Source organism: Vidua chalybeata, chromosome 5 (assembly GCF_026979565.1).
Source record: "Vidua chalybeata isolate OUT-0048 chromosome 5, bVidCha1 merged haplotype, whole genome shotgun sequence".
Lineage (NCBI taxonomy): Eukaryota > Metazoa > Chordata > Aves > Passeriformes > Viduidae > Vidua > Vidua chalybeata.
The window spans coordinates 20,225,257-20,343,612 of NC_071534.1; the positions used below are offsets into that span (position 1 = coordinate 20,225,257).

Consider the following 118,356-nt stretch of genomic DNA (forward strand, 5'->3'; position numbering starts at 1 on the left):
TGCCACCAAGAACATCCACCCATCATCAGGGCCTGCTCTCCCTCACTTCTGGCTTCTTCAGCTTCCTTTGCACCCTGGACAGAGAGCAGGTGCTGAAGCAGCCTACCAACACCCAAGCTGGCCTTTGCCAGCCTGCAGCACCTGGGAAGAGCTGACCTTTGGTGCTCAATCCAGTCCAGGTGTAAACTGTCCACACCTCATGCAAAAGATAGGATTCACACTGGGGATCTCCTTAGTTCCCTCCTAGAGATCCTGAGCTGGGGCAGGTTCACAGCAGCAGTTGGTGGGGTGGTAATGCAGGTCATTTTGTCAGGAGCACGAGCTCACACACCCCTGCACTGGCAGCACAGACACACTCTCCCTCTCTTCTGCCCTGTGTTCCTGGGCAGAAGCTCCTTTCACAAATAAAAATTGGGTCATTTTTCCAGAAGGAGGCCAAGGACCAGCTCATGTCCCAGTAGAAGTGGGTGACTTGTGAGAAGGGTGGGAAGCATGTTGGTGCACTTAACACCAAAATGAGCAACATGGCTTTGTTCTACAGGATTGTAGTCTTGCTCTTGTTGTGATGGACATGGAGGCCAAGCACTGACAAACTCCTGACTTTCGCTGGAGGGGTAAGTCTTGACATGCCAGCCAACTGCCCAACCATGTGCTTAGATTGGGGGCTTCTCTTTGGGACAGTCTTGAGGATTTTATGAAGCATATTTAGGCCGTGGGCTGCTGTTTGAGATATGTTTTGGTAGAGAGTAGGATCACAGATTGAGCAAGGGGTTGATGAGATGTAATATCAGCTTCTGATTCACCTTGTCACAGTGGGAACCTGGGGGAAGAGGGGTGGATGTTCACTTGCAGCATCCACACTCCGGTGCTGTGGTGGCTTCATGCTTTCATGAGCACGAAGCCTGCTCTTCTCACTCAGCATAGAAGGCAAGGGAGGGTCCATCAGCCAGACAGGTATTTTTGGATATACCCTCTCTTCCCCATAGGCAGCTAGTCTTGAGGCATGTCCACGCTGTCTGTTCAACCCATAGCAGGTTCACCAGATACACCATGAAGCCAAAGGCCACTGCACCGTCTAAAAGTTTCTGTGTATAGGGTGGATTACCTTCAAAAACCATGGACATCTGAGAGGTACTGGCCTCCAGGTCCACAGGCATTTGCTCCAGAAGCAGGCAACAGCTGGGATTCGTTATTTCCATTCCCACCAAAGCAAACGGGGGAAAACCAGGGGAGTTCTCCTGGTCTCTGCACTGGCTATATTTAGTCAGGCAGGTTCAATTTGTGATATAATCCACCTCCTCCCATTTAAAGGGAAGATGGGAGATGAGAGGAGTCCCCAGATCAAGCCCATGATGAGGAGGTAACCTTATAGGGAAAGCTCTGTCTCTACAGGGTCTGCTGTTGTGTAACCTTGCCCCGAGTGGGACAGGACCTAGCCCTAAGCCAAGCTCTGGGCAAGGCATCCCCCATACCAGGCAGGGTGAGCATCCTGGACTTGTTTCAGTGGCTGTGCTGGGAGCAGAGAGAGATTGCTGCTGGAAGAAGCAATCCAAGGGCCACTGCTGGGTGCAGATGTTGGGTTGGAGCACTGTGAACTTGGTGCTGGGCAGCCCCAAAAGAAGGCAACTTCTTTAGAGCTCAGTTTTGGCACCCCATGAAGTGCCTGCTGGACTAGGGGCGTATGGAGAGGTCCAGAAATGGGGGCCAGCCTCCACACCCTTTGGTGACTGCCAATCTGCTGTCTGTTCAGATTAAGAGCTTTCGGGGAGGGAAGTCTCCCTGGACAAGCAGGCATGAGCCGTGACTTTCTTGGAGAGAAACAAGCAGGGGGCAAAAGCCCCAGCCCTCCCAAAATGCACCCCTTCTTAACAATAGTACTGTCAGCAAGGACTTGTGCTGTGTGACAGAGCTCCCCATGGCTCTTGGGGACTTATCTAACCCCTAACAAGATGCAGTGAGATGTGCCATTCTGACAGTTCTTCCCTGGAAAACAAAGGCATTTGTCTGTCTTTGTGGTGTTCTGTTTATTTGGGGGAAAGGGAAGGAGAAACAGCAGAGAGCAGAACAGGGATTTGCCCCACGTGGTGCTTTATTCATCTGCCCTGGGGGTGCAAGCTCAGCTTTGTGGGCAAGGGATGTTTTACCTGCTGAGCAAGTCCATGAGGACCTGTGCCCATGAGCAGAGATGAGTGAGCAGGGATGAGCGGTGGAGGGAGGGTAATGGCTGGGAGAAGGACCCATCAGGTCTGGTGGGGCCAGGATGCTGAGGAACAGCCCTACGAGTAGACAGAACTGCTTCTCCAGCCATGAAGGTTTGGGTCTGAGGAGGGTGGTCAAAAATACAATCAGCCTGTCAAAATGAGCCATAGCACTCAGTCTTCCCGAGCTGGCAACCCAGCCACTTGGCACAGGCTCTCACCCCACCTTCCCCGGGGCCTGGTCCCCTCTCAGAAAGACCCAGCCAGTCTCTGTGCTTGGGTGCCACAGAGGAACCAGGGCTCTGTTTCCCCCTCTCCTCCTCCTGCAGTGCTGATGGTTGCGGTGGGATGCCTGCCCACCATGCTCAACACTCCCTGCTGGTGGGCGAGGGTACCCATGAACTTGCTCGACAGGTAAAACCTTCCCTCCCTGGGAAGTCTCTCCCTGCATTTTATGACTGCTTACCTGTGAGCCAAGGATGCCTTTTTGGCAGCTCCAGGAGAGGGCCCGGCTGGGTGTGGAGTGCTGTTTTTCTCTGGGATTTTATTACTTGCTTTGTTTCTCAGGGTGTCTCAGTTGGCCTTCCTTCAAGCTCACCATTTCTTCATCACTATCCACTCTTTTCCTTCCACAAGCCCCTCACAGACCCCACACATGGCAGAGAAACCACAGGCAGCACCTGGCACTTTCTCGAAATCTCTCTGGTGAAAAGACCCAGAAAGCTGAGCCTTGCTACAAACTCTGGGTAGCCTGAACCATCCTTGTGATGTGTCTCATGGGCTGGGAAGGAGACGGGACTCATACAGGGCTTCTGCTGCTGCTGCATTCCCCCATCTCCTTATCCTTGGCTCTGCTCAGAGCAGCCCTGACAGGGAAAACCCAACCCCTCCACATACATACCTATTCTTGGGAATCAAGAAGGGTTGATGAGGTTTGATCAGGTCAGCCTCAGAGATGCTGGGCTCAACCTCTTGAAAGCATGCAGTGTGAGTGAAGAGCATGACTGACCAAAGCTGAAGTGCTGCTGCTGCCTGGGGAACAGTCTCAAGGACTGACCCTGGATGCTAACCAGCTCCTCATCAAGTTGTCATTTCCCTTTTGTGAAACTTGCTTTCCCACTGCAGAAAGGTTAGGCTGTGCCTAGCACATGGCTGCACCTTAGCTCACTTGGGAGACTGATGGTTTTACCTCTCAGGGTGAAACTGAGATGCTGGACTCTGCACTGCTATTCCCATACCAAAGTGGGAATATACTTGGCCATGCTGTCAGCTGACCGTCCCTCTTTCTGGCAGGAGGGTAACTGTTGGCTCTGAGTGATACTCTCATGGGGAAACTGGACAATTTGTGAGAAAGGCAGGCTCCTGGCAAATAATGTGCCACAAGCACTCTCTAGGCAGGGGGTGATAGCTGCTAGAGATGGGATGGCCTAGTTTGCTGGGCATGTGCTCTTCCTTTTTCAGGGGAGACCCACACATGGTTCAGAAAGGTTTGCATCCTTTGGGTTTTTTTGGCCTGGCACAGGACTGCCAAAGATAGAATGACACCCCTATATGTTTGCAGGGCCTGCCTCTGTGCTGAGTGCCCAAGGAAGGTGACTCAGCCCAGCTATGCAGAGCCCCAGAATTGTGCCAGGGTACAGGTACCTTCAGTGGGCAGGGAGGGGTGAATCCCAGGAGCAGCCAGGAAGCAGAAATGTATTACATTTCACAGCTGAGCTCATGCATCTTTTTTAGCTTTCTGTAGTATTTCTAAAGACAGGATACCCTTTGGTCCCTCCAAGAGGCTGAAACATGAAATGCACTGCTTTTGTTTTCTACTTTACTATTTAATGCAATGTTGTTCAGTCTTCTGGTTTGTGCGTGCATGATTCCAGAAACAGCATGATACCTGCTAAAAAGAATCATCCAGCACTGTCATACCATGGGTCAGATCTCAGCAGCACCAGCAGTGCTGATGGGAATGCGGGCTTAAGCACGTAGCACAAGAGAGAGTCAGAGCTGGCCTGGTCAGGGGGAGGGAGGATGGCCGGTGAGCAAGCAGTGTTTTGGGATGAGAGCAGGGATCCTGAGACTTCTCAAGGCAACTCCTCCCTGGGGAATTACCATATATCTCTGGGTCCCTCCCATGACCCACCAAAATAATTTCAACTGTACATTTTGCAGAGGGCTGGCACACCAGCTGTTATCACAGAAAAACTGGGTGCTTGGACGAAAGCCTGCCTCTCACCCACACCTTGCACAGGTGGCTCCCCTGGCTTCCACTGCTGGTGGCATCACAACACCATCCTGGCTGCAGGAGGACCAAGTCCCTGTCCTCCTCTGTCTGCAACCAGGACAAGCACCGACAGGCCCCAGCTCCCCAGCAAGCCTTTGCCCAGCTGGCAGGTTTCAGCTCTGCCTGAGGAAGTGCAGTGAGCTCCCTCTCTGCATTGCACCAGGGTGCCAAGCCCAGCTTCACTGCTGGCTGTGCCTGTGGCATTTGTGACCACAAGCCTGGCTCTCCCAGGGCTGGGATAGCTGGGCATGCTGTGGTGGCAACCTCATTGGTGTGGTGTGCCCTGCTCTGGCTGTTTGTGGCCTCCTCCTGTTGAAACATCACCCCTCAAGGGCAAACCTGCCAGGCACCAGTGAATGAGTTGGGATGAAGGTGAAGGCTGCCATTACATCATCAAGTTTGCATTCATGCAGCTTCCCAGCATCCTGCAACCACAGTGACAGGTGCTCTCCTCCCCCCTGCCTGGCCAGCCCTGTGTAGCTGCAGAGGAGAAGGGGCACTGTTCTGTGCAATCTGGCTGCTCACCCACTGGGTCAATAACTGCCCTTCATGTGAGCCTGGAAATGGGCACTGCACATGCGTTTGGGATTGCTGTACCCCTCAGAAGGGATTGCAGATGGCTGTGGATGTTTCTTCCATCCTGCTCCTTTCATAAAGATTTAAAGTACCTGAAACTGCTGCTAAGGGGTTTACAGCAGTGCCCGAACCAATTACATCCTTTTTCACCTTGACCTGGAAAGGCAAAACCAAAATGTGCTACGGTTCTGAAAAATACAAGATGAGACTCTTGTAGTGATGCAGCTGATGGAGCAATGAGTAAAGCAGCAAGCAGGGTATCTGGTGTTCATCAGGAGGAGATGAAGAGTACTGCATAAGTCAACTTTTGAAAGGAGGATAATGTGCAAGCTGGAAAGCATACATCTATAGCAATTAAACTATAGAGCTCTGGTGGAGGGTATGGTCCCCTGGCAGTGTGACAGAAAATGCCCGTCACAGAAGGAGCTGATTAAGCATGCACAAAAGAGAGCTGTGACTTGGATGCAGACTGCAGGGCTGTTGGCCACATTGTGTGCCATTTGCTCTCCAGGACACAGCCTTGTGCTTGCCAGCAACCAAGCTCTCCTGAGCAGAGACACTTGTGTGACCAAGCCGCTGCCGGCCGGAGCTGTGGGCTGCAGAATGAGCTGTGATGAGAAACAGCTCTGGAGCAGGGAGCTGCAGCTGCAGGGTGGCCAGCAGTAGTTAGGGCCCTGCAGTGTCAACAATGTCTAGTAAAAGAAGCTGACACCCGTAGTACAGCCAAAATTGTCTGTGGGTATCAATCCAGCTTTTCAGCTCGTGGGAAGGGGTCTTGTTGAACAACTCAGAGGAATGCAAGATTTGAATGTGCAAAGGGACAGGATTTCACACTCTTTCCCCAACCAGCTGCCATTTATCAACCTATATTTCAGTGAGCTTGCTCATATCAGCTGGGACGACACCCCAGACCATCCCATTCTACTCTCCAACCTTCAGCTGTTCACTCCTGCCTGGCAAGTCTCCTATCTTGTCGTGAAAGCATTCCTGTTGCTGAGCATCAGACTGATGTGAAAATAACTGCGGTTTTTGCAGCACCAGCTTGTGTTGGATTTACTGATCTATGGAGATATGCTGATGTGGAGCCTCCCACTCCTTTCCTCCTACTGAGACAGACAGACAGACAGACAGTAGGCTCAGGCAACAGTGAAAGAGAACAATTTCAGCTGCACTTCTTTCTACTCAGTTGTATTTTTGTCTCTTACCATGCCCACACTGAGGCCTCTAGGTATCACCCAGCTGTGTGCTAAAGGACAGGGTAACAGCTGGTCTTGGCGGGTTGGATGGTGGCAGGGATGCACAGCCCACACTGGTAACAGAAAGGTAAAAGGAAAGAGAACATTTCATGGGAATATTATGAAATGGAAGAAAAATCTGGTGTCAATTAACTCCAGCCAGCGTAATGGGAACACAATAAGGAGCCTCCTAGATTTATTTTCAGCCTGAAGAACAATAGTCCAGGGGATGGGAGGGTGAGATCCCTAAACTGATGCCTTACCAGGGTTGTTTAATTGACTTATTACACCTGGCATAGCATCCAAGTTCAAGAGACAAGGAGCATATAAAGATGGTCCTTTGCAGGTGTCTTACTCCTCTGTGTTGCAGAAGATTGCCAGGAAAAGAGGAGGAATTATGGGTATTAGACAGGATGCCTCCATGTTCTGAGCTTGGAGGCTTGCTGCCAGAAGTCGTCCCAGGGTAATTCATGTACTCCTTTTCCAGGTAGATGTATCTCTTTCTAAGTCACTACAGGAATCAGACAGGTTTCCTCCTGCTGTTTGTGTCCCATTGCTGGACATGCTGTCCTGGAAAACTTGTAACACACCCAAAGGAGTAATGACAGAGATTTTAATTGCATCAGCAAGCAGTACTATGGGGTCTGCCTCAGATCCTGCAACTTAAGGGGTGTGCCAGCCAGGACTGCGTGCTACCTGCAATTACCAGCCACCCCAATCCCTGGGCTGACCTGAGGATCATATATGCTCCTCCAGAAGGACTGTTCTACTGCTGCTGGGTCATCAGCAAGTGACAAGTGACCAAGAGGAAAAATACTTCTTCAGGAAGCTCTTCTAAGAATCCTTAATACCAGGCTGCCCCAACACATAACTGACAAGAAAGCAGCTCAAAAACCTGAACCAACAGGCAGATTTCCAGCAACATTGGCTCAAGGGCATTCAGAGTTGCTTATGGCCAAACAGGAGTCAAACACAGTGTGGGATTGCTCAATGACATGGGTCCTTTCAGCCCTGAAATTGTTGTGGGAAGGTAGCTAATGAGACTGTGATGAATTGCAAGGCAGTGAGCATCATGAAACAACCTAAACACAGCCTACACTCTCCACTGGAGGAGTATGGCCACCCTGTCTCCTGAGCTGTGTCAGTTTCTAGGTAACCAAGACTGTGGCAGGCACATGGCTCTAGCTGTACTTGAGTGCTGAACACTGACATATTGCCATTCTTCACACATCTACCCCTGACCTTGGCAAGTGCACAAATAGGGACTGGCACTGCTCTGTGCCACTCTCAGGCTCTGCCAAGCCCAGTGGAATCAGAAGCCTCCAAACACTAGGCCAGAGAAGACACCAAGTCAGGAACACCTCTGTTTCATGGAGGAAGCCTCGCCAGGGCCACAGTCATGTTGTCCCAGCCGGTGGGAAATCTCTAATCTACAGCCCACAAATAATCAGTTTCCTCTGGCTTCCATGCTGCAGGGATAAACCACCTAACTTGCACATAGGCAGCTGTAGTATGACAGTGGAGTGTATGTGGAGGAAACGGAAACGTGGATCTGAGTTGTTTCATCTTGCTTGAAACAGGTCAAGTATGGAAGCAATTCCTGCCATGAATTTTACCCACTTTCTCTTCAGCTTTTGTGGAAGTCAGGCTAGAGGTTCAGCAAGGGCAGAAAGGCTGGCACAGGACTTTTGAGTGACCTGATGGACGACCATTAAAAGGACAGGTTTCTCTCACCCACAACGTGTGAAGAGAGCATCTCAGGGCTCAGCAATATCCTATACAGACTGGAAAATGCCAGTTGCTGGAGCTGCACATCCAGCAGGCTAAATCACAGGGCAGAACAACCTGGATCATCCCAGGCAGCTGCCCTGTGATCTGGGAATGTTTCTGGCATCACGTCTCCCTTGTCTCCATGCTGGAGGCTTACAGAGCTGACAGTGCTTTGCTGCAGTGGCGTACTGAAGCTACAAAGAGCAGTACAACTGGTTTCAGTACAACTGAAAGCTGGTGGAGTCCTTAAGGGTTTTTAATTTCTCTCAGCAAGTTCACCATCTCCCAGGGAGTATAAGGAACACCAAAACAGCTTGTCTGCCAGGGGCAGTTCCAATACATTATCCACACACAATTCCCAGGCAGAGTCCAACAACAGCAACAGTTCCTAGATGTGCATAGCCATGTTATTCTCCTGGGGTGCTTGGTGAGTTTTCTGGGGTCAGAGTCCATAGAGCAAATGAGGCAGCAGTAAGGAAGGAAAAAAAATGGATAATGATAGAGAGATGGCAAAGGGGAACCTGAAAACCCATGTTATGGTGGGGACAATGCCTTGAGTAAAGAGTGAGGAGAGGGAAGCTGTGCTGTAGAGGAGGGACTTCTACCCACACTGCTGCTGGAGGAAGAGTAAATGCTGGTTGGTTCACTAGGGTAGGCAGTAACAGGCTGCTGCTCCTCAGCTTCTCCTCCTCCTCATCCTCCTCCCTGCTCCAGCTGCTGTGGGACAGGGTGGCGCCAGAGCTGCCTGCCTTGGCAGAGGGGGACTCTCACATCAGGTTGGGCAAGTATCGAGCGAGTTCCTAGGATCATGATCCTTCCTTGGCTCTGGAGGCACTTTCCCATGCAAAAAAACCTCCTCTGTCCTGCCAGTCTCAACACCTTCCAAATTGCCCCAGTTCTATTACCATGTCATGTGGCTGAACATTAACGACTTCCCAGCCAGGATGATCTCTAGCTCCTCATGTTAAAGGCATCTACTCACCAATTAATATCTTTGGGCCCACTTGTTGTCTTCCTGAAGTGTCAGTTACTTGACCAACTTGACAATCTTCCGTGATGAAATGGCTGACTTGCTTGATGAGGGGAAAGCAGTGGACATATACCCTGACTTCAGTAAGGCCTTTGGTCCTGCCTCCCACGAAATTCCTCTAGAGAAGATAACAGAAGTATGGGCTGGCTGAGGTAACAGTGAAGTGGACAGGAAACTGTGTGAACATCTGGGCCCAAGGAATGCTGATCAGTGGCATAAAGTCTAGCTGAAGGCTTGTAATTAGAGGTGTCCCCCAGGGGTCAATACTGTTGTATTTATTCTGTTTAGTATCTTCATTAATGAACTGTAAGATGAGGTAGAGTGTACCCTCAGCAAGTTTGCTGGTGACCCAAAACTGCAAGGAGCAGCTGACACACCAGAGGGTTGTGGTCCCATGCAGAGTCACCTTGATAGGCTGGGAAAATGGGCTGGCAGGAACCTCAAAGAATTCAATGAGAAGTGCAAAATCCTTCACCTAGGAAACAATAACCCCAGGGACCAGTAAATATTGGGAACTACCCAGCTGGCAAGCAGCATGAGAGAAAAGGACCTGGGGTCCAGTGCTGGGTCCAGTTCTGGGCTCCCTAGTACAAGAGAGTCAGAGACATATTGGAGAGAGTCCAGGGAAGGGGCACAAAGATGACTAAGGCACTGAAGCCTTGCCTAGAGCAGGCAATGTTCAGCAAGTTGCAGCTGTCATCATCCAGCCGTGGTTGCCACAGTAACTGCACTTACGGATGAAGGATAGGAATTTTCTGGCCTAATGGAACGACTGCCACCTGTTTGGGTGTTGTTTCTGTTGCACCGCAGGAAAGGGCAATGCAGTTTTCTAAGGATGAGAAAATAAATACCTTTACCCACACTACACCAAGTCGGGCTTCCCATCTGCTCCACCCTCCTGTGTGCTGCTACAGCTCTGCACTTCACAGCCCTGTCCTCCCTGGCAACTGCACTGCTTCCCTAAACACTCAACCCAAGAAGAAAAGCTGCATTAGACAAGAAGAAATAAGCTGACTTAGGCAAGAACTATTGCTTTTTTCAGTTTAAACAGCAGATGTTATCTGCAGCCCTACCAGAAAAGAAGGGCTGGTAGAAGAGGGAACCCTCTATCCCAGAGGGAACCAAAGCCTGAACCCCATGAGGATCACAGACCCCTTATTGTCAGCGGCTGAACGGATGTCTGACAGCCTTGGATAGGGAGCTCATCACCCCCAGTGGTGCTCTCAGTCTAGTTTCCTAACAAGATCTGCTTGCATGCACATCCATTACATGCAGGAGCGATAGTAGCAGGGGGAAGCCACACAAAACCAAAGCCTGGCAGACCTGATGGACCCCTACAGTGCTGCTCCATCCCTGTTTGGAGCAGGAGCAGTTGCACTGATGTATACAGGACAGAAGTCACCCCTGCCTAATGTCCACACCTACATGATGAACCAAGGGAAGGACAGATAAACCCTTCTGCTCCAAGTCCACCTCTGCTTCATAGCAAAGCCCTCATGAAGAGACGCACCAGATGAAAAGAAGCTACATGGTCACAAGAGATAGGGATCAGCCACGACCTCTGCTGAGCTCTGTTTTCAGCAGCAGTCACATGAAAAAAAAATCTACTCTACAGGCTCACCATTTGGAATCCAAAGGACAAACTCCCAAGTATCTTTGGAGAGGGCCCAAACACAGGCTGGAACACTCTGACCAGCTACTGGATTTCCTGTTTTGTTTCCATTGTGCCAGCCTGGGAGACTACAGCCTCCAGCATCCCATCTGCTGTCTGGGAGAACTGGAAAGAACAGAGCAGACAAGACTTCACCCTCAAAGCACCCTAGAAAAAAGGGGGCATGGCTTGGGAATGTTCTCACTGCGCACAGTCTTCTCTGTACACCCACATGTAACCAACTCAGCCTGGGAAATTTGCAGCTGTACTGAGCATTTCCAGCTGTGGCTCCAAAGTCACAACAACAGCACTTCAAATTTCAGCCTGATACAAGAACTGAGAGCTCTGAAAAATAAACCAGGGTCTGGGTATCTCTAGATTGGCAAGCCACATTAGCAGACACATCAGATCTCAATCTTACTCTACTTAATGATTCAAGTGCTGGTCAAGTACTCATTAAGGGACTACCAGTCGTCTGGTGGCCTAATTGGACATGGGGCAGACAAAAGAGAGAAATGGGCATATACAAAGGGGACTGATTAAGATGACAGGCAATCTTCAGAAAGCTCTTTGGATGTTCTTTTCTTCTGGAAGGCTCTTTTCTAGGTTATTTTGGACAGAAAAAACAAAGAAGGCACTCAGCACCTGGAACCATCCTAGGGACAATAAGTTGCATCCAATTCTCCCATGTGAGCTGACACGGCACTACCTCACACAGAGCATAGTTATTGAACGCTAAATGCTGATCTCTCCAGCGGGAGATGAGATGCTTGGTTGCCATCCACAGCAGTTAAAGGGGTTTGACAGACAAAGGGGAGGATTGGTTCCTGTATGGGGAATGGAGGCAAAGTACATTTGAGTCACCTCCAACTTACCCAATCCGTTTTCTCTCTCTGGGCTGGGAGTATGGACAAATCTGGGACATGGCAAGGTATAGTCTGGTTAAGGTCACCTCAGGGCTGTGGTGACAGCCACCTCCCTGTCACTTAAAGCTTAGCACAGTCAAGAAGGGTCACAGCAAAACCTTGCCTGGGCAGTTCTCAGCCCACTGCAAACTCTGTGCACGTAACAGAGGTGGCACCTCACCCCTACCCCAGCAGGGCCACACAGATCATTGGGGTCCACCTGGCTAGCAGAGGGCAGCCTTCAGGTGCAGCACAAGAGGTCACTGTTCCCCAGCAATGAATCCCCCATGCTGTGAAATGCAAAGGCAGCTGGCGAGGGTTGCATTGTTCACTGCTCCAAGTGACCTGGCTGGACCCCACACTCTATGCCACAGCCCTGCCAGCCACCTCCACCCGCTGCTGAGGCACCAGTGGTCCAGCAAAGGGCAGCTCAAAGACACCACCCATCGGACTACCCAGCTGTCTTCTCTACCCAGCAGCACCCCCTTGAGTGAGGAAAGGTCCTGCCATGTCCTCACCTGTGAGGGCTCTAAGATACCTAGTGCAGTTTCATCTTGATGGGACCATGAGTGGAAAAAAAAGAGGTCATTTCCAGCCTATGCTCACACTTTATTATATACAGAGACACAGTGAGTGTAAGAACATCAACATGGGACATGGACAGTAAGGGATGCCCAAAGGCACTCCCTTCTGTCCCCTTGGTGCAACCAGTCAGCATAATTTATACAAATAATACAGTATTTGAACAATAAATAAGTTTGATAAATTAGATCATGAAATAAAAAAAAACCGTGGAAAGACAAAGCAGCAAGGAATGATTTTGAGGACTGTGACACGTTCACAGCAGTGACAATACCATCACCATCTCACCTGCACACTGGCAGCTGGAGCACAGACTCCCATCAGCACTTTTCTCTCACTGTACTATGACAAAATCCGGCTGAGTAGGGGCAACCAGGGAGAGTCATACAGTTCACTAGTGCTGTGTTGTCACGGTCTAGGAGCCTCTGTCCTTCAAAAGCCCCTTCAGAAAAGGTGCTTGAAAACAAGGTACAAATGCAGACCCACTGTGCGCAGTCACAGCTTGTCTGTATGGCACAGGAAAAAAACCCTCAAACCGGTCTCTTCTGTCCTTCAGATGGACACTGGCACAGTTATTAACTGGGTCGGGGCAGGGAGGTAGTGGGGAGAACATCTCTAAGGAATAGGGGAGAGAAGAGATGAGGCAATGCTCTCTTTCACTTGTGGGAGGCAGAGATGCTCTCACTCATGATTCCAGAGGTCTGGCACACTCCTTCCACATGCCCTGGCGCTGGTAAGACACCAGGTGGGTGACAATGCCAGCCAATCCCCTGGCAAGGAGGGGGTTACTACAAGGACTGCAGGGATGCTGCTCAGAAGTCAAGAGTTACAAGTCAAAGGACAGCAGTAAAAGGCCGCCACTGGTTATCCAAGGGAAAAATAACACTAAAACAGCCAGTCCCAAACCTCTGGAGAGGCCACACAGATTTGACCCCCCACCCCCGGCAGCATCAAGGCCTCCATCTCTCTCCCAAAGATGCTGGCAGATGGCAGTGAGGGAGACAAGGACTCTGTCCATCATGGATAGCTCTCAGCAGAAAGGAGACAACCTGTTCCCTCCTGCCAATCCCCTTCCCATTTTGCCCCCAAAGAAGGATGTTGGCATGTGAAGAAACTGGGAATTGAGGGAATAGGGCAGTGAGAGAGAAATGGGAACAGATGGAGATCTGGGATGGGGAACCTGACCCCTCTGCCCTCACATGTACAAAATGTTACTCATCCAGGCCTGGTATCAAGTCTGCAATACTGTCCACATAGTAATTGGGCACCAGATCCTTGGCAGCGGCGCTGTCGCTGGCCATGTAGGCCTGCGCCTCTTCCAGGCGGGACACGCCTGTCAGGGTGAGAATGGTGGCAAGGCCGCAGTTCTTGCCGAAGAGGATGTCTGTCTCCAGACGGTCTCCCACCATGAGCGTGCGGGATGGGTCGACACCGAAACGCTCCACGATGCAGTCAAACATGTACGTGTTGGGCTTCCCCACCACCAGCGCCTTGCGGCCTGAAGCCGTTTCCACTGCGGCTGTGAGGCTGCCAGTCCCTGCAGGGAGGGAAGGAGGAGGAACAGAAGTTGCCGCGGGAAGCTCAGCATCCCGGGTCCCGGATAGGCAAGCGGGACGCTGGCAGCCCTGCTTCGGGAGCTGGCAGGGACGTGCCAGGGCATCCCTGCTCGTCCTGCCGCTCAGGGAACCGCCTCGCCCTCACCTCGGACAGCGAACCCCACCCGAGGCCACCCCCGCCACCAGCCCCTTCCCCCCGGGCCGGCGGCGCGGGACGGGGCGCGGGCTCACCGGGGGTGCGCTGGCCGTCGCTGAGCGGGTGCCAGGGGTCGGGGTCGGTGGCCACCAGCAGGCACTGCGGGTCGCGCAGGTAGCCGCAGGCCTGCGCCAGCTTGGCGAAGGTGAACTGGTCGTCGTAGCCCACCAGGACGGCGCGCACCGGCTCGCCGGGTGCCGGCTCGCCCTCGCCCGCCAGGCGCAGCCCTGCGTCGCGCACCTCGCCGCGCAGCCCCTCGCCGCCCAGCACGAAGACGCGGCCGGCCCCGCTCCCGTTCCCGCCGCCGCCGAGGAGGCGCTGGCGGAGGAAGAGCGCGGAGCAGAGCGCGGAACTGAAGACGTGCTCGGCGCGCACGCCGCGGAAACCGAGACGGCTGAAACGCCGCTCCAGCTCGGCCACCGAGCGGCGGCTGTTATTGCTGACGAAAAGGGCGGCCTTGCCGCTGCGCCGCAGCCGCTCCAGCAGCTCGGGGGCGCCGGGCACGGCGCGCTCGCCCGCCCACAGGACGCCGTCGCAGTCGAAGAGCAGCCCCTGCGCCGGGCCCAGCACCTCCCGCAGCCCCGCGCCGCTCAGCCGCCGGCAGCTCGCCATGCCGCCACCGCCGCCGCCGCCGCCGCAGCCCGCCGGCCGCCCCGCCCCGCCCCGCCGCGCAGCCAATCACCGCCCCCCGCCGCGCCCCGCCCCGCCGCGCAACCAATCACCGCCCCCCGGCCCCCCGAACGCCACCAATGGGAGGCTCTCAGGGGCAGGGCCGGGCCGAGGGCCGGCCCCCAAAGTGACGGCACGGGGAGGGGGCGGGGACAGGCCCGGGCCGCTGCCCATTGGCTGGAGCCGCCGTGCCCGGCCCGCGCTCCCCGCCGCGCCCGCGCAGCCGCGGAGCGCCCCCTGCCGGCCGGCGGGGCCTGTGGCAGCGCGGTCGCCATTACGGCCCGGCCCCGCGCCTGCGCCGGCCCTGGGCGCCCGCCGCGCTCCCGCCTCCTTCCCTCCCCGCTGCGGCCCCCGGGCTGCGCCCTCCAGCACTACAGACTGCCAAGTGTGCCCTGCTCACAGCGGCCTGCGACTTTGACACCAGCTTCTCAAATATTGGCAAAATATCAACAGAAGCACTTAGGCTGGAAAAGCCTTCTGACATCATCGAATCCAGCCTAAGACCGAACCACGTCAACTAGAGCGTGGCAGCAAGTGCCACATCCAGTCTCCTTAAACACTTCCAGGGACGGTGACTCCAGCACCTCCCTGGGCAACCCATTCCAATGTCTAATCACTTTCTGTGATGAAAAAGTTCCTTCTACTGTCCCACCCAAACCTCCCCTGGTGCAGCTTGTGACTGTCCTCTTGTTGCCTGGAAGAAGAGCCCGATGTGCACGTGGATACGGCCTCCTTTCAGGGAGTTGTGGAGAGTGATCAAGCCTTCTTTTCTACAGGTCGAACAACCCCAACTCCCTCAGCCTAATAGAACATGCACTCCAAATATATGCATCTATACATCTATATCTATATCTATATCTATATCTATATCTATATTTATATATATCCGTGTGTTCCTGGGGCAATGCATTTTAAGGCAAAATTGGGGCTGCAATCATGGCTGAGCACCTGCGAATGGCCCCATGGGGCCAAGCTGCCCGGGAGGCCCGAAAGCTGCAAGCAGTGTCTGGGCCTGCAGTGGGGGATCAGGGCAGGGGTCTGGGCAGGGAGCTGGTGGCTGGGCTCTGGCAGGGATGTGGTAGTGTGGGGAGGTGGAGACGGAGACAGGAGAGCGAGAGAAGGCAGGCAAAGCATGCCAGGTGATGTGAGCCAAGGGAACAAGGTGGAGGACCGAGAGATGCTGTCCCTCAGGCCACCATGGCATTTCCACAGTGTCTGCTGGGTCCCAGAGAGGTGCCAGATCCCATCTCCCCAACTTGTGATTCCTCCATGCTTCTCACCCTGTTCAGTTCTCTGTGGGCTGTCCTTCTGGGGCCGATGTGGCTGGGGGACTTCCTCCTGCAGGCAGCGGCTGCCCCTCCTCTGTGGTTCCTGGCACACAGTCCACGGCAGCCGCTGTGTCAGCCTCACCAGTGGAAGGCTTGGGGGATGGTGGGGCATCTCGGCTGTGGCGGGGTGCTGGCTGCGGAGGGAGCGGCGGCGGGATGGAGGGGGCTCGGCTGGGCGCTGTGCGTCGTGGCAGGGCTTTGGGGCTGGCTGCCTGGGCAGGAGCTGTGCTCCGGGGCTGCGTCACAGGCGGTGGTGGCATTGCAGGTCGGGCCGGAGCTGGGCGTTTGCCTGAAAAGAAAGCTGAGGTGGGCTGGGCTCCTCTCCACTGGGGTCTCTCCAAAGGGCGGAGGGGGCTGCAGTGCTAGCCATGGGTCAGGCAGGGGTCTGCAGACAGGTGGTGGGACAAATTGCCCCTTGCCCAGCTCCTGTCCTGAAGACAAAAACACACACCAGCTTTTCTGGGGGCTTTTCCCTCTTCCCTTCATAAAGGGCCACGAGCTTTGACACCTCTTTACCGGAGGTGTTCAACCCAACACTGGAGGACATACTTCATCCATCCCACAGCCCCATCTTGGCTGGATCCTGGCCATGCTGACCTGGCCAGAGGCCTTTCCCCTCATTTGGTGACAAGGACATCTCCAGTGCCCACTTGTGTGGGGAACAGCAGGAGGATGACTAAACCACAGGAGGTGGCATTGGGGGGTGTAATTTCCCAAGCAGCTGGGGCGCCCTAACCTTTGTGGGTGCTGTTGTCAGTCACCACTGGAGCTGGTGGCCCTGCAGCTTCAGGAGATGGCCTGGGCAGTCCTGGGGATGCTGGCTGGGACCTGGCGTCAGGGTCCCTGGAGGTGCTGTGCAGAGAACAAGGCAAGTCAGGCTTTGGTTGGGCATGGTGGTCCTGGCTGTGAGGCACCTTGCAGCCACCTGTGAGGGTAAGGCCCTGGCGTGGGATGGGATGGAGGGAGGACATGGGGAGAGCTGGGACAGCCAGAGCCTCTAGCTTCCATCAGACTTACGCCTCTCCATCCAAAAGGGTGGGGGTGCTGGCTGGAGGGGTTGCAGGAGTTGGCTCTTCCACTGGGGCAGCCTTGCAAAGTCTGGTGTTTGTGGGTGGCATGAACATGCCTGAGACATTGAAATCTACCTCTGGGTGAAGAGAAAGGAAGACATCCTGTGAGGAAGCACTTGTCACCCAGAGCAATGACCCCACAGCAGGGAGCCAGAGCAGCCTCCCGCTTCTCTCCTCCTGGAGATGGAGAAGTGTTCCTTTCCCTTCCTCTTCCTGTCACTCTCTGCTGCGGCCACCAAGTGACGCCCTGGCCCTACCTCCGGGGAAGAGAGTGTCCACGTTCTGGATGAGGGCTTCCACCACAGCCTGGATGGAGGAGACCGAGGCCAAGTCCAGTTGCATGGGGTCTCTGAGAGACAGGGGTGAGGGAAGCATCAGAAAAAGGGTTTGGGGGTATTAACCCCAAATGGGTTTTTTTGTTCATTCCACAGGGGTCAGGGTCTGAAGGGAAGGTAGCCCAGCCAAGGGCTATGGCAACTTGGGTGATGGGCCTTTTTCCCTGTCCTGGGAACCCTGGTTTGGTGTTGGAGGCCAGTGGTGTTGAAAGCCACCCATGTCACAAGTGCTTTGGGTCTCAGCCCCCTCCTCTACTACTTTGCAGAGTGGCTAAGGGGACATGTGCTTGGTGAGGGGACGTGCAACCTGGGGAACATGGGAACAAGGGACAGGACTTGAGGATGGAAGAGGTGTAAGTGCTTTAGACCAGCCTGAAGGCTGCTGGATCAGCCTTTGCCATGGCATTTGCACCAGCTGGGGCTAGGAAGCTGCCTCGCACCCCTTCAAACCCTTCAGACCTTACCCTGTGCTCTGCTGCGACCACAGCAGGTTTGGGCCCAGCACAATGGCAATGTTGCTGGGAGTCATTTTATTCACCTCCTGGTGTTCAGCCAGCTTGGCTAAAAACTTGATCAGATACCTGTGGGGTGAAAGGAGGGCAGGGGTTTAGTAGGCAGGGATTTGGTGATTGCTTGGGGCTGAAGAAGCCCTGTTCTGACAAAATACCTGAGATTGTTGTAGCTGTCCTGGGGCAGGCGGCTGCAGGTGTCTCGCAGGCTCTGCACGCGGCTGTCAATGTCCTTTAAGCTGTAAGAGAGAAGGAGGAGCAGAGAGCTCGGCCTGTTCCCTGTGGCACAGAGGGACACAGTGGACGAGGAAGACCAGTGTTGGCTGCCCCGTGCAGGCCATAGCCCTGGAGATGGAGATGTCGTGCTTTACTGGGCAGTGAAGGCAGGCATCCACAGAGGCTCTGTGTCCGTATCTCCCCAGATGAGACAGAGCACCCCTGCTCCAAGTCCTGGGAAGGATGGAAGGCGTTGACTGGGGGCTTTTTGAGACCTGCCAGGGATTTCCACCCCAGTGCCTGGACCCACCTGGCCACTTTGACCCATTCATCATAGAGTTCAAATGTCATCAAAGGCTGGGGCAGCTCCCGCAGGTAGGACTTCAGTGCACCTGGGAGGAGAGGGGCAGCAGTTGAGCTGATGACAGCTGAGGGATGGCAGGGACTGCCCAGTCATGTCCACCCACCCTGCCTTGGTGGCACTCACCAGCGACAGCATGGGGGTCTGAGTAAAACTCCTCCAGAACATTGGAGCCGCTGGCCAAGCTGCTCTTCAGCTTCCTCAGCACTGAGGCGCCCGCTGCCAGCCGGAAGAGTCCCTGGGGATGGGATGAAGTGGGAAGGGATGCATTTTGAGTTTGGGAGGAGTGCATCTGGGGGGAGAAAGGTGATGAGGGGGTCTGGAGCACTCCCTACCTCCTCCTTCATGCCGGAAGCCAACAGCATCATGACACAGGCCTCGATGGGGAGTGCAATCTCCCGGCCCAAGCTCTTGAGGTGTGTCTCTAGGGACACACCATAGTACCCTGCCACCGGGGTGTCTGTCGTGAAGGAAGGTTCTGGAAGAAGAAGGAAAATGTCAAGAGGGATAGGGATGGTGGACACCGGCACCATCCAGCATTTGACCATGGCAACATCCTTGTCCAAGGCGAACTTGACTGGCTACAGGCAGAGGCATCCCAACCTACCAGCCCAATATGGTAGGCAGCAGCAGGTGTAGGGAGGGAAAATGAGCCTTTTCCAGCTTTGCTGGCCACACTTGTATCCCCCTGGCTCAACTGCAGCCCTTGCCAGGCTGCATGGAGAGCCAGAGGGTACCTGTCTGTCCATGGCTTTCTCTCAGCTCTGCTAGAGCTGAGTCCAGAGATTCCAGTGACTGCCGGTGGTACTGGGCTTGGATTTCCAATAGCTGCCAGACAAAGGACAGGCAAACAGCATTCAGTTGGCACCAGCCCCTCTCAGAGAGGTGCCCATTCCCAGGACATTGCACTCACATGAAGACAGGGCAAAGAGGGAGCTGCAAGGGGAGCCCACCTGGGGTCCATGGGACTATGTCTGTAGTAAGGGGTAGAGGGCAGATTGGAGAGGGGTATCTTCAGGACAGGCTGCTTGTTTGCACTTGGTGCTAGTGGTGGCATTAACCTGTAATGGCTGGAGCAAGGCCAGCTGTAGCCATCTGCTGATGCTGTGATCTGTCTCCTGCCCTGCCTGGGGGCACTTGGTGTGGATGGGGGCAAGGCTGGGCTCAGACATGCTGCAGTCGACATTCACACATGGGAGAAGTGAGACAGAGGACTTACTTTGATGAAGTAGCTGGCGTAGATGTCCTCTTTGGTGGAGAAGTGGTAGAGGTCAGCCATGTACTCGTCCTGGGAATGGAGATACAAAGAGCAATCAATCTTCCATCCCCTCCCTGGCACCCAAGGAAGAGGAGACGCCTTCATGAAGCCCTTTCATCTGGTCTGTGAGTGGTCTAGACAGGGTCTTTGGGGGGAGTGGGGCTTTCTCCTTGCTTCCATTAGTTGTGTTTGGGTAGTGGCAGCAACCTGCCCCATGATCAAAGTCCTGGCACAAGTGGCTCAGGAACAAGAGGTCTCTGCACCTTCAGCTCCAGTGAGTTCACGAGCTCTGCCAGACGAGGTGCTGGGCTTTTCAGAGACACAGGGCAGAAGTGGAGAAAGCTGATGGGAAACCTCCCTGCCACCCATGACAGATCTTAGCTCAGCTGTTTTCCAGTTTGAGGGGACCCCATATGCTCCCTGATTTAGCCCCTGGACCCTCCTCTCTGCAGCAGCTTGCACTTTGAATTCCTTTACTCTTTTTCTTCCCTGGATTTGGGCCATCTCCCTATTTCTGCTTGAGGGGCCCATTTGCTTTCAGAGGGCAGGAAATGCTGGCTGGCTGCAGTCCATCTCAGCGTGGGGTCACGTCAGACAAGACTGGTGGAGGCGAGCAGGTCTGCAGCCCTGGAGTTGATCCATAGGGGAGACCAAGTGACCATCTCACCTTGCACTGCTCCACCTTCCTCTTCACCTCTTCCTCTTCTTCCTTCAAGATCTCCAGTTTGTTGGCAGCAGAAGATGCCCCTGGGCCAGCACCAGCTCCAGTGCTGTTACTGGAACTCTTGGCAGCTTGGTTCAGCCTTTGGGGTGGGAAAGAAGAGGCGCATTTATGGTCTCAGTGCCAGGAATGTTGGGTAGAACAGGTGTGCAGACTTCCAGAGAAATGTGGCATGGCAAGGGTTGGAACGAGGTGATCTCAGTGTCCCAAGCAGCACTAGGGCACTTTGCTGCCTTTAGCAGCAGAGCTGCCCTTCTCTCTGGTGCTATGGAATCAGCATCTGAGCCCAGAGCAGGATGCACCTACACACAGGAGCTAGCTGGGTGCTCCTGAAGAGCTATTGAAAATTGACTCTCCAGGGCAATTATCCTCCTCTCTCCCCCAACCTGTCTGGGGGATGTGCTCTGTATGTCCTAGTCCTCCAGGGCTGCAGTGTGCCCCATACCGGCTCTTGATTGTGTTCCAGTCAGAAATCAACTTCTGGAGGGTCTTCTTGTGCTTCAGGATGGTAGGGAGCTCCTCCTGGGGGAGAGAGGGCCAGAGTGAGTGGGGGAGGCCTGGGAACACAGGAAGGAGTGGTGAAATTGGAAAGTGGAGGCAGTAGAGCAGCAAGGACTACCTCACTGAGCTTGTTGAGTGGCTGCAGGACATAGTGCTCCAGGGCAATCTCAAACTCAGCCATGATTTTGGCCAGTGAGCTCTGTATGCAGCAACCCATCTCCAGGGCTTTCCTGCATGGGACAGAGATGAAATGACTGCGGGCTGGAGCCATGCTCCTCTCTGACCCAACATCCCCACTGTACCTGTACCCACGTGGGACCCTGAGCCAGCTCCTATTCTGCAATTGGAGGCTGAAGATGCTGGCTGTCCCTTCTCCCAGTGCAACACCGGTGTTTGCTCTGGGGACATGGTTTGAGCCATGGCAGCCCCTCAGCCAAGACAGGGTCACTACCAGGATCTGGCATCTTTTGGGGTCACCCTGGCACTTTCTCCCACCAGTACTTACCCAAGGCTGGACTCTGTGTCCAGTTCCTTGAAGCTCTCAGCCATCGCCATGGACAGAGCCATCAAGGGCAACTTCTTCTGCACAGAGGCAAGGATTTGGGAGAGAAGTGGTGACACCACTGTGCCTGGCCACACTGTGGTGCTCCTCACCACAGGGCACCACGGGTGCCAGAGTTCATGGGGGTTTGGGAAGGAACAAAGACAGCAAGGGCTTTGGAGGTTTATTCAATGCAAAGACACTGTCTCTCAGGAGTGTCCCAAATTAGTGATAGGTTGAGAGGGTTGCCCTGCTCTGCTCATCCCAGGCACATGCTGGAAGCCACTGCTAACAATGGGACCTGGGCTTGGCATAGCTTTGGGCCACCCTTCAGCAAAGCTGGCAAAGCAGGGGGCTGGCATCCCTGTTGCTGACAAGGGATAGAGCTGGGGTGAGCACAGGCTGCAGTGGGGAGATTTTTCTCACCACTCGCTTGTCCATCTCGGAGCCACACTGTCCCTGCAGGCAGGCTTGGAGCCTCTTGGACACACTGTGAGCTGCTCGCTTGGCTGGCTCAATCCTCTGCTCAATCTGGGGGCAGAAAAATGGGACTGGGGAAGCCGTTTTGTCAACCATGGGCACCTCAAGGCCATTTCCCCACTACCCAGCTCTGGGTGAGGGATGGCCTGCTGTGTTGGGTTTGCATGGGCTGGTTTTTGGTAGCAGGGAGGGCCACTGAGGTGGCTTCTGTGAGAAGCTGCCAGAAGCTTCCACCATGTCCAGCAGAGCCAATCCCTGATGGCTCTGGAGATGGACATGCTTGTGGCCAAGCCTGGGCCTATTAGAGATAGTGGTAATGCCTCTGTGAAAACATATTTAAGAAGAAAATCAAAACAAAGTGGGGACACTGTTTTTTCCTAGCCAGAGAAGAGAAGGATGTGAGAACATGGGAGGGAAACAACATGGAGCCTCCAAGGTCAGTGGAGAAGAAGGGGAGGAGGTGCTCCAGACACTGGAGCTGAGATTCCTCTGCAGGCTGTGGTGAGACCATGGTGAAGCAGCTGTGCTCTCGCAGCCCACGGCGATCCACGTGGGGACAGAGATCCACCCGCAGCCTGTGGGGATCCATGGGGGATGCAGAGATCCACCTGCAGCCCATGGGGGAGGTGCTCACGCCAGAGTGGGTGGATGCCTGGAGGAGGCTGTGATCCAGTGGGAGACGTGGTGGAGAGAGGGGGCCCCTGCTTCCAGGCTGGAGCAGCTGGTCCTTGGAGAACTGTACTCCATGGAAGAGTGACCCATGCTGCAGCAGTTTTGGGAGGACTGCTGCTCATGAGATTTGGAGCCAGGCTGGAGAAGTCACAGAGAACTCATGTCTCCCGTGGGAGGGACCCCACGGTGTAGCAGAGCAGCAGAAGGACTCCTCTCCCTCAGTAGCAGAAGAAGATCTTCGGTGATGAACTGACAAAAACCCCCACAGCCTGTCCCCTGCACTGCCAGTGGGAAGGAGGGAAGGGTTGGGGGAAGAAAAGGTGTTTTTAAGGGCTTATTTTACTTCTCATTATCCTCTGATTTTATTAGCAATAAATTCACTTTGTACCTCTAAGTGGAGCCTGTTTTGCCCTTGGAGTGTTTTCTCCTGGTCCTTAACTCATGAAGCCTTCATTACATTTTTCTCTCCTCTGCCCAGCTGTGGCAGGGGAGGATGAGTGAGCAACTTTCGTGGGTACATGACATTTGGCCAGTGTCAAACCACGACACCTGCCCAGCATCCTGCCACAGTCCAGAGCATCTGGTCCAGTGAAAAGGGAGCACAACTCCTGATCAGGATTCATCCCTCTGTGAGCAGCTGGGAAAGCCCTTCCTGGTAGCAGAAGCCTGCCAATCCCTTAACACCATGGTCCTGAAATCACCCTCTGGCACATGGGCAGATCCCAGCCCCATGACTTGGATGTGCTGGCAGGGCAAATGGCAGCCAGGAGCGGGGCAGGTTCCCACGCTCAGGCACAAGCAGACACATGCCTGCTGGCCCAGCCCACACCTCACCTGCAGCAAATCTTCTGACAGGAGCTCAGTTGCTTCTTGGGCTCTGCAGAGGAAGGAGAAGGAGCCATAAGTGAATGAGGATGACCTCCACCAAGCTTCTTTGGGAAGGCAGGTCCTTATGCATCCTGCGCGCCTCCCTTTGGGCTCCTGGGAGCAGGAGACACAGGCTATAGCCTGGACTAGCAGATACAAGGCTATGGGTAGAATGAGCCTGGGAGGACAAGAACAGAAGGAGCAGGGCAAGGGAGCCAACTTTCCTGGCTGGTGGACACCCCGTCAGACAGGGTTTTCAGTTCAGTGCACCTCAGTCAAAAAGTCCAGATGTGACCTGTGTTTTTGGAGTCAGAGTGCTTAGCAGGGCCACAACAGGAGCAGGATGTTTACTGTCTCTGACTGCCCATCTCTCCCCTGAAGGTGAATCCAGGGCAGTGATGCTGCAGTCTGGCACACGTCTTTGCAGGCCAGGGTAGTCAGTAGCTGTGGGGCCATTGATACAGGAGCAAGGGTGTCCTTGTGGTCCAGCTGGGGTCCAAGACCAACACCAGCCCCTCCAGAAATGCCTACACAAACACAGCTTTTTCTGGTTCTGCTCAAAACCAAATTCAAAACCCACCAGCCACCATGACCCTGAAACCTCCCTGATGCCTCCTATAGAGGAAGCCTTGCTTTGCAGCCTGCTATCATTGCTATGTCCCAAGAACCCTGTTTGATTTCCATCTCCTGCTGCTTTTTCCCCAGTTCACATTTCTCTCTTTTCACTGCCTGCCAAAGCCATTGTGGGACGAGGATGTGGAGCTGCAGGAAACATGGGTGGTTTGGTTGAAGGCAAGCAAGATCACGTGAGGTCTTGGTCCACAGAGGAGAGGCTCTGCAGCAGGTGAAGAGGGTGCTCTTGGACTTCACAAGGTGCTTGAGGCTTGCCTGCCTGACATTAAGCAAAAGGGAGGTGCATCTGTCATGGAGATGAGAAATATTGAGGGAAGAGGGATGGGAAGGGGCATCATGCTCCCCTCCAGGGAATGCAAGGAGAGCAAGAGGCCACCAGCATATAGGAGTTGCTTCCTTGTGGTTGATTTGCTGGGCTGGCTGAAGGACCTCAGTGGTTCAGGGGACAGGCTTGGTCCCACTTAACCACTCAGTGCTGGGAACCTGCAGAGGTGGCAGTAGGAAAGGGAGTGAGGGGGCTGGGCAGGGAGGGCCCAGCCCTGTAATTTCAGTTCTGGGTTTTGCAAGGGGATAGCTTTGGAAAGCCAAAGAGAAAAAGCAGGAAATGGCAGAGGTAGAACAGGGACTGAGGGTTTTGTGTGAAGCTGTAAGTCCTTCATGGGTCCATCCGAGGACCCCTGGTTCTCTCCTCAAATGGCATTCTGGGCTGCTCATGCTGCTAGGCTGGCTAGAGCTATGCAGGGCATTTGGTTCCTGTGGGGCACCTCAGACTCAGCAGGGAGGGCAGGTCCCAGCCTGATCACCCTTCTGGTCATTGCACAGCCAGGGGCATGTGGCTGGAAGATCCCTCCCCATTGCCCCACTGCCCCAAATCCTGACAAAGCCAAGCTTTGTCAGGACTTTCCTGTTTCCTGGTGAACACAGGAATGTAGGCCCTTGGAGGTATCTGGGCTTGAGGATCGTTTACTACTGAGCAGCACCAATGCAGCCTTCACAAAGCCCCAGCTTATGCTGAAGATGCTCTAAACCCTAAAGTTTCCCCTCCTTTCCCCTTTTCCCAGGCCACCAGCACTGGGAGGTCAGCCCAGCCCCAGCGCAAGGCCCCCAGGACCCACATCCCGCTCCCTCCGGTACAGGTAGTGGAGAAGTCCTTACCTAATGGTGATGTTGGGATGGGACAGCTGCTGGCGCATTCGATTAAACTGTCTTTTCATCATCTTGAGAGTCAGGAGGAGATCACAAGAGCTGCTCTGCTTGGCTGTACCCGCTCAGCTCCCCTTGGTAATGCTTGGCGTCGGATGCCTGCAGCCCCTCTTCTCTCTGGAGCCACTTTGCTTCTCCCGGAGGACTTCTCCCTCCTTACTCCTCTTCCTCCCTCCCTTGTTCCCTCTTTTTCAGTTTCCCCAGCTGGTCCCCTCCCTAGTCCCTCCCTAGGGATGCCCTGCCTGCTTTCTTTTCCCCTCCCTTGAGCTCCGTTCCCTCGCTCCCTCTCCTTTTCTGAGCTTCCTTCCTCCTCCGTCCAGTCCGCCCCTCTGCCGCAGATCAGGTAAGAACAGTTCAGAGCTCCTGCTCCGTTTTGTGTTCCTGTCACCAGCCCACAAGTAAAAATAACTTCAGCCCAGCCTTAAAGGGGAAATTTTATTACAGCATACACATAACAAGGCAGGACAGGCACATGCCACTGCCGAGCCTTAGTGAAGGGCCCACGCTCTTTCTTGCTCTCTGTCTCAGCCGGGGTGGTTCCCCTTCCTCCCCGTGCCCACCACCAGCTGTGCCGCGGGGCAGCCCGTGCCGGTGCCAGCTGGCTGTGCAGTTCATACGGGGCACCCGATGTATACCCTGCCCTACCTGGTCACCCAACTCTGCCAACACTCCTCAGGCACCTCTCCGTGCTCACGGGTGCAGCTCCACCCTCTTCCCCTGCGACATGCCGCCTTGTTGTGACAAGAGCAGCAAAGCACAGGCAGCAAAGCCACCCCTGCAGCCCTCACGCTGCTCTCCCTCCGTGCCGTCGCTGAGGCTCTCCGGAGCCACCACAAAGCTGCGGCCAACGGCTGCTGCCTTGTGCCTTCGGGAGTCCCTCCCCCCGCCAGAAGAGCTCCTCGAGCAGGGCCAGCAGCACCCGCAGTTGCACGGGGACCGCAAACTCCCGGTTCTCAGGCTCAGCTGTTGCCGGCTCTCTGCAGAGCTGCACCAGAGCTCATAACCTTTTTTTTTTTTTTTCTCTTTTTGTCGAAAAACATCCACTTCACACCACCACGACTTTTGGGGTTGACTCTATGAGATGTGTATCTCACCTTATTTCTGGCTACCTGCAGATAGGACTTTTCACCTGCACTAAGAAAGGGCAGAGGTTGCTACTGGCAGGGTTACATGGCTAGCAAAGGAAGCAGCAAACCAAGCCAAAATGAGAAGCGGTCAGCTTGTGGGCAGAAGAGGCAAGCAGCAAAGGAAAATAAGGCAGAAGGGCTGCTCCATCTGTGCCCTGAAGCCGGAGGAGCGAAAATTTCAGGGCTGCTAGGTTGTGCTTCTTTCTTGGCAAGGGTCAGGTCTCCAGTTACTGTATAGCAAAGCGGGGCTGGCAGCTGTTTTCAAGTGGTTACAGGGTGACAGAGCACCACTCTCGCCCTGCCCAAAACACCAGGCTGTTCTCAGCCTGTGGCAGACCGCATCTGATCCCTCACCATCAAGCCCTGGGTGCTCCTAACAGGCACCTGTTGCAAAGATGCAGCAAAGGCCCCCCAGATCCTCACTGGCTGCATCAGGGGGTGGCTAAACCATTCCTTATATGCAGTATCAGAGCTGCTCCCAGCCCTGGGCTGCTGCTTGCCAGAGGAGATCCCCCTTTGTACTCCTGAAAAAAAACTGCCTCTCGGAGCTGCTTCCAAGTGCTGCTACCAGCAGTGAAGCTGCAGTCATGTGGGTCATGGGAACGAGCTCAAGCCCTGCTTCACGTGGGCTGTCAGGCACAGATTCCTGCCCACTGCCTCTCCATAGGGCACGAAGGAAGTGGGCAGCACCCAGTTCACAGCCTAGAAGTGACTGCTTTCAAAAAAGGAATTGAGAACTGCCAGGGGAATTCCACCATCCCTGCTCCCTGCTCATGGGAGCAGGGAAATCATTGTGGCAAGGGCCTGAGTGACTGAGGAATAAACTACAGGACTGAAGGGGCAGGATTTGAGCTGGGCAGGGTGCAGAGAAGCTCCTCAGGGGTCCAGAAAAGTAAGGGGAAAAATGCATTCCTTGGGTCAAAAGACAGAGGAGCAAGATGAGGAAAGAACTCTTTATTTCCCATAAATACAGCAGATTCTTCGCGCCGGGCGTCTCATTTTAAATGTTTGTTTTCTTCCATTTACAGAATTTTGCACTGAAAATATATACAAGTCTATTCAAGAACCAAACAAGATCTGCAAAGAAAAAACCCATACAAAACCCTGAAGAGATGGGAAAGGGAAGTAAGACAGCAGAATCCCAGCATAAACACCTTGCTTCCCCCTCCCCTTTACTGCCCGCTGTGCCCAGCTCTGACACATCACCTTCGCTGCCCGAGCCAGGAGTGCGAGGCACCCTGCTCGTCTCCATCTCACACATGCTTCCTTCTACCTCTGACAAGCCAATGCAGAGCACAGCTTGCCTCTGCTTTCTATGATCAGGCCCTCTCCAAACCAGTTTAGGGATGGGAAGCAGCTCCCACAGTCCTAAGTGCCATGGGACTGGGGATTGCTTGGGATGTGCTACCCTCGGTCTCCTCTGTGCCTGCAGATCCCAGCTCTTGTGTCACAGTGATCGGGCGGCTGGGGTGAGGCCCCTCCCCACCACAGGGAGCCAGGCACGCCCTCAGCTGCAGCAAAGGTGCACAAGGCACAGCTGAACCCCCCCCCCCAAGCCCCAGTGCAGAGCTTTGTGGTGATGAGCTGGGCTCCCATCTCCCCCCAACTCCCAGCCCATCACTCACCACTCTGTGAGAGGACACTGGAGAGCTGAGAAAACCCCCTTGCCCCACCGAGCTCTCCAGCCCAGCCGGGGAAAGGAAGTCTCACTGCTGCTTCCTCTCTCCATCTGGCAGGAGGCTGCAGGCAGACTCAACCCCCACAGCATGGTCCTCTCTTGCCACTATTCCTAAAGCTTACTATGATAAAGCCTGTGGGAATGGTGTAGGCTTCCCTGCTGTAGGGGTTCAGAATGCCAGCTGAAGGGGCTAGGAAGGCAGAGAACAAGCCCTTCCCAGCCCCTGAGGCCCCACCTCTCACCAACAGCTCTGTAAGCAGCTAGGACAGAGATATGTGATGATCACTCCCCCCGACCCCTCCCCACCCCCACCAAAGCAAAGACAGCTGTCTGCTCTCTGGTGCTGGAAAGATGATACCTAGGCTCTGCTCAGCCCTGTTCCTCATCAGCTCCAGTATGATCCCACCAGATGGAATCACTGGGGCCCAGCTCTAAGGAGGGGGCAAGGGGGACAAGTGAGAGCACCATAGAAGATGAAGTAGCTAAAGGGCTGAGAAGTGTGGAGGGGGCAGACAAGGAAAAGGATCTTCCTTTGCTAAGCCTTGCCCTGGGCTGAGGTTGTTAAAGCTCCCTGTCCTTGTTCCCCTATGCACCTAAAGCAGGAAAGCAGGGTTAGAAGAGAAGCTGGACAGACTGGGGAGGGAGTGTAATCATCAGAAGAGCAGGGAAGGCAACTGTTCACACATGAAGCTTTACACTCCACTTCTAGTCTTGTGAGAGTAACATCACCTGGCATCTCTGCTCTCCTCCTTGAAGCATGCTCCCTTTGGCCCTTGCTTGGCCATATGGAGAATAGAGCGTGAGCATCAGCCCCCACCCAACCCTCCCATTTCCTCTGGCTGTCCAGCCCCACAGGGTTGGCTTCCTAAGGAATCTGCAGTGTAGTGCCTGCAACATGTGGCCCTAGAGGTTTCCCCAGGATTCTGGTGGGGGAAACTGGTCCACATCCCCAATTTCATTGTAGGTTTGCTCTCCCATGGTGAAGGTCAGTTTGTACCGTAGCCTCACTTTCTCCTGGAGATGGGAGAAAAAGGATAAGCAGAAGAAGGGGAAGAAAGGCATGAGGCACAAACCATTCACATCTGAGATGCTGCTGAGTAGAAGGAACAGGGATAGAGTAGTGAGGCTTTGCCTAAGTACCAAGACCAGCCTCTGTTCATGCCCCAGGGACAATGCTGTTACCTTCTGTGGGTTAGCGAGCAGCAGGACTTGGGTGATGGCACTGGGGTGGACAATGGGATTGAATGCTGGCAGCTCCGTGCCTGAGGGAGGTTGTAGCTTCACCTTCATTATCTAGGAAGAGAGTGACCACATTCCTGAGAGTGACTTGGCAGCCAGAAGCCCTGCTCCTGCACTTGGGAAGCTTCTGCTATCAAGTCAAAGACAAAAACATTGTGCTAATCTGAAGGTAACAGAACTTGCTCCCATGCCCACAGAACTCTCTCCACACACCCTGTTTTTCCTGCAGTAGAATCCTGCTTTGGCCCAGTCTGGGGACCTGAGCCCCAGCAGCTGTCTTACCTTGGGGACGGCAGACTGAAAGACAATATTGCGGATGGGCTGCGGGGCTGTGCTGAGCATAGAAATCACCACCACAAGCACATCAGGCCTCTCGGGCAGGGCATCCTTAGCAAAGTGGAAGAGGACACGGAAGCCATGCTGATCATACACTGTCACAGGGAGGAGGCTGCCTGTGTGGGAAAGGCAGGGACAGGCAGCAGTCAGCCAGGAGGGAATTGGCCTGATAGCACCTTTCCCCATCACCCTAACTCCATACAAGTGACAGAGACACCATTCCTCTTCAGCCTCCACAAAATCTAATAAGCAAGAAGTTTCTTCACATTCTTCCCTTCCATGTGTGCAGGGTTTAATCCCCCCACGCCCCCCTCTTTTTCCCTAGCTCACTGGGTTTGATTGACTCCAGAGGCACAGTGATGTTGGCCAGCGAGATCTCCTGGGGCAGCGCAGTGGCAGGAGGCCGTGGTGGCACTACTGTACTTCCTGCTGGTGTCGTGGCAGCTTTTGGAAGTGCAGCAGGGACAGGCAGCTCTGAGGTCAGAGGCAGCGTGGGGTTAGGGGAAATACTCTGGAGCACAGGTGGAGCACTGGGATTGTGGGCTGTGGTGCCAGAGCTGCTCCTGTTCTGCAGATCCCTCAGGGTGAGCCGAGGGGGTGGTTGCTGCTTCTCCCTACAAGGGGGAGAGAGAGCAAGGAGTCAAACAGGGCACTGAAATGCTGTATAACACCCCAGAAACGGAAGCAATTGAAAGAGATGTGAGACTGTACTACCAAGTGCTTACCATCGCACTTGTTGAGATTCTGGAGGCAAAGACTGCTGCAGCAGTGTCTTGCCCAGAAGGTCCAGGTCATCCAGGCCACTGCTGCTAGGAGATGGTTTGGGGGAGGAAGCACCAGCATCTGCTTTGACTGGTGGTGTTGCCATGATAGGGGTGATACTGAGCTCATTGCTGTCTGATGACTGTGAAAAGAGCACACAGGAGAGCCCCAAAGCAGGGTTGTGTATAAGCATCAACCGTCAGATGTAGCATGTTTCCCTACCTACATTTGTTGCTTTTACCACCCTCCCCACCCTCTTCCCTAGCTCCCAGTGCATTACCTGGAAGCTGTTCCAGCCACTGCTGTCACTGGCCTGGACAGGATGTGGTGCTGGGTCATTCAGGCCTGCCAGGAGTAAATGCAACATGAAGCTTACCTACTAAATCAGTAAGACCATTAAATATGGCCTGAAGCAGCAGCAGGGCAGAACCACCAATGTGGTCTCCATCTCTGGCCCCCATCCTTGCATGGGGGAGAGCCAGGAAGGTGACAGTGGCTTTTTTCTGTTCAGATAGCTTCATTTATAGTTTAGTTCTCACTGCAGTTGGCAGAAAAATGACTACTATTGAGCTGACCAATCTGACTGACCATGTTGTCTACTTGATGCTGTTGTATTCAAAAGCACTTGACTTAGGAAACAGACACTTCGTTGTGCAAAGCAGGACTCTAGAGCCTTCTAGGATTGGCACCTTACATGATTTCATGTGAACAGTTCTGGAAGTCCCATGCATCTGTTGTCAGCTCATGACTTCAACAGCAAGCAGAAAACATGAGGAACTGGGGGTGACCCACCCTTGTGATCCCATCTGGGGATAGTCATTGCATCACTCTTGATTTACCTGCCACATCAGTTTACCCAGAGCAAGTCAGTGGGCACATCCCTACAGGGTCTCTCTGACTAGCCAGGAAAACACCATGGGACTGAAGTTCAGAATCATAGCAGGGTCCTTCCCTCCCTCACACTAAATGAAGGAACCTCTTTGTCTTTCATTATTCACTTCTACCAGAGCCCCCTCTTATTCATGTTCCTGCCAAAGAAGAACTATGTGGAGTCAAAGAATGAAGAGCTTTTGCTCTGGATTTCTCACCTAAAGACATGAGTTCATCATCGAGCAAGGAGACAGAGCCAGCTTGGTCAGGCACAGGGACTGCTGAGCCACCTGAAAGGGTGGGCAAGGCTGGGTAGGAAGGGCATGTTGCTGGAAGCTCCAGGCCAGACAGATCTAGAAGTGCTGAGGTGCTGCCTACAAAAAGAAAATAATCTGAAAACGTTATCCAGTCCTTATGCAATGTGGTGAGGCCTAGCTCCCATCCTTCCTCACACCCCCTGCTCTCCCTTCCAGTTCCCCTTCTTCAGGCACCAGTCACATCCACAAGCCATTTCCTTATGTCACCAGCCCCAGTCTAAGCTCCTTGCAGGTTTCCCCTTTCCACTTCTCTCACTCCTCTCTTACACTGCAGGAAACCAACAACAGGGTCCCTCTGCTTGACCTTTCTGTCCCCATTCTTCAAGTCTCCTCACCTCGAAGGGGACTGGCCACTGTCTCCCCATTGATCTCTTCTCCCCGTACAAGCTGCTTGTAGAGATTGATCACCTGGGTCAGATTGTCATTAGCTTGCAGAATCTCAGCTGAAAATAAGTGTGAAAATAGTGAAGAGAGTAACTTTTATACCCCAAGTCTGTCTGTTTCTCCCAAGAAAGGCCCAAGTTGCTGCAAACAAAACCACTGCAGAGAGCATTTTCACCACTGTTGCTGCAGGCTGCACCAGGGTACACTGACACCTCCAGGGCAGTCTCAGCAGGAATGAGAAAGGTCAGGTATGTTTACCTAGAGCTTCATCATTGTCTTCTGTGTCACTGGCGAGACGGAAAAGCATGGGCCTCATGCGCTCACAGCGCTGATACAGCTCCTGGGGGAGCAGAGGAACAGTGATGAGGTGAGCATCCTCAGCAGCAGGATGCTCAGCTGGGTGTGCAAAATAGGCAGAAGGATGAGGGGATAAGGGTCACCCATTTCTGCTAACTCCAAGGAGGATTCTGGGACTGCCTTTCCTCACCTTCATTAGGTCCTCATTGCTCTCCGTTGTCTCCCCCTTGCTGTAGTTTGTCACCATCTCTGTCAGCAGCTTCACATTGTTGTTCACCTCCTCAATGGCATTCACCCTCTTGGAGATCTTCTCCATGCGCTTTTGGTCCTGGAGGGGAAGCACATAGGGAAGGATGTCCTAACCTGGAAAGGAGGAAGGCCAGGCCAGCCAACCACCCTGGACTAAAGCCCAGCAACACTGCCCTCAAAACAGCTCCCACTCCAGTAGAAAACTCCAGGTCATCTCTGGGCAGGAACATGCCAGACAGCATGGAATTGCTGTAGATCTAGTGCTGCAGCAGGGCTTGGGCCACAAAATGCACACAGAGCCATTCCTCCAAGTAGTCAGGGGATGGCAGAACTCTCACAAGGACTCTTTCATAGCTGCTGCAGCCAAATTTTGGGCAGAAGCTCCATATGCCTGCAGGAGGTCACAAAGCCAGTCCTCCTTTGGTGCCAGTCATCACCTCCAAGCCCATGATCCCCCAGCACCCTTCTTCCCCAGTCACACCTCCTGAACCATCTCCTTGATGAGCTTGTTGGCAGCCCGGAGATCCTCAGGATGGGAACTTTTCAGGAGGCGAGCCAGTGTCTGCAAAAGAGAAGGTACTTCTGAGCCCAAGCTCAGGGATGGCAGCCAGAGTCACTCTTGCAACACTAGAGCCAATAGTTCCCCCCATCCCAAACATATATCTGGCAGAGGCAGTGGACAACTCCAACCATTTAGAAACCCCAGCCACAGGAGCCTGTGGGCTATCAGAGACCAGGGAGAGAAGTACAACTGGCCTTCCTTTTCCTGTTGTAGTTCTGGTTATGCAAGCTAGGTCTTTCCTAAAGATCCTCTGCATTCAAAACCTGCTCTGGCCTGCCCATTACCCACCATGGAGAGTCTGGAGTGCAGCAGCACTGAGACAGGAAGAGAGCCTGGTTAATGCAAGAATTGCCATGGCATTGTAATGGACTCTTACTCAGACTTCTTCACATGCCGCTTTGCTGGTGAAGAGAGAGCTCCCACTTCCTCTCCACAGCCAGTGAACAGTCCCACTGCCCATCTAGAAATCCTCATTTTCAGACTCTGACCCATGGAGGCAAACTATATCCCTTGCAGCAAACTGGCATCTCACTCCTGCTGCAGAACTAGACCCAGAGGAGCCCAACACTTGCTTAAATGTATCAACAATGATACTGCAGAGGTTTGCCTGAGTGGTGACACAATTCTGATGGAAAGACAAGGATGGGTCCAGGTGGCTATAAGTGGTTGGGCAATAAGCAGATTGCAGTGCTGAGGCTGGGGAAGAGATAACAGCAGCAGTATCTGGGGCTGGGATTTAAACCTCATGGCCAGATAATTCCAAAGTCTAGAGAGCTCACAGTAGCAAACCTCCCCAAACTTGCTTGGGCCAATGTCAGCATCTCACCCTTTGCACCATCCTGCAGCTAAGTGCTCCAAAGGTCAAACAGATCTACATGTCCCACTCCTCTGGATGTCTCTTTTGTCATGATTTTGGAACAGGCCCTCAGGATTCCTGTGATGCATTGTCTGAAGCATGTGGAGCAGGGCCCTTGACTCTCCCACATCAGAGGGACATAAGGTACTGGAGCAGGAAGATGATCACTACTGTCCCTCTCCTTGCACAGAGCCCTTACCTTGGATTTTTCTTCATCATCAAAGATGATGTTCTTGGGTCGAGGAGGAGGTGGTGGGAAAGCAGCATCATCGGGAAGTTTGGGGTCACACTTCACAATCCCTGCAGTAGAAACCGAAGGAAAGATCAGGAGGACTCACCTACAGAGCGATGGCACTGCTACCCAGGCTTTTTTCCCTAATGGCCCAGCAAATCCACCTGGGACTGAGGGGATGTGGGTTAGCTCCTGTTACACAAGATCCTGGATTGTGTTTCTATTCCCCTTAAATATCCTCTCTTAGAAAATTCCAGCATATACTGCCAAAGTACTTGCAGCCCTTCAGCCCCAGACCCTTCCAGTGTCCCATGTCCCATGTGAGCAAGTAGATGTGCCCTCCAACCCAGCAACTCCCTCTGCTCAGCCAGGAGCCCCAAGGCACCTGTCCCATCTCCTGACCCTGGTGCTGAGTGAGACTGATGGATGCCCTGGTCTGGGGAGGGGGAAGGAAGAGCGTGTTTCAGATTTTTCCCAGACAAAAAATGAAGGAGAACAAAACCATCTGTCCACCTGCCCCTTCCAGATCACTGCCTCTCACCTTGCTTCTTCAGCATCTGGTAGGCTTCAGATATCTTCACCTCATGAGGCAGCCCTAATGTCCAGCTGTACATCAGCTCCAGGATCTTTGACTTCACTTTTTCTGATGTCCGGCTGCCAAGATACTAGAGGAAGAGAAAAGAGAAGGCATGAGGCTGATCTGAGCCATTGCAACTCTGGCCTGTTCCTCTCCTCGTCCTCCCAGGAGAAGTGAGACTGTTCCAAATGGCACAAGGAGGAAAGAGGAAGCAAGCAGGAAAGCTCATGAGGGCCTTGCAACACATCCTATGCTGTGCCTGGTTTCCATCACAGGAAAAACAAGGGGTGTGAGAAATGCTGCAGCAGCAGCTCCTCAGCGACACACAGGGACAGGTGGGAACGCTCAGACAGGTCTCCTGTCACCTTGTGAAGGGAAGGGTCCTGTGAAAAGAAGCTGCTCAGCAAGGCAGCCCTTCAGGAATGAGGGGACAGCAGGGCTGGGATAGGGATGTGGGTAATGTTCTCTGAGGCAGGGCCCCGAGCAAGGTGAGCCCCAGCTGACCAGCACCTAGCAGGTGCCATGCAATCGTCTTTCAGCCTTTTCATGTGGCTCTGATGGGAGCACTGGTGGTAAAAACAGTGCATGTGCCACCAGAAACAAGTGGCTTAAGGCAGAGGACATACTCTAGGGTGCCAAGCAAGAGGGCTTCAGGATGCTGCTGTCACTGTCCAGGGCTATTCATCATCACAGATCACAAGCTGTGACTGGCAGACAAAGGTTTTCCTTAGTCATATTTAGCCTATGTTCCCTTAACTCTACACTTGCTGGTGTTCACTGCCTTGACTGAATAGGGCACAGCTTGTTCTGCTGCAGGAACAGCAGCATCAGCAGAGGAGCAGGTACTGACTTGGTCCTTCAGATGGACTCGCCAGAACACCACTGACCAAGCCTGGGCTTGCCCTCCAAGAGTGTCTCAATCAGGTTGGAACACCCCAGAGAGACATGGTCCTGTCGAAGCTGGGGGAGGTTCCTGAGCACATGCAGCACAGACAGAGCCCAACAGGGATGCAGGGAAGGTGACTCCAGGCACGCACATGAGCTCAGTAGTCTCACAAGTGCTGGTTGCACCATGTCCAGCTGGCCCTCAGCTTCCTACAACAACAATCAGCCTGGAACAGAGGGGTGAAAGCTCACTTCCCACCAGAAAACTCACGGGGAACAAGGGCTACATCTCCTACTAACACTGTCCTATTTTGCCCACATCCCAGTGAGTGTCTGACCTTTTTTCTCAGCTACCACTTTTTCCCAAAGCCCTCCTGCTACCAGGCACCAGTCCCTTCCAGCACGATGCCGTGAGACCCACCTTAGGGGACACCACCTTGATGAGCTCATTGAGGAAGCGGAACTTGCCCACCTCATCGTGGAAGCGTTTGCCACAGCTCTTCATGCAGGACTCCAGCACCTGGGGAGAGGGGCCAGGTGAGTCCCAGCATGGGGTCAGCAGCAGGGTCAGGAGGCAGCTCCTTCCTACTACCCCCTCACCAGGTTCAGAGCCTGTGGCTACTGTCACAGCAGCACAAAGGGACATCCCCTGTTCCCTCCCAGGTGGCCAAGCACCCTCCCACAGGAAAGAAAGAGTCCTGTCTTTGGGGCCAGTTTTGGCAGAGATGGCTCAACAGTCCATCCAAAGGGTTACCCTTAGAGAGGTCACAAACACCAGGGTTTCAAAGCTTGGATCCACAATGTGATTAAAAATCATTGAATCCTTTAGGTTGGAAAATACCATCACGATCATACAGTCCAACCATTAATGCAGCCCTACCAAGGCCACCACAACAAAAGCCAAAAAGCTTCCTAATCAACTTCAACAGGCTATGATCCTTCTAGGAACAAAACCTTTCCAAGTAACCTCTCCTGACTTGTGGAACCACCTTCAGTCCCTCTCCCACCCAAGGGCCCAGGTGCTCCAGGGCTTTCTCAGAGGGAATTCAAAGCTTCCCGTGCTTCTCCAGTCAAGCTGGAGCATTTACATGCCCTGCCCCTCCATCTAGTTCTACCAGCCTGCAGATGCCCTTACCGTGAGGGCCTGGATAGCTTCCCATTCCTGTGGAGACTGGATCTTGTGGGCAAGAAGCCGGGTGGCAAGTGGAGGACTGGAAGGAGTGAGGGGAAAAGAAAAGCTCGCCGGTTATTGACAATATGCCTGGTACCTGCATTTCTGTCTGGGAATCCAGAGTTGAAAAGCATGTTGCAAGTTGAAGATGCTGATAAGACACTAAGACATCTCAAAATCCAGAGGGAATCTTCCATTAGTGGACCAGGATCCCCCCCCACCTACCCCCACCTTGAGGGCCTTCATGCCTACTCAGCTCTTGGGACAATCCCACTGGATTTTGCTGGGTGGGAAATCATAACCAGGCCTGTGACCTGGAGAAGCCTGGGGAAAGGACAAAGCCACTTACCCCTCTAGCTCCTTATTGAGCTGCTCACAGAACGCATTGATACCATCCCAGTCCAGGTCCTTGTTCAGGGGGTTTGTGGCTTTGTCTGCGGGCAGGAGGAGGGGACGGTGAGAAAAGAAACCCAACAGGCTCCCATTCTGTGGAGGGACATAACTGATCCCGCTCCGTCCATGCCAACTCCAGCGGGTGCAGCAGCAGGGGATGGCGTGGGAGGAGAAACACACCCGCGTCCACTCGCCCCTTCCCACGGCAGCCTTGTGCACAAACTCTCGCCCCCTCCTCCCTGCTGACCCACCGTAGCCCTGCCTCCGCCTCGGCCCTGGGGTCTCACCCGCCGCCCCCAGGTGCGTCCGCAGCCACGGCCACCACGCGCGACCCCCAGCCCCTCTCCCTCACACCCCTGCGCCCCCCACGCCCGCGCCCTCCCCGCCCCATTGGGAGGGGAGCGGTGGTCGCAGCCGCACTCACTGATGCGCGCCTCCAGCGTCTCGGGCTCCATGTCGGCGGCCCGCGGCTCCTCACCGGGGCACGGCCGCTCCGCCGCCGCCCTCCCGCCGGGCCCGGCGCGGCCGCGCCATGGAGAGTCCCGATCCCTCTGGACACAGAGAACCGGAAGTCGGCCGTGCAGAGCGCCGCTCCGCTGCCAGCGCGCCCCCTGCTGGCCCGCACTCCCGCTCCACCATGAGCTCACCGCGCAGGGGCAGGGAAAGGCGCGGGGTGCGGAAGGAAGCGGAAGGCCCTCCCGGAGAAGGACACAGAGGCCAAGCGAGCGCGGGGCGGGGCAGAGCGCCGGAAAGCAGCGGCCGCGCGGAAACCGGGCGAGCCGGCCCCTCCCGGAAGAAGCGGTGTTACTGGCAGCTGAAGCCACTTCCGGTGCGGAGAAGGGGCACTTCCGGCGGGCGGCCAGCGGCGTGTCCTTTAAAAGGACACGGGCCCGCCGGGCGCGGCGCCTGCGCGGTGCGCGCCCGCCTGGGCCCAGGAGCGAGCCGGGGTCGGGTGCTGGCCAGTAATAAATATAAATATCAATGGCACCAAGTGCGGTCCCCTGCATTGTACTTTAAATAGCAGCTGATCTTCTGACAGTGCCTGGCCTGGCCCTTCTGCCTGGCCCAGCAGCGTGTGGGGCGGGCGGGGGACGGGGATGGCTGGTGTTGCTCCAGAAATCGCTGGAGCGTTCCAGGAGAACAAACTCCGTTTGTCCCCGCTTTCCGTGTGGCTTTGGTGATCTAGGCCAGCCAACTGTGGCACCTAAGAGCGCCTGTTTTCTCTGCTCCAGGGGTCCTGGCAGGAGCAGCACGGCTTCTCCCCGCCTCGCTGCTTGTGCAGTTTGATTTCCTGCTCTTCACGTCCCGAGCGCCTGTGTGAGGGGTGCCCGCTGAAGGCGGCGGCGGGGCTTGGGGCTGGCGCGGGCCAGAGCGTCGGCGATAAGAGCACAATGCAGCCCACAGTTCGGCGCTCCGGCCTCTGAGGTGCAGACAGACGCCTGAGCTCAGCGCTCCCGTGCTGGGTTACTCATTTACAGCGCTAATCCCACGGCTGACGAGGGAACTGCCCTGTTGTCACCCCTAATGGCTTTTCCTGATGGATAGACATTGTCTTGGTAAAGGCTTTTTGGCCATTGAAAAGCACTTTTTGGCGCCTGAATGTAGTTCTTTTTTTAACTGTTACTGCCTTGCATCACAAAGCCCTTTTAAAGTGCCTTTCATAGAAAATTGCAACATCCTTCCCCTTGCTGTGTTCAGGCACGTTTTACACAGATTATTTTAATCGTATGAGTCAGCCCTGCCTGTCACTATTCCTTTGATTTTTCTGAGAATCCTGAAGTCATCTCTAGGAGCCCTCCAGGTCATGTACGATCTGCATAGAAGGCACGCAGCGCTCTATCCCCCACAGCGATGCCTCTGAATGAAAGGTTTCGCAGGCTGGTGTTTTACACAGCCCCCTTTTGCTGAGGTTTCGGTCCGTCTGAGTCTCAAGCGTGTTTGTTTTCTTTTCTTTGGCAACACCCAGTGGTTAGCAAGTCCAGGACGAATGGAAAGCTGCGCCTCTTTTCGGCCGGTTGCAAACAATGGCGAATGAACTCGTGCATTTCAGTCCTGTCAGCGGCGACCTTGCTTTTGTTTCTCAGAGATTTACGAGTCTCTTTCCCCTTTGGTACATCTGCTTTCCAGATAACAGGGACCCAAAGTGCAGCCAATGGAAAAAGAGATCGGAATGTGAATCTTTGCTCCCTGTAAGAGCGGCTAGATGATGTGTGAGGAGCAACCTTTCTCCCCTCCATTTATTTTTACCGACAGCTGGAATTTTAAGCTAGGTTTGGACGGAGTGAGGCGCTCCAAGTTGTAATTAACACTGCTCCAGACGGAAAGTACTGGAGCTATAATTAGCTCGTAGCCAGTTGCGGAGGAAAGTGATGGCGTGCAAGCCAGAAGCCTGGATGAGCACAGCTCATGGGATCAGAGCATGGCCCTGTGTTGGCACAGGGATGCAGTCCGTGGTTGTCAGGCTCTGCAGCACCGCCCGCAGAGGGCACCAGCAGGCAGGGGAGCGCCTGCCTGAGCAGCCCGGGCTCAGTGAACACTCCTGCTGCTTGCGGCACTCGAGGGGAATCCCAAACGGGCCAAGTCCCTCTCCATCGGGAAGGAAAGGCCTCACAGGAGCGGCCAGTCTGTCTGGGAGAGGGGGTTTTCCCTTACCAGGTCGTCTTCTGCCGGCCAGAACCACCCTGTCACCCAGTCTCTGTTTGTTTGGTTTCTCTGCTGTGTGTTTATGTGAGCCCTGCGATGTTTTTCAGATGTGCCTGTGTGCGCTTCCTCCTGGGTCGTCAGCTGTGGCCCAGGACGTAAGCTCCCCTTTCCCCATCAGATTCCTCTTTCTTTGGCAACGTGTTCTGCCAGAGACGTTTCACTTTCCTGAAGTTTGGCACTGTGGTCTATTTTTTTTTTTTTTTTTTTTTCCCTGTTTGTTTGTTTGTTTTCCTGCTCTGGCTGACTCCAGCAGCCAGTTCCTGGGGGGTCGGCTCAGTTTTCACTCTGCTACTTTCTCTTGGAACAAGCTGGCAGCACCTCTCCTGACATCACCTGGGACCATGCACCTCTTTACACAATCCTCTGGATTTGCAGCCCTGCCATTCCCTGAGCTTGGCTAATCTCCTTCCTTTTGCAATACTTTTAAGCACTTTCCCAGCAGAGGGTTGCAATTAGAGAGGCAAGTATAGAGTTGCATACTTCTCTAGAGGGAGAGCAGGTTTGAGCTCCTTTAATCTAATAGGAAATGTCTCCTTCCCTTTTATATGCAGCACTTTCTTCTATGCACTCATCCACCAGGATTGCTCCCTTCCATTTCTTTCAGCAGTTTCCCTTTCAGCTGTAGGAAGACCTGTCCCCGGTGATCAAAGGCATCCTTCTGCAGCTACAGGAGCAGAATGAGGAAACAGGATGCTGCATAAGGGATCAGAAAACCTGCTGGCTAAATCTCTGCAATTAAGCATGTCTTGAAGCAAGACTCAGGGAAACACTCAGCTAATCTTGCTGCCTCAGTTTCCCTGGTTGTTAGCATGGGGGTATAATTTCATTTTCTTCCTTTGGGGAATGGCCTTGACCTCTGTACACCAATTTTCCTTTCCGTATTGGTTCTGTCATTAGAGCAACTGGCTCAGCAAGACAAGTGAGAGAAGCAAATACCAGAGTTAGAGGTGAGCTGTGCACCTCCCTGTTTCCTTGTGTTCAAGCCTTGCTTCCCAGCTCAAGGAGTGTCTTGATTCCTTGACTGAGCAGGCAGCGGTGCCCTTCTGTACAGTGTGGGGAGTGAAAGTGTCTCCTTACACCCTGGGGAAGGCTCAAGTGGGTTTGCTGATGCTGATAGCTTCTTTGTAACAAAGTCCGGGGCATTTGGGGTGTGCTCTGAGACTATAGGAATGCTCTTGCTCCTGAGGAACTCTGTCTGCAGCAGGCAAAGATTAAATAAAACTGATGGGACGGAAGCCCTCGTTGTAGGTGTGGCTTGGGGGGCTGGTAGGTTTTGTAGCTGGAAGTTGAATAAGGAGAGGAAGACCTGCCAGGTTGCAGCGAGCTGCTTCAATTTACGGGGCTGAAGTGAGCACTGAGGGCCCTGAGCCCGCAAGGGGGAGCCTCGATGGAGTCATTCACAGCGCTGCTGATGAGATCAGCTCCAGACTGGAACAGATCCATGACCAATACTATGCACTCGATGCTCGGGAGTCGGCAGAGGCACTGGAAAACGCGAACAGATGCACCCATTCTTGCTTTACCCCTTGCTTGCAGAGCTGCAGCTGGCAGATGGAAGGGGCATGATTAGAGAGCACAAGTACTGGGGGGAAAAAAGTAGTTCAAGAGCCTGGATTTTGCTGAGATACAGTTTGGCTCTAAAGAACAACAGGAGGGAGAAGGAGAAAAAACCTATTGTAAAGGCATTTTTCATGGGCACCCAAGCGTGATCTGAGCAGAAATTGGCAACATGAAGCTAGGCGTCCTGAAGCAAACCGAGGAGCCCAGCTGCAGCAAATCCCCAAGCCTGGATGATGAGCACATCCCCGCATTGCGGCGAACACGAAGTGTGACTTAGTGAAGCGTTTGCTGGGGATGTTTAATGTAGCAGCCGCCCGGGAGCTCAGAGATGCAGTCGTGTGCAGCATCTCTTTTCCAGTGCAGCTCAGAGAGGAGGCATTCCTGCTGCAGAGTGCCCCAGTGCCGAATGCACGTGTACTCATCTGTGCAGCTGGCTCAAGTGTGGCATGATGAGCTTGAATAGATGGGTTTTGGCCCAGGCTTGAAAATCCCCCATTGCCAGCAATCTCATTTTGGCTGCAGCTGCCTCAGGTTCCCTAGGAAACTCCGGTGCTGGCTAAAGTCCGGGCTGTGAAACAGCAGGAGGAAGCAGTCCGGTGGCGCCCTCCCTCCAGCCTGGCTGCTCAGTCTCTGCCTCTTGGCACTACAGCCAGCTTCTGCCCCGCTGCTGGTGATGGTGAGGAGCAGCAGGGCAGAGCGATCCCATTGCTGGGGCATGGTGGACGTGGAGCTAGGGACAAAAAGAAAACTGTGACCCAAGAGGAGGGGTAGGGAGACTCTGAGTCTGCATATGCAGATTACCCAAGGGTGGACCTGGCTCTTTTTATAGGCTCCTTTCTAGTCCCTCTGGCTTCATCTGTTTTAGTAAGTGCAACAGGAGCAGGGCTGGCCTTGAGCATTGCCTCAGGATGATGGCTCATGCTGTGCAGTTGTTAGCAATCCCCCTGCCTTGGTTTTGAGCAGTGCCCTGTACAGCACCCAGGCACAGCTGGGGGACAATTCCCAACAGAGCCTTGTTGCCATGCTTTTAACCCCATGGATGGAAGCTGTGTTCTGCTCCTTGGCTTTTGGGCACAAGGGTGAAACAGCTACACTCTGTAAGCCCAGGTCCTCCAGAAGGCAGGTTTTTGAAGTGCAGTCACCTGCAGCCTGTATATTTATCCTCTAATTTTCCAGTGTTTTCCTCGTCGAAGATTGGGGAATGTCATGCAACAGGTCGTGGGTGAGTGTGTGGGATGGAGGTGTGTGCGCCAGACAAACTGGGAAATGCTCTGTCTGCTGGGTATGGCTGACCTGTGGGTTGTGACTCAGTGTCCAATACTCCATGCTATGCATCATTGGCTGCATTTGACCTTCTGTCATGTGGGGTGGGTGAGATACTAGGAGAAAATGTTGCCCAAGCAAATGAGGTCAGTGTGGGGGCCTGCTCCCGGATGCAGGGATCAGACAGGCCCGGGCACACAAACACGTTGAATTTTCCTCTCTGGCTCTCCTGCCTGAGGCCGGCAGAACAAGGAGCCCATGGAACACATGCTTCTGCAAGAACTTCCCATGCACACACACCTGTGTCCTATTTCCCCTGCCACCCCAAGTCACATCAGGTTTGGGAGCAGAACAGGGGCAGAGCTCATGTATCCCCCATTCAATGTGCTGCTGACCGACATGTCCCCCAGCCAGAAGAAGGAGCAGGTGCATTTGACCAGCCTCTGCTTTGTCTCCACTTGGAGGGGCTGTGTTCAAGCAACTCACTGTTCCCCTCAGCTCTGCAGGCTTTTCAAAGGCAGTGTCCACGTTCTGGATCTTGCTGCAACCATCTTGCACTTTTGCTGTCCCTTATGTGCAGCCCAAGCCCCCTAATCTTGGAGGTGGGGAGACGCTCCTAGCAGAGGCTGTTCCTCTTTCCACGGAGATTGCTCCTCCTCGAACAGAGCAGCTTTGCATTTGGAGTAGCCTGGTTCCCAGCAGCGGTGCTCCGGCTGAATTTCAGAAGGATGGTGTGTGCTGGGATTTGATAGGGTTAAAAGCTGTGGTGTCACAGCAGGGTTCAAGAGTGGGCTATGAGACTTCTTCCCTCTGACTGCTGTGCTTCTCCTGCTGGTGTCCAGAGCTAGTGCGAGGCACTCTTCAGCTCATCCTGAGCCAGCTCTCAGGGAAGCTGTGTCTCTGACAGAGCTGTTCAGGAAAGATTCCCACCCCTTTCCTAATGAGGCTGAGTGAATAATAGAGATGTTCCTCAGGGATGGTGTTGTAAGCAGTGCTACGTGCACGTTCAGGGACAGAAAGCAGGTCTCCACTAGCTTTTCCCTACTGTTCTGCAGCAGACTGGATGTGTGTCCCATCTTGACAGAAGAGATAAGAGATCTGCCTGCAGATGAGAACTTGCCTGGCAGTTGCAGCCACCTGTCCTCACATTGTGCTTATCAGATCTCCCGGCTTGGGAAGTCTGTTTAAGTCTGTTTGTTGGCAACCGTGTTTGAGGCTATTCAGCCTGGGATATGATAAGATTAGTCTGGGGTGAGTCGCACTGAAGGCATTTAGTTTCCAATACTCTTTTCTCCTCTCTGGAGCAAGCATCCTCCGTCCAGGAATCTGACTGCAATTAAAGCCTGGTGTTTGTTTTGTTGATGGGGGCTTTCCAGGAGGGGAGCAGCACAAAGAAACTTGGGGGCAGCTAGAGGGACATAGCAAGGTTCTGGCCCCTGCATGTTGCCAGTGGTGAGGAAAAAAAGGACAGCAGGAAAAAGCACAAACTGGAAGGAAGGGAAAGAGAGCCAGAGAGAACAAAGAGCTTGGAATGACTGCTGGGAATGCAAAATAAACATCCACTGTGCTCAAGTAAAGGCTTATGTACTACTGGCTACATGGGTCAGAAACAAGAGTAGAGGCTCATGGGTGCAGTCCAGGGAAGGGACAGGATGCTTATATGGGACAGGGGTCCCATAGTGCTGGAAAGGGAGACTAGGAGTCCCATCAGTGCAAAGCAGTCACTGCCCTGCTCCCTGGAGTATCTTGAGGAGATTAAATATCTCAGAGCAGTGCTGTGGCCCAGCTCTTCCCTTGTGTCTCACTTTGAAGGTCCATGGGTTCAGGTATTTCTGGTGCCCTTCCCTCTGGAAAGTGGGAGAAGAGGAATACAGAGAGTCATTTGTGTGGGCCTCATCTTTTCTTAGATCTCCTTCAGATGCCTGCAGTTCCCTCTTTAGATGCCCATTTCCTGCACTGAGTCAGTCATTTGGGGATTTGGACTCCCTTTTTTTGGGCAGCTTTCCTTTCCCATGTTCATCTGGTTTGGTTTTTACTGTTTCATTTTGCAGTGCCATCAAAGGGAGTTTGTTCAAGCTGATTTTGCAGCAACAGATAGTTTTGACTTGACAACCCCTTCCTTTGCAGACCTCAGTCATGGCCTTAGATCCAGGGTGGGTTGTCCCTTCAGATGCTCTCCAAGTTGATGTGTGGTAAGGTGGCTTGCTGCTTCCCAGTGGAGATGAAGGATACTTGGCTTTAGTGACGTGAGCATGGAAGAACAGACTTTTTTTTTTGCTCCCTTACTTTCCAGCCTATAAGCTGTTAATTCTTGTGGCTTTTCAAAACTTGCTATTTCTCCCTTAGCATTTCTTTCTCTTTTTTTTTTTTTCAGTGGATGAGCCACCATTGGCATTGTGCCTCGTGCGTGTGACTCAGATGGATTCTGCTTGTCTGAAAGATTCCTGCAAGTCCTCAGAGTTGTCCAACCTGCCTGGCTCAGCACTGGAAGCCGTGAGAAACACTCTGAAAGTGAGTCCTACAGCCTCGTTGTCCCTCATTGTGCAGGATGGAGGCTTGGCAGTCACTCTCACTTCTTGCCCTTGCTGTGATGTGGGGTTTAATCCAGGATGGCTGCTCTGTGGAGGGAGGTCCCCAAGGACCTTTTGTATAATGGTGCAATGCTGCATTTCTTTTTTGCTTATTCTAGTTCCAGCTAGCTGGTCTCATACTGTCTCTGTTGTGGGAAATGGTCCCCTTGAAGTCAGTGAAGTTGGGCTTGAGACATCTTGGAAGTCCCATGGCTTCCACTGCAGGAAGACTTCTCTTCTTTGAATGCCTCTGGTTTTCAGACTTAATTGGACCCACCAAGGGCTGATTTTTTCCAGAGGCACTAAATGCCTCAGTCCCTCCTGCTGATAGTAGATGGTGTGATGAGAGATCAGCATCTTTGATACTCCAGCTGTATCAGCTAGGGGAGTACAGCTTCCTTTTAGCTTTTTGCACAGGTTTGCAAAGTGATTTGATTTGATTTTGTGGCCATGGAAACTTTAAGATGAGAATCCAAACAGGAGGAGTTGATCTTGGATATGAAGTTGGGTATCTGTACCTCAATTTCCTCATGTGAGGAAGCTGCCATTTTCCTTGCTCAATGGTAAGATAAAACTGTTGTAGATGTTAATCTTTTGGTCGAAGATGCAAGTGGACCATAAGACCTCAGGAAGCTGATCCTTTGTGGAGTGCTCTTTGGAAGATCCTTTTCCCATTAAGCTAATAATGATCCCAAAAGTCCCAGAGAGAGAGCGGCTGTGAGCTTTCTGTGCATCTTCTCTTTTCCAATAGGGAAGCTTTCAACACAAGTGAATTATTATCTCCAGGCATGTTTTTGAAAGCCTTTCCTACAACCTGCATTCCTGGCATGCACCTATGAGTGAAAGAATTAGAGAAATAAAGTCTGGAAATGGAACTGGGTGGCATGTCATCGGTCCTCTGACCTCCTTTCTCAACCCTCTGCCAGTTGTGTTCATTCTCCTGCCCTTCAGCCAAGCTGGGAACCCAGAAGACATGACTCACCTGGCTGCTTGGGTTGATAAAAACGACCCCTTATCAACCAATTTCCTTGCAAATGAACCACCTTTCTCCCCTTCCCGTGCACAGCTCAGACCACACAGAAATGTTTCTACAGACTTCAGAGCTGCCTGAGAGAGTCATCCCCTGCAAAGGTGCAAGGACATAACTTGGAAACCATCCATCAGCGCACATTTGAGCTCCCCCATGGAGGTGGGAGATGCCAGCCACTGTGGCACCACTGCCCTTCTGATAGAGGAGGGAGAGAGATGGAGTCTGAGGCTGTACTTGTTCCCTGTGCTCTGATCTGCTCCATTGCTTGATGCAGATTCCCTTTCTCACTGCTGCCTCTGGCCCTGAAGAAAGGGCCAGGGTGGTTTCCCCTCACATTTTAGTTCTTCAGCTATCTTTGTCCTTCCTCCTCCTCTTCCCCCACATCCTAAGGAAGAGAAATTGCACCCTACAGCTGAAGAGGGGTGATGTTTGTGGAGAGCCTACTGGATGCTGGTGGCCTCTAATGTCTTGCCCTCTGGTTTAGATCATGGATACTTCCATAGTTTCCACAGGTGCTCTGGATGATGCACTATGAGTGAGCTGAGGCAGGAGGGATGGCAGGAGATTAACCTCTAGTCCTTTGTTCCTTCCCGTTTTACTTGATCTGAATGTGGAGACCAGTGCTTTCTCTAGAGGAGCCATCCCACTCTGGGTAACATCTTAGGGAGGAGTTTAGTGCTCCTGGGCACTTTTTTCTTGTGCTCATCCTTGCTTTGCCTTCTCCTGCATCTCCTGGACAATTCTCTCCTGTACACACCCTTAGATCCACAGACCTGCTTACCCAGTTTCTTGCTTACCTCAGCATTTGGCTGAGGTAAGTACACTTTGTTCTTTCGGTCCTCCTCCGTTAGGAAGCTGGCTGACTTTCAGAGCTCAGTTGGGTGTAGGTTGCAGCACTCTTTGCTGAGAAAACCACCAACACCTCTTGACTAAAGGGGAAGCCAGTCCTATTCAGAAATTTCTGTACTGGTAGGTGGAGGGCTGAGCATCTCCATTAGGAGGTGGTGGAAGTTTCTGCTTAGTTGTATCCTGAGCCCTGGCCTCTGAAAATCCACCCCACAGCCTTCTAAGGCAGGGGTCATTCCCCCTAGGCTTAATGAAGAGAGGAAATCAAAGCAGAAACAGGACTTAATCACAACTGCCATGAGGAACCACAACCAGGGCCCAGATGAGGTCAGAGAACACAGTTTAAATCAGGTCACTGCTTGAGATTTATTGTGTGGAGTTTTTTTTTCTTTACTCCCGCACTGAAATCTTTCCCCAGAGGCTATTCAAGGAAATAAATATCCAGTGGAAAGGGACAATAGCTTGCTGTGGAGTACAAATTATATGAAGCAGTAGGAAATAATAGCAGAGTAAGCAGCTGCTACTCCGAGAAAGAATGCATGGTTGATCTCTCCAGCTCCCTTTGCCTTGAGCAGACACTGATGCCTGGTCCAAGGCACAAGGCTCCCTTGGTGCCTGGAGTGCAATGTGGGACAGGTTCCTTATCTGTACTGCAGTGTCATTCTCCAGTGCCACTTCTTTGGTGCCTAGTTAGCACCAAGCCTTTTATGAGGGTGCTAAAGGGATCTCTCTTCTCTTCTTGCAGAGCTTGGGTTGATGTGGGGACAGTGGCACATGCTTCCATGCACCTGGCATGGCTGCCTTGCCTTCCTCTATCTTCCTGATGCCTTCTGGATTGAGCATTATCTCTGGTGGTGACCTGTGTCAGTCCTGCAGGGGACTGTTCATAGCTCACGTTGTCTAGAGAGAATGTGTTGGTTTTCTCTTCTCTGAGGTCCTTGCAGCCCTTCCTCAGAATACTGTTGAGAGAGACAGTAGGGGTGATTTTGACATGCTGGTGTGGATTCTGGGGGCTGTCTCTGCCACAAAAGGCCTGAGAACCCTATAACCACTGAGTCTACCTTGGCTGGGAAATGGGGAAGTCTGTGGTTTTCCTCAGGGCTTCACACCTAGCTGGCTTATCTCCTGCCCAAATAAGAGAACAAAATAAATACTGCTGCCAGCAACGATGCTGCTGAGGATCTTGGCAACCTGCTGGGGAGGGTGGCATTCAGTCTGTTCTCAACAGCTGTGTGGGTGCCCTGTGGTTGAGGAGGCAGCTCTAGGCTATGGTACATCAGGTGCTGCTGTCTGGAGGCACTCCAAGGGTCCTGAGCTCCTGTTGGTACTCCTGGTGGCCTGAGATCACCTCAGGACTAGCAGAAAGGCTGGGAAAGATTGTTGACCTCAAAATCTACCATGTGGGACCGCTGCAAATAGAGCTGCTGCATTTTATGGGGTGAAAGGACTCTGCAGAGGACCTGCCCTACCATTCTTCTGGCTGAAAGCCAACATGCTTGCATTAGGCTCTTTCCTCCTTAAAACATGTTCGGGGTTATTTTGTTTTCTCCATGCAAAATTGCAGGCCTGCCTGCTCCCTGTTGGAAGCTTGCCCTGCCCTTGAGTTGCATGTGGCCTCCACCCTCACGCCAAGTGACTACCTGTTGGGTCTTTGCTGTCCCTCTGGGAATGCAGCAAATGCTCCTCTGGAATGTGAACATGGTTGTCCCATACCAGTACAAGTGATGTGAACATGGTTGTCCCATACCAGTACAAGCCAGCTGCCCTCTGGCCTGGGTAAAAATCTAGGGGGCCCTGGAGGGGTGCTCCCAATCAGGTACCCTATTATAGGATCATCTCTCTGGGGAGTGAAGCATTCCTGGATCTTTTGCACCAGTGGCTGCCAGCTTCCACAGCTATTGTTTATGTTTTCCTTACTGCACAGATCCTCCACCTCTTTTGCAGATGCTCTTTAGCCGGATTTCCTCTTTCTTTGGGATTTACATTCCCATGCTATCATTGTTTCCCCAGGCTTTCTGCTTTGCAGTGTCAGCAGGGAAGTATCAACCTGCCCCTGTCACCCTCCTTTCATCATCCCAATCGCCACCTCCAAAATTCTCCAACTGCAGTGGAGAATTTTGACTCTTCTGGGGTCCCTAAAGTCTCATCCTCTTCTGATGTGGGGAGCACATACCCCTACATGAGGGAGACCATCTGCACAGGGCTGGTGTCTGACCATATGGACGCTCAGCTCTGCAGACGAAGGAAGTCGCCAGTGCTGGCAGAGTTGCTGCCTGGCTTCCCACTATTGTTCCCAGTGGCAAATAAAAGGGGGGTGAACGCCCCTGGTGAGCATTGTAGGAGGGGGTAAATGTTATCTTGATAAAATCTCATGGCCCCTGTCTGAGCAGCTCATGCCTCTTTCCTGCTCGTCTCCCTCTCTGCATATTCTCACATCCGTGGTACTTGTGGCTCTGCACTCAACTCTCTGCACGGGGAGTTTTACTCATCCCCAGACAGAATCACAGAATGGGTCAGGTTGGAAGGGCCCACAGGGGTCACCTCCTCCTTGCCCAACATCCCTGCTCTAGCAGGATCATCCCAGAGCACATTGCACAGGATTGCATACTGATGGTTCTGTAATATCTCCAGCAAGGGAGACTCCACAACCTCTCTGGGCAGTCTGTTCCAGTGTGCAGTCACTTCCTCACATTCAGGTGGAACTTCCCGTCTATCAGTTTCTGCCTGTTGCCTCTTGTCCTATTGCTTAGCACCATTGAGAAGAGTCTGGCTCCATCCTTCTGACACCCTCCCTTCAGATGCTGATAGACATTGGTGAGATCCCTTCTCAATTGTCTCTTTTCAAGGCTGAACAGGCCCAGCTCCTTCAGCCTTTCCTCATAAGAGAGATTCTCCAGTCCCTTCATCATCTCTGCAGCCCTCTGCTGGATCTGCTCCAGGAGCTCCATGTCTCCCTTGTACTGCTGAGGAGCCCAGAACTGGACACAGTAGGAGACACATGCTGCTCTCCCTCTCAGGCAGCTGTAAGGAAAGGGTTTGTAATTTGCAGCATATACCTTAAACAAGGGCTTGGTGGTGAACTTGTTGCAGAAAAAAAGTCATGAGTGCCTATGCACAACCCATGAAGGAAACAAGGTTTCAGTTTTGGTTCAGTTCAATGAACCAAATGCACAATGGCAGAACCATGCCTACTCTGTCCTCACACGCTAATGTGGAACTGAAAGTAATTTCTACTTTTGCTTTTTACCCAAATAAGGGACTGCATAAGAATTATTCAGGAAATAAAGTGAACTGGATGAGACCCACCATCAAGAAGCCCAAGGCACAGAAGGACCATTAGGAGGCTGCTAGATCCATGGAGGTGACTACCTTCTACTTGCCCTATCTTGCTTCTTCTCCTCCTCTCTCTTTCTCTCTCCCTTCCTTTCTCTTTTCCATATAAGATTCATTTTGTAAAATAAAGTCGGCATTCTTGAACTGGCATTCAGTCTCCTTTCTGCCTTAATCTGGGCAGACAACTTCAACAGTGAATCTGAACATTTTAATTAGCATCACCATTTTCTGACCCGAAGTCCTGTTCAACAGTTCCGAACTTTTAATGCTCTTCCCTCCTGGTGGGAGATTGACCCTCTGAGGGAGATTGACCAAGCCTTTACTGTTACTTTTACTGTCCCTCTGTGGGTGACAGCTTTCTCCTGCCTGGTGTTTCGGTCTCCTCCCTCTTAGAGAGACCGAAAGAAAAACGGTTATCAAGGGTGACCAGTGTAAAGCTAAAGTTTTACTCCCTCCTGGAGAACTTTGGTAGTTGCCTCTTTCCTTCCGGGGTGGAATGAGCATAAACTAATTGTGATAATGGACAAGCAATAGCTGATCACATTACTAGTTTGCAGGTTGAATGAAAAATGGGACGAGGAAAAGGTAAGTTGCCCATGAAAGGTAAGAAGGTAAAGTTATTTGTGCAGTTTTGGGGGTTGTTTATCTTGCATGCAAAAATCAAAAGCTTCCTGCCACCTGAAAAGGGTTGCAGATATAAAATTTATGAGTTTGAAGTGAGAAATTTATGTTCTTAGAACAGCATTTTCTTTTGAGAAAGGGACACAGGAGAAATTGTAAAAACTAGTAGATATTACTTTAAATAAAAATGAGCAATTAGAAAAACTACTGTCTGCAGCTGAAATATGAGAAAAATAGATGTAGAAAAATCTAGGTAAATTACTTGATAAAATCCCACATGAATCATCCTCTAATTCAGTCCAGCACATCTATAGGGTGGTATATTGTGAGGATCCTGAAACATGGGATGGGGATATTGGGTACAATGATAATGATTTAGAGGCAGACTCTCACCCTACCCCAAAAGCAGTAGAAGTTCATCCTTTAATTGAAACTGAAACGGTGGATAAGGGGAGTGGAGAAACCCACAATACTGTTTAATATGTTTATACCTAATGAAAATAAGCCATTACTGCTTGTTTGCTTTTGCCTAAGTCTGTAGAAGACCCCCTTTTCATGAGTATATTTACTAAGACTGGAATACCCAGGACACTGTTCAGACAGCAAATCCTTGCTCCCCAGATAAAAAACAAGTTACTGTGCAATTTAGCCAGCCATTCAATTTTGCTTCAATATTTGAGAAGGAGACCCTGGGCTCTGTATTATCCCTGGGATGGCTGCAGGGTAGCAGTGTGATATGAAGGTGTGTACAGGCGTGCTGTGGACACAGCAGTGTGGTGGGAAAGAGACCCAGTGCCAGAAAACACCATCCCCAGCACAGGTTCCTGCTGGTTCCATGCTCAGCCCTGGAGGTTTCACCAGCAGTTTCAGTGTCCTCCAGAGCAAACAATTTCCCAAGCCTGCTGGAATTTTATGACCCCTTGCTCATGGGAAACACCTCCAGGGAAGAAATGCTGATCAGCACTTCTTTCTTCAGGATGTTTTAGGGAAGGGTAGAAGCTGTCTACCAGCTGTCTGTGTAGCAGCAGGAGCACTCAGGTGCTCTCTGTAGGGCTTGGGAGTGGGACTGAGGGACAACTGGTCTCCTGAGCCTTGACCTCCTCCTCCATCTCCCTTTTCCACTTGACTTTTGGAGACTTACAAATCAGGGGCACTGACTACTGACTTACATAATAGCTCTTACCTGGGAAGAAGACAGCAGGGGTGATACTCTCCTGTGAGGACAACATTCCTATATCTAAGGGTTAGGGAGGATGGGACTATTGAACCTGAAGTGGCCTGGTGTGTGGCTCCTCAAGCTAAAAGGTTTGGGTCTAGATAGTGCTTGGATGAGAGGTTGCAGAAGAGCTGCCACATAAGGGTATTGCAATCCACACAGCTGAATCTAGAGCCACAAGAAGAGAAGGAGCTTGGATGCCACTATGTCACTCCTGCAGAGGACGCTCCATAACTTGTGCCATCTAGAGGGAATGCGTTGGTTGTCCTCTCCTCCAAGCTCCTTTGAGCCCTTCCACGGAGGACTGTGGGGAAGGATGGTGAAGACCATATTTGTCTGCTGGTATGGATTTTGGAGCTGCCCCTTGCCACAAAAGGAAGGAGCTGGGATGTTCTTTTGGGTGAGCTGTTACACACAGGAAAGAAGTGAACATGCTGGTCACACTCTTGGCCAGCTGGGAAGATGTTTGTCCTATCTCATGTCTAAAGTAGCACCCCTAAGGGCTGTGTGTCATAGTCCTTCCACTGGGAGCCCACCAAGGAAGCTGGGATTGCTTTTATTTCCTGGAATCCCTAGTGAGAAGTGTACATATGGAAGTTTTTTCCTAGGATCAAAGTCTTCTGGCTTAATAGCAGCCATTGGAGCTTTGCAGAGGCAGCAGTCATGTTAATGTGTAAGCCACAGGGAAGTTTAGATCTTAAGTTCCTATGTGCAAAGCATTTCTGAGCTAAACTGCTGGTGTCTCCCTGCCTGGTTACTCTGCCCTCTGAGGAAAATGCCTGTAAGCACTGCTGCTCCTGTCCTCTGTCACCCAGGGTCCTCAGCTCAGCAAGGCTGAGTGAGACTGGCAAGTCATAGCCACTCTCACCACTTGCATTTCTTGGGCAGCATTGGCTTTCCACCAAACCCTGGGCAGTGCCCCTCTGCTTTAACCCTCTTTGTGTCTCTGCTGTCCTGCTTTCTCTTCATTCTGCTGAGGACAAGCCAGTTTTTACTTCCCCTCTCTCTGATGTGTCTTCTCTCTTGCGGGTTTCACTCAGCCCACTCTTCTCTCACAGAATGAGAAGTTCACACAAGACTTGCAGCATGGAGGGTTTTGTCATGAGAGAAGCACCAGCTGAGAAAGCCATATGTTCTCCTGGCTGGGATGCCTCCAAGCAGCACCCTCTCAATTGCAGTGGCAAGTCAGGAGGAATGGCTGAAGGAGCCCCACAGACTATTTTTCTCTGCCTTAGGGAAATATTGAAATCTTAAACCTGAATATGAAGCCTGGGAACACCCTGAAGGTGAAGGGCAAAATATCTGCTGATACTGTTGGGTAAGTACAAAGAAACCACCTTGGCATGCCGGGGTTGAAGTTGGGCTATAGAGGAAGGTGGTTTTCCAAGGTTGCCAGATACAAAAGAGCACATTGTTATGCCACCTGCAACACTGATGGAGGAACTGGGCGCAAAGATGTATATGGGATCTCAAGTCTTCCAAGACCCTCTCCTGCCCATGCATATGACTTTCCTCATGCTCATTTACAGCTTCAGCATCAATCTTGGCTGCAGCTCAAGAGATCTGGCATTTCACTTCAATCCCCGCTTCAATGAGTCTGTCATCGTCTGTAACTCCAAGTGCTCCGATTCCTGGCAGACGGAACATCGTGACCGCCACCTCCCTTTCTTCAGGGGTTGCACTGTCAAGGTGAGGGTGCCAGCATGGGGTGTGTGTGATGTCTGGGGGGTTATGGGGTGCGAGGGGAAGCCCCTGGTTAGCAGATTCCCATACCGTAGTTTTCCCGGTCCCACTCAATACCTCCTGCTCCCTCACAATGGCCCCTCTTCTGGGTTTTTGGTCCTGATTGCCATTTCCACTCCTCTTTCAAAACTGCAATGCTGTTTCTGGGATTTTTAAGTGAATCCTGTCTGTCTCATGCTTTGTAAGTGCTTCCTTGCCCCTCCCTCTGTCCAGCAGGTACCTGGGGCATATATGAAAGTAAAGGGAGTCGCCAAGAAGCAGGGTTTGCTGCTGTTTACCTTATTTCTCTTCCTCCTTCCTATGTAAACACAGGCTTTACGGCAACCCCGAGTTTGGAGCAATGTCCAAAAGCCTCTCCCTGAACTCTTCTGTCCTAATTACTCCTGGATCCATGCTGCCAATCTGTCCTTTCTCTCTTCCTGCCAGGGATGCTGTGCTAGTTGCTGCCTCACCTTATCTGATGTCCCAAATCATTAACAGGGCTGCATTTAGGAGTATTCCGGTTGCTATAGCTGTGGAGAGAAAGCTTGTTTCCTCAGACAGAACTAGCTCTTGGGGAATGGGTAGTGAGGTGATGGCTTTGGGGAACATTGCCTTTAGTTTTCAATGACCAGTGATGCATTCTTGTCCTGTCTTCTTGTGCATGCTTATCAGCAAAGCTCCTTTTCCTGTGTCCTGGTGACCTGCTGAGGACATTGGGGGGTCAGGTTTATTCTGCCCTGTTCAGAGGAGAATGGTGGTGTACACATTCCATTTGCTTTGTGAAGACATGTAAAGACATACCTGGGTTTAGCTGCTCTGAGTTTACAGTCTGAGTAGCTGAAACAGCCTCAGGAGAGATCCTGTCCCCAGTCATAGTCTGTATTCCTGCTTAGACCCTTGATATCAACTGCTCATTTCCTGAATCACCCTCACCTCAACCCCCAGCACCTTGCTTAAGATTGTAGTGGACAGTCTTATGTAACAGTCAGGCCTTTTGCCTAAATGCTGACCTCTGAATACCCTCCTTGCCCCCAATTCCTGCCCTTCTTTCTCTTTTTTCTCCCAGTTCTTCATTGAAATGCTGTCAGACAAATTCCGTGTGAAACTGCCGGATGGTCACGAAGTGTGCTTCCCCAACCGGCACGGCTACCACAATATCAACTACATAAGCATCATGGGAGGCTTCAAGATCATCTCCTTCAAGCTGAGCTGATGGACACTGCTTCCTAGCTCTAATAAAAACCCAAGCCAGTAGAAGACTGCTTGTTCCAGCTGCTTTGTTTTCTGTAAGAGCTTTGTGCCCCTGTGCAAGCCACTGACAAAGTCCAAGGTTCTCCCAGCAATAGGAAAGAAGCCATTGTTGGATAATGCCAGGTACCTTCCAGGTCAGAACAGGCTGTGGGCTCAAAGGGATAGTAGGTAGGCCTACTACAAAGCAGGCTGTAGGTGGGATCCAGGATGGGGACACCGTACGATTGCTTGGGAAACGGTTGTGTAATCTTTTCACAGAGCTCCATTACTTCCTGCAGCCCAGCTTTTGGGAAGGGGGCATAGTGAAATGGGAAGGAAGGCATAAATGTAAATGAAGTGGCATTTGATGTGAGAAGGAAGGCATAAATGTAAATGAAGTGGCATTTGATGTGGCATTAGGTGCTACAAAAGTGCATAATTAAAAGGTGGCATGGACAGCACAGGTGTGCCCCCAGCCAGCATTTCTGCCATAAATAAGGGATTGTGTCCAACTTTCCCTTCGACCTCACCTCACTTATCTGCTGGCACATTCCAGTCAGGTTAGCCAGTACTTTGACATTTCCACAGCAGATCCTACTCATCAAAAATGGGGCAGGGGAGGCAGTGGGATTTGGACTGAGTTATGTGGCTCAGTAGCTCCTTGCACAGGACTACAGGCAAATAGTCACAATTAGTGGCTAGCGGCAGTGTGTTATTTTTCTCGGCCCCGGTCAGCTCCCGAGTGCCCGGCTTGGGCTCCTCAGCTTCTCATCGGGGCTGGCGCTTGCCGCGACTTCCGGGCACTTCTGCTGCCACGCTCCGGGGTGGGCTGCTGGCCGCGCTTTGCCATCGGCACGAGGGAGGAAACGAAGAGGCAGGGAAAATGTCCAAATCCGTCCGCGTGGCGGCTGGATGCTTTATTGGCCGCGGGAGCCGTGATGGAGAAGCCGCAGCCCACTCCCAACCTTGTGTGGATGAATATGGCGCTGGGGCTGGGGAGCTGTGGAAAGATATAAGGGGAGGGATAGGAGAGGGCAAAGGCCCTCCCACCCAATGAGGGCAGATGCCGTGGCGATGACATGACCACGGTGACCAGTGGGAATGTGGCAGGGCTGGACATGGGGCTTTGGGGTGAGTGGGATCGCGGGAATGGGGTGATGGACACAGAATCCTCAGGAGTGGGCAGGGAGTGGTTACAAGAGTGGCAGGGGGAAGCTCCAATGGCAGGCAGCCTGGAGCTAACCATCGTGGGGGGGGAAACATGGGGGATGCACAAGGGTACACAGATACACAAAGATCAAAGATCAGAACCCCTAATCTGAACCCAAGCCCGGGATGCAACACCAATTATTACATCCTGCTGCTCTAATTGAAAAGTATCTTGCCAGCCCAAAAGTGAGATTGATGTGTGACAGCAAACATTGGGACACTTCAGGCTGGGTGGGAGGAGAGCAGAGTAGAAGAGCATCTTACAGAGAGCCTGGACTAAGGCAAGGTGGCAGTGTCCTTGCCCTCTCTTTTCACTTCCTCGCTGCCAAAGGTGGAGGGATTGGTGGCTGGGGCTTCAGCAGACACAGCAAGGAAGACAATAAGGTCACAGCAGCTAAGGGGACGCACCAGAGAAGTTGGTATCAAAACTGTTTTAATAAGGACAATAATAAGTGCATGGGATACAGAGGGAAGGCAGAAAGGATAATTCCACAGATATGGGTCTTTGGTCTTGTGTTATGGTCTGGGAAGCAGAGGGCAGAGAGGAGCTCATCCTGAGAGCCCAGGTCCCCACCCTGGAAGGTGCAAGGGAGAGAAAGGCTGATCCTGCTGGGTACCAGTGGCCAGACCTGGGGACTTCCTGAAGCTGGTGCCTGCCCTGATTTGCTGGTGGTGGCTGGCATGAGGCAGCCCCCTGGGGAGGCTGGGGAACATGGGCTTGCCCTTAACCTTGGTGGCCTGGCTGCAAGTGGCACTTCCACGTGCAGCATGTGCACACCCTGCAGCTCTTTATCCTGCTCTGAAGAGCTTCCTGGCTCTTCAACTTTCCTGGGTGGCGGGGTGGGCTGCATGGGAGCAGAGTCCTGCAGCCATGGCCCAGCATCTCCTCCCACTGCACACCCCCTCCTGTCCCAGAGAACAAGGGGGGTCCTGTGAGGGTCCCTCCAGTGACCTCAGCCCCCGAGCATGTTGGCTCCACACCATGGCACAAAGGCGCTTCTATGAGGGCCAGTTTGCACACAGGCCAGCGTGGGGGACAGCTCATTCCAGGGTGGCTGTGTCACCCAGGGCCACTTGGCAAGGGACATCAGCCACGGTCCGCATGACCCTTGGGAAGGGGTGCGCTGTAAAGGGGGATGTGTGTGTGGGGAATGGGGAGGTGGACAAGGAGACGCAAACTGTGCCACCACCACGAGGATGGTGGCACAAAGTGAGTGGCTGCAGAGGAGTCTCCTTGTTCTGAGGCAGGGGGAAAAGAAGGGATTTTTAGGGCCTGAACTGAAGAATCTGGTGACCTGACAACCTACCTTTGCCACCAATCGGCCAAGAAGTTTTTCCCCTCTCAATTGCTGAGGGGAGTGGGAGTCAGGAAGGAAGCTGTCCTAAGTGATGCCCATGCGCAGGAGGCAAATGGAAACATTCCTGATTATTTCTGTGCATGCTCTCACCTCCTGAACACCGAGCACACAGCTTTTTTGGGGGGGGGTGGGGGGCAGGGGAAAAGAGAAAGCTCAGCTCTGTGGGGTTTGCCTGCCCCTTGGTACCCCACCTGACCTTCCCCTGATAGATGTGCTATTCTGAAGTGTCTTGCACCAGCTGGAGCTGGGGAAACCTCATCCCCTACATGCCAGAGCTATCAGTGGGAATATCTCTGGGGAGGCATGCGTGCCATTGCAGAGGATGGTTGGGGACATCAGTGTAAGGACGGAGTATGTCCCCAGACATGCTGGTGGAGCTAGGCTGAGGGTTGAGAGAGAGAGGGTTCTGGGGAGAATGGGATGGACTAGGAAGGATTTGGGGTTCCTTTGGCACATGGGAATGTTCCTTTGATGCCTAATGGCCATAAGGCTGGAGAAGGGATGGAGAAGCCAGCTATGCCTGGCTCTGTGGAGCCCACTGGCCCTCTGCAGCAGTCTGGCCCAGTCCCAGGGAGCCCCCCAAGACATGGGCTCTCCTCCTGCCCTCCCCGGCCTGCCCAGTGCCCCCACTTGGCAAGGAGGTCACCCACTGGGTCTGCTGGTGACACTGGCACCAGCGGGTGGGGCACAGGGAGGAGGGCAAAGACCCTGGCAGCAGTGTCTCTGGTGGGGCCTGTGATGGGCAGGATGGCTGTTCACACCTTGACTTCATCGTCCTCTTCCTCCTCCTCATCGGCATACTCGAAGGAATTGCTGCGCCCCCCTCGGGCACCACTGTAGCTTTCCTGCAGGCTGGAGAGCTTGGTCTCCTCCTCCTCCTCTCCTTGGTTCCAGCTGGCCTCGGGGGACCGGCTCTCCCTTGTCACTTGTGACCCCCACAAGCTGCTGCTGGGGCTCTCCCATGGGCTCTGTGTCCGGGCCTGCCGGGGACCCTCGCCCTTCTCCGAGCTCCGTGGGGTGCTGGTTCCACCGTAATGGCGGGCCAGGACCTGGGTTGCTCGGTCAAATTCTCCAGCCTCAATGGTGCAGTCGTTCCACTGGCCTTGCCATGGGGACCCTCTGGACACTGCCCCTGGCCCCGAAGCCCAGACAGAGTTCGCTCCGGCGCCTTCAATGGCATGTGCCTCTCCGTTGGCATGGACCGACAGACCCGGCAGTGAGCTGGCCCCTGATAGGTTGCTCTGCCTGGAGTGGTCCCAGAAACTGGGTGCTGCCTTGTCCTCTTCGTGGGATGCAAGCACTGCTGGAGGAACCCTGTCCTTGGTCCCCTCTTCACACAGGAGGTGTGGGCCATCCTCCCCCACCTCGCTCCCATTGGTTTCAGAGAAGCTCATCACCTGGAGGAGCTCGCTCATCAGGGAGGGCCCCAGGTCTAGGCGGAAGGACAGCAGGGAGTCGGAGCGATCCAGCTCATCTTCCCCAGGACAGGTGCTCTCTTGGGCCTTTTCCAAACGAGGGACACGGGGGATGGTACAAAATCCAGACTCCAGCCCTGTAAGGCAGAAGGTATGGCTGGTGAGGGAGGAAGCCTGACTTACTTCTGCAGGGGAAAAGGGACACTGCTGACAAAGTGGCTCAGGTCATGCTCCTGTCAGTGGCACTGGCCTCTAAAGGACAGGTCAGTGTCTCTGTGGACATCTCCAAAGCCCAGAGTTCCAGCAGAGGGTCTCCAGGTGGGCTCTGGGCTCGGTAAGATGGCAGTGGGGGCTGAGTCAGGCAGGTGAGACCAGGAGATGGCAGCATTGCCTCAGCCTGCCTTTCCCTCTGAGCCTGGCCACCTCCCCTGGCTGCTGCAGGCACCCCAGATCCAGCCCCCACCCTGAGACCTTCTGCTCCAGACCTCCCTCCCTGGGGAAAAGCTGAGCACAACCCAGTGCTGTGAGGCTGGAGAAGAGCCACACAGATGTCCTATCCCGTCCTTCTCACAACCCTTCCCCAAAGGGCACCCTGGCTGGCAGGGACGGATATGGACACGGTGGGAGAAGGGTGGATGGAGTCCCTAAGGAGCAGCACATGGAGATGTAGAGGTTGGCACAGCTAGGGCAGGGTTAGAGCATCTGTGTGGAGGTGGGGAAGGCCAGGCTGTGGGTCCCCTTGACCTCACAACCTTGGAGTGGGAATTGCTCCACTGTCCCAGCACCTTTTTGGCTTCCTTGTGGAGGCTGCTCAAGTGAAAGGTGTAGGGCTGAGGATAGATGGGGGGGTGCTCCCTTACACGAGCCTTACAGGCTGCCAGCTGTATGGGGCTACAGGACAGGGCCAGAAACAGAGAAACCATTCCTGCCCCGCTTTGAGGGACACCCTGGGAGGAGACCTTCCAAGGGCAGGAGCAAGGACTGTGGTTCAGAGCAAGGTTAGCATTATCTGCTTGGAGGGATTGTCAAGATGGGACAGTCTTAAATATCCCGTATCTCCTTAAAACCCTAAGTTCCTCACTGCGGAGGAAACTGAGGCATGGAGCAGTGGAGGAGGGCTGTAGAGGATGCTCAGTACCTGGGCACCAGCCTCTGCCTCACGCTTCACTCACCATAGGCCTGGTGTGTTTTGGAGAAGCTGTTGGAGGCACTTTTGAAGGAGAATTTGCTGGTCAAGCCCCGGCCACCGCTGCCTCCATCATACATGCTCTCATTGAGCTGTGGCAGCGACACGGCGTTCTTGATGATGGGCGAGATGGCCGGGGGGGCGGGCGAGGCCCCCACCTGGCCCCCACTGCCCCGTCTCTTCAGCGGGCTCCGGCGGACGTGCCGCAGCGTCCGGGCGAAGAAGTTGTTGGGTTTGGCCGTGTCAGCCCCGCCGTGGTTGCTAAGGAAAGAGGTGTCCCCAAAGACGTCCCCGCCGCGCCCCACGTGCATGGTATGCCGGAAGTCGCCCAGCGGCGGGCTGATCATGTCCGGTGTCAGCTCTGACTTCAGCCGCCGCTTGCCGTGGGAGCCTGACACCCAGCTGAGCACTGGCAGCTTCCCCAGGCTCATGTTGCACCCTTCACCCTGCCTTTGAAAAAGCTCCAAAAATCAGCCCTCACCAGGCTTCTGGCACTGGGGTGGTCTGTCACATCCCCAGCCTCCCCATTGCTTCTGCTCCGATGCTCTTGGGATAACAGTTCGCGTCACTTTGGCTTTCGGCAGGTTTCCTGCTTCCCTGCACTATGTTGCGCTCATGAAATCACCCTCAGAGGGTATGTCCTCAGTGGTGAGGACAGTGGTGGCTCACAGATGTCCCTAGGGGGTGTCTGGGTTACCCCCTGTTCTGCAGAGGTCACTGGAAGCTGTGTCTGGTCGTGGACTTAGAGGTTAATCCACTGTCTTCTACTGCCACTGGGCGAGTGGGAGCCAGTCATGGATGGGGCAGCAGGCAATGAAGACAGTTTCAGGTGGACTGGCAGGACAAGAGCATTGGTCCCCTTGTTGGCCACCTAAACAAGGCAAGAGGAACAGTGAAGCCCTTGGACAGGATTTTCCCAATCCCACTGGCTGTATCCACAGAACTCCCCGAGGAGGTTAAAGGTGGTGCATAAGGCAGCGGCGAGGTTGCTACTGGCTGCCCCCTTATCTTGCCCTTCTTCTGGGGAGGAAGATAGAGGCTTTCCTCCAAAAACATTTCTCCCTCACCTTGCTGACCTACCTCAGTATGCCTTAGTTTCCCGTCTGCAAAGCAGCTTTGCCAGACCCACGCCACAACACAGGCTGAGGATTTCCCTCCGAGGCAGAACCTCCTCCCAGAGCAATGCCCTGCTTGGCTGCCCCAGCTCCTGGGGCGAGAAACCTCTCCCTCCTTTTTGCTATTCAGATGAGCCCTTGAGGAGAGGGTGAGGCCTGCGGCCCATGTGCTTCTCGGGGAGGAGTGGTGGGAAGCAAAAATGCAATATTTGTATATTGCTTTGTTTGTCCTTCACTGGCTGGGTCCCCGGGTGCTGGGCAGACATGTTGGAGAAGCAGGGATTCGGCAGTGTGGGGAGGTCAGCTGCTCTGCAGACAGAGGAAACTGAGGCACGGCAAAGGAGGTGATTGCCTGAGGCTGAAGGAGAAGGTGGAGTGGGTACCTGCACTCAGGCAGGTCCCAGGGGCACTGAGGGACAGGCAGGAAGCAGCAGCTGGATGCACGGCAGGGTGATGACCTCTCAGTCAGTGGGGAGGACTCTCAGATGGGCAGATCCCCTGTTGGTGTGCATAGCAAGCATGAGAGGGTGGGTTGGGGAAAGGAAAGGATTTGGTTGAGGGGCATCTCAGAGTGTCGGTGGGCTGAGTAGCCAGCTGGGGATGTATTCTTCTCTGGGCTCAGTTCTGTGGCTGGGGCATCAGGACAGAGCTGAGTCCCTCCAGCAGGGCTGGCTGTGGAGGACAGCATGCCAAGAGGTGACGCAAGAGCCTCACATCTCTTGATCTCCATGTGCTGGGACCCCTACTGCTGCATGGCTTCCCCTGCCATGTTCCCTGCCTCTCCTCCTTGTGCGTGCGTCGCCTTGGAGCAGCCAGGCAGTGCCAGGATGGCAAAGGCTCTGGTGAAGGGGAGTCCTGGACATGAAATTGCTTTCCTGGCTGGCTAGATGCATTTTTGCTTTACCCTGGCCTTGTTTGCTCACCTGGGGCCTCTCTTATCTGCCAGGGGTTAATGACTGGGGGAGGGAAAACAAACCTCCCCCAGCAGCGCCCAGCACTATTGGCTGCCTCCCCAGGGTGGCAGTGGCCTCCTGGGGTGGCAGTGGCTGGTGGCAGCAGGGACTGAATGGTGGCAGGTTGGGTTCCTGCTGGCCCCCAGCTCGTGCAGCTCATGTCTTCCTCCTGCCCACAGACGCCATGCAGTGCAGCCTTGCAGCCAGGACAAACCAGGCACGTGGCAGATTTGGGGTGAGGGGACAACTGGGGAGCTATTTCCTTTCTGTGGGCAGAAGCCCACCCATACCTATTGGGTCAGGGCTCTCCTGGAGTGCAAAGGAAACTACCAGGGTGGTCCCTGCAGCACAGCTGGGGTCTTGGGACCACAGGAAGAGAGATGCAACTATATTTTTGAGCTGTCCCCAGGATCTCCCAGGAAAGCACGTGACTCTGGGAGAGGGGATTAGGTGAGCTACAGCACTCAAGTTTTCCCTTTCCTCTGCACATTGGAGCCCCTGAGAAATCCAAAGTGGGGGCTGTCCCCTTTAGCATGTGCTGCACCAGCCAGGGCTACTCTGTGGGGGGACCCTCCTACCCTGTCCCACATCCCCCACACAACACGGCTGCCCTGCACACCCCTATGGGGGACATCACACCTTGGGATGGGGTGGGGAGGCAAGAAAAAGGGGGGGATGTGGAGGAGAACATCCCCTTGTTCCCTATCTGGACAACTACTGAGTGAGGGAGTAGGGTAGAGGAAAGTATTTCTCCTTCCTTGTCTCTTGGTCACCACAGGGAATCAAGCCAGCAACTCCCGGCCCCTGGCTCTCCTTGCATGCTGGCAGGCAGCAAGCGCTGGGAAGAGGAGGGAGGGAGAGAGTAAGGGAGGGAGTGAAGCAGCTGGTGCCCAACCCTACCTGGATGGCAGGTTTCTGGCAGGCCTGTTGGGCTTTTCCTTCTTCCAATTTCCCCCTTTCTCTTCTTTCCTTCTGCCCCTGGTGTGGCTCCCTGCCCCCTTTGAGCCCTCCCCTTCACCCGAACAGACTCCTCCATACCAGGGAAACTCGTGATTCTGTGGGCAAAGGGTGACCTGTGTGCTGTCCTTTCCTCCACTGGGCAAAGGGACCCCTCTGCCTGGCCATCTCTCTGTCTGGGTGCCACTGCTTCCATCTGGCAGCCCCTGGTGTTCGCCAGTTCCTGGCACAGCAAGTCCACAGCTGACCACGACATGGCATACTCTCTCTGGTTCCTGTTTTGCGTCTTCTGGGAAGCCCCCTGCCTCAAAGACCCACCACCTCCTCCTCTTCCCAGCCTGGGCTCCCCCATTTCCCCCTGAGTTCAGCTGGTTACCACTGGTTTTCCACTAGCTGGGAATGGCCAGAGCTGTTCTGCTTGCTGGGAAGAGCGGAAACCAGAAAGGGGGGGAAAAAAATCCAGATGTCTAGTTGGATAGGGCTGCTGAAAGCAGCCTCTTCCCTCCCCCAAAGGGGACATACTGCAAAAGGGAGTGAGAAATTTGGGGTGGTCTCAACAGCAGGAAGAGCGGGTGGAAATGGCTGTGGGTGGCCAGGAAGGCTTTCCCAGCTTTCCTGCGTGATGAAAAACCTCCCTTTCCCCGAAGGAAGGGAGGCAGAGTTCCCCTATTGGGTGACTGCTTTGGGATGAGGAAAGCCAGCAGGGACAGGCTTTTGGGGAAGGGGGAAAGGGGCTTGGCTGGCTGGGTTGGGCCTCTTTCAGCTTCCCTGGAGCAGTGCCGGGCAGTAGGCAGACGCCTAAATCTGACTCCTGTGCTGCTGGCTGCTATATATACACATAGTGATATCCCTGTATAACAAGGATATTTTTCCAAGCAGGCATTCTGGGACATAGAGGGAGGCTGGAGCTATGGAGGTGGGCAGTTTCCAGCCATCCCTTCCCTACCCACTTGTGAAAAAGTGCTCCCTTTCTTCCTCCATACCCCTAAAATTGAGGTGCCGAGAGCCTGTGGGGCTTTGCGGGGTACCCAGAGCAAGGTTTGGGAGACAAGCGTCCTCCTGCCTTCCCCCATCCATGGGACCGTCTTCTCGCTCCCTTTCCTTCCCGCCTCTGCCCCCGTCCCGTGTCCCCTCTCCTCTCTCCCAGTTTCCTGTTGCATTCCTGCTTTCTGCTCCCTTTCCTTTTTACCATCCTTCCCGTCTCTATCGCCTTGCCACCCCTCCCGCTTCTCCCCTCTCCAAACACTCTCTCCACCCTTTTCCTTCTTGTCCCAACACCCCCCTACCCCCAGCTCTACAAACTGATGAACCAAAACTTTCAGGATTTACCTCTTTCGAACCAGGGCTATTATTTTTTCCCCGTCTTCCAGACGAAAAGTTGCGAGACACTCTCCACAGGCCCCTGTAACTTGTTCCAAGGATTATCGGTGCTGTGTTCCGGAACGGAGTGGGGGAGAAAGGGGAGGCATTGCCCCCCTCCTTTTCCCACGGCTGTCCCCCCAAGGCTGGCTCTCCCAGGCTGACGCCCTGATGCCACGGGAGAGAGGGAGCGAAGCTGGCGGGGAGGGGACGTGGGAAGGAGGAGGGCGGGCTGCAGCACTGCTGAGCCAATCCTCGACTCGGCAAGGAGACCAGAGAAAATGAGATTTATTCCAGCTATCCAGGACAGAAAACTTCAGGAACTTCTCTGCCGCTCCCCTCCTCCTCCCCGCTTCCCCGGTGCCATTTCCCGTCTGCCGGCATTGGCTGCCTCCCGCTCCCGGGTGCCTGCTTCAATGGGTTTGGGGGAAGGGGGAAGGCCAGGTTGCTGTCTAACCTGGTTAGAGGAGCCCGGCTGCAGGGCAAAGGAGAGGGGTTTGAACCCCGTGTGTGTGTGACCCCTCGGGTATCACATAGGGTCCCCTGATCCCATACTGGATAGGAAGTTCCCAGTGGTGTAGCACTGCCACTCATGACTGGGGTCTGCAGGTGGGTGGTCATACTGGGACCTGTGGATAGCACTGGGTTGGGCATTAGCAGGAGGACAGCCTCCCTGAAGGCCACGTGGGCCAGGCTGGTGTTTGTTACAGGGTCAGGACAGGTGTTAATGCATCAGGACAAGCGTCATACCAGCGACAGCGTGTCACACCAGGGTGAGGGGGTGGCAGCGGATAAATGTAAGGAGGTGATCTTTGGTGGCACCAGGGAGAGCTTCCGCCCACATGTGGGACACCACATCCCTCTGGCATCGTGTGTTATCCCTTGATGGTCACAGGGCAGAAGACCTGCACTCTGTTTTACTATCAGTGCCAATGAGGGGCAACCTGCTGGTGGGTGTAGCATCATCAGTGCCAGTGGTGACCCTCATGGCCTTCAGACTTGGCTTGGTGGCTCTGCTGGGGACCACTTGGCCACACACAAGCACCTATTCAGGGCCCTGTTGAGGAGAAGGGAGGTGTCTCTGCTGGTGAAGGCGAGACAAGACTTGTTGGGGTTAAGTAGGGCTTGGCTGAAGGGACGACAAGATGTCTGCAGAGGAGATGTCAAAATGGAGCCTGGCCGTTCACTGGGCTCAGGTGGCTTGTGCTGGGGTGCCCAGGCAGGAGCACCTTATTGCTCAGAGGTTTGCTAAGTAGCAGTAGTAGGGTTTGGCACTGTTCTCTGGCTTCTCTTCTGCAAAATGGAAGTTGGAGTTTCTGCATTCTGTGGAAATTTTCTCCATTAGGAATTAAGACTGTATGTGCATGTTGGTGGTACTTTAAGTGGGTCTATGTCTTGGAGGAAGATGGAAGCTTAGCTCTGATAGGAGATGAGCTCTGCCATCAGTGAGGAAAGGAGGAGAAATCATGACATGCATTCTCCCGGCTTGCCAGGGGTATGGTAGGCATTCCTTCCCCTAGGTGCTGCTCAGTGGAAGCTAATGGGGGTGGTGGGAGAGGCAGGAAAAGACCCTTTCTTTGGGTCTCCTCCCATGGCCTGCCAGAGCATTTTCCCCACCCTGCCTGAGGGGCTCTCCCTCACTCCCATCCCTGTGCCCTGCAGCAGAGGCTTCCTCAGGAAGCAGAGCCCGGGCAACGGCAGCCACCTCCACTGGGGAATGCAGAACAAATCTTTTCCAGATGGGATAGGGGCCACGTTCCGCTTCTTGCAGGCCAGCCGGCTCTCCACTGCCTCCTTCTCACTCCTACTCCAAGCATCTCTGTGCTCCGGGCCAGAATGGGCTTAATTTCCAGGAAAGCATCTGGAAATGCCTTCTCTTCAGCATCCTTCCCCAAACCTGTCATCTTGAAGCCATGCCAGCCAAGTTCTGGCTTTTGTACTTCTAGGTCTAGCATGGAGGTGCTTTGAAGACCTCAGGGTATGTGCCAGCTCTGGGTCTCAGTACTCATCCTGGCCTCTGGCTGCTCTGTTACACCCCGTTCTTTCATATACAACAGCCTGGAAAGTCAATCCATACAATCCTGCTTCTCAGCCTATTTATCCACCTCGGCTGATAAATGAGAGGTGGCTGTGAGGCTGGACAGTGCTGCAGAGTCACTGTACCACTCATGGGTGCCCTAGGCAGGAGCTTATGCCTGGACCCCTCCCAGCCCAGCTACCTCATTTACCTTCATTTACCCCAACCTTTCATCCCATCTGTAACCCTAAGCCCCAGGCAGCAGTACCAGTCTCACCATTACAGAGAGACCGGCTACTGGGCTTATCATGGAGCAGACAAGTGGCCCGGCAGCTTTCCCAGATGAGGATTTGCACAACATCAAAGACAGGGCTGTGCAAATTGCATCCCCTCATCTTCCCAGCACTCATCCCTCCAACACAGGGTTGAGGTCTTATGGGTGACTGAAGGTGATGGGGAGGGAGAGAGGAATGGACAGATGTGGGGGGGCTGAAGTCTCTGCCCCACTTCCTGGTGCTCAGTCCTTCATCCTATCTCACTTTGCAGTGCCTTCCGCTTGCAGACTCAATGCCTGAAGGAGGCTAATGCAGGACTCCCCTCCAGTAAAGAAAAATCCCTCTACTCCCTTTCCCCAGTGCCTGGGAGAAGCCAAGGGAAGGTGATGAGGGCATCCCAGCTGGTGATAGGATCCACTCCATCTAAACACCCATGAGTTTATATTCCCTGCCATTTCGGTTTGCTGCCTTCCTGCCTTCCCTCCTTCCCTGGGAAATTTCCAGGGATGGACCTCCAAGAGCACAACAGTGCTGGAAACTTCCTGAAGAGGGAGGGCAGGCAGGGGGCTCTGTGGGAAGGGGGTGCCTTGCTCAGTGCACAAGAAGCAGATATCCTGTTGCTGCCCAGGGTCTCTGGCTCATATTTCCTCATTAACTGAAAGTGCTGCTCATTTGCAGGTGACTTCCAGATGTTTCCATTCTTCTCTTGGGGCCATGAGGGCACATACCACATGGGTATGGGGATTAGTGCAAGCAGCGGGGTGGGGGACAGAACCCTGCCACGATGGGGATGGGGTGCAGAGAGCTCCCTTGCCCCACCAGGCATGGCCTCATCCAGCTCCCCCTCACCCTGGTGCTGTCAGGTCCTTTCGCCCTGCTCCCAGTCCATGGCCCTCGGTGCTGCCTCCAGTCCATGTCTCGCTGCCCTGGGGATGAGCTGAAGGCAAAGCCGGTTTTAGGGTGAGCAAGCCAGAGTGGTGGCAGGAAGCGACACCCTGGGGCAAGGGATAGGTGCAAGCACCCAGCGTCTTGCCAAGAGCATCCCTGGTCTGATGCCAGCTCTGGCTTTGTAGGCACTGGATCCCTCATGCCCTATAGTTTCTCCACTGGGGTGATTTCTCCTCTGGCTGAACCCCCAGATGTGCTCAGCCAGGCTCAACCCATTTTTGCTGTGAGTCCCCCACTCCGTGCCTGTTGCCTTTGAGATAAGCAGGGAAAGGGACCAGAGTGGTCTGGTTCCCAGAATCTTTGTGTTGCACTGGGGAAGGAAAGTGGGGAGATTGTGGTGAGCACCACCAGGCAGGCAGAAGCATTGGATTAGACCCACTCATGCTAGAAGTGGGGTGGATAACCCTGTAAACACCCACTTCTAACTTTCTCCACCAGCTCCTCCCCTCCCCTGGAGCAGTGGGAGGCTGAAGGAATGGGGCTGACCACGTCCTGCTTGTGGGATTTGCAAAGGGGGGAGTGTGTGCTTTTCCCCTGGGAGCACGGCTGGGAACTCAAAGCCTCGGGCTTTGCCAAAGCCCAGGAGGAGGTACAGATGAGTTCCCAGGCTTGTTGGCGGGCTGCCTCCCTCCCTCTGCCCATCTCCTCCTATCCCAAATATTTTCATCTCTCCTCCTCCCCCCACACTCCCCAGCTTCCTCCTGGTATGCTATTCCTGTCTGTTGTCCAGGGATGTGGGGTGCTGTAGGGCTGCTTTGGATGTTGTGGGGTGTTGTTGGGTGTGAGGATGGAGGGGCAGACCCCAGGACAGACCCTGATCTCTGCTTTCCCTCCAAGTTTTACATGGGCACAGAGGAGAGGGAAGAGGGGTTTGGGACATAGCTGGGAGGGGGAGGGAGGATGTTGCATAAACCAGAAGTAATCCAGGAACAGCTGCCTGTGGCCTGGAAACACTTCTGTGATTCCACGTACTAGGAAAAGAGATGTAAATATAAAGATATATATTTATGTATGTAGACTAGATCTCCCCAGAACAACTCCACCCTTGATTCTCCAGTTCTTTTTCACAGACCTTGTAAAAGTCAATGCAGGAGGGACTGGGGGGAGGGCTTAGATATAAATTTGGTGCTTGGAGAAGCAGCTCTCTGTGTGCAGGGGGATCTGTGAGTCTCTTTGCCCTTCCTCAAATATGTTCCCTTGGCAGGACAAGGAGGGGGAGCATATCTACAGGAGTTTAAAGCCCATGCAGGCTGGAGGGAACTGGGATGGAGGTTCTTGGGTGGGGAGAGAGAGGAGGAGATGGTGAGGGTAGGAGGGGTGCAGAGATGAAGGAGGGGATGGGGTGAGTGGAAAACTCTGTGCCTTTGGGAGGAAAGAGCCTTTTGGAAATGAATTGCATGAGGAGGTGCAGAAAGGTGTTTTGAGGAAAGGAGGAACTGGGGAAGGGAGAAGGTCCCCAGGGCTGGTGTGGCATGGGAGAGGGGACCATCAAGGAATGGGAGATGTATCCATAGAGCAGAGGGGGAGTGGCATACGGGGGTGAGGAAGGGTAGAGTGTACAGAGAGAGGATATGGGGATATAGGGAATGGGGATTAAGAGATATGTCATCCGTGATGGGAGTGGGAGACCATGCTTGGGGAACCCATTCTGGTCAAAGGGAAGAGGTGAAACCAGGGCAGTGGTTGGACACAAGGCCTGGATAACTCTTTTATCCTAATGATTTTGCCTGTCCATCCAGCCCATGTATTTTTGGCCCACGGAAGGAAGGGGGTGGGGATGCAGGAGCAGCTAAAAATAGGGGTGTCCCTGCCCATTCCCCCAAGGCGGGCATCCGTCTGCCTGCCTGTGGGGTTGCTGTGGGATCTGGAGGAGGGGAGCAGATCCAGCCTCCTCCCCATGGCGTCTGGCTCTGCTTTTGTTTGTCTCACAGCCCTACAGGGACAGGAAGAGGCTGCAAGGCTGGGGAACAATGGCTCATTCTCCGGGAGTCTGCGCCTGCGGAGGAGCGATAGGGGACACGGGATGGTGGCCAGAAGGCGCAACCTCCTAGTGCCACTGCTGCAGGAGTTCAGCCCCCAGGAGATGATGGGCTCCACTGGTGGGATGCAGGAGGACCTTCCCCAGCCCACCCCTCTTCTCCACGTTCCTGTGCCTGGGTGCAGAGGGGATGTGAGGATGACTGACAGTGGGCGCACTTTATAGAGGAGACCAGGGAGGCAATGCTGCTAACCTGAAGAGCGGTGGGAACATGTTTCCAACCAGCACTAGGGAATGCACTGTCAGCTTCTCTTGAGCCTCTAAAACCTGGCGTGTGGCTGGAGCTTGCACCCCTCAGTGGGGATGTCCCCAGCTGGGGCTGGGGAGGTATTTGTCTGGGAGCTGTACTGTGCCTCTGTCTCAGCTCTCACTGTGCTCCCCAAGGCACTGCCAGTATTGGTGGAAGCTCCCTCCATGCTCTGTGCTCCCTGCTGTCTGGGAGACTGCCAAGGGGCATGGATATGTGTGCATGGTGGGGGGTGATAAATCCTTTTATCCTACCTCTTTCTTCTCCAGACCCTCCTTTTGAGGTGAGATGTCTCTCCCGGATGTTAGATCTAACAGCATGGTGCTGGAAACTCTGCAGGGAGAGTCTCTCCCCACACTTCTCCAGACTTCCTAGGGATATGAGGAGGTGGTGTTAGCACCTGAGGTAGGGGAGAGGTTAGGACATATTTTGCAAAGATTGAGCAAGAAGGGGACAGAAGAACCTCCCTGTTTCCAGCCCCCTTTTTTTCAAGGTCTTGGATAGTTGGGACTGAATGCTTGCCAGGGCTCCTCTTGTTTACTCAGCCGGGGAGCTGACACATCCAAGGTCTCTGCTGCCTCCACTTTCCCACATGCTGCTGGCCGGCACATTCCAGGGCAGAGTGGAGATCAGTGCAGAGGCATACCAGAGGTTTCCATCCGGGATGCCATCCCTCCTCCCTGCTCTCCCCAGGCATCCGGCACCTCTTGCCAGGTCGTGAAGAGCGGCATCACATGTGCTCAGCATCCTGGGCCTTTAGAAGCCAGGACTTGCACAGAGCCCAGGCGTGGATTGGGACCCCAGAGACAGGGATATGCCTCTTAAACTGAATGCCTTCAGCAAGGCTTTGTCCCTCTTCCTGGTTCCCTCTGCAGATCTTAGTCCTGTTCCCTGTCATGACCCATGGGAGATATGTGGAGGAGTCAGGGATGCCTGTCTCAACTTAGTCCTCCCTAGAGGGACCTGGGGGAAAGGGGTAATACCCTCCTGGGCAACAGTCCAGCTTCTTAATTTTAGGACGGGAACCTTTTCCTGCAGCTGGGCTTAGCTTGCTGAGGGTTAACAGTGCTGGGCTTTGCAGCTGCACCCTTCTCCTGCAGGCACGGGCTCTGCTCCCTCCTGGGCAGCAGCCCAGACCTGATGTGGCTGCCTTTGGTTTTGGGAGAGAAGGCCACAAAGCCTTTAAAAATAAACGCCAGGAGATAAAGAAGGGTTTGGAGAGCTGGCCGCAGGGTGGGGGCGGGAGCATGGCCCTTGCCCTGTCATTTAGGCTGGACGCCTGTGTCCCAGCGATGCTCCCACCTCCACCGGGGCTGCTGGCATCTTTGCCTCCTCCGACCTCGGGCTGCTGCAGGCAAAGGACCGCCGTGACCTTTCCTTTTCCCCTCAGGCTGGCCCATAGAGGCCCCTTTACGCCCAGCCCCAGCGTCTGGAAGAAGGGGCCTCGTCTCCCTCCTGAGCTGCCACAGGAAATGCGGAGCCTGGAGGTCAGGGGCCAGCCGGCAGCTCCTCCCGAGGGGGCCAAGCAGCCGAGCGCTGGGGCTTGCATCATGCCGGCGCCCGCCGCAGAGGAGGGGAGGGAGGCAAGCCCTGCAAGGGGGAGGGAGAGGGCCAGGCTCTTCCTGTTTATGTGACTGACTACCAGACCCCCAAGAAAGGGAAAGGACTTGGAAAGCTCATTGCTCTTGGGCGGGCTCCAGCAAGCGACTGTCTGTGACTCTTCGCCCAGGGATTGCATCTATGTGGCAGGGTGTGACTTCTTTGCAGGGGAAATGGGCATCCAGCTCCAGGGAGGGCTAGGATTGCATTCTGGGGCCTTGTGAAGCTCTCTTCTAAGGGAGAGACTGTGGTTAGCTTCCTGGGAAATGAGGGACAGCTCCTGCTACATGCCGGGCTTTGATTCCTCCCATGGTTGTCTCTGACTGATGCTGGTCTCTGTGGGATGCTCTAAAGGGCAAAGACCCACTCAGACCATGACAAGGAGGTAGCTGGGTATTTTGGCTTTGGGACAGAGGAATGGGGAGCACTGGGAACGCAGGCATGGAGGAGTGTTTAGGGGAGGGTGCCTGTTCAGCCATGATGGCTCCAGAACAGATCCCATACAGCCACCAGAAGGGCTGGAGACCTCCCATGTTATCTAGGGTCACATCCTGCAGGGCATCTGGTGTGGCCATGGTGGTATGTGGAGGAGGAAATGAGGTCCAAGATGCTGTGCTTTTTTCTTCACTTCTGGCACCATACTGCTCTGGCTTAGGTCACATCTGTGCCGAATTTGTCATATTTCAGCTTTGGTTTGTAGTCCTTGGCTCATGCTGAGCGTGGGCGGAGGGGTGCTCTGTGCCACCTCTAGTGGATGCCCTGGAGGACACACCATTAAGCAGCATTAACAGGAGCGGATGGGAGTTACAGCCCCTTTGCAGTCCCTCAAGTAAGCGCTGGCCTGGCTCAGTGCAGCAGCTGTAGGATACAAATAGCTGAATGCAGTGTAGGTCATAGATCACTGAATAATAAAAGTGTTTGGGTTGGAAGGGACCTTAAAGTTCATCCAGTTCCAACCCCCTTGCCAAGGGCAGGGATACCTTCCACTAGACCAGGTTGCCCAGAGCCCCATCCAACCTGGCCTTGAACACTTCCAGGGATGAAGCGTCCACTGTTTCTCTGGGCAACCTGTTCTGATGCCTTACCACCCTCACAGTTAAGAATTTCTTTCTGTATCTAATCTATACTTGCTCTCTGTCATTTTAAAGCCATTCCATGAAAGATCTTGGGAAGGGTCACACAGTCAGAAGCAAGGAGCCCTGACAGGTCTGTGGGGCAGGAACAGGCACAGCCCTTGACTCTCCATATCTTTCCCTTTGCAAGGGCTCCAGTTTAAGGCCAGGCCGACCCAAAGTATTTTGGCTTTGCCCAACCGCCTCCTTCCCCAAGGGGTTGGCTGGTGGGGTGGTGACACCCTATGGCTCTGGAGCAGTGTTACAAGTGATGGTAGCACTTGGCTGTTCTCTGCCCTCTCTACAGAGACTTTGTCCTCTTAGCATGTACTCAGCTCTTTTCCCTCATCATGTCCCGGACAGGTTTGCTCTCCAGCCCAGAGGAAAAGGTCCTGATGTAGTCCTGACCTGTCCCTTTCCCTGATATGGCACATGTTTAGTATGAGTGTTGTGGGGTGGTATCGCCCCTCCTGCCTCTCCTCTATCGGCATCTGGCCAGTCTCAGCCTGACAGTGACTCAGGGACTCTGGCAGCTGAACTCCCTGGGGCATGTTTATGCAGCAGCTCAGAAGAGGAGCCATACAGGACTTGGATCATCTCAGAGAAGAGGAAGGGAAGATGGAAGTGGTGTTTTCTGTCTATGCTTCTTCTTTTTGTCCTGTTGAAGCGTTCAGACTATTTCTGAATGGGGGTGAGCAGAGCTCTCAGCGAAGCAGCTGATGTCTTGGTGACAATTTGTTCTTCTGAATTCAAACTGCTTACAGACAGTTTGCTCATCTCTATGATGACATCTGAGCTGGTTCTTCTCGCTGTCTCAATGTCTTTGCCTTCATCTGCCCTGTGAAGACAAGCCAGAGTTTGCCTCTTGGTCCTTTTTTGCTCCCATCCTAAGCTAATATTCCTGGGAGATGGTGGAAACACACTTGGTCTGGGCAGGTGGCCTTGTGGAGGGCATCACTGATGACCCTGCAGTGCAGTGGAGTCTTCTTGGAGAGGATGATGTGTAGTGTCTGGGGAAACCTGTCCATCCCACAAGGCTGGAGCTCTGCTGGGGGTGGAGTAGGAGTGTTGTGTTTGCTCTGACTAGGTGGGTGTCCACATAGGTGATGGAGGGGATGGTAGGCCAGGATGGAAAGGGCTTCTCCATGACTGTTGGGGGAGGTCTAGAGGAGGACATAGGGGAGATAGAGAACTGGTACATGTGGGAGTGCAGAGGAATGGCTGGCTGTTACAAAGCTATCTAGACACATTGATTTCTGTTCTGCAGTCTCATCATCCCTCTCTGACTTCTAACCCAGACTGATGACCCTGCCTCATTTAACCCATTTGCCTTTCTCTGGCTGCAGGTCAGCTACTTGTTTTATCCAGCCAGCCTGGATCTGGGGCAGACCTCATTCACTATGACAGACCTATATTCCAGAAAGCAGAAGTGGGACTCAGGGAAGTACAGACTGCCCATTTCTACTCCTTTCCTGCTACCAAGGCTGGGATTGGTGAGAATACCTGAGTGGCACTGAAACCAGCAGGACTGAGACATGCCCAGGGTGTCAGGAGCACTTGTGGGGCCCACAGCCAAGTAAGAGTCTCAATTCAGTGGTCTTGCAGGATGCTAACTGGAGACATTGTCATTCCCAAGCTATTTTTTCCCAGGATAATGCTGAGGCCCTATTGTGATTAATGCTTTGAATGTTGGTTTACATGCAAATCTGTCCCAAAGTTTCGTCCTAAGAGGTGGAAAACACTACTTCCTACTTGTGTTCGACATCCCAGTTTCAAAGGGGTGCAGCACCCAGCAGCTGGGTGAGGTTCATGTGGTCACATTGACCTCTGGTGGCTGCAGCCTTGGCGTGCAAGGAGGCACTAAGGCAAACGGGCTGGGTTTGGTGAGCTGCTGCTTGCTTCAGTTGAAATGCCGTTGAGTTTGTTCCTTCTCTAGGCTCCATTCCCCACTACCTCTCCTCTTAGACAGTAATTTGTTTTCCTCTCGAGGCAGGTAACCACTCTTTGTGAGTACACCCTCAGTCCATGTGGTTCTTGTTCCTGAGAAACAAATTCTGCTTGCACACAGCCCAGTAAACAACAAAGGCGGATCCTTTATTGGAGAGCTGAATTCACTCCCAGTTTCTAGACAGAGTGGGTCATATTTGGGGAGGGCAGACTTGTCCCCTGTATTCACTGTAACCTCTGTGCTGTCACTCTTCAGACCCTTCTTATGCAGCCGAGGGCAGACTTTAATGGTCCTCTTGTAAAGGGTCACCAACCAGACTGGATTCACAATGACCAGTGAGATGGACTCTTGGTTGGCTTATATTCTGGAGAGAGAGGGGAAAAAAGCTGAGACTAATCTCACTGGGATAATGGTTTCAGAATAAAGCAACTGCTGAGTTGAGCCCCTTTGCCAGGGGCAGCTGGGCAGCCTTGGAGCGAGAAAGCTCATCCCAGTGACCCTAATCCCGTCATTCTGCTCTAATTCAGGTCTTCCTTGTGACCCTGCACACCTCTGGTGCCTTAAGGAGGACACAGATTTCTTGCCAATACCTTACCAAAAGGCTCCCACATGCTTTTGCCTCCTGTAGCTCCAGGCAATGGGTGTGTTCGTGTGATGAGGGGGAGGAATGCTGAAGGAAATATTTGCTTGTTTTGCTATCTCCACACAGATGCACGCATTTCCTTCCTGCTATAAAGGCCACTCGGTTTTTGAGGGGGGGCCTCATTCCTTCTCCCTTCTGCAGCCACTACTGTGAAGGGAATAAACTGCTGTCAGTGTGCTGCAGCGGTGTTACATCTGCTATTAAAAGTGTCGGGCAAAAGAGCAGGTAGTCAAAGTCCTTGCCAAAGCTGTTAATATTAACACTGACTTGGAGAGGTGTCATTAAGAAAAGCTTTTTTTTTCTGTGTGTGTTAACTAATCTGGCGTGAAGCAGCGTATGAGCCAATTGGACCAGGCTAGAGTCGATAATTCTGTTTCATAAGTCCTTTTGTGTTTTTGGCATTTGTTTTGTTCCACACAGGAACAGAAACTGCAGAGAGTTTTTTCATGACACCAAATCGTGTTGGGACAGCTATTGCAGGGTGGAAGTTTTTATTATTAGGGGAATTATTTCAAACTCACTTCCTCAACCTGACTTGGGAGATCACCCTGGAGACCTTAGTAAATCTCCCCCCTAAAACTTCAGTGGAAGCTGTCTCTGCAAATTACCAGGCTGCAAGAAGAATAGTTTATTTTGATTGGGGAAGGAAAAAAAAAAAAAAAAAAAAAAAAAAAAAAAAAAAAAAGAAGAAGAAGGACCAAGTAAGAAATATATTGCTGAAGATGTTCTGACTGGCTCACATTCTGGACAATGTGTGGGTAGGCAGTTTCAGCTTTGTAAATTTACTGTGCTTCCCAAAACACAGGGCAAGACTTTACAGAGCACCCAGCTCACCATCTGTAACCACACCTTGAGCTTTGTACCAGTGGCATTTTAGCCACACAATCAGGAATTTATTGAATTCCTGCCCCGCTTCAGACCTTCCTAAAGCTATTTCCAGGCAGGGGCAAACAATGCAGTGCTGAGGCATGGCCAGCCCAGCTCACCACAGCACGGGCTCACTCGCCCCTGCGGGATCCCTCTGACCTCTTTGTGCCATCAGTCACCCCACACTGCAAGATTTCTGCAGAAAACCCAGCAGCCTGCCACACTCTGTGGCCATGTGTGCTAAGCCCCTTCTCTGGTGGTGGAAAGGACATGTGACTCACCATTTGCTAACTTGTTATAGATTTCCTCTGTGAGCCCGTGTGGCTTGGAAAGTTTTACCAGTGCAACTATTTTGGTTAGGATTTGAAGAAAAACCCAAAACAACAAACCAAACCAACAATACGAGAACAAAAAAACCCCGCCCAAACACCCCAGTGTCATTCCTAGTGTGAACTCAAGTGTGCCAGCACTAAAGCTGGTGCTACTGCTAAAGCTATTTTGGAAATGTAACATCTGGCTGTGAGCATGTACAGTCTGGTGGGACTGTGTGTCTCCAGCAAACTGGCGTTGTCTTATACAACTGAAGCTTCCCTCTAAAGTGTGAGCTTTGCACGCCTGTGCCTCCACAGCCAGGCCAAAAAACAAGTATGGAATATATTGTTCCTCTCAGGAGCTGTTGGGATCAGTTACCCAGCCCAGAGCCAGGGGTGGTCTTCTTGCTTGTGGGGTACCTGCCAAGCTCAAAGACTCTCCATGAAGAAGAATAAGTAATGGAGCTTGTAAAAAAAAAAAAAAAGGAAATTAGTCACTTAGTCAGTCTAAGGACCTGCCCTTATTGCAGTACCAGCCAATTATTGAATTATTTATTTTTCCCTGGACTTGGATGTCTGAGACTCTTCCGTGGGCAACCTAGGGTGAAGATATTTCTTTAGCTGTTCTTGATGTGGGACCTGCTCTGTCTGATGTCTGAGTGCTCTGAGTCACAAAGCAGTGCAGCCACTGCCCATGGGGTCAGGGTGGGTGGAGGAAGAGGATTTCTTTGTCATCAGCCTTGAGTTGGTCTCTGTGTGAATGAGAGAAACCAACTCTTGCTTTGGGACTTTCATCAGGATTGTGAAGATCTTATCTTCTATCACCACATAATACCCAGCTCGGAAGTCTTTTCACCAGAGAGGGAGAGACCTGAGTTGTTTTGGAGAGAATACCTAGCAGGCAAAAATTGACACGGCCTGAGTCAGAATGGGTTTCCAGCAGGCAGCCTTGCTTGTACTTGCTTTTAATCACTCAGCTGGATGCCTCTGGCTGGAGGTAAGGGCTGGAGACAGGAGCTGTGCCCTGCTGCTGGTGGTCCTGGGTCACCATGTGCCCTCTGTGTGGGAGCTGTGCACTGCTGGGCTTACAGGGGAGGGGAGGAGGCTGTTGGGACCCCTCCCAGGGTGGGTGAGTCAACAACAAATTCATGTGCTCAGAGTGTCAACCAGTGCCTGTTGGGATGGATGCCATCCAAGGGCAGTTTGCTGAAAGCCCCACATGCGTGCACGTGCCTGGCATTTGCTCAGTATCTGTGTATATTTTGCAACAAAAAGACTGTGTGCTCTGTGCATCACGCAGATGCACTCTCAGTTCCCAGGTGGTGGTTGTGCTTGATTTTGAAAGGAACTATGCAGCATGGGGAAAGGGTCTCGTGAAAGCCTCCCTTCCCTCAAATCACCTTACTGAAACTGGTGCAGGAGCCCTGCCATTGGCCCTGGAGGAGGAACAAATGAAGATATTCACTTTGGGTGCAGCAGAAATTCTTTAGGAAAGGGTGGGCCAGTTCATACATCTGCTTCTTCACTTATGTGAATGAGGAGGGAAAGTTTTCCGTGGAGAAGTGGGGTCTAGAAGCTGCAGTGGTGGGGTGCTAAAGGCACCTCCCTTTTCCGAGTGTGCTGGCAGGGGCAGGAGCAATGCAGGGCTCCTTCATGTTGTGTTCAGAGCCCTGGAGGGATGCACAGCAGTACTCTGTGCTACCCTGTGGCCTGACTCCAAGGCTGGGGAGAATCAGGGAACTCTCATTTCTTATGAGCTTGATAATGCATTGGGAATTTCTTGTACAGAGCCTGCACTGCATAGCCTGGCTATTGATGTCTGACACAGCTGGGAATGAAGAAATGAGAGTGAAATAGGGTTGCTAGAGAAAATGAAGAACAACTTGGCCTTGAAGGGGGAAGCTTGATGTTGGTGTCCAGTTCCATCTCTCTCAGAGCCCTCTTTGTCCAGTGGTATGCATAGATTTGGGCAACCGAGTATGTGGCAGGTGTGGAGAAAATCTATGCAAAATCTTTGGGATGCTGTGTGGACACAAAGGTCCCCTCCACTTGGACCAGAGGAAGGCTTCCCAGCATCCACTCCTGGCCTGTGCCAGGCCCAAGTTGCAAGCCCCTGCATGCCCTGGAGTATATCTCCATCACACTGCCTGAGGTCTCCACACCCAGCTCCACCCACAGACACAGCTGAAGACTGGGGCCAAAATCTAGCCTGTGGGATCTCTTCTTGGCCTGGATCAGGCATCTTTCCAGCACTCTCAACTTCTTCCCCTTGCTTGGATCCCCCCCTCCATCCAGAACCAGGCCTACAGCTTGGGTGGCCTGGCTACAATTTCTGCAGCCCTGGAACCAAAGGAAGCCTCTCCTTTTGAATCTCTTCTTCGTGGAAGAGCGCGGGGGGGCTATTCCTTGCCGAGGAGACCCCCATCCTGCCCGGGCAGGGTCGTGGACAAAGCGGGCACCCCCTTCCCCCGCCGGTCTGTCGGGTGCGTTTCGGAAGAGAAGTGGCCGGCGAGTCACATCCTTCCGGGGAGCAGCTCTGTCCCGGGGCTGGGGACCGAGGTGGGTTAGGACGGGACACACGCAGAGAAAAACCCTTCCCCGGCGCGCCCAGGTGAGGAGCAGCCGGAGGCTCTCAGAAACCGGGAGTGGCCGAGGGGGATCCGCCTCCGCCCGCCCGTGAGTGCCCCGCGACCCGCGGAGGTGGGCAGAGCTAAGCTCTCCATAGCCCGGGGGGGCGCCGGCTTCTTTCCAGCCGGCTGGACGAGGGAGGGAAGGAGAGAGAGGGAGGGAGGCAGGGAAAGAGGCTGGGAAAGTGCGGGGGGTGGGGAGGGCGCTTCAGACACACCTGCCGGGCGGCGAGGCGGCAGCCCGGAGCGGAGCGGGAAGCGGCCGCCCGGAGCGGGGATGGCAGGTAAGGGGCGAGCCCCGTCCGGGAACGGGGTCCCGGGGGCGGCGGAGCCCCGCCGGGCACCCTGTGCCGCGGGGGCGGCGGCTGCTCGTCGGCCCGGGACGGGAGTTTCGCACTGGCTCGGGAGTGGTGGTGGTGGTGGGATGTCTGCGCTTCTTATCCTCTTCCCCAGCCACCTCCTCAGGAATGGCCTCCGGCTCGGCGTTTCTCGAAGAGCGCCTTCAGACCGGCGAAAGGGAAGAGCTCCCTCCGCCCGCCGCGGGAGAGGGGTACTCCGGGCGGGAGCGGGGCTACCGGCTCTGGAACCCTCTGCGCACCCCTCCCCTCTTGTTCTCTCCTTCCTTCTCCCTTTCCACCTCTGCCGAACCTGCCCGCCGAGAGGCTGGTCGCGGGTTGTACAGCCGGCTTGAGTTTCTTGGAGAAAGAGTTTGACTAAAAGGGGCAAATCTGCTGTGGAGTTTGAAACAGCTCAACTTCTGTGACCTGCTGCTGTGTTCTCCACCAGCACAGGAGGTCTCTGTGGTCTATGTGACGCTCTCTTGCATCTATGTGACAAGAGTCTCAAATGAGAGTTCAATTTCTGCTAGAAACACTGGTTTTATTCAACATAGAACAATCCATATCTGTATTTGTATTTAGGCTCCTAAACTCTTTGGTGCAGAAAATGAGACACCTGGGAATCTTTTGTGGTGTCAACAATTCTCTGTTCCTGCTATCTTTCATCCATCAGACCCCAAGCCTCCTGTGCTTGTATCTGGAGGATTCACTTCTGTGCAGCTCTCTTAGCCATTCTCCTTCTTGTGCTGGCTGTCAGTCTGAAATACCATGCTGTAATTTGCACCACAAGTAAAAAAAAAAAAAAAAACCAAACCAAACCAAAACAAAAACAAAAACAAAAAAAACCACCCCAAAACAACAAACATAACTCCACCCCCAAATTTCCAAAGAAAAGGAAAAAGACTAGGATGTTTCCTTTCCCCATAGAATGTGAACCTCTTCCCTGCCCCTGGGGATGTTTGTGTGCCTTGGCTACCAAAGCTGGACTTAATGCCAGCACCACAGCAGCAGGTAACCACGTACATGTTGGAGGAAAAATGGCTTCTAAGTCTCAGGAGATCTTTGCTGTGCTTTGCCTTGACAGCTAAAAGGATTTTTGCTGGCCTGTGAAGCAGACTTCATTTCTTGAATGAAAATAGATCCAGCTATAGATCAACACATTTTGAGTTGATCTATAGCTGGAGAGAGAGCACATTGCACATACCTGCTCCATCACAGCTTGTAGGACTTAATGGAGCAGGTTCACCATGGCTCTGAGATGTTTTGGCCCATTCACTTGAGGGGTTCTCTCTTGCTTTATTTGGTTGGCAGAGTGCTTGCCTTGTTGCTACATATTTTCAGGGCTCCGTACAGCTGTGTGGAAGATACACCAAAGATATGCTCATGTGATTCCCTGCTGATTCCAGTACCTGTAGCCAAGCTTCTCTGTGGGATGGTGCCCTTGAGAACTTGTTTGGTCACCAGTTCTTGGTGCACAGTGCCAGGGATTCATTTGCTGGATGCTTTCCAGCCCCAAGTATGAGAACTCTTGGTCCTGAGAGTTTCCCATTCTCAGGGGTGGGACAAAAAAGAAGGTGTGTGATGACTGGGGGGATTTAAGAATGTTTGAGAGATAAGGATGATATCTTCACTAGACTTCCTACTATGCAGGCTTCTAACTCCCTTTTGTACCACTTGCCTTCTACATATCTAAGGCTCTAGGTGGACACTCAAGGTCTTGCTGAAACCATTTTTATGTAAAATATTTTCTAATGTATCTGAGTCCCATTTGCAAGATTGGACAAATGGATCATTTACAGGATCATACCTTGATTCGTGTTGTCCCATGCTTACTTATGCCTTCTACCTGTGCTTCTCCATCATTCCTCATCATTTTATCCTTTCCTTTTATCCTTCCAGCCGTGGAGAATGCACCTCTCCAAGCCAGCAGCCTCTCAGAGCAGGAGGAGGAGGAAGACACCATCTGGGAGAAGATTGAGAGTGCCCGACACCAGCTGACCCGCTCCCTGAACCCGGCCAAGCTCACCCCATATCTGCGCCAGTGCCGCGTCATAGACGAGCAGGATGAGGAGGAGGTGCTGAACTCGTGCCGATTCCCTTGCAAGAGCAACCAGACAGGTGGGAGAAGACGCAGACTGGCACTTGGATGGGCCTGGTTTGGGGGGGATAACCTGGTTTTGACACAGAGTGGATGTTGCACACACTGCGCTGCTCCCTCAGCTTTGTTGTTCTCTGAGGTGCTCTGTACCCAGGGCCTCCCCCTGCGTGCACACAGAAGAGGGCAGTGCTCTCACCTCATTCTCCTCTAACCATTCCCATTTTTGTGGGTGGACGTAGATCTGATGGAGATACTATTTTCATATCATGAAGTGGTGCTACAGTGTTCTCTCTGTTTTGCAGAGAATTCATCCTAGCTCTTTATCTGTTCTTCCAGGTTACCTGATGGACATCCTTCGGCGCCGTGGAAAGCGAGGCTATGAAGCCTTCCTGGAATCCTTGGAGTTTTACTACCCAGAGCACTACACACGGCTCACGGGGAGGGAACCAGCCCAGCGCTGCTCTATGATCCTGGGTAGGAGCAGGTGCTCTGTTCTCCCTTCAGCTGCTGCTTGCATGGGAAGGGCCATAAAATTTTGTGCAAGTTCACATGCCTGTGTAAAAACTGGGTTCATGCTGGCTGTGTGTGAGGAATCCTGACAGTTCTGTACTCTGGCCCCCTCCCCTCTGGCAGGGAGGGGGCCACGTGTACAGGTGTGACAGACTGTGGTGCCATAAGCCTGGGACAACAAGGGCTGCAAACCCTCAGGGGAACTTGTCACCTCTTGATGCAAAACAGAGCATTGGGTAAATCTGTTTCTTGGGGTTACCCCTATTTCAGCAGCCAGGAACAGATTCTCCTTTGTCTCTCCCCAGATGAGGAAGGCCCTGAGGGACTAACTCAGTTCCTGATGATGGAGGTGAAGAAGGTGAGGGCTCAACGGAAAGAGCACCTGCTGAAGGAACACCAGCTCCAGGTGAAAAACCAGGCATTGGAGCAAGAGCAGGTCCGGCTGGAGCAGCAGCTGAAGGAGCTCCTGAAGGTGCAGGAGCGTTGCCAGCGGCTGAGAGAGGAGTGGGACTCCAACAGTGTGGAGCTGCTGAGGCTGAAGGACGAGAACTACATGATGGCCATGCGCTACGCGCAGCTCTGCGAGGAGAAGAACGTGGCCGTGCTGCGGAGCAGGGACCTGCAGCTGCTGGTAGGATCCTGGGGAGCACAAGGGTGGGCAGCAGGATGTGGTGGGGGTCTGACGGCCGAGAAGGATGCACATGGCTGTCCACACGTGGTGGCTTGTGAGCACGAAGGAGCTGATGGCACACAGGATGCATGATGGGGATCCTGCCCTGCTCTTGGTGGAAATGTGCCCTGCAGAAAGGCTGAGGCATGGGCACAATGCAGGAGGCTCGCCACTGCCCGGGGGCAGCTGGAGATACATCACCAGCTCCTGCCAAGTGATGTAGTTGGAGGTATATCTCTAGAGGAGCCAGAAGCAGGACTGATGCCTTCCCCGGCATCCCCTGATACTCAGCCTGGCTGCTGGCACCACAAGATGCCCTGTGTGCTCCTGCCTGTGCTTGCTGCCCTGTGCTGCCTGCACTGCTCTCTAGGCAGCACAGGCAGGCAGCAGGCAGTTCCACGCTCTCAAGCTGTGTGTTTGTATTTACTTTTTCCCCTTCGAGGGTTTGCATTTTCCTCTCCCTAGGGAGGCCAGTGGCTGTGCAGCCACCCCCACTGGGTGTCTGTGTGCTGCCTGGAGCTGCCCAGCCTGCCTTGCTGAGCTTAGGAGCCTTTTGGCCCAGACTCCATTCCCCTTGCCACTCCCCACCGCCTCCTCATGTCTCTCATGACGTTTGTAAGACTCATGCCCTGCATAGCTGCAGGAATTTGTGACACTGCACTCCAGCTGCCAGGCTCTCACCTCCCGCAAACATGCACACATTTCCTGCCTAGGCAAGGACAGCCCTACCTTGAACCTATTAATAACCTGTATTTTTAAGTGGTCTGCTGCCTCCTGGCATTCCCCCTACCAGTCTGGGCCTGGACCTCTCACACAGCCTTGTGATTACCTTTCATACCTCATTCTGTTCTGCCAGAGGCAGGATCTTCCCCTACCTTTTTTCTGGTATTCCTGCCAATGCCAGCTCCCCTGGGCCTCTTTGGAGCAGGGAGGAGAATCACTTGTAGGTAACTGTGGGCTGAAGAAATACCCCTGGAAGCAGTGTCTCAGCTTGCCTTCCCCTCCCGACTCTTGGGTCCAGAAGTGTCTGGTCCCCAAAAGTCATTGTAGATCTTTTGGGCAGATTCACAGAAGTAATTCAGTTCCTGAATCCCTCCGTGGCAATTTTGGCAGTGCTTCTTGATGGCTGTAATAAGCTTCTCCTGTCCCATTTCCTCTCAAAGCCTTACTTACCTGTGAAATTGGTTCTCTGATCAATCTGATCAGTCATTACAGATCTGGGAGGACCTTTCTTATTCTTAAAAGTCGCTGACCTCTGCTGTCTCCTGTGATATGTTGGTGGAGGAATGTGGGACCAGGCCAGGGAAAGACGATGCCCCTGTAGTACTCTGCAGCCTCCAGCAGCTTGAACCTCAAACACCTCCCAGGCCAGAGGTGGCCTCCCACACTGGAGTAGCCTCCAGTGGATTTTGCTGCTGTGAATTTGTTTCTCAGCTGCTCTATGAATCTTTGAGATACTCACAGCTGATGGCCCTGGCAGCGCACCAGAGGTCCCACGTCCACCCATGGTCAAGGCCAGCTGCACTGTGGATGCTCCAGGGTAGTAAGAAAGTTGTTGCACCAAGAGATGATCCTGAAAGTGCTTATGCAAGTGTGTCTTCCTCCTTTCCCTGAGGGATAAGCTTTTGACTACAGCTGTGTTGCTAACCTCCGCCCAGCAGCAGGATACTCCTTCACATGCTTGCCTGTGGTTGCCTCCTGTGCCTTACTCACCTCCAAACCTGTTTTCTTCTCAGCACCTTTTCTGCTTTGCTCTCCTAGTAAGGCAGAGGTGCGGGGCCATGTGTGTCAGACTGTTTCTTCCCTGGGTTGCAGGTGGACCAGCTGAAATGCAAAGTCTCCAGCCTGGAGGAGGAGTGCAGCCTGCTGCGGAAACAGGCATCGGCACCGCCCCAGTGGGAGGCGGAGGAGCGGGGCCACCCTGACACTGTGTCTGAGCTGTGGGCTGAGAACCAGCGGCTCACGGCATCGCTGCAGGAGCTGCAGGGCATGTTGCAGGTACCTGCTAGGGCAGGGCAGGCTCCAGGTCACCTCCTTTCCTGAGCTATCTCCAGTGCAGTTTACATAGCCACTGGAAAGATGGGGAAATTGTTGGTTTGGGCTGGCCTGTCCCATCCTCCGAGCATATTGCTTGGCTGTGGTGGCTGCCATTGCATCTGGGTAGTGACGGGTGCTTTTTTCCAGCTCTGTAATTCTTGGTTGGGCTCACAAGTGTGACTTTGTGCCTTGGACTGCACAGCCGATTGATGATGGATGGTGGTGACAGTTGTGCCAATCTGCCAGTCACAGCCCTGGTCTGTTGCGCCCTTGGTGCTTGTGGTGCAGTGACAGTGCCCTCTTGCCTCTTAGAAACCCGGTGACGGCCCAGTGCCAGGCTCTGAGCAGATCCTCCTGGACATCCTGGAGCATGACTGGAAGGAAGCCCAAGATGATCGGCAGGATCTCTGTCAGAAACTCAACTCCCTGCAGAATGAGCTGCAGTGGGCCGAAGAGCTGAGGGATAAGGTAGAGCATTCATCACCGCCTCTGTCCCTGCACTCCAAGCAGAGCCTGGAATAGAGGAGAAGGATGCTGTAAAGCAGTTGCTTTCAGGAATGCTAATGCTCTTTGCTTGCTGTTACCAGTACCTCCAGGAGGTCGAAGATCTGAAGCTGAAATACCGAACGCTGCAGAAGGACTGTGATCTCTACAAGCATCGTATGAACACAGTGCTGCTGCAGCTGGAGGAGATCGAAAAAGAGCGGGACCAGGTAAATTGCTTTTGACTGCCCAGCAAGAACAGGGCTCTGGATATCTCTCCTTCCCCGGTGGATCTTGTCCAGCTATGCCAGGGTGGGAGGTGTGGATCAGCAGTGCAGTTCCGTGTCTTTTCTCACTCAGTCTGGCTCCTTGCAGGCCATCCAGAGCCGTGATGGGGTGCAGCTGCAATACTCCCAGAGCCTGATTGAGAAGGACCAGTACCGCAAACGTGTGCGGGCCCTGGAGGAGGAGCGGGATGAGCTCCTAAGCAAGCTGAGCCAGGCAGAAGGGCTGAACAGCACGCTGGAGGCACAGCTGCAGCGGTGCCAAGGCAGCCGCAGCCTCAGCAAGGTGAGGGTGGCTAGAAGGAAGGGGAAAGAGAGAAGGCAAAGGGGTCAGGACTGATTTCTGGAGGATGCAAATGGGATGATGGACTTCCTTCTCTCCCAGATGTGCAGCTCTTCCTACTCCCTCTGCTCCAACCTCAGCAGCACCTGGAGCCTCATAGACAACCCTGCAAATGGACTTGTGGATACCCTGGGGACTTCTGTTACCCCATTCCCAGGGGATTCAGCCATTCAGAGCATGGTGAGTGCTTGACCATGTGATGCTGGCCCTCAGCTGAGGTCAGTGGAGACAGTGCTCAGGAAGGGCACACAGGCATTGAAGTGGCTTCATCGTGAGGCTATGACTTGATGGAAGATGGGCCATGGGGTGGTGTGTAAGGTGTGATCAGATCTCAGGTGCAAAGCTCTCAGTCTCTAACAAACTGGCCAATGCTGCCCTGAAGTGTGTGAAAACCCTTCATTCCATATGACACCCTAGAAACCAACATGTAAGATGCTATCCTCCCTAAAATGCTGTTTAATTTATGATGATGGAGGAGAAATCCAGACTCTTTTGAGCCCTATAGCAGCATCATATTGTTTTTAAGGGAGCCAGGTTCTTTCCTTTGACTCCTTGAACTGTCATCCCAGACCACCCTGAAATGGCCACAGGTTACTCACACCTCTGGGTGTGTGGTGGCTAAACCAGAAATATAAGGACAAGGTTTGGTTAGTCTATTCATCTGCTACTGCTCCCACAGCTTGTGCTTTGCAAAAAGATGGGGATGCAGTGTCATGGATCTCTAGCTGAGCTATCTGTCTGGGAAAACAAGGTGCTCCTGGGAGTTTGGAGGGATGTGGATTATCCTAAAGAGAATTGTGGTAGCCAAGGAGCTGTTTGCTCCCTTGGCCTGAAGGGAGGGGAGAAATGGTGCTGGGTGTTGGTGTTAGAAAGCATGTCTCTCACTGTGCCCAAGGACGAGACTCCCGACAGTGAGAAGGATATCAACCGCCTTTCCACCTTCCCCTTCCCTCCCTGCATCGGCTCCATCCTCCGTCGGCAGCGGGAAGAGAAGTGCATGCCCCACAAAAGGTGATTGCTGAGGGCTGCTTGTCTCCTCTGTAGGGGTTGTGGGGTCCAGGAAGAGATGCCTGGCAGGGTTAGGAAAGAACCTGGAGTGGGAACTGAGTGGAAAGGCTGTTTGGAAGTTGTGTGGTGGCTCCAGGGGTGCTTGGGGGTGGTGGGCAAGTCTGTGGAGCTGAGATTGAGAATGGAATGCAAACAGGCTTTGGAAAAGCCACTACCTTACAGATCCATTTTGTGTCTTCTTTTTAGCTTGTCCTGTGGCTCCTTTAGCAGCATTGAAGATTCAACAGGTACAAGGCTTTCCTCAATGGGCTTAGCTAAAAAGGAGTGGGGGCTGTGGGTAGAGGGGTTGGACAACTGACCCTCCCTCACACCTCTGCTTTGTGCAGCTCATTGTGAGAGCTCTGAACCCATAGTAGCATGGTACTATGGGCCCTCATATCCCCTGTGCCTTGTTGGGCACAGCAGCTGGAAAAGCTGGCTTTTCCTCTGCAGAGCAGGTAGCTATTTGCATCAGCTTTGTTTGGCTCATGGAGAGCTATTGAGGAGAGCAGGTAATAGAAGAGGGAAATACCTTTGCCCTGGGGTGTTACTGGATACTCCCTTTATCTGCTACTACCTGTGTGATGGGTTGTAAGTCTCCTGAAGAGGAGCATCCTACAAACTGGTGCTGGCAGATCCTGTGGTGGGTGCTGGTGGCTGATCTCTGGGCACATCCACATGACCCTGGCTGCTGCCGCCTTCTGACCAAAATGCTGATGAAGGGAACCAAGATTTGCTTGTTCTCAGGGAATATGGGAAACCCTTTTCTTGAGGGTGACCATTCAAAGCCTCCCTACAACCTCAGTTTCCCAGTTAGATGCTAGAAAATGGTCAGGAGAGGATGGCAGACCCTTGCCACCCACAGAACACCAGCTCCCTGCAGCACTAGCACAGATAAAGTGCTCCCTCTCCCTTTTGCTCTTTCCTAGGCAGCAGTTTTCCTGACACCTTGTTGGGGGCCTTCTCCTCTTCTTCCAGCAGCACCTACACCAGGGTGAAGTCGGAGATCTGCTTATCCACGCTTTCCAGCCGCAAGGAGGTCACCAGGAGGTGACTGCTGCTCTCTGAGCTGGGCACACTGTGGTGGTGCTTGAGGGGGCATTTTGTGGTGCCAGGGACCATGCTTGGGAGACCCTTCCTTTCTGCCCCTCCCTTGCAGTTGCAGGCCCTTTCTCGCTAGTGGGAGAGGAGAGAAATGAAGATCCTATAGTCCTTGCTTCCTAGCAGGACTTCAATTTTTTGCACTGTGCTATTGGTTATGGCAGGGGTGGAGCTGTTGCTCTTGGATGGACATGCATCTGTCTAGGTAGGGAAGGACTGTGGGAGCCCAGCTTGCCTTTGGTGGTGGGGCTGGTGAGATAGAAGGGGCTGTGGGGCTTTGTTAGCTCTGTGTGCCCTAATGAGTCATGAGCTCCATGCTGCAGTAAACACCCTGTAGCTGGACACAAGCCATGGGAGACTGGCTCTTAGAAAAGGCAGTAAACCTCCGTTGCCAGACTTGGCATTTCTCCTTGCCAGGTCACTGGTGGTGCAGCTCACTAGTGTGGGTCATCCCAGCCACCCCTCACCCCAGGAGAAGAGGCTCGGAGCAGACATCTCCATCCTTGGAGGGAACAGGACAGGAATTTATGTCCAATGGGTCAAGCCAGGCTCGCAGGTGGAAAAAGCAGGACTCAGGGAAGGGTGCCGGCTCATTGAGGTGAGTCTGGGAATGGGCTCCTTTTGTGGGTTTGCAAAGCACCTTTGATGATGCAAGGAGTGCAGAGTGATCCCCAGTGCAAGATGACCTCTATCCAGCTTGAAGTCCACCTCCATTTCTCTTATTTTCCAGGACTGCTCCCTGTCTAGAGCTTTACACAGCACAAACACCCACCCAGGTCTCCTGGCACTTGAGTGTACTTGTGCATGTAAAAATGCCAAGACTTTCTGAAACCCTTCCTTGAGCTGTGGGAAGGGTGAAACAAAAATGAGTCACACAATTAAGATGCCAGTACAGCTTTGTGTCCCTTGCCTTTGTGTCTGTCACCTTGTGGCTTTTCAGAGCAGTTTGCATCCTGCATCCTGCACATGCCCATTGCAAACCAATCAATTCTGGAACAAGATTTCTCAGGCCTTTGTGACCCTCCTGAGTTATAGAGAATAATTGCTCTGAAGAAAGCTCCTGGAAGGAGGGAAGGGCATTTGTTTTGCCAAGAATGCCACCACTTGAAATACAGCTGCACTACTTGAATTAATATCCCACCTGTAACTGAAAACAAACCAGTGCTCCTGGCTCCCACACACGTTCATGCACAAACACATTTCCTTTCACGACAGCCCATCATCCAGACTGGGTGATGGCTAGCAGCAGGTATTTCAGAGGCAGAGGTGGGAGCCAGAGGCTGACTGAGGATGCCTTGTCCTCATATACAGTTTTTCCCAGACCTGCCTCACTCTGTAAAACCTTTTGTGTAACCCTGATGGGTGAGGGAGCCTGGGGGTTGCATGTTCTTCCAGCCCTTAGGTCTAATGGCATTGGGTCCTTGCTAGCTGAGGGTGCCATCGCTGAAGGAAGAGGTGCTTTCCCTGGAGAACTGCACACGGGAGGTTGCCTACCTGAGCCTGCTGCACTGGGATGAGCCATCTAGTCTCATCTTTCAGCTTGACCTAGAAGGTAAGGTGCTGGCAGCTAGGTCACCTTTGAACCTGAGCTCTCTGCCTCCCTTTCTAGACCCTCCACTCCAACCTAGAGATTAATCTCAGTTATTCTCTCTCCTCTCCTGTTTGGTCCTAGGCCACCATGTCAGACACAGGGGTTGGCCGTAGCTCCAGTAGCTTTCCCTCTCTGGTGTGACTTGTGCATCCTCTGAGTTACGGGACAGAGGTACAGACCTTCTGTCTGTTTGCCTCCTCTGCACCCCAACCCCAATCCAGAGCGTCACAACTGTGCTGGGGACTTGGCTTTCTTATTGGTAACTGTTGTCTACTGCATCCCCACCTGTGGTGACCTGTGTTGTATGCTCCAGGATACCAGCCTCTGCGGGCAGCCCTGGAGGAAGGGAAGAAATTTTCTGGAGACTCGTTCTACGTCCGCACCAACGTGTCCCTCCTGGAGCCATCAGACCCTTACGCGCTGTGCGTGAAGTGTCGGGAGATCCTGCACGTCACGGACACCATGCACAGAGGCCGGCTGGAGTGGTACTGCTCTCGCGTCGATCCCTTGACCGTGCGGGACCTGGACAAGGGCACGGTGCCCAACTACAGCAGGTAACCGGCGTGAGGAGGGAGGCAGGGGGTACCTGCCCCATTTGTCTGTGCTGCCCATCCCCTAGCGTCCTGGGGCTGCAGACTGGCCTCTCGGTGGTGTAGGATGACTAAGTCTTGTTTGGGGACAAGTTGGGGTAGTGTTTGGGAGCTCGTGAGGGACTGGGAGGTTGAGTGAGGGCTTTGATATGCCTATGCTTCAGCAGGACTGTGGGATTGGTGAAGAGGAACCCAGCAGGCCATGGTCCCTGGGGCTTCTGGAGCTGCTTTAGTGCAAATTCTGTCTTTTCAGGGCTCATCAACTTTTGAAGATCCAGGAGAAGCGCCAGATGCCTGGGCAGCAGAGAGGCCACAGAAATAACGTAAGACAAAGAAGCAGGTGATGAGAGCTGTGGTGTGTGCCCATGGCCATCTCACCACCTCAGAGACAATCTGCCCCACTCGGTTGGTAAACCAACTTGTACAGAGGTGGCAGATGCAAGCAAAGCTTTTAGGCCGGGCAGTGTTACTGCTCGGTGGCTGCTTTTCTACCACTTCCCCACTTCCCAGACTAAACCTAATGGATGGCAGTCCTAATCCCTTTTTGTAAGGGTGCTCCATCCTCTTTGCCAGATGGTGTTCTGTAGCTAGTTCTTCATGTGTGTGAAAAGGGCAGTGCTCTCAGCCTAATTGCCCTCACTTTCTCCTCAGCTAAAGAAACGGGCCTTGGGCCAACTGCGTTTGGTGAAATCCAAACCACAGAGGAGCCCAGAACAGCCTCCCCAGCAGCTGTGGCTGGACCCCTGCTCAGGTGAGCTGTTAGTCCTTTCCCTACCCTGTCACCCTTGGAGAACCAGTTGTCCCCTGGTCATCCAACTTTTTGTGGAGAATAAACTGCTGCGTAACTCAAGGGAGTCCCAGAGAACGGGTAGGGGATCTACATCCAGGGTATCTGTCCATGAGTGAGTGTTGTAACCAGGGTAGGTTCTCTCCTGGGACATAAGATGGTTTGGTAGGTGCCTCCATGATTCAGGATGAGGAGGTGGTACAGAACAATGGGATGGTCTGTAGGCTGTCCTGGTCTCCTGTGTTCTTACCTTCGGCTTTCTCTTCTTCAATGCTGTCTTCCAGACCCAGACACAAACCTGAAGCCTTACAGCCTGGTGCGCCCTGTGGTGGTCAAGACACCCCGTCCTGTGGTGCTGTTGCCAAGCTGCATTGCACCACGGCTCATCAGGAACCTGCTGGACCTGCCCACCTCTCGCCTGGACTTCCACGTGTGCTCTGCAGGTAGGCAGCAATACACGGCTGCTCAGTCCGTTTCAGTGAAGAGCTGCTCTTTTCTTGGAAGGTTGAGTTATGGTCTCATGGGAGTCTTGGAAAGCCCATGAGATCTCTCTTCAGTGGGTAAGTGTGGGAATCTTTCAGTCTTCCCACGTAATACCTGTTGACAGGTCATTTTTTTGGGCTGAGCGTCTGCAAGATATTCCCTGCTATTTGCAACCGCGTCCTATCCCTTTGGCCCACAGGGAAGCCAGCCCTCCCTTCTGGTTACCTGAGGCATGGGGATCTTCTCTCTTCCCTTGAGTGGGTGGTGGTGTAGCATTGCCTTGCTGCTCTGGGTCACTCTTCCCAGAGATGAAAACCATGGCTGGTGTGGGATCTGCAGGTTGACCTTCCTGCCCAGGAACAGGAGGATCCAGGCTTAGTGCTGTTATCCCCCTCCTTCTGCCAGTAGATGTGAGGCTGACACACGGCTGAAGAGGCTGCTGGGGAAAGGGCATTTCTCCCATAGGGAATGTTCAGAGAGGACAACTCCCTCTTTCTTCCTTCCTCCTCACTTCTGCAGTGCTCTCTTTTCCCAGTGTTTAGAGTTCTCCCTTTGCCAACTGCAGGACTGAAAAATGAGTTGATTTGTTTGTTTGTCGGGTAATGATGGAGGTAGTGAAAAATCTCTGGTTTGCTGAAGGATGGCTCTGAAAATTTTGGCTGCTGGGCTTCTCAGCTGAGGTACTTGGCCATATATCCTGTCCTACTGAGCCCTCTGCAGGGTCCCCCTCACACTGCACAGGGGACCTGCTTCCAAGCTTTTACTGCGATTGGGAATATACAATGAGGGCAAAAACTCCACTGTCCCCTGCTAGTTTTGCCAGCTGCGAGGGAAGGAAAATAATCCATGAGCCCCAAGCAATTTCTCTTCTGTTTGCTGCCTGTAATTTCTTTCGATCTCCCAGGAGAGTCTGCTGCCTGCAAAGGAAACATGGCTTTGCAGGTCTGCCTGGGAAGTACTGTGTCACTAGGCAGAGGATGCCCAGCCAGCCTGGAACCTGGGATAACTGGAACATGCTCTGAACCCAGTTCCAAACATGCCTTCTGCTAAAAATATTACTTTATTTCCGTCTTAGGGACAAGCAGCTCCTAAAAGCCTTTTTATGATGCCTCCTCATGTATCCATGGCAGTGTGGGCAGCTGCCTAGAGCAGCATAGTGGGCAGGTAAAGCCTGGCTCCTTCCTCAGCCACACTAGGATGCAGGGGCTGTGGCTCCCAAGCCAGGTCTGGGTGTGTGTGTTGTGTCAGTGTCCTTTGGGAGTTACCAGGGGCACCTGGCTGTCCTTGCTTTGACCATGCTGCATCCAGCTCTGCCCCCAGTTCTTTGTCCCAGCATCACCTCTCTGCTGCTTTCCTGGTGCTGGCTGCTGCGTGCTGTCCTGCCTCTGAGCAGGCTGCCACCAGCAAAAGGAGGTTCAGCTCGTCTCCATTTTCCTCCCACTCTCCCAGCATACACCCACTCCTCTTGCTTCCCCAGCCATGGTGCTCACTTACAGGAGCTGTCTATAAGCCTGTGTAGCACTCGAACCCTGCAGAAAATCTGTCTGGCAAGATAAAGTGGTGATTTTTCTGCCATGCTCTGTTAGGGAGGGGTTGGGACAGTGTGGCAGTGGGTGGATAATGTCTGTGAGCCAGCTTAGGCTGCTGTGGTACAACACAAGGTGTTGCTCTTGCCATGAAAGGTGTCTTCAGCTGTGATACCTCACTTGTTGCCTACCAGAAAGCTGCAGGAGATCCATGCCCAAAGTGTGATGCTGTGTAATTAGTCTTGCTCTTCAGAATCTGGAAACACTGAACTTGATAAGCACCAGTGCAGCAGCCAACGTGTGGGATCTGAGGAAGAAAGTGTGTGCAAGAGGGAGAAGGGGCTGACATCTCTCTCTTCCTATTTCCTCTTGGCTTGCAGAGAAGCTGGCAGGAGGGGATCCCAGTGCAACCCACGCTCAGGAGCACCCTGTGTCTAGAACTGCCCCCCAAGACCAGAGGGAGAGTGGACGAATCCACATGATCCGGGAGGCAATGGAGAAGGTGCTGAGGCTTTTGGTGTGGGGAGAAAGGGCCAGGATGGGGCAGCTCATTCAGACTGGAGGAGAGGAGGGGGCAGCTGAGGGGGGGAAGAGGGAGAGTGGTGTGGTGATAGAAAAGGAGCTACTTGCTTGGGGGTTGTGTAATTTGGAGAGTGCTTCAGGTCAAGGTGCTGTGGACTTGTGGAGCAAGAGATACGGATATTTCCCTGAGTCTCTGATGAGCTCAGATAAAATAAATGGGAAATGGGGATTTGTAGAGGAAGCAGAGGGACATGCCATACTCAGAACTGACCTCCCTGCTCTCACATTCCTCATGTTCACCAAGGTGGCAACAGCTCTGCTCAGGGCAGAAATATGAGACTGTGGGTGACAGCGATGACAAAGAGGATGTGAAGATGAGCTGTGGCTGAGAGAGGGGTCCAGTGAGCCCTTGGGTTGGATTGGCAGTGATGGAGTGGGTGACCCTGCTCTTTAATTCTCCCCTTTTCTATTGGCACTGTCCATAAATCTCACTTTTAATGGAATTAGTATTGGAAAAGCAATGATATTGCACAGTATGGGGTTTGATTTAACGTAACTGCCATGGGCTGGGGTTATTTTTTCTCCATTTAAATCAGTAAATCTATTCAATTTCCTTTCCAGAATAAACACTGCCTGTTAGAGCTGGGAGTTGAGGGTGTGAGGGATCTAATTAAAAGTGAAATATACCCCATTGTTATCCATGTTGAGGTCACCGAGAAGAACGTTAGAGGACTCAGGTGAGGAAAGACGGCGTGGCATGGATGGAGGGTATCATGGGAGGAGAGAGAAGCCCTGGTCTCTGTTCAGAGACAGAACAAGGATCAGACGAGAGCACTGGATGTGTGTGCTGGGGTTGGTGCTGTGAGGGGAAAAATTCCTTTCTGTACGTGTGAGTGCATTCCTGGGTGGTTTTGCCACCCCACCTCTTTATGCCAAGGGTAACGTTTGTCCCTGTGTTTTCGGTAGGAGCTTGCTGGGGAAGGCGGGCCAGCGGGACTCGGAGGTGCTGAAGGCGTGCCGTGCTGTGGAGCGGGCTCTCCATACCCTGCCGTGCTCCTGGGCCCAAGTGGAGCCCCACGCCTGGAGCCACGCTGAGGAGCTGCCCAAGGTGGTTCGTGGATGCATCTTCCAGGAGCAAACCCGCCCGCTGTGGATTGAGGAGGGTGATGACTGAGTGGGGAGGGGGGGTAGCAAAACAGCTACTGCCACCTACTGTCCCCAAGAGCTGCTCTCAGAGGTGCCTGCCTTCCCAAGCCCCTCCAGGTAGTGTGTTCTTCCTCCCTGAGGGGATGCTGGTAGCTAAGGCCCCCCAGGGTAGCCTTTCTCATCCCCCTGAGGGCCACTAAAAGCCAGGAAGTAACAGATAGCAGTGTCCCCCCCCGTCTGAACTTTCTGTATTTCATTGGAAAGACGTCTTCCACCATCATGGTGGAAACCACCCCTGTGGGCTGTTCCCTGTCGCCTTGGACTGCCCTTGAATGTGGTCAGATTGACAGGGAGCGTAGGGGAACTGTGTGGGATCAGGCTGCGTAGGAGCATTTCTCACACAGATTTCAAGCTCTTGAGCTCTTCTCTCGTCACCACCATCTCCCCTGGCGGTGGCACCGTCTGCTCCGGGGCCTCTCTTCCCATCTACCTCGCCTCTGGCCCCAAGGCACAGGGAGCATGGCTCATACGCCCGTGACCCACTGCAGCTGGAGTGACACTAAGGTTGCAACAAACCCTCGTTTTATAGAAGCTGTACTCTTTATTGCTTGTAAATTATTAATGGAGCCTTTCATTGGCAAACCGCCTGTAAAGGAGAATTAAATACCATTCATAATGGGAATGGGTGGCAGGCTGTGGGTTTGTGTGTTACTGGGAAGGTATGGGTGATGCACAACGGGATATTTTTCTCCTCCTTTAGGTGAGACCCAACTGCCCAGCCCTCCAGGGGAAGGAGGGAGCGCTGCTGTTGCTCTTGTAGGGCAGTAAGAAGTGTAGGGAGAGGATAGGCTAAGTGTGCCACAGACTAAGTCCCCTCCCTTTTCTACTTGGCCCCTGCTTTTCAGTCCCTTGCCCTCCCCAGCACTGATGTTGGTCAGGGTGCTTTAGGAAAGTCAGGGAAAAGTTCACTTGAGTTTTGAATTGTGTCTGGCTGGGGTCCCTAGAGCTTTGCATCCCTCCATGCCCTGGTTAGCGTGAAGTGACAAGCCAGCTAACTCACCCTCCTGGGGGGCAACAAGGAGACTGAGCCCAGCCATGCTGCTAGGACAAAGGGAGACAGTGCCCCTGCAAGGTGGGGTTCTCACCCTGACATGGGGCCAAGAGTGGGTTCAGACTCTGGAATGGGGGAGACGGAGGCTTTGGGTAGCCAGAGCAGTGCTCACTTAGGCTGCGTGGTCCTGAATCCTGTTATGCAGCCACCATTATCAGATGCCATAGGAAAGGGGTGCCAGGATACCCACACTGTGGGGAGGTGGTGGTTGTGGTGGTAAGTAGTCTTTCCTGAGGCAGGCTAGAGGAAAATGAAGTCTGTGGCTCTGGAAGGCTTGGGTATCTTGGGGCATGAGGTCAGGCAGAGTCTGCTGATGCTGGGGTCAGTGGGAGAAGATGGGCAACCAGCACCAGAGTCAAGTCCTTTCTGTGTCCCCCTTGCCCCTGTAGTTTGGCACTGCTGATGCCATGCACTTGTGAAGCTCTGAGCAAAGATTAACTTGCTGATCTTCACGAGTCCCCTGTGAGGTGTTATTTCAGGCTCTAAACCAGTTGCCTGTGTCTTTTATGAGGACGAGAGTGAAGGGGGGAGGAAAGAAAATGAAGATTTTAACTTGTAGTCACTAAAATGTAGAGCAAAGTCCTCGCTCTGCCCTGGAGCCATGCAACTCTTCTCTCAGGGAAGGGGGAGCTGACATACACAGGGCTCCAGATGAGAGCTCCCAAGTGGCATCCACTCCAGGGCATGCAGCCTGAGCATCCAGCACATCCAGTCCCCTGGGAGGGTGCTTGCCCTACAGGCAAACAAAGTGGGATTCTTGTTGAGCTAATGAGAAGACAAGTCCCAAAACAAGTTCCCATTCACCTGTCATGGATTTGGAGATTGGAATTTGCATCTTTGGTGGGGAAAAGTAGCGCTTGATTATTCAGGGAAAACACTGTGTGTGAGGCACTGTGACTCAGGGCTTGAAACTTCCTCGTGTCCCTGCTGGCACTCGGAACCAGCCCTATGGGCTAGGCTGAAGGGGGTCAAAAGCAGCCCCTCCACCGTGGGTAGCCAGGCTGTGCTCCTAGCTTAGCTCTTGCTGCCCTCCCAAAGAATCACGTCCCCCAGCACTTCCCTGGGCCATCGGTGCTCTCAGCCACAGGGAAATGGAGGCAAAGGGAGGCTGCTGGGAGGGCAGCTGGCAGTGCCCAGCTAGCCAAGCAGCAGCAGCACTGCCTCCCCTGCTCTCAGGCTTCTTCCAGGCTCTTTCTTTATCCTGCTTCTCTCCTTTGAGGCTTTCAAAATGCAGCTTTAACTTGTTCTGGACATGGGTGAGAAGTGGAGCAGGGGGCTCCAAGGCAAACATAAATGACCCTCTCTGCCCTGCACTCCCCAGCCCACCTTTTTTTAACCTCCTAAGGGGGTGGCTGCCTGCTTGGAGGAATGAGTCACGGGTTAGGTAACAGGCACAATGCAATTAGCAGCCCTGGGCACCAATTACCAGCTGTAACAGCCTTGTGCAAACCCCTGTAAAGAGTCACTGAGAGCAAGATTTCTCTCTCCAGGGAGGGGATTGTCAAGGTGGCACATGTGTCGCCCTGGGAAGTCCACAGTGGACCCCTGCCCAAGCAGAGTTTCCAGGCACCATGTTCTGTATGAGGTAGCTTTGAATGGTATTTGTAATGTCTTCTGGGGCCATCACTAAGGGGCCCTGCCTGTGCGCCACCTCTGCCTCCCAAATGATCTCCTAAGCCAGAGCTGGGAGGTGCTCCAGGATGCCCTGGAGCTATAGAAGTTTCCCTTACAGGTGCCTGAGGCTGCTGGCATGTGGCTGGAGCACTCAGGGAGGTTAATTTCTGGTTCAGGAGCATTGGCCAGCCGTGTGAGCAATCCCAGTCACACCAGGTTCACATCCCTACAGTAATGTAAGGCCTGAAGGTGAATGACTCCCCCTGTGCCCCATATCAGTGTAAGAAAGCATCAGTATTCAAAGGGATCTAAAAATAAAACCTGCAGGGACTCTCCAAAGGGATATGGGAGATGCTCTGGAGATGTTCTTGCTTCAGGGGAAGGCAGGAGTCTGAGACTTAGAGAAATACAGGGGAGAAGGGAAGAGAAATGGATTCAGTGGTTTCTTCCTTACAAAAGTAAAAAGCTGTAGCCAGGGACAGGGTCAGAGTGAAAGTGTGTCTGAGGTGTGGAGAAAATGAACACATGGGTCTATCCCTGTAGAGAGGTCTTCCCTGTGTGCCTGGGAAGTGTCTGTGGCTGGACACACGGTGGGAGTGTGGAACAGAGGGGCCCTGGCAGGCTGCCCTGCCCCTCTTCTAAGGTCCCATGATCTGATATGTGCATGGGGCGGGCTGTCCTTTTCCACATGGAGCCATTCCACACCCCTGCCAATTCTCCTGGGCCCCAACTTATTACTTTTTATTTTAATTTTTTTGGTATGCTGAGATTGAATGCCCACAGCTTGTAGCTCCCTGAGGAGGCGCTCTGATTTCGGCAGCTTATGTAGAGCACTACCATCCTGCTGTCCCCACGCTTGCTGCACAGGGAAGCTGAGATGGGGGCATGGATATCATCCCCTCTCCTGGGCTGGTTGTCTCTCTGGATCTCTCTGGCTGCTCTGTAAAGTGGCCTGCAGGTAGTGTGAAGGGGACTGCATGGTCACCTACCCCATATCTAACTGAACCAGCAAAAGCATGCAGCAATCTGTGGTACTGACTCCAAAATTTCCCTTCCATGGTGGTCTCTGTCCTTGGGAGGGTCTCTGATATTCCTATCCCTTGCTGGCACCCAGAGGGCTGGAAGTGAAGGTGGCTCAGGGGAGACCAGTGGTGAAGGTAGGGTGTGAGAAAGGAGCTGGAGGTGCCACTTTGCTGCTGTGCCTGCAGGTCTCTGAGGTTTTCCAAAGAGAGAGGACATTCCCTTTCCTTTCCCAGGGAAAGGGAAGCTACATCTTGGACAGCACGAAAGCCACAAGGGATGAGTTGCTGAGCTCAGCCCTGCTGCAGGGGGCAAGGACCTGGGTGGGATATAAACTCAGCAGTGCCACTGCACCCCCCTGCCCCTACCCCATGCTCCCCCAGAAATGTTCAAGGCCAGGTTTGATGGGGCTCTGAACAACCTGCTCTAGTGGAAGGTGTCCCTGCCCGTGGCTGTGGGCTTGGAACTGGATGATCTTTAAAGTTCCTTCCAACCCAAGTCATTCTGTGATTCTACAACTGGAAGGGAGGCAGTACACCCTTCCTCATGCCTTTGGTTGCTAGTGCACCTCTTCCTGTGAGTGCTACTGGTTCTGCAGCCTCCTGGGCAGCAGAATGTCCTTGGACATCCTGGTGAGGATGTGACATGGGGCAGAGGGTGGGGGTTACAGGGCTGGAGGCAGAGGAAAAGGGACCTTCCGGAGCAGAGTCATGGTTTAGGGAGATGGGTGTCAGAAGTGGGGGTCATACCCCAGCTTGTGACTCTGGGGTGTGGCAGCAGGAGGGACAGCAGGGAACACACGCTCCTGTTTTGGGAGGCAAGCTGGAACTGAAAGGCAGGGGCAGCAACTCAGACCTGTATCCATAGGAAAAGTTTGGGGCTGAGGCAATTCCTGGGGAAAAATCGTTCTTCGCAAGAACAACACAGGACCCCGCGCCTTAACTTCACCAGAGCCCACATCAGTGTCACCATCCCCTCCTCTCTCAAGAGCACCGGGATGAGCAGGGCTGCAGAGATCGGGCCGAGCTGTCAGAGAGAAGCGGGGGAATCAGTCAAGCAACAGGTTTGTCCTCCCAGATCTGCCGTTTGTCACCTTGGAGGTGTCCCAGAGCGGGGGATGATGCCTCGGTGAGGCAAACCCACTGTCAGACGCCGGCCTCCCCCGTCCTCCATCCTTCCTCCCCCGGGCTGGCGCCCCGCCCCGTGCCCGGAGGCGGGACCGGGGCTGGCAGGAGCGGGCGCTGCGGGAGGGAGCAGGTGGGGAGGCAGCCCCGCCGCCCGCTGGACCGTCCGTGCTGCCCTGCGCCCGCCGCTCGCCTGCTGCCGGAGCCGCTGGCTCGCCTCTGTGGGCTGGTGTCTTCTGATGCCTTCCGTCCAGACTTCCCACTCATGGCTCTGATCTCCTTTGCCGCCCCCTCAACACCCAGCCTGGGACACTCGGCCTCTCAGTCGGGAGCAGGGATGCTTGCTTTCCTCCTGGCAGGCTGTGCCAGCCACGTGCCGTCTCCTCGGAGTGTTTTCCAGTCGTGTGTCCCTGCCTCGCTGGGTCACTGAGCTCTCCGTAGTCTGTGAAAATCCCCCTGCTTCAGCTGTGGGATCCTTCAGCAGTGCTCACTCTTTGGCTTCCTGGTCTTTGCCTACCCTGTTCCTTGACCACATCTGTTCAGACCTTGCTCTTGACTAATCTTGCCCCTTCGGAGGCTTCGAGAAGAGCAGACAGCGTCACGTGGAGGTACAGGCAGAGTTCGTCCTTTTTCAGTAGGATACTGGCTGCGGCACGATTGGTTTGGGAGCCATGGGCCGTCAGCTCCTCCGCGGTGTCTCTGGAGCCGCAGTCTTCCTTGCCAGTGTGGCTCTCCTCTCCATGCGGCACCGTGGGGCTCAGGAAGCAGCTCAGTACCCAGGGATCGGGGAGGGGATGGTGGAGAAGCTAGAGCAACAGAGAGAAGTGAGCCCAGACGGAGCTGGTGGTCGGGGGCATAAGGACCTCAGACTCCATCCTCCGGAGGTATACAGGACTGAGGGAAGCCTGACGCTTGGGGACATTTTCATAGCTGTGAAGACAACCAAGAGGTTTCACCAGAGCAGGATGGAGCTGCTCCTGGACACGTGGATATCCCAGGCCAGCGAACAGGTGAGTGTGGATTCTGACTAGAGAGAAGGTGTTAGTAATGGGGCAGGCATGGGGTGTCAGGGCAAGGGGATAAAAGCCAGAGGAAGGGGAGGCTGGGCACTGTAATGCCCCTCAGTACTTTGCTTCATTTTCTCTATTTCTCACTTCACATTCACAAGGAGATGCTACCCAGCAAAATGTTTCACCAGTAGCTGCTTCATAGGAAAGATGACATACCAGACTGAATGCACAGACCATCCTGTGTCTGTATGAAATGGTGGCTTTCCATTTCTCCCAGTGCCATGCGTTTGTTGGGTTGGAGCTGACAGGCTCCCCTGGCCCTTTGTCAGGATGCCTACACTGTGCCTGGGCACTCATTGCGCTGGAAAGGTGCAGTGCAGTGGGCAAAAGAACAAGGCAGGCAGGCTCCTGGAGGACCTCCTGTAGTTAGCCCTGTTCACCCCCCAGCACATCAGCACAGTCCACACTTTCCCTTCTTGGGCAGATGCCTTCATGTTCATCTTGAAGTGGTGTGTATATATTTTTGACTTTTTTTTTTTCTTAAACTGGGGGCCCAGTGTTTCCATCCTTTGCTAAAACAGTTTGGAGAGTTTCCTTCCTGCTAGAGAAACTGATGTGGGGCACCATGCTAGTGGTGCTGTGTGGGCTGGCTTACTGGTGGGCAGGAGTACTCCCCAGAGCTCTGGTGCTTTTCTCCCTCCCTTGCAGAGCTGCTCCTCAAGAAAGAAGAAATCCTGTGGCTGCCCTGAAGGGTGGTTTTTTTGCCTCTGCCTGTGTGTGATGGATGCTTATAAGGAAATTCAGGTCCCAGCGAGGAAGGGGGATGGGGGCGGAGGTACTGGGTAGGAGAGCGCCTGAAGCAATGCAGGGTTTTCTGGGTAAGGGTGGTTTTCCATTTTATGGTGCTGCAACTGTCTGGTCTGCTGCGGTCGTCACAGGAAGCCATGTCCTATTTTGAGCACGCTTCCTCTCCTGGCTGCGTGTCCCTCTCAGCCTCTGAGATGCCCTGCTTCCTCCTGCAGATGCACTTCTCCTCTCCGGCCAGCTCCAGCCCAGCAGCTCCTTGGAGAAACCAAACCCAACCATGTGGCTGCACTGGCATTAGGATATTGCTTGTGGGGCCTTCCCAGTGCGTTTTTAAGGAGCAATTCACCTGCCCCTCCTTTGTTTGACAAATCAGTGCCTGGCCATTCTGCTGATGACAGGAATTAGATACTAGCTTCCCAGACCCATCTGGTCCCCTCTGGAATGCAAGTGATGTCCAAACCTTGGAAGAGGTGTTGAATTTTCCATGCTCCTGCCAGCCTCTGGAAAGCTACACAGACTGAGCAGGAAAATAAGAAGGAAGGGGTAGAATGGGAGTGTCACACATTTTTAAATAGTTTTTTCAGTGTTATCAATTTTTTGTTGCAAGCTCAGTATTTTCCTTCTCCCTCCTCAATATTCTGTATTTTTCTTCTTATTATTTTACAAAATGGCTTTGAGAGAAGGGGAATGGGAGCAGAAAGGGAGGTAAAGAGAAGTACATGAAAGTCAAAAACCTTTTTTTAAAATATGTTCCTGCTTAAGGGGTTTTTTAGGTTTACAGGAAAGGGTTAGTTTTGAAAAATTGACAATATAGAAAACCTCACTTAGCAAAAAAAAGACAGCTTTCAATTTGAAAAGGACATTTAATTGTTGTGGGGACAGGAATAGTGCACCAGACCTCCTGTTATTGAGTCCTTATGGAGAGACATAGGCTTTATGAACCAGTCCCAGAGAAATTCAGGTCTCAGAAGTCCTGATGTGCAGAGGCTGCCTTCTCCTAGGGCTGATCCAGCATCTTATTTTCTCACTTGCCCTTAATCATGGCCAGAGACCAAGTCAGTGAGTGTTTCTCCACCAGTGGCCAGCAGGAAAATTTTAACAGCTGGCTGTGTTGTTGATGCCAAGCCTGGCTTCAGAGCTGGATACCTGTGTGGTTTCCTCCTGGAGGAAGCAACCCAGACCTCCCAGGTCAGGCTTAGGTGACTGTAACAGGAGGCAGGAACAGCTGTGGTTTTGATGGTAAGGACAGACTGTATGGGATCTGAATTAAAAATCCTCTGTGTTGGACTCTGTTGGGGTAGAAAATAAGAGAGAGAGAGATTGTCTTTGAAACTGCTCTGTTTAATCTGAGGACATGCAGTTAGTGAGAGATGGGGAAGTGTGAGATGGGCACTCTTTGCTGGACTATGCTCTGCCTCTTGAGAACTGATCCATGACGAACTTCCCACTGGAGATTGATGTGAAAGCCATTTTAGTGAATGGCCTTTTCCTCCGCAAAAACCTAAACTGAATCTGTTCTCTGTGCAGGACACAACAGTAATCCTGCTGATGTGTTTGCATTTTGGAGAGGGTTTCTTCATAAAGAAATGATACCCTGGGAGCTTAGGCAATGAACATGGCCCTGGATTGTCAGATTCCACATCTTTATTCCCTTTTCCTAGTTTTTTATTGCTAGGCTATTTCCCCAGTTTGGGGTGAGGATGTCTCAAAGTCTAGTGTTTATCCATTGCCTGGGCTCTTATGGTCATGAAGGGCTGCCAGAAAAAGCTGTTCGACACAGTGGCTCCATATCACTGCTTGCACTGTTGTCCAGCAGACATCCTTTCCTACACAGACATCTTCTCCACTCCAGAATGGAGGGATACCTCCTGTGCTTCATCTCTGGCAGCAACTGCTGTGCCAGGTTTCCCACCCTCAGGAGGGATGGCAAGATGAGGATGGAGGCAGCTGCATTTGCTATTGTGATCTTCTTTTGCACTTATTGAGCACAGCCAGGTGCCATGGAGATCAGAGTTTGAAAGTGCCAGAAAAATTGGACTTGCCTGGTCCCCACACTCATATTTCCCTTTTCCCAGTTATTTTGGACAATCTGGTGTTGCCTGTGGTGACCGTGTACTTTAATCCTTGGGTTCCACAGGAACATGTTGGATGTCTGCAAAGAAACCCCATTTCTCATCTTGCATCAAGAGAAAACTGGGAACCTCAGAATATTTTTACATGTAGAAAATTTGGAAAATATGCATGTTGCTATTTTAAGTCAATCAAATGTGATGTTTGTTAGAGACATGATATCAAGTTGATTTTATATCCCTAAGCAAGTAATTTCCAGCAACAATGTTTCTTGGGTTTTTTTGGGTTTTTTTTTTTTTTTTTTGAAAACATCAGCAAGTTTCAAGGGCTTCAGATTTTGTTTTTCTTGAGATGAAAATATTTGCCATAGTGGAAATTTCTAACTCTGACATGCTGGCAAGGGAAATCCCGTGCTGCTGACAACCCCTGCCTTGCCTGAAGGTTATGATATGGTCCCCTGACCCAGAGCAATTCTTTTACCTGAGACTTGGCTAATTGCTGCTTGTCACATGATCGCCTAGAAAGTGGTTTTAACTGAGAGACTTTACTGGTGGGGCAGGGTAGGAATGTGTGCATGCTCCATTGCTGCAGCTCAGCTCTTGGGGGGTAATTGCCCAAGTGCTGTAGTTCATCCATCTGAGATCAGGAAACCATCCTGCTGTCTCTGCTTGAGCCAGGTATCTCTGAGGGTCCTTCACTGCCTTATTTTCATGTACACAACATTTCTCCTGCTATGTCCTCTAGATAGGGATATATCTCCCAAATGCTGGGTGGGTGTGGGGAGATGTAGAGACTCGTGTCTCCCTGCCAGAGCCTTTGGGAGCAGCGATGGCTCCTGGAGCTGTTGTCTGTCTGCCTTGTTCCCTTTGTGCCTGTGCAGGTGCTGTGTTTAACCAGCCTGTGGGCAGCTGGTGGGGAGACTGTTTATGGCTCGCGACTGCTTTTTCATTTCATGAAAGCTCATTTTCTGCCTGAGGAAAGCTTTTCTCCACCAGCCCTGATCCTCGCCTGGCTCTGAAGAGGGGGAGATGTGCCACATAATGGCAGCAAGGGGGATTAGAGAAGCCTGGGAGTAGAGGAAGAGGAGGAGGATTGGGCAGAAAGTCGCAGGGGGCTGTGCACACTTCACACACAGGCAGATGTTCTTTTAACCCAAGCATCATTTAACCACAATGCTTTAATTTTTCTACCACCGACGCCTAATCCAGGGCTACCTCGCCCCCTCACTCAGTGTCATGGGTCCTCTGTTCCCAAGGCAGTGGGATGGGTGTGAAAATAAAGCCACACAAGTGCTGTTGGTTGTGCCCTGCAGGAAGGGGTAGCACAGCAATCCTTCTGTTCATCTGCTGCCTGGGAGTGGGTACAGCAGCAGAGGATGGAGTGGGGTAACCATGTCAAGTGTGTCCAGCTGTGGGAGGAGGAAGTGGGCAGCCAGGAAGAGCCCCAGCTCCATCCCTGAGAGTAACCTCTTTTCCTTGTTTCCCCAGACCTACATCTTCACTGATCAAGAAGATGGTGCCTTGAAAAGGAGAATGGGTAATGACCTGTCCTATGACAGCACCTTTCTACTCTACCTTCAGCCCCTGAACTGTCCTGGCCTTGAGAGGGGGATCTGGTGTGAGGGCTGGCTGTCCTGCACCAGCACTGCCCATTGAAACATGCCCCTTGCTGAGTCCTGTGGTGGTGGTCCATGATTTGGTGTGGTTGGCTTACCCTGGGGCATGCAGCTGACTGGAGGCAGGGTGCTGCCTGCTTTAAAGCATCCATGTGTAGAAGCAGCACATGACAAGAGCCCCTCAATGTCTGCATCATGGTTGGCAGTGGGCAGGGTGGAAGTGTGGATGGCAGGTGTCCTAGTCTTGGCCAAGTTGCTTGGCTCTGTCCATGTTTCATCTCCTGGTATGGGGAAGAGTGGAACCCGTGTTGCCATGGGCTTGGATGCCTTTTGGGGGGCCATGAGGAGACTGTCTGTGAACAAACCCCTTCCCTCCTGCCCAGATGTCCTCCCTGTGACCACGCAAAGTAGGCTGACTCTGAGCTTTCCCTCCTCTGGCAGGTGGCCGTGTGATCTTCACCAACTGCTCTGCCGAGCACAGCCACCTGGCTCTGTCCTGCAAGATGGCTGCAGAGTTTGACGCCTTCCTGGCCAGCGGCCTGAGGTGAGGCAGGACTGCTGTGGGGGGACCCCCGAGAGCAAGAGACACCCTCCTTACTGCAAACTGCTTGTGTCTTCCTGTCTGTCCCAGCTGGTTTTGCCACTTGGATGATGACAACTACCTGAACACTCGGGCACTCCTGAAGCTCTTGTCCTCCTACGTGGAGACATGGGATGTTTACCTGGGCAAGCCCAGCCTGAACCGACCCATCTGGGCCTCCGAAATGCTGCCAAACAACCAGACGGTACAGCCTGTGGTGGTGGTGGTGTGGGGGCAGTGGGTTGTTTTGGTGCTCTGGCTCACATTTGTTGTGGTTTAACCCCAACCAGCAGCCAAGCCCCACACAGCTGCTCGCTCAGTCTCCCACCAGAGGGAGTGGGGAGAGAATTGAAAGGGTGAAAGGTAGAAAACTCATGGGTTGAGATAAAGACAGGAAAAGCAAAAGCTGTGTACACAAGCAAAGTAAAGCAAGGAATTAAATCACTGCTTCCCATGGGAAGGCAGGTGTTCCACCACCTCCAGGAAAGCAGGGCCCCATCATGTGTAATGGTGACTTGGGAAGACAAACACCATCACTCCAAATGTTCTGCCCCTTCCTCCTTCTCCTCACACTTTATACACTAAGCTTGGTGTCATATGGTCTGGAAAATCCCTTTGGTCAGCTGGGGTCACCAGTCCTGGCAGTGTCTCCTCATAACCTCCCTTACACCCCCAGTTTCCTCACCAGTGTGGCAGTAGGAAAGCAAAAAAGGCCTTGGCTGTTGTGTAAACCCTGCTTAGCAATAACAAAAACATCTCTATATCATCAAGGCTGTATTCGGCACAAATCCAAAACACAGCCCCACACTAGCCACTGTGAAAAAAGTTAACTCTACCCCGGCCAAAACCAGCACAGTATTGCAAGGAGAGATGGCTCCCAAGAGCAATGACAACAGCTGAAAATTTGCCATCTTGTCTAAACATGACTGTAGGTGTTGACTACATTTGATCATCCAAGGGGCAGAGTCCCTCGTTTCTGCTCTGCCTTTGGGTACATGTCTGACAGGACAAAAGCCTGCCCTAGGCACCCCACCTGTTGCTGCCAGCAGGAGCAACTGGCTGTTCCAGTTATGAGGAAGTGAAAATCCATGCTGTACTGCTAGCAAGTCCTTCTTCTGGGCAGCAGTCAGGGGGCTGGAGTGACAATAGGGCTGTGTTTGTCCTGACGTCTAAGCTGGGCTTCCAGCATTCCCACCTCTGGGAGTGTGGTATTGTCTGAGCCTCTGGCATTGGTTTTCTCTGGTGTTTCTCTCCAGAAATCTGTGCGCTTCTGGTTTGCCACGGGAGGGGCTGGGTTCTGCATCAGCCGCAAGCTGGCAAGGAAGATGGTGCCCTGGGCCAGGTGAGCTGGGGAGTGTGGGAGCCTTTGAAGGGATGAGAACATGGCTGCACATTAATTCCTGGCAGTGTCAGACCTGGATTTGTGCATGTGGTGTTTGTAAAGGCGCAGAGTGCCACATGCTGCATGTCTGCAAGATGTGAGACTGGAGGAAGGATGTAGAGGGTGGGTCTGCCAACTGATTGAAAACTGGCAGGAGCAGGCACATCAGTAAACATGGTCACAGGATGATGTACTCCTCTCTCCCCATCTCCTTAAGACTCTTGGTTACTCCCCACACTCCTTCCAATCCCTTTCAGTTTCGTGTGACTCTTCTTCCATCTGCCTATCTCATCTCCCCTTCATCTGCCTCTTTCCAGCTTTCCATACCTCCCTCTTGAGCTAATTTTCTGTTCCCTCACCTGAAACCCTCTTTGGCTTCTCAGGTGTTCACTGTCATTTCCTCAGCTTGATGCATGGAGAACAGAGGTAGGTCCCAAGGTCATGTTATCCCAGCCTAGAACAAGATGATGCCCTAGGTTATACCACAGGCATAGGCTGTGGTAGGCATAGGTAGGCATTGGCTGTGCCTTAACCAGCCTTAACCAGATCTAAACATACCCAGAAGGACAGATTTGATCCACACCAGGTGGCTGCTTTAGCCAAATCCCATTATAGGTATTTTTATGATAGACCCAGTCAGGAGGATGATCTGTGATCTAGGGTAAAGTGAAAGTGGCACAGATAGACAATGTCTAACCTGGCATAAAGTCTGCCACTACTGTTTTTAAAATGCTTAAAACACATTTCAGTTTGCTGGGGGTTGTTGTAGTAGACAACACTTCATACTGTGTAAATAATTCCAATTCCAGAAGCCTTAAAACTGGGTTTAGCCTATCATCAAAAAGTGGCCAAGTATGTGGTCTTACATTACCGTAGATGGCTTATCCAAGCTGCATGTCCTGTTTTTACTTTCCCCTGGACCTGGCCATGTGCTCCCACTGTTTCTCTTGTGGTGGCTTGTCTGATCCCCCAGGGGCTAGGTGCACTTAACCAAACACGTGGAGAAGTGACTCAGTGAAGTCTCTCAGCTCTCTACATCAGCTTACCAAGGACTTGGATTATGTATCAGGGTCAGCATGGCTGGGAATGGTGAAAGAGCAAGCCCATTCCCGAGTATGTGCAGGTGGAACTTGGGGATTTCTTGCCTAGTTACAGAATTTACTCTGGTTTTCAGTAATCTCCAGCCCAAGTGGATGACTACATCTGCCCCTACCCTTTTCCTGACCCATGCAGCCCTACTCTCTTCCAGTGGCAGGAACTTTGTGAGCACTTCCGAGCTCATCCGCCTGCCAGATGACTGCACCGTGGGTTACATCATCGAGTGCAAAGTCGGTGGGCAGCTGATTCCCAATGCACTCTTCCACTCCCACCTGGAGAACCTGCAGCTCATCCCCACCTCTCAGCTCATGCAGCAGGTGAGGAGGGGAAAGGAAGCAAGAGGGAGGTGTGTGAGGAAGGAGAAGTGGAGGGGAGCTTACAGGCACGTTGATCTGCTGATGGCACTGATGAGCATTGAATCAATCATCTGCTCTTCTGGGGAAGCTTTCCTGACAAATGCTTCTTTGAAATAAGGAGCAGATGTTGCCTGCAGCACAGTTGCCAGTCACAGGGCCCTGGGATCAGTGGTGGGGAGCACATGTATGGGGAGTGATGGGAGGATTGCGGGCATCCCTGGGAGGATGTGGCACAAGGACACGCAGAAATGATGATTGATTGGGAAAGGGCCTTTGACATGGCACTCTCCCTTGTAAAGGACTAGTGGGCAATGGACTAGTAGGATGGACCATCATGGGAAGGAAGGCAGGAGAGATGTGAAAGGCAGAGGCTAAGCCAGCAGAGAAAGAACTGGAATGGGAATTTTTGTCATCCACAGCAAATTCCTTACTCCTGAACTCATCTCATTCTCTCTACTCCTTTCTTACCACTGCTTTGTAGGTCACCCTCAGCTATGGTGTGTTTGAGAACAAACTCAATGTCATTGAGCTCAGTGGCCCCTTCTCAGCCCAGGAGGATCCCTCAAGGTATGGGGCATGAGTGCTCTGGGTGTTGCTGCTGTGTGAGCCCTCAGACACAGGCTGGGATGGGGAGGCAGCCCAATGGGGTGCAGGAGGGCTAGAGGGAGGGACAGGAACCTTAGGTGAGGGGCACCCCAGCATTAAGCTATTTGTGAACGCTTATAAACATTGCAAACGTTTTTGGGTGAGTGGGAAGAAATGAAGCATTTAAAACATTCTATTTGGACAATGCCTAAGCTGAAAGTATGGCTCTTTATTTCCCATTTTGAGACTGAACAAGCTAACCTTTTACCTCAGGGACAGGAACAGAAATGTTCTTTTAAACTCAGGAAAGGAAACTCTGCTTGTTTTTTCATTTTATGCTTTGCTGAGAAAACTGAAGGAAAAAAAGAAAAAGGTTCACTTCAGGCTGACTGCAAACAAAACTGTTCTTTGATTTACCTTCTCCTCTTTGAGTGAGCAAACCTAAAGTTGTTATTTGCAGAGCATGAGTAGGAAGATCCTGGCTGGAGATAGCAGGGGTGGGAAGCAGCTAGGTGATGAAAAGAGCATCAGCAGAACCAGTGCCTATCTCCCTGCCTGTGATCAGGGTGAGCTGTGGGCTTGGGCTCCAAGGGCTAGAACTGGATTTGGGTATCAGAGGGAGGCTTTGCTGAGAAAAGACATCTTGGGGTTAACAACCAGTCCTGAGCTCTGTGGTGCAGGGTGGGCACCTGATGTGGAATGGGGCATGAGGGACAGGCCTCCCATCTTCTAGCTGTGTGCTGGTGTAAAAACTGTCCTCTGACCTTACTTTGCTTTCTCCCCAGCAGGTTTCGATCCCTCCACTGCCACCTCTATCCTGACACCTCCTGGTGCCTGCAGGCTGTTGACGGGTGATGCCTGAGCCTCAGCTGCAGGGGATCCAGGTGACACCTGTTCACCTGTGGGGAGTGGGACACTGAAGAAGCTTGGTGCTCCCAATTTCACCTTCACTCTGGTGGTCTTGGCGCTCTGTGATGGCTTTCTTGCTCGTCGCTCAATACTGGTGACACAGGACAAGAGACAAGGTCTGATCCAAAGATGGATAAGATGGGCTGGACACATGAATGAGCTTCTCATCTGAGCTGGGATATGCGCAAGGAATGGGAGCAGTATGCCTTCTGAGCAGATCAGGGATCGGATAGTGACTACTGGGCGTCTGGGTAGAGATGAGGACTTGCTGCTGCTGCTCTGTGCCCTAGCTGCATCTTGCTGGACTAGAAGGGCCCTGTGTGTGCATACCTGGTGCCCAGCTCCTGGTGGGTGGCAGCATGCCATGGCTCCAGACTCTCTGAGCAGGGCCTCTTCCTCCATATTAGTGCTTTCCCTACTGCCCACACTTTGCAGCCACAGACCTGCTGAGCTTCTGCATAGTCAAAGTCTGTAGAAATGGAAAATGTGACTATTTTTGGGCTGAATGAATCCTGGAAAAGCATAGTCCTTGCTCAGCAGAGGGGAGATGGGCAGGAAGTACAAAGAATCAGGAATTCCCTGCTCTGCGGGGACAAAAGAGAGGGCATGGAGTAAAGGAGCCAGGGGGAAACTGAGTGAGATGGGAATGGTTCCCTCATTGAACATTGAAGGTTTGCTCTTGTATGGTGCTGCATTATTCCTCTCCTTTTACCTTCTTGATGTGGGGTCAGGATAATCTCTTGCTCTAATTACCAACCTGTCGGCTGAGATTAGACTCCAGCTCCTATCTGTGAGAAGAGACATAAAGGATTAGAGCTGGCTGAAAGAGAGGAGGAAGGAAGAGATGGAGAAGCAGCATTCAGGAATGGATTAGAGGTTACAGCTTTATAATATTTTCTGTCCCCAACCAAAAAAATTAAGTCATGAAGGAATGGAAACAGCAAGGCAAAGAGCTTTTTATCTCTGTGGGGCTTCCCTCCAGATACCAATAGCAGCTTTCTGCCTTCCTGCTCTTCCTGCTGAGCGTAACAGGGGGAAGGAGTGGACCCAAATAGGTTACACTCTTTCTGGCATGTTTGTGAAGGGTCTTTTTCTCAAAACAGTGCCTGGTGTGAAAGCTGGGCAATGGTCCTTGCTGGGGAATGAACCCTGGCATCATTTTGTCCTTGTACACACAGTTAAGTGGCTGGGGGAGGGTTTTGCAGAGAAACCTGGAAGGCAGAGAGGCTGTTTTAAATGGCAGGTGGTGCCACAAACAGGTATTTTTCTTTAAAGAGTATTTCAAAACAGACTGCTGGGATCTGTGAGAGATCCTGTAATCTCCAGATGAAAGGACAAATGCCCTTTCTCTAAAGAGCTGCTCAGTTTTGATGCTGCTGATGTGACTAAGCCTGCTGCTGGTGGGCTGGAAGAGCCAAAGGCGACTGTCACTGTGGCTTTGCCGTTTTGAAAACTGGCCACTCTGTCACCTCCTTCCACCCCCAAGCACCAGCATCTCCTACACAGTGCACACAGAGTTTAAAGGAAAGGCGTCAGAAAGACCTTCCACCTCTGTGAAGGGGGATCTAGAAAGGAATGAGCACTTTCATTTCTGGAAAAAAACAGAAGGCAGGAGCCTGCAGAGCTGTTTTCCAACCTGGTCATTCTCACTGGCATTTAGTCAGCTTGTGTAGCAGCACACAGCCTTGCTTTCTTCTGTTGCACAACAGGCCTTTGAAGTAGAAGTTTGTCCTGAGCAGGCACAGGAGTGAGCTGATGCCATTCCTTGAATTGTGGAAAGCCCTTGGCTCACATGGCTACGCCAGCCAAGAATCCATGTGGCACAGCAGAGACACAGCTATTGGAAGAGGGATGCAGCACCAAGAAGTCCTGCCCCACAGAACTAGTGGTTTGGGCGCAACCAGAAGATGGAATATGGTTTTGTGAGAAGGAGAGTCTTTAAGAGAAACCTACATCACTTGGATATATCATTTTTCCCCATTCAGATTTTCAGCTGATGTTAATAGAGGCTTTGAGTTAAAAAGCTGGTCCTGGCTGTGCATGTCCTGGTGACAATCAGAGCAAAATGTGATTCATGTGAGAAAACTGGTACAGCAGCTTCACTTCCCTGGGGTAAAAGCAAAGCAGAGAAACTGAAAGCTTGCTTTGGATCCTGGCTTCAGCTGGTCTGAATTGACCTGGTGCCTTTTGCATGGCTGAAGATCAGATGTTTAATGGGTTGAATCCTTGAGTGGCTGCATGGGGACCCGTTTAAGACTGGGTTTCTTTGCTGGAGCAGTTAAGTGCTACTTTTGTGGAAAATGTCTTGTCTTATAAGGAAACAGAACAGATGAGAAGATGTCTGGGGCAGGGCATCTCTTGGGCCATAGAGAAATGAATGACAGAAAAGTCCTGCTATGCCTGTGACGACAATACGCTGGAAAGAAAATAGCTTCTGAGTCGACAAAAGAAACCAGGTTTTCTCTAAGAACAGAGAGACAGTTTAATGGGACGTTCACCACATGAAATCTGATCAACGTTAAAACATGAGTTAAAATTAGTTTCAAGAATGGTTCCTGCCCCTGGGGCTTGCTGTCAGATATTGTGATTTTACAGTCTCATTTTCCTAGTTTATTAAAATGTTTAGCTGCTTGGGAAAATGACAAACAATATCATGTGAAACTTTTCAGGGGACTGTCTTTTTTTATTCTCTTTCTCTTGATGTAGCAAAGATTTTGGAAAGGTTCCGCTGGGTCTATTAAATTTGTATTTTCTTTTCTTTTTTTTTTTTTTTTTATATCTCTACCTTTTTCTAGCTCACGTTTCCTTTTCTCATTGCAGGGAAAAAAAAAAGCTCTCCCAAGAACAAAAAGGAATGGAGACATGGTCTTTATATTTTACTGGGAAAAATGGGGTCAAAGTCAAGGGTGTTGGCATGACCCTGCTGTTGTACAACATTAAGTGTAGTTCAAGGTTTCAAGTACAGACACCTCTGCCTGCCCAACACCATAGCAACCAACACTATTAATGATGTTTAAGCTGTATACTGAAAATTCAGAAAAAGGAGAAGGAGGGGGGAAAAAAGCAGTTACAGTATTTGAAATGTAAAATATTAAGTAAGGCTTTCATGTTAACAATATCTTTTCTTCACTTTCCCCATAGCGTGAAGAATTTTTATAAGAGAAGCCCTATTTGACAGTGCAAAAAAATGCTAATGACTATCCTTTCTTTAGGGGAAAAGAAGTTAGTTGAAATAGGTGGGAAAATGCAGTTGTTGCTAAAGACTTGAAGGGGAGAGAGAAGAATAGCAACAGTAGACAATGGTTCTGTCTCTGATGCCAACTCCTCTTAACAGCTCTGCTGCCAAAGAAAAACAGATTCCTGAGCCACTGGGGATTTGCCCAACTCATACCCAGACTGCAGCCTTCAGCTCTCTCCCCAGGCTTCTTGCTAAGGAAGCAGCCTTCAAAAGGTGAGCAGTTTATCAGACTGAAGTCAAAGGATGAGAAATAGGAACAGGAAGAAAGGAGATTGGAAGGAAAGAAACCACCAAGCAAGGCCTTGGAGGAGTGTGGGAGTTTTAGCAGTGCATTGAAAGTGCTGTTTGCAGGAACAGGACGGGGGGTGCTGCCTGGCCCCCCAGGTCTGGATTTTTTTTTTTTTGTGATCAGGGCAACTGCAGCTCACCAATGCCACTGAGGATGTCAGCCTGTGAGACAGAGTCCACCTTGGAAGAGGTGAGATCAGTTTAGTTGGCCCTGAACTTCTTTTTTTTTAATAACACTCCAGACTTTTCATCAGTGTTACAGTCACTTGCTTACAACAGATTTAGCTTCTTAATTTACTTCTTCTGCCCTTGCTTACAATGCAGGCTTTTCAGACAGTCCAGAGTGGGATCAGCAGCTCTTAATTAATTTGTTAAATTTCTTTTGTCTTCAATCTCTGAAAAACCTGACTTGACAGCTGGCTCTACACACTTCTGGGATGGATGCAAAGCTGAAGGAGGGTGGGTGGCTACTCCATTCAGTGAGTGCATGGCCACAGGGAGGAATGGACCATCTATATGTTTTTCCTCGAGGAGCCTGCTAGCAGTTGGTGCCCGAGATGGAATCTCAGACTAACTGGAACTTTCTCCTCTGCCAAATAGTGCTCATCATGTGGCTTCACTGAAGGGGATGCAAGTGTTGCCGTAGACATAAGCAAGGCCAGGAAGAAGAGCAGCATCGTAAATGTTAAAGTAACTCTGCCTGTTCTCACCAGCTGGCGCAGAAATTTTTCCTGTAGACTTTCTGCATAAATACCTGGGAGGTTAAAGGAGTGCAGAACTGAGCTGTTGTTGCTCAGATGGCATTGCCTCTTAAGGCTGTTCCTTGACAGCCTGAGATTTTTTCCCTTTCTGTTTGATCCAGCTTGGACTCCAAGAAAGCAGGGAACTTATCTCTCTCCCTGTTTGAACTGTAAGTGATTAATTACAGACCCCAAGAATGGGCTCCTTGCCTATCTCTTGTGTTTAAATTGCCTTCCAGGATTTTGCAAGGCTAAGGAGCCTCTTCTGACTTTACAGCTGACTGTGCCTCGGTTAAGCCTCTCTTGAATTTTTTGGGAGCTGCATCTGATCCATAGTGAACTTTAAGAACAAATTAAACAGGATTTGCTGGCCCTGACCCTTCTGCCACTGCTTGGAAACAAGACAGTGTTGATTTTAGCAGTGTAGGGAGAAGTGCGATGAAACAGGGCATTTGGATGGGGAGAGATGCTGCTATTCTGAAACCCTGCTTTCCCCATCCCACCCCCAGAAGTGGGGCACAGAGGGAATCTGCAGCTGGTGCCTTTGGCCATGTTGTATCAGATGGAGGATATGCCATGAAATATCCAGCAATTGCACTGGCAAAGAAACTAGCAGCCCTGGTTCTGAGCCAAGGCAAGCTTGTACTTCGTGCTGGACAGGGTGCCTCCTCTGAATTACTTACAAGCAGAGACAGAGTGAGGAAGGAGGAGAGGGCTTACAGGATCGATGAGGCAGTATTGTTATGTCTAAGCAGGGAGAAGAAGATGCTTTTTGGGTCAGGGAGGGTCAGAGTTCAGGAGAAGAGTTTCCACAAGATCATGAAGATCTGAAAGATTTTTGGTATAAGCTCATGTGGTATAAGCACATGAGAGGTGAGGGATGAAGCAAGTGGTTTGGATAAGAGAAAGAACCAGAGAAAAATTCTACATCCTCTTCATGGCTGTGCTGGCAAATAATGAATGGTGGTCTAATGACCAGTACCATGGGGCTTAGGGGTTCAGAAAAAAGAGGGGAAAGTCAGAAGGAAAAAGGTAAGGACTCTTCCCCTCTCCACACACTCATTGCTGGCTGGTGGTTTCTCGCTCGTGGTTCTCCCAGTAGCATAGGAGGAGATATGGGGCTGGAAAAGAGCATCAGCTTCTACTCTGTGCTACATCTGCCTGAGCATACCCCATGTAACTCAGCTTCCATGAACACCGGGAGAAGCAGGAGGCTGGGGCAATGAGCAGAATGGATGTGCTGACAAGAGTCTGCCCCTTCCACACTACCCCACCTTTCCCACATCACCATCAGTTTTGGCTGGAGTGAGGCTGACTGTAGAAGCTGGCCAAGCTCTCTGCTTACCACGGTGTTTTTTCTGCAGGGGAGAAGCTCCTCTCTGGGCTCTCTGACAGGCTTGTTTCCCAAAGGCATGGTGTGGGGTGCAGACAGACAGAGTCTTGGTGCAGCTGGTAGGGGGAGCAGGGCCCCCCCCCCCCCCTCTCCTTTTTCCCTGGCATTCAGCAGTATTGGACAGTGTCTGTTTTTAGCAAAAGTCGCAGATTCAACAGCTGAGCTGATTTTCCAAAGGGACATATAAAACAAACAGCCTGCCATCTGCTCTATTGTCCTGGAATAGCGGCTTGGAGAGTGGGGGAGAGGAAAGGAGGGGAATGAGAGGAATGAGAAGGGGACTGGGAGGAAGAGGATGGGAAGGAGTGGGAGCAGAAGAGAGGAAAAGGCAGAAAGGGGAGACAGGGAGGTCATGGCAGAGAGGGGAGGCTGAAGGAAAAGAGAAAGAAGGACAAAAAGAAAAAGGAAAGCTGTGTGGAAGTGGGGATTTGTTGAGGGAAGAGGACCAGAGGCAGGCATGGGGGCAAACAGGGCTTGCTTGGGATCACCCTGGCTGGATTCCTCAGCCTTAAGAGCCACAGAGGCAGGCAATATGAGCACCCCAGTCCTTGCTGAGCCAGAGTCTGACTGCAAAAGAAACAAAGTGGACATATTGGCCTGGATAATCACTCCTCTTCCACCCACTCAGCCCTGCCTGCTAAACACCCCCACCTCTGCTCTGACTTTTATTGAGTGCCGCAGGGCAGGGATTGAACTCCAGGTTTGGCAGCAGAGTAAATAACAGCAACATTGGTCCCTCTGGCCCGGGAGGGAGGAGGGCTGGTTTTAATCAAAGGTAAATAACAGTCAGTATTGTCTGAACTTTAATCCAATTTCCTAGAACTGGAGAATAATGTTCCAACTTAAACGTGTGGCACTGGCCCACCAGAGAGGGATGGCTACTCAGTCAGCAAGCTCCTGGGCACAGGACAGCCGAGGAGAGCAGAGCTGGGGGAGATGCCACAAGGCAGGTAATTTATCCTAGCTAACCTGGGACTGTGCTGTTCTGATCTAATTCTTCCTGGTTTATTTTCCTGGCTTCAGTTATCCCAAAAGATGGGGCTGGTTGCTGACAGGCAGCACATCTTCATGTAACGTGGGTATAGTTGATTAAAAGCTCCCCTGATTTGCTAGGTTGACAGGAGACTTGGGACCAAGCTGATACGCTGCATCTGCATCCCTGGAGGTGATTTTGCCTCTTATGGTGCCTGGAGAAAGGTGCTTATAGAGTCATGCTGGGTGTTACATGGACATGGCATGAATCATGTTTGTGCCATATCAAGTTCCTGCTACACGTGACATATAAGCAAGATTTCAGCGTTGGAAAACAGTGTTTGTGTTGTTGTTAGTCTGGTAGCACAATGATCTGTGTGACTGGAAACTGCACTCTGGCTTGGTCACATATTAGAATCACAGAGAGTTAGAGAGGTGCTGTTATTCAGCTATCAGGAGGTTATCTAATCCTGCAGCAGGGCCAGCCACTTTATACCCCTTCCAGCGATGTTTGTCCAACTGACTCTTAAAACACATTGTTCTGTCCAGACTATCAGTGCTGGAATTGAAAACCCAGTTTCTGATAGTAAAGCACTGATACCTGGTTGATTTTGAAAAGATGGGTTTGTTCTGCAGCACTGTGCCAACACCATTTGTAGATACCATTGAGCAGCTCTGTCAGGGTCCTGGGCACTGCTTTCTCCTCTGTGGGGCAGCTGATTTGCAATTCTCTGGAACAAAAATGGCCTGGTGAGGCCAGGACGTGTTTGGGAAGAGGCAGAGACACATCCTAGAGCTGAGGGCAGAGGAGGCCAAGCTCCATTCCAGCCCTTTCATCTTTCAAAATGACTTGGCAGTCAACAGTCACAGCTCAAACTGCTGTGTGGACAGAGCAGCTGTCCACCTGTGGGTGGACCATGGTTTTAAGACCTCTTTTCAGACTAAGCCTTTTGTAAGCATCAAGGCCATGGAGTGAAACTTGCCCACCAAAAGCTCCCTGGTGGCAAACATGGCCCAACACACACCGCGCTTTTGTGACTGCCAATTCCTGGTCATATAATCCAATGGATCAAGGGCAGGTGGGACAGCTGTGAATTCATCCTCCCGTCTCTATCTCTGACAGCCTGGGATCCAGCAGCAAAAGAGACAGAGGGTACCCAGACACATCCAGGGCAGCACAGGGTAATTCAAGGAGGAGTGAGGGCTGTCCTTCACGGAGGGGATGTCCAATCCATACAATGACCTTTCCAGACAGGTCAGAAGTGCAGCTCCAGAGGTGCCTTATGCTCATTCACTTCCCTGGCCATGCACATACACTTTACTGCTGGTCATCCA

The 118,356-nt window shown here is 52.7% G+C and overlaps 7 protein-coding genes across 11 annotated transcripts; 3 read left to right on the forward strand and 4 right to left on the reverse strand.

Annotated features, from left to right (window-relative positions):
- Positions 1-12,228: 12,228 nt before the first annotated feature.
- PDXP (pyridoxal phosphatase) lies at positions 12,229-14,592 on the reverse strand. The gene is made up of 2 exons (XM_053944213.1): positions 14,010-14,592; positions 12,229-13,759 (listed from the first exon to the last, which is right to left on the reverse strand). The coding sequence occupies exons 1-2, from the start codon at positions 14,584-14,586 to the stop codon at positions 13,434-13,436; spliced, it is 903 nt and encodes a 300-aa protein (XP_053800188.1). The 5' UTR covers positions 14,587-14,592; the 3' UTR covers positions 12,229-13,433.
- A 363-nt stretch (positions 14,593-14,955) lies between these two features.
- SH3BP1 (SH3 domain binding protein 1) lies at positions 14,956-25,530 on the reverse strand. Its single transcript, XM_053944082.1, has 18 exons — positions 25,291-25,530; positions 23,470-23,512; positions 21,910-22,014; positions 21,448-21,524; positions 21,061-21,172; positions 20,887-20,963; positions 20,388-20,523; positions 19,682-19,750; positions 19,200-19,290; positions 18,798-18,940; positions 18,589-18,700; positions 18,412-18,493; positions 18,044-18,124; positions 17,841-17,957; positions 17,299-17,390; positions 16,989-17,118; positions 16,708-16,823; positions 14,956-16,260 (listed from the first exon to the last, which is right to left on the reverse strand). The coding sequence occupies exons 1-18, from the start codon at positions 25,350-25,352 to the stop codon at positions 15,929-15,931; spliced, it is 1,977 nt and encodes a 658-aa protein (XP_053800057.1). The 5' UTR covers positions 25,353-25,530; the 3' UTR covers positions 14,956-15,928.
- A 1,874-nt stretch (positions 25,531-27,404) lies between these two features.
- Positions 27,405-38,055, reverse strand: GGA1 (golgi associated, gamma adaptin ear containing, ARF binding protein 1). Of its 2 annotated transcripts, XM_053943170.1 has the most exons (17): positions 37,698-38,055; positions 37,230-37,314; positions 36,845-36,920; positions 36,131-36,229; positions 34,789-34,912; positions 34,215-34,315; positions 33,079-33,159; positions 32,539-32,676; positions 32,310-32,391; positions 32,003-32,110; positions 31,569-31,724; positions 30,761-30,825; positions 30,444-30,622; positions 30,049-30,332; positions 29,665-29,834; positions 29,326-29,436; positions 27,405-29,157 (listed from the first exon to the last, which is right to left on the reverse strand). In XM_053943170.1, exons 1-17 carry the CDS (start codon positions 37,726-37,728, stop codon positions 29,047-29,049), a joined length of 2,001 nt encoding a protein of 666 aa, XP_053799145.1. In that variant the 5' UTR covers positions 37,729-38,055; the 3' UTR covers positions 27,405-29,046. The 2 variants fall into 2 exon arrangements, with proteins under 2 accessions (XP_053799145.1, XP_053799146.1); XM_053943171.1 differs by lacking the exons at positions 36,131-36,229; positions 36,845-36,920; positions 37,698-38,055.
- A 410-nt stretch (positions 38,056-38,465) lies between these two features.
- On the forward strand, positions 38,466-55,386 carry LGALS2 (galectin 2). Of its 3 annotated transcripts, none has more exons than XM_053943289.1 (7): positions 38,466-38,698; positions 45,174-45,310; positions 50,502-50,606; positions 52,578-52,815; positions 53,651-53,733; positions 53,945-54,104; positions 55,207-55,386. In XM_053943289.1, the coding sequence occupies exons 4-7, from the start codon at positions 52,621-52,623 to the stop codon at positions 55,351-55,353; spliced, it is 585 nt and encodes a 194-aa protein (XP_053799264.1). In that variant the 5' UTR covers positions 38,466-38,698; positions 45,174-45,310; positions 50,502-50,606; positions 52,578-52,620; the 3' UTR covers positions 55,354-55,386. The 3 variants fall into 3 exon arrangements, with proteins under 3 accessions (XP_053799264.1, XP_053799263.1, XP_053799265.1); XM_053943288.1 differs by lacking the exon at positions 38,466-38,698 and adding an exon at positions 38,712-38,829; XM_053943290.1 differs by lacking the exons at positions 38,466-38,698; positions 52,578-52,815 and adding an exon at positions 38,712-38,829.
- Positions 55,387-56,995: 1,609 nt separating this feature from the next.
- CDC42EP1 (CDC42 effector protein 1) lies at positions 56,996-65,227 on the reverse strand. 2 transcript variants are annotated; one of them, XM_053943965.1, is made up of 3 exons: positions 64,893-65,227; positions 60,525-61,409; positions 56,996-59,489 (listed from the first exon to the last, which is right to left on the reverse strand). In XM_053943965.1, the coding sequence occupies exons 2-3, from the start codon at positions 60,967-60,969 to the stop codon at positions 58,693-58,695; spliced, it is 1,242 nt and encodes a 413-aa protein (XP_053799940.1). In that variant the 5' UTR covers positions 60,970-61,409; positions 64,893-65,227; the 3' UTR covers positions 56,996-58,692. The 2 variants fall into 2 exon arrangements, with proteins under 2 accessions (XP_053799940.1, XP_053799941.1); XM_053943966.1 differs by lacking the exon at positions 64,893-65,227 and adding an exon at positions 63,507-63,592.
- A 16,500-nt stretch (positions 65,228-81,727) lies between these two features.
- Positions 81,728-95,758, forward strand: CARD10 (caspase recruitment domain family member 10). The gene is made up of 20 exons (XM_053942893.1): positions 81,728-82,010; positions 82,327-82,464; positions 82,806-83,131; positions 84,986-85,168; positions 85,520-85,675; positions 85,795-85,920; positions 86,066-86,260; positions 86,360-86,497; positions 87,213-87,328; positions 87,572-87,612; positions 88,294-88,414; positions 88,883-89,063; positions 89,894-90,017; positions 90,370-90,610; positions 90,900-90,969; positions 91,298-91,397; positions 91,718-91,876; positions 93,823-93,944; positions 94,586-94,701; positions 94,931-95,758. The coding sequence occupies exons 1-20, from the start codon at positions 81,728-81,730 to the stop codon at positions 95,136-95,138; spliced, it is 3,144 nt and encodes a 1,047-aa protein (XP_053798868.1). The 3' UTR covers positions 95,139-95,758.
- Positions 95,759-100,543: 4,785 nt separating this feature from the next.
- MFNG (MFNG O-fucosylpeptide 3-beta-N-acetylglucosaminyltransferase) lies at positions 100,544-113,123 on the forward strand. The gene is made up of 8 exons (XM_053944137.1): positions 100,544-100,989; positions 105,354-105,402; positions 105,923-106,025; positions 106,113-106,266; positions 107,318-107,403; positions 108,692-108,857; positions 109,378-109,463; positions 110,270-113,123. Exons 1-8 carry the CDS (start codon positions 100,651-100,653, stop codon positions 110,334-110,336), a joined length of 1,050 nt encoding a protein of 349 aa, XP_053800112.1. The 5' UTR covers positions 100,544-100,650; the 3' UTR covers positions 110,337-113,123.
- Positions 113,124-118,356: the final 5,233 nt, after the last annotated feature.

What these genes read in the sequence shown, in the direction of transcription:
- CDC42EP1 (XM_053943965.1), bottom strand. Translation starts at nt 60,969, where the DNA reads ATGAGCCTGGGGAAGCTGCCAGTGCTCAGCTGGGTGTCAGGCTCCCAC. An exon ending in CAAAACACACCAGGCCTATG is followed by an intron (nt 59,490 to 60,524) that starts GTGAGTGAAGCG and finishes TCTGCCTTACAG; the next exon opens with GGCTGGAGTCTGGATTTTGT.
- SH3BP1 (XM_053944082.1), bottom strand. Translation starts at nt 25,352, where the DNA reads ATGATGAAAAGACAGTTTAATCGAATGCGCCAGCAGCTGTCCCATCCC. An exon ending in CATCCCAACATCACCATTAG is followed by an intron (nt 23,513 to 25,290) that starts GTAAGGACTTCT and finishes CTTCCTCTGCAG; the next exon opens with AGCCCAAGAAGCAACTGAGC. An exon ending in GGAAGGTGGAGCAGTGCAAG is followed by an intron (nt 19,751 to 20,387) that starts GTGAGATGGTCA and finishes CTCCATTCCCAG; the next exon opens with GACGAGTACATGGCTGACCT.
- CARD10 (XM_053942893.1), top strand. Translation starts at nt 81,728, where the DNA reads ATGCCTTCTACCTGTGCTTCTCCATCATTCCTCATCATTTTATCCTTT. An exon ending in GCAGCCGCAGCCTCAGCAAG is followed by an intron (nt 86,261 to 86,359) that starts GTGAGGGTGGCT and finishes CTTCTCTCCCAG; the next exon opens with ATGTGCAGCTCTTCCTACTC. An exon ending in AAGAACGTTAGAGGACTCAG is followed by an intron (nt 94,702 to 94,930) that starts GTGAGGAAAGAC and finishes TGTTTTCGGTAG; the next exon opens with GAGCTTGCTGGGGAAGGCGG.
- GGA1 (XM_053943170.1), bottom strand. Translation starts at nt 37,728, where the DNA reads ATGGAGCCCGAGACGCTGGAGGCGCGCATCA. An exon ending in CCAGATGCTGAAGAAGCAAG is followed by an intron (nt 34,316 to 34,788) that starts GTGAGAGGCAGT and finishes TTTCTACTGCAG; the next exon opens with GGATTGTGAAGTGTGACCCC. An exon ending in AGTGGCCAGTCCCCTTCGAG is followed by an intron (nt 31,725 to 32,002) that starts GTGAGGAGACTT and finishes TTCTTTTTGTAG; the next exon opens with GCAGCACCTCAGCACTTCTA.
- MFNG (XM_053944137.1), top strand. Translation starts at nt 100,651, where the DNA reads ATGGGCCGTCAGCTCCTCCGCGGTGTCTCTGGAGCCGCAGTCTTCCTT. An exon ending in TGCCTTGAAAAGGAGAATGG is followed by an intron (nt 105,403 to 105,922) that starts GTAATGACCTGT and finishes CTCCTCTGGCAG; the next exon opens with GTGGCCGTGTGATCTTCACC. An exon ending in TTCCTGGCCAGCGGCCTGAG is followed by an intron (nt 106,026 to 106,112) that starts GTGAGGCAGGAC and finishes TGTCTGTCCCAG; the next exon opens with CTGGTTTTGCCACTTGGATG.
- LGALS2 (XM_053943289.1), top strand. Translation starts at nt 52,621, where the DNA reads ATGTCACTCCTGCAGAGGACGCTCCATAACTTGTGCCATCTAGAGGGA. An exon ending in GAGCTGGGATGTTCTTTTGG is followed by an intron (nt 52,816 to 53,650) that starts GTGAGCTGTTAC and finishes TCTCTGCCTTAG; the next exon opens with GGAAATATTGAAATCTTAAA. An exon ending in ATATCTGCTGATACTGTTGG is followed by an intron (nt 53,734 to 53,944) that starts GTAAGTACAAAG and finishes GCTCATTTACAG; the next exon opens with CTTCAGCATCAATCTTGGCT.
- PDXP (XM_053944213.1), bottom strand. Translation starts at nt 14,586, where the DNA reads ATGGCGAGCTGCCGGCGGCTGAGCGGCGCGGGGCTGCGGGAGGTGCTG. An exon ending in CGACGGCCAGCGCACCCCCG is followed by an intron (nt 13,760 to 14,009) that starts GTGAGCCCGCGC and finishes CCCTCCCTGCAG; the next exon opens with GGACTGGCAGCCTCACAGCC.